The sequence below is a fragment of the Nyctereutes procyonoides genome, unplaced genomic scaffold (genome assembly GCF_905146905.1).
Source record: "Nyctereutes procyonoides isolate TBG_1078 unplaced genomic scaffold, NYPRO_anot_genome, whole genome shotgun sequence".
Taxonomy (NCBI): domain Eukaryota; kingdom Metazoa; phylum Chordata; class Mammalia; order Carnivora; family Canidae; genus Nyctereutes; species Nyctereutes procyonoides.
In genome coordinates, this window is record NW_026575135.1 from 7,062,045 (window position 1) to 7,192,165 (window position 130,121).

At 46.1% G+C, this 130,121-nt stretch overlaps 2 protein-coding genes across 3 annotated transcripts; one reads left to right on the forward strand and one right to left on the reverse strand.

The window, feature by feature from the left end:
• Positions 1–1,994: 1,994 nt before the first annotated feature.
• Positions 1,995–10,256, forward strand: SLC46A2 (solute carrier family 46 member 2). The gene is made up of 4 exons (XM_055302762.1): positions 1,995–3,240; positions 4,677–4,760; positions 5,167–5,323; positions 9,441–10,256. Exons 1-4 carry the CDS (start codon positions 2,112–2,114, stop codon positions 9,496–9,498), a joined length of 1,428 nt encoding a protein of 475 aa, XP_055158737.1. The 5' UTR covers positions 1,995–2,111; the 3' UTR covers positions 9,499–10,256.
• A 3,366-nt stretch (positions 10,257–13,622) lies between these two features.
• Positions 13,623–121,614, reverse strand: SNX30 (sorting nexin family member 30). 2 transcript variants are annotated; one of them, XM_055302247.1, is made up of 9 exons: positions 121,391–121,614; positions 75,332–75,523; positions 63,357–63,467; positions 52,093–52,251; positions 47,567–47,762; positions 45,877–46,076; positions 32,285–32,371; positions 21,649–21,801; positions 13,623–19,215 (listed from the first exon to the last, which is right to left on the reverse strand). In XM_055302247.1, exons 1-9 carry the CDS (start codon positions 121,544–121,546, stop codon positions 19,096–19,098), a joined length of 1,374 nt encoding a protein of 457 aa, XP_055158222.1. In that variant the 5' UTR covers positions 121,547–121,614; the 3' UTR covers positions 13,623–19,095. The 2 variants fall into 2 exon arrangements, with proteins under 2 accessions (XP_055158222.1, XP_055158223.1); XM_055302248.1 differs by having other exon boundaries at positions 13,623–19,614; positions 121,391–121,612.
• Positions 121,615–130,121: the final 8,507 nt, after the last annotated feature.

Genomic DNA, 130,121 nt, shown 5'->3' on the forward strand with positions numbered 1-130,121 from the left:
TATGTTGGGGTTGAGCTGACAAGGAAGAGAGGTGGTGTGTTTTGACTCTCCATCCCTGGGGGCGACCCCGAAAAAAAAAACAGCTTTCTTCTTGGTTCCTGCACCACCCATCAGCCTGGTCCTCTTTGCAGAAGTGTGTACTTAAATGAGGAAGCCAGGCAGCCAGTGTAGCTGAGGGCTCAGGCCAATCGGGGACAGTGAACCCATGAGACGGAAGAACAATCACAAAGAAACAGAAAGGGCCCTGGGGACTTTACTCAGAAGCAAATGACCTGGTGACTGTCTTCTTTCTGGTGGGATCTGCCCCCTGCCAGAGTTTTATCTTCTAGAGGGACACCTAGAGCTGCAGGGCCTCCCTGTCTCCCCCTCAGCCCTGGGGTTTGAGGCTGGACCTCACAGGCTGGGCCCCCCCTGGGGCTCATACTAGCTCCAGGCCCACCAAGGCAGGTGCTCAAAGCTGGACTCTTCTCCCAGAGGCCTTTGGCTTGGTGAAGGGGTTGAGCCTAGCTTCTCCTGAGGTTTTGTTTGGATTTTTTGTTTGTTAATTGTGGTAAGAACACCTAACATGAGACTTTTAACAAAAGTTTTAAGTATGCAACATATTATTATCATACAAGGTTGTGCAGAAGACCTCGGGAGCTTATTTGTTTGCTCAACTGAAACTTTATGCCATTGATCAGTGATTCCTCAGCCTCTGGCAACCACCATTCCACTCTTGGATTCTATGAACTTGACTATTTTAGATACTTCATATAAGTGAATCACGCAGTATTTGTCTATGACTTGCTTATTTCACTTAGCAAAATGTCCTCCAGGTTCGTCCATGTTGTCACCAGTTGTAGGATTTCCTTCTTTTTAAAGGCTGAATAGTATTCAACTGTATGTACATATATCATTGTTTCTCCATTCACTTATCAAAGGGCATTTGGGGTATTTCCACATCTTGGCTATTGTGACTAATACTGCAGTGAACATAGGAGCACTGACCTGTCGCCAAGATCCTGAGAACAAATAAGTGGGGACTGCATCAAACTATAAAGCTTCTTCATGGAGAAGGAAACAACAGAGTGAAAGAGCAACTTACAAAATAGGAGAAACTATTGCACACCTTGCATCTGATAAGGGGTTAAGCTCCCAAATATATAAGGAACTCCTACAACTTAATCCTAAGGACAAAAACCACAAACACGCACAAGCCCGATTGGAAAATGGGCTAAAGACGTGAAGAGCTATTTCTCCAAAGACCTACAGGTGGCCCACACGCCTGAAAAGATGCTCAACGTCACCTGTCATCACAGAAATGCAAGCCAGAACCACACTGTCACTGACACCTGTCCGGATGGCTGTCCTATGAGTCAAAAAGAAAGAGATAGCAAAGATAACAAGTGTGGGTGTGGGTGCGAGAAATCGGAGCCCCGGGTGCACTGATGGTGGGAATGCAACACGGGGCAGCGTCCGTGGAAAACAGTACAGGACGTTCCTCAAGAAATCCCAACTAGGGGTCCCATCCAGCGACCCCCCCTGCTGGATCGACGTCTAAGGAGCCCTCAGCACTGCTCTCCGAGCCTCTGCCTGTCAGCTCCCCGCAGCAGCGCCTGGCTCCCTGTTCCACGGCGGCGGCACCCACCCCGGGCCCCATCCTGGGCTCTGCGCCCTCGCCGCGCCACCGCCCCGCCCCCCGCGCGGACCTGCCCCCCACGGATAATGGAATTGGGCTCCCTGCGGGGGGACGGGGCGGGGGTGGCCGGGCCAGAACGAGCTGGGGGCCCGCGGGCCGTGGTCAGGCGGCCGCGCTAGCCGGAGCAGCGTGACGCGGCGACCGAGGGTGGCGACGCGGGGGCCCGGAGCGGGGCGGGGCGGGGGCGTGGCGGGGGCGTGGGGGCGAGGCGGAGTGAGGGCGGGGCGAGGGCGGGGCTTCGCGAGCGGGGCGTGGCGGGGGCGTGGCGAGGCCCTTTAAGGCCGGAGGAGGGGGCCGGGCCCGGGGGCCACCCGCGCGCTGCGCCGGCCGCCGCCACGCGCGCCCCGAGCCCCGGGTCGCCCCGTCCCCGCGCGCACCTGGGCGCACGGCGCACACTCGCGCTCCGGGACCGAGTCCCGGCCCGTCACCCCCCATGGGCCCCGAGGCCGCCGGCCCGGGGAGGGGCGCCGCGCCTCGCCTGCAGGTGAGGACCTGGATCGAGCCCGTGGTGGCCGCCACGCAGGTGGCCTCCTCCCTGTACGAGGCGGGGCTGCTCCTCGTGGTGAAGGCGTCCTTCGCGGCCGGCGCGGCCTCCAACCACAGCGCCGGCCCGCCGCGGGGCGCCCCGGAGGACCAGCAGCAGCGGGCCATCTCCAACTTCTACATCGTCTACAACCTGGTGGTGGGCCTGACGCCGCTGCTGTCGGCCTACGCGCTGGGCTGGCTCAGCGACCGGCGCCACCGCAAGGTCGCCATCTGCGTGGCCCTGCTGGGCTTCCTGCTGTCGCGCGTCGGGCTGCTGCTCAAGGTGCTGCTGGACTGGCCCGTGGAGGTGCTGTACGGGGCGGCGGCGCTGAACGGGCTGTGCGGCGGCTTCTCGGCCTTCTGGGCCGGCGTCATGGCCCTGGGCTCCCTGGGCTCGTCCGAGGGCCGCCGCTCCGTGCGCCTGATCCTCATCGACCTGATCCTGGGCCTGGCGGGCTTCTGCGGGAGCATGGCCTCGGGGCACCTCTTCAAGCAGGTGGCTGGGCACTCGGGCCAGGGCCTGGTGCTCACGGCCTGCAGCGTCAGCTGTGCCACTTTCGCGCTCCTCTACAGCCTCTTGGTCCTGAAGGTCCCCGAGGCGGCGGCCGGCTCCGGCCAGGCACTCTCCGCCGGCGACTCGGTGGCCGGCACGGTTGGCACCTATCGTACCCTGGATCCTGACCACTCAGACAAGCAGAGCGTGCAGGGGCTGCACCCCCCATCTCCCGGGAAAGCCAAGCCCCGGAGAACGATCATCGCCCTGCTCTTTCTGGGTGCCATCGTATATGACCTGGCAGTAGTGGGCACAGTGGACGTGATGCCCCTTTTCGTGCTAAGGGAGCCTCTCAGTTGGAACCAAGTGCAGGTGGGCTATGGCATGGCTGCAGGGTACACCATCTTCATCACCAGCTTCCTGGGCGTCCTGGTCTTCTCCCGCTGCCTCCAGGACACCACCATGATCATGATCGGTATGGTCTCTTTTGGGTCAGGAGCCCTCCTCTTGGCTTTTGTGAAAGAGACATACATGTTCTACATTGGTGAGTCTGGCATCCTTGGGGAGGCAGGACGAGGACACTGCTGGCACCTAGAATCATGGGGCTGACATCAGGCATGGTGTGCTCTAGGTGTCCCAGCTCAGCACCGGGGATTGTACCTACTGCCTGGGAAGTACAAGAGAGACGGGATTATGTGCGGCTGAGCTCATCTGGGTTGCACTATTGTGTTACCTGTGTTGCCCCTGAAATGTTTTCGGAGTGGTGCCCATGGCTCTAGGAGGTCAGGGGAGGGTTGGTCAGGGGTGCCTGCAGTCAGTAGGGAAGGTTTCAGGTTGGCCTTGGGAGAAGAGGTTGGATTTCTTCTCTCCAATTTTAAAGGGATAAAGCATTAAGGTAATCGAGCTGAAAAGGTCCCTTAATTAAAATCATTTCGGGCCAGGCATGCGCTATCTAAAAATGCATACGAACCCTCCTTAAATGCCTTCCACAACCAATGTAATACATTCTCCCAAGGACGTAGAATGGAGTTTCCATCTGAGGACACGGGTCGGACAACCACGAGCAGAGAGCTCTAGACCAAGGCTCCAACAGAACTCCTACAATGATAGAAAGGTTCTAAATCTGTGCGGTCCAACACAGTAGCCACTAGCCAGGTGTGGCTGTTGAGCGCTTGAAAAGTGGCCAGTACACCCAAAGGACAGAATTTCTTTATTTGATTTGATTTTAATTAATTTAAATAGTCACATGTGGCTAATGGCTAACATATCGTAAAAAAAAAATATATCACTGGACAGATGCCAGAGGCTGTCCCTTGGCTGAGGTCACACATCTCAGAAAACACCTGACAGAGTGGCAACTTAGGTTTGGCCAATTCCCAGTTAGGCCACGTGCAAAGGCCAAGGTACCCCTCTCCCCATCCTACCACCTCTGTCACTACTCTCTCTCTCTGTACACACACACACACACACACACACATACACGCACACGCTTAAACACACCCCACATTGGGATTATGAATAAGGCTTGAGGGAAGGGAGGGTGTGTGTGGCACACATTCCTGGATGCAGTTTGCCAAGGCTCCTGGCACTGCCTCCCGGAGGGGTTCGTGGATGGTGACAGAAGACACCTCTGTCCCAGCAACGAGAAGAGGCTTGAGTCACTTCAGTGACATCAGCTCCACTTCCCTAAATGCCGCTTACCTCTGCCAGGGAAGACACCCTTCAGTTTCCATCACCAAGCCAGCTGTGCCCCGCCACCGTGCAGATGGGTCTGTGGCATCTGTGGCACCATCAGAGCTCAGGGACTCAGGCTGCCCCAGGGAGGGCGTTAGGCTGCCCGCAGAGCAACCGCTTTCAGAGCAAGCCCATGAGGGTTGTGGGGAGAGGGAGGTTCCTGGCGAGGCTTTTGCTTTTTGTCTGCTTTACTCCTTGGCCAGGGCTGGGCACACTGAGGGGTGTCCTTTTGTGATTTCCTTCCAGCTCGAGCCGTCATGCTGTTCGCTCTCATCCCTATCACAACCATCCGGTCAGCAATGTCCAAACTCATAAAGGGCTCCTCTTATGGTAAGTAAAAGAAATCTCTCTGAAGTTCTCTGCCCGGCCCATTTTAGAGCTGCTTGGCTTGTGGCCTAGAGTTCACACTTGCAGAAGGCAGAGGAGAGAGTTCCAGAAGCAGCTTTAAATATACTGGGAATGCTCTGGTGTCCATCTAGGGCAGAGGGGGTGAAAACAGGAAGGTGGGAAAGACTCAGAAAGTCAGTCCCTGAAAAGCCACAGTCAGGGGAGGATGGTATGCTCCACAGGCCACAGGAAGACCCAGCTGGATAGAGGCAGGAGTCCCCAGTGGAGTGAGCCAAGACCGGGTGGCAGCGAGTGCTGGGAAGGACGCAGAGCCTCCTGAGAGCTCCCTGAAGACTCAGCTAGTGGAAGGGACAGCAGCACATCTTGGTAACCCCTATCCCTTCTACAGGAAAGGTGTTCGTCATCCTGCAGCTGTCCCTGACTCTGACGGGGGTGGTGACATCCACGGTGTACAACAAGATCTATCAGGTCACCATGGAAAAGTTCATTGGCACCTGTTTTGCTCTCTCCTCCTTCCTCTCCTTCCTGGCAATCATCCCGATTGGGTAAGACAGGAGCAGGGTCTGTGGTTGGGGCTGGGGCCCGGGCCATACGTCAGGGCCTGTTGGACCACCTCCAGCCTGTGAGCATAAAGAATTATTGACTTGCAGCTTTATGCAGTGCCTTCTGAGCAGGCTCTCCCACAAAGAAAAAGTCCTCCTGTTCCCCCCCACCAAGCTAATAATCTAGCAATACCGGAAACCCCCAAAGTCATAAATAATGAACAGAGGGCCACCACCAGCTGGCATACTTCCTGGCAGTTTTGCAATACAATTTGTTTCTAAGAGCGTCATACACTTCCTTATAATCGGAGGCTGGGATGAGAAGCCCTCTGGAGCCACTTCCACCTCTTTTGTTTCGGTCCTTTTAGATGAGAACCATCCTGCCTCGCTTCTGAGTACTCTTGCCAGGGCCTCCAAGGCCTTGACACCTGGCAGCCTCTGCTCGGTGCCCCCCACTCTCACACGCCGTGTGGACCGTGTGAGCCCCCGGAGGACTTGTTAAGAGGCTGTAGGGCACCCGAAGGAGGTGGGCCGCTCTGGACGTCTCACCCCAGTGCATGGTGTAACATGCACTTGGATTTGGTCATACGTGCCATGCACAGAGTCTTACTTAGGTCCTTCCGGGTCTTGGTGATCTTCACAGATGCAGGGACAGAATCTTGAATCAATCAAGTAAGGACTTGAGTGCTTATGTGAATGAGGCCCTGCAGCAGTTGATAATTATTTGTCTTGTAGCCATTTAGTGGTAAAGAGACACATGTGCAAATAAAGCCTCGTTCACTGTATGCTGCAGTCACCTAGAAAGATTTAAGAATCACCAAGGTCTGGATCCCACCCCAGAGAGTCTGGGTCAATTGACCTGGAGTGCATCCTGGGCACAGGACTTTAAAGAGTGCTCCAGATGATTCGAATATACAACCAAGACGGAGAACTCTGGGATACCGGGAGTGTTTCCATTACCTTTCCCTTCCGGGAAATCACTACGCGAACAAGATCCGGAAAAATTCTTACAGCTAGAAGAGGCCAAAGCTGTACCGTCAATCAAGTGAGAGCAACAGGGAAAACCAGTAGAGCTTTCCAACCGCAGAAAGAAAAGCTACATTCCAACAGCATGCTAGCCCAGGAAGGCACGTCAGGCCAGGGAATGGAAGGGGCAGTGGAGGGCAGGAGGCTGGGAGGAGAGGCCCCCTGGGCCAGAGCTGCCAACAGCCTGTTGGCGAGAAGGGACTGTGCCCCCAGCCCTTCCTGGTGCGGAAGGGAGGCCAACTTCACGTTACTGTGAGGACCTGCCCTCTCCTGCTTGCCCTTCTTACCTGCAACTGGGAGAAGCTGAAGGAATAACTGGCCCTGCCCATCCACAACCTAGCTGCCACTCTATTCTCCTCCTCCCTCCCCTTATCACATGCCAGCTACTACTTAAAATATAGTATATATATATATATATATATAAATGAATTTAATCTTTCCCAAAAGTCCTCTGACATAATTCCTATTATAATTTTGCAAATAAGGAAACGGAGACTCTACGGTATTATGTAACTTGCCAAAGTTTCCCCAGCCAGTAAGTGGCCGAGACGAGATGTGAATGCAGGCAGTGTCCGACCCACTCCCATGCTTCTTAGAAGGGCCACCGGGTGTCTGGGTGCCCCCGTCCCATCCCCAGAGAGCTCACTGCACAAGCTCCCAGCTCTCTCCTGAATGCTTACCGAGCTGACACGTGGCCTACCACCTTCTCTCCCCTCAACCTCACATCCCCTTCTACGAAGGCTGGTGTGCACCTGCTGCCTGCGTCCTCACCTTCCACTCACTCCCCTCCCCACCCCCGTCGGAGGTCCCCCCTCGACCGCCAGAGCTCTTCTCACTGAGGCCACTAACCGCTCTTCAGGGCTGAATCCAGTGGACTCCCTGCAGTCCTCATCCCACAGGATTTCTTGTCTCCCACGCCAGTGGTCACTCTTCGCCGTCACTGTGCTTTCTCAGCACCTCATCGCTTCTTCTCTACAAACCTCCAAATGGAAGATTTGTCTGGGGCCCTGCTCGGGGTTCTCACTTCGCATTCGCTAAGCAACCTAATATACTTTCAAAACTTCAAATTACCATCTAGGTCTCCAAAATTGGGTGCCCTCCTACGCCTTCCCCCTCTCCAGTCTGTGCCGCCTCACTAAATGGCACCACCACTCACTCAGGAGAGAAATCTGAGTCGCCAATGTTCTCCTTCTTCTCCATCTCCCCTTATCTCCAGTCCCTCAGGCCTCATTGATTCTATCTGCTAAACCGCCCTTGATTTCATACTTTAAAAAAAATTTTTTTAAAGATTTTTTTATTCATGAGAGACACCGAGAGAGAGGCAGAGACACAGGCAGAAGGAGAAGCAGGCTCGCCCCAGGGGCAGCCTGATGCGGAACTCGATCCCAGGACCCCAGGATCATGACCTGAGCCAAAGGCAAATGCTCAACCACTGAGCCATCCAGGCGTCCCACGTACCTTTCTTTTTATTGCTACTGCTACCACCCCGAGGCCAGAGCACTTGAATGACTGGATTAGCCTCTGAACCATTTCCCTCCTGTCCACCCTTGCTCCCCCCCATCCTCCTCCCTCCACCAGGTGCCCAGAGCAATCTCCCTCAAGTGCTTAAACAGATCATGTCGTCTCCTGCTCAAAGCTCTGTAGTGAGCTTTCACAGCTCTTAGGATACAACCCGAATGTCTTCCCATGGACCACACGGGCCTCGGTAGTCTGGGCTTCCCAACCTCCCTAGTGCTCATCTCTGCTGTAACCACCCTCCCCGACTCTGTCAACCCCAGGAGTCGCCCTCGTGCTCTTCCCCTTTCTGCACCCATGCCTCCTTCTTAACCAACTAGTTATGGTCTTTTTTTTTAAGATTTTATTTATTCATGAGAGACACAGAGAGAGAGGCAGAGACACAGGCAGAGGGAGAAGCAGGCTCCCTGTAGGGGAGCCTGATGCAGGACCTGATCCCAGGACCCTGGGATCATGGCCTGAGCCAAAGGCAGACGCTCAACCACTGAGCCACCCAGGTGCCCCCTAGTTATGGTCTTAAACATGATTTTCTCAAAAAGGATTTTCCTTCTCTCATGTGCTCCCAGAGCTTCCTACACTTTCCTTCACAACACGACAGTTGATAGTTAGGGATTATTTTTCCATGTGCCTGCCCACCAGACTGTAGGCTCCCCGAGGGCAGGAACCATGGCTTCTTGGCTCAGCACGTATCCTCTATGTCCAGCAGAGAGCCTGGCATGTAAGAAGTACTCAAAAAGTATTTAATGAACAACCTGTTAGAAAGGCGTGGCACCTACCCGCCAGCACTGCTGGCCCTCCACAGCCCAGAGCTGCCTGTTGGCTCACCCCGAAGGCCGGGCTGCCCATCACCACCTCGCCTGGCTTTCCTGCCAGCTTTGTAATACAATGAGTTTTCTTTCAAGTACAGTAAGTGCTTCTCCCTGTAGAGCCCTGGGGCTAATGGGAGATGGGAAGTCAGGGTTTTTGTAAATTCTCACAAAGCTTTCCCTTAGGTTTGGATTTAAGCTTGGACCCCATCCACTAGCTCCAAAAATTGGCCATCAGCCAGGAAGAGCTGCACACGAGCTTAGAAACTGAGGTTCCCAGAGCTCAAGCATGAGAAAACCAAGGACCCTGGAGGTAGAAGCACATGACAGAGGGCACACAGATCCAAGACTTCAGCTCGGAGCTCCTAATTTCTATGCATCCCCTTATCTACAAATATTTGAAACCAATGTGAGGAGGATGTATGGAAGAGATAAAGGAGAAGATGAAGCAGCTAATTCTGCTTGGGATTAGCCAGTCTTGATCTTGAAATGCACGTGGGAGGTCATCATCAGGCCAAAGTGAGATGGAGAGAGATTCCGGGGAAAAGGAAAATGTACACACAAAGGGCTTGAGATGTTATAGGACTGGCCTGGGCTGCAGTGGGAGAAGTTCCCTCGGGCCATCTCTCCACTCAGAACAGAGTGCTGGGCCTAACGGACAGAGCCTCTCAGTCTGCAGGTGGTCCAGAGGGGGCTGCTGGTGAGAAGGGAAAGGCACCCCCTTGCCCCATCCCAACTGCCGTCTCGTAATCCTGTATTGTAAATTCTTACAGTATCGTGGCCTACAAACAAGCCTCGTGGTTGCAATACGGAGACATCAGGGAGACGTGAAGGTTCTGGCCTACAGGAGCTGCGAACACCAGCAACGGTGGAGCCCCTTTGAAGGCAAAGGAAGGGACTGGGTGCTGGCGACCGGAGCCACCCACGGCCCCTTGAAGCCCCAGGTTCCAGCCAGAGTTGGCCTCGGAATGACCTGCTCTGGCTCAGGGCTCCCTGGTGGGTGGGGAACAGCACTTTCTTGGTGATAGAAGAATTTTCTCAGCTTTTGGATGTCCCTGCTAGACAGAGGTTGGGTTCTGAGGACAGTAAAGTATGGCCTTTCAGGGGTTATACGCTGGCTGCATGCACAGTCATGCCAGACACACAAAGGGCTTCAGACGGCAGCCCCCTTTCTTGCGGGAGTTGTCCCCAGGGCTCCAAGACACGACTAGTTAGCTGGGTGCTGCGCTGGGAGCCCCACAATGAAAACTCAAACCAAAGCACACATTTTCAACAGCCTAAGGGGAACCCAGCGGGGGTGTTTTATAAGAACTCCCAAGGTTTTAGAAGATTTTGGGGCTCGGGCTCTTGGATTCAGGGTACTTTTATTGCTCTTGTTACTGTTGCTTATAAGAAGCAAATATCAAAAGACTTTCTTCAGTGGAATAGAATATTGAGTATTTTCAGCCAATGATGCTTTCAAAGTGGGTGGTGTGAAAGGAGAGAGGAGATATGCCAAGAGCCATTTTATTTGGAGGTCCCTATTATAGCCTATTTTACTTACATCTAGAAAGCAGACTCACTTCCGAATAAAATGGACATTTATTGTATGTGTGTGAATCATTCTTCACCTGTCAGACTCCCTCTGTCACTACGGGCAGGGCATGGCGTTCTTATGTTGGGGTAAAACTTAAAGCTACACATTTTTTTAAAAAGATTTTATTCATTCATTCATGAGAGACACACACAGAGAGAGAGGGAGAGGCAGAGACACAGGCAGAGGGAGAAGCAGGCTCCATGCAGGGAGCCCGATGTGGGACTCGATCCCAGGTCTCCAGGATCAGGCCCTGGGCTGAAGACGGTGCTAAACCACTGAGCCACCAGGCTGCCCTACAGAATGCATTTAGAGCTCCAAGGATTCGGGCTCAGAGAGTCTGCATCTCCCATCCCTTGATGAACAAAACTTCCTGGCAGGTCTCCAAAGGTCCCAGGTGCTGAGATACGGCAAGAATGTGACTGCTCCTGCCCTGACAGGGTGCACTGTGTAGCAGGTGGAGCCGGCAACCATGTATCCTCTGATAAGGGACCATGCCATCCAGGCTTAGGGGAGAGGGAAGGCTTCTCAGGAGTGGCACAGGGTAAGACTGGAAGGAGCGACGAAGGCCAGAAGTTAAGGGACAGTCCAGGCAGAAGGAATAACAAGCTGGAAGGCCCAAAAGTGAAAATATCTCAAGATAGAGGAATTTAACATAAGGGGAGGGCAGGGGAGGGACAGGTATAAAAGGGACAGGATCAAGATACGAGACCGGAAAGGAGGAACAACATACAAATAGAGCCTTAAGAAAAGTTTCTCTTTAAAGTAATGGGGATAGCTGGTGGAAGATTTGGGGCAGGAGCACGGAATGCACTCGCATCCCTGAGAACCGACGGGGGGGGGGGGGGGGGGAGGAAGGCGCAGAGGGAGCAAGCGACACTTGCAGAAAGGAGACAAGAGGGATCCCTGGGTGGCGCAGCGGTTTGGCGCCTGCCTTTGGCCCAGGGCGCAATCCTGGAGACCCGGAATCGAGTCCCGCGTCGGGCTCCCGGTGCATGGAGCCTGCTTCTCCATCTGCCTGTGTCTCTGCCTCTCTCTCCTTCTCTCTCTGTGACTGTCATAAATAAAAAAAAAAAAAAAAAAAAGAAAGGAGACAAGAGCAGAGGCTCTTGCAGCAATCCAGATGACAGATGACAGAGGACTGACAGAGAAGGCCAGAGAAAAGCAGAGGGACCGACCTAGAGAAATCCCTGGCAGTTGGCGGTCAGTGAGAGTCGGGGACAAGTGAACGGCAGAGGGTGAGGCAGAGAGGGGCAAGAATGCTCAGATTTGGGGTGCAGGCAACTCGGAAGAAGGCACAGCCCCTCACAGAGACAGGCCACTTGGACGGAGGAGCGGGGATGGGAAGAAGAGTTCAAGGCCACGCTCACCGCCCTAGACTCCTTCCTCCTGACTCCTTGCCTGCTGCCCCCGCCCCCGATGGGCTCCCCAACCTGCAGGAATCTTCTCCTTGGCTGCTCCATTCCTGCTCCTTGCAACGTCCAGGAACATTCCCTTCTTGCCCACGCTCACCCTGTCATGAGCTCATAGGTTTTAACCTGAGCTGGGCTCTCATAGGCCCAGCACTGGCTCCTTTCCGACCCCATGCCTTCGGACCAGGGCAGCAGTCGTGACACTGGCCTCAGCTCCCCAATGCTTCTAACCATGTTCTAACCCCTTTGATGCTCTCAAAGTGTGGTTTCTGGACCGGCAGCAACAGCATCCCCAAGGAACCTGTTTGAGATGCAAAAATCTTCGGCTCTACCCAAGTCAAACTCTAGAGGTGGGGCCGAACAACTGGTGTTTTCACAAGCCCTCAAGCTTAGGAACCCATGTTATCTCTGGGCCTTTTCCTCCTTAAGAGCGATCTCCCCCACCCCCCTCCTCCTCTCCCCTCTCCTCTCCCTAATTCCTGAGGCCCAGACAGCCCTGTCCTTGGTACTCTCCCCAAGTAAGTTAGTTTACCCCCAGGGATCCCAGAACGCTCTTGCCAACAATCTGACCGACACCTCCACCAATTGGATTTTCTCAAACAAAACTCCAAACCAAATTCTTCTCCTACTCCACCACCTAAGCCTACTCCAACCTTTATATTTTTCTCCTGATTGTTTTCACACGTCAGTGAATGGCGTCACCTCCTAGCTCCCGGGCTGGAAGCTTCCATGTCATCTCTGACCCCCTTCCTCTCACCACAGAAATCCATTAAATCCACCTCCACTCCTATCACCTCTTGCCATGACTTTTATGACCTATCCCCATCTGTTCCTCAGGGCTTCAGTCTGACCACAGTCCTCCAGCATGCTATCTCTGTCACCTTCTTAAAGCAATTACGAGAAACATATCCCCCCTTCTAATCTGCGATTGACAAAGCGAATGGGAAGGATTGTTATGGGAGGACTTGATATTTCAGTTGGCTGTATTTACACAAGTAACAGAAGGGTCTTCGTGTAAGAGCTATCACATAGTAAGTGCCGGCAGACACTTCAGTGCCTTGTAGACTTTATTGCTAGTCCTCTCGGCAACCCTTCTGGGAAAGCATGCCTTCATTTCAAAGATCAAAATACTGAAGTTCAGAGAGATGGGACTTGCCTAAAGCCACAGAGCCAGCAAGTGGGAAAGCTGAGAGATCTGACCCAAATCTCTCTTTATCCCACCTTGCTGCCTCATCTTGTATAACTGTAGGCTTGTATTAGCGATGTCTACTGTCAGTAAGTTCAAGTCCATCTCTGGTGCACTGTGGTCATTAAATACAAGCTTAACTGGGCATCCTGGTCTCTATTCAAAACACACTCTAACATTAATAAGCCAGGACATTTCTTCTTGCCCTGCAGATTTTTAAAAAACATCATGGCAGGGGACCTGGGTCACTCAGTAGATTAAACGTGTGACTTTTAAAAAAAAATTTATTTATTTGTGAGAGAGACAGAGAGAGAGGCAGAGACATAGGACATAGCAGAGGGAGAAGCAGGCTCGCTGTGGGGAGCCCCAGGCAGGACTCAATCCCAGGACCTGGCATCATGACCTGAGCTGAATGCAGATGCTCAACCACTGAGCCACCCAGGTGCCCCTAAACATGTGACTCTTGATTTCGGCTCAGGTCACGGGATGGAGCCAGCCCTGCGGGCCTGCCCGCCAATCACGATGGTTACATACAGACACTAGGTGGTTTCTTCATCTTCCCAAATTGGTGCCAGCCAGTAAGATGCAGGAGAAAGTAAACTGAGGATAAATCTACAGAGAAGTGAAGAAGAATAAAAATAGTTCAATGATATTTTTTTCCTAGTGTACCCTGATTCCTGCAGGCACACTCATACCTCCTCCTAGAAAACACGAAAACACAGTACAAGGCACACACGTTTTCCTGTCATATAAAGTGGTACAAATGACAACAGGACTCGAGAGGTAAAGAAAGCATCTTTCATAGGTTTATTGGTCCATTACTTTAAGTTAATTGAGGAAAAGAAACCTTTTAAATTTACAAGCTAACAGTTTGTCAAGCAATACAAATTCTTTTGTTTACCTCAAAATGTAATACTAATTTCATAGTAAACAATGGACAGAATTCTTTAATACACAGATATACGAAAAAAAGTGGACAAAACCTCGTGCCAGCATCAAAAATGCAACAAAAACTTTTTTTTTTCTTTTTACAATCTCTGGGTTCTGTAACAAAAAGAAAAAGTGACATTCTTTTTTTTTAAAGTTTGGTAGCTTCATGAAACAGAGACTTTGACCTGGAAATAAATCCCTTTTTTTGTCTACACACATTCTTGAGCACATTTTAATTTTTTTTCACAGCTTTTAATTTGGCTTGTTGGCAGCATGGAGAGAAGAGAACACATCTACACGGAGGACTTTATCAATACCTCAGAGTTGAGGGGTGGGGGAAGATTCTTCTGTTAAAATTTTAGATGTAAAGAATGGTTCCTAAAAATAAGAAGTACAGTCCATGCTTTGGACATAACCTAAGCAAAAGTTCTGAATCTCTTTTTCAACAGTTAAAATACAAGTTAGAAAGTTTGCTGGCAGTTTATTTGATAGGAAGAAATCAGAGGTACATCATCTCTCAGTGCATTCCCAACGCACAGACACCAAGGCGTCAGGCACATGGATGTACAACGGACAGGGCGGCTACGGGACCGGACCACAATCTCAGGAGTGTCCAGGTGAATGGTGCTGGCTGTTAGGAGCTGCTGGTTTGTGGTTCCACGAAGGCCCAGCTGACACAGCTGTCATTTAATCACACCGATTCACGTTTTGTTTGCAACCTACTTGCCCCTCCCTGTTTCCACGCTGGGGAAAAAGCCATCTTCCCTTTTCTCCTTCCAGTACCGTTGGGACTGCAGGGCTGGTCTGAGACTATGAACAACCTGTCAAGCAGGCTCACTGGCTTTGATAGGAAAAGCCTGTCAGAACGGACTGATGGATGTGAGTCAACACAACAGGTTTCAGGTTTTGGCATTTCGACCTATGGAGAATTTCTATCTGAAACATGCTGCTCTGACGGCCTCCCCCCACCCGCCTGCGCGCCGGTGACCTTTTAAAAAGCTATTCTGCAGAATCAGGGTAAACCATGAATATTGTCATAACCTGGAGTTCTTTGTATCTCTATGATTTGTCGATGCTGATAACCACATATCCTCTACAATCAAGAGTGTGCCGAAAGGCACTAAAGTTAATCTTTTACACTTTAAAACAAACAAACAAATAAATGAACAAAAACGGCTTAGTGGTCCCTGTGTTTCCTTACGTTATCAAAAATATCATTTGGCAATAGCAACACTTAGCTTTCTCCTCCCAAAAGGCAGCCCTAGTTATGAACCTCACTTTCCTGTTTCCTTAAGAGGGCCGACGATGTTAGACCTCTAGTATTATTAGGCTGAACAACCAATTACATTTCTAAAAACTCTTTCTATCCAGAATCTAAAACACACTAGTTGAAGAATAAGGCATATGAATAGGTGTTGACAATGCTCAAAAAGCAGAGTTAGGCTTTCAATAGTCTTGTGGCATTTTTAAAAGTCTGGGTTTGTGGATCTTCAAGTGCTAAATACGCACGCAGAGTGTTTCTACATGACACGGATACCTTATTGGTTTTGTTAAAGTTCTTTTTTTTTCCAAAGCACTTATTTACAGGATACCTAGAGTAGTAAAAACTACCTGGAAAACGTATTTCTGCTGTCGCACAGGAAGGGCTAGACAGCCATGCCCGGAATGCATTTCAAACACGTGTGATTGAGGAACAGTCGAGCTCCCTGTGACAAAGGCCCCCTCCTCCGCCTTCTCTAATGCAGACAGCCCTGCGCATGCTCTCGTCTGGGCCACTGTGGGGGAGGCCAGCCATCCGCACCAAGAGAAAGCTAACCCCCACTTGGATGGACTCCTGAGAAAAATCAGGCTTCTGGTTTATTCGCTAAATCACAAAACCACGAGGAAGCAGAGAACAAGTCCGACACGCCCGGCTCGGCGTGCCAGTTGGGCCCAGGAGATGACAGCTTCCTGAAATTTACTGGTAAATGCCACCTGCCATCTGAACGGAGAAAACCTAAGGGGGCACTTCCAATCTGCCACATCTTGAGGGCTCCAGAGAGCGAGAAGACAAACCCAAATTCCCAAAAATGTCTCGTGAACGGGCATCGCCAAAGCAAGCGCTCCTGCAGCCCAACAGTTCGATGGCTCAGTTTCCACCATGGGCGTCCGGGCGGCGGGGTGCAGGCCTGCTGTGCCCTGCCCGACCCCGGCCGGCGCCTTCCACGCCGAAGCCTTCTAACGGGGGCAGCCAGAGGGGAAAGGGCTTCGGACCCTCCCCGAGACCCAAACACACCTGGGGCTGGTGGCGGATCGCACTCCTGCGCTCTCGGGACGGAGCAGAAAGAACAACTACTCTCGGTCCAACGGATGGCGTCAAACCAAAGCCCAGGATCTTGGGGCCACGGCTGGCAGGCCAAGGCGTGGGGACCCCGGGTGTGTCCCCGGCTCCCACCCCATCCCGGGAGAGGACAGAGCCCCTCGGAAGTGGGCCTCCCTGTTGGTTCAAAACGAAGGTGGCCCCACAAGGGCATTTAAACCCCCCGTGCGGATGGGGACCCACAGAACACGGAGTTCAGCGACACGCAGGACACGCTCCAGCTGTGGCTGAAATGCGGCCTGAAGACAAACTTACATTCACCACGGTCCCCGGAGTCGTGTTCATTATTGTTATTTCACCTAAAGGCAGGAGTCTGGGGAGTTCAGCAAGCAGCACAGTGAAACACGAGCCCATCACCTCCATAATTGCACTTATCTGAGGTCACCAGGAGACAGTATTAAGTCTTATTAAAGGACAAAGGCCAACCCCAAACCTGGCTGCATAACGTGTTCCCTCCTTGTTCAGGAAGGACAGTGGTCCTTCGCTTTGGGCAGAGTAGCCTAGAATCTTCTGGCGGTTCCAGTACATGAGAAGAAGAGCAGTGTCCCTATCGACTGCTCTCTTTAGCATCGGCATCTCTAAAGCTGGCTGGGTTTCTAAGGAATTCTTTCTTCTGCCTCCGCCTGGGTTTTTAACCTGGGGGAATGAAACTTTCACCCCCACCCCTACCCGAGGGACAGTTGACAGGAGATCACTTTCCGTTCCATGGCCATGAGCCCAGGACTCAAAACCCGTCGGTGTGCCTCAGGTCAAGCATGTCCTCAAGCCAACGCCCCCGGGCTATAAATCCCAGAGAGGAGGCAGCGATCCTGACTTTGTGGGGCCAAGGAGGGTGGGGCGAGGAAGCCCCTACGAGGCCGTCTTTGGCACAGAAGTCTCTTGAGTCACTTCTCACAGGGCGATCACCTCTGTGCCCACCAAGGTGAAGGGGCAAATGCCCAGGACTGGCGGCCCTCGGGGCTGAGGGAGCCGGCCTCACTGTCCGCCTGCCATCCCTTCTTTCTGAGCCGCCAGCCTGAAGAGTTAAAGGGGCAAGGGTCCCTTCTTGGGATACACCATCACTGGCTCTCCCAGCTCCGCTCTCCGTGCTCCAGAAACATCCCAAAATAGGCAAAGACAAACCCCAAGATGCCTGAACCCCCTCTGAGCTTGTCTTCTGCCTCCAATAACATAAAGAATGCCTGCACCCTCCCCCAACACACTCCCTTTCTGACCATTCCAAAGAGGAACCCCATGGCTTTTTGGAAGGGTTGCCTCTTTCCCAACTAACCTCTACACAGGAACACTCTTGGGCTTTGGCAACTAGTAGCGGATGAGGTTCTGGTCTTCCCATAACTCTCTCCATGGTTCTTTCCAAGCACTCATTACACTGGACAACATTTTTAAAGCACACATTCCACAAGGCAAGGCTTCGCACGTTCCTGCAGATGGGCACTTGCTGCGAGGCCAGTCTAGTGCCTTCCACGAAATATCAATAGAGGGCCATCGACCCATTACTAGATACACAACCCTGTTCTACCAGCAAATTGTCAGGCCGGACCCAGACATCCAGACCCGCACCAACGTGATGGTTTAGAGGTAGCATGAAACACTGACTCACCACTCAGGGTAGATGGGCCGTCCTTACCCTTCTGCTTCAGTGGATCATTTCTAAGTGTACCAAACTGAAAAATAGCATGGCAGGAATTTAGAATGGCATGAGTGGGTCTGACGGCATGGGCCAAGTACCAAATTATACAAAAAAAAAAAAATTCAAATTTCAATTGTGACTCATTCAAGCAAGATGAAACAGAACCCAGTGGCTCTGGGCTGTCCTCCTGTCGTGCCACTGACATCACAGCAGTGGCTGCCCAAGGTCAACTCTGCAGGTGGAAGTGGGATGGAGCGATTTCGACACGCTGCATGTTGCCCGGTATCTGCCGGTTGACGTGTGTATGCAGCAGCGTTTTGGCACAGCTGCTTTGCTACAAAAATATTCCCGCCTCTTTGAGGCTCAGATTTATAATTTTAGAGGGATGAGCCATAGATGAAAGCACACATTGTGACATAGGTAGCTTCATTTCAGGAGGAAACAAAACGAGTTGCAAGATAGATCCTCTTTGTCTGTTTCGTGTTGATTTGAAGAGCAAGCTTGGTCAGAGTTTGAAGACTTGGGATGCAGCCAGCAGTCCCCAGGAATCTGGCTGCAGACTGAGGAGATTTTAGCTTATCTAGAAGCAAAGAAGTTCTCTGTTACACCTGTCATCTTCGAGGCCCAGCCAGTTACTGACTTTTCTTTCTGACCGGGGAATACCGAGGGTTAAAGCACTTCATATAGAACATTCGCGTTGAGTTTACAAAATCTCGACTGTGTCACAACAGCATACCAGCCTCTCACCGAAAGTTTTGCCCAAACATTCGGTGGACATGGTAAGAGACATTAAATTAGGAGTTTGGGGTGAGGTAAAGGCAAGCTGCACAGAGCAAATGTGGAGATGGGGCTTGGTGCATGATGCCCACCGAACCCAGCCACTGGAGAGCTACTCTGACTCCGAGACAACACAGATTCTCCACGCCAGGCCTAATCTCTACTCTGACGGCATTTAACTAGCAAAAGACAAAACACTGAAGAACTTCACAGAGAAAAAAATGCACCTTTTTTTTTTTCCATTTTACGCAAAAACAGTTTCCAATCTACTGCATTCTAGTGTCAGAAACGAGTCTGAGGAGCGCTGCCCCCCTCGGCTTCCCGAGGTATCGCGTGAGGACAAGGACGCTGGTGCTCTCCTTCTAGCACAGATGCCTACAGATGCAGACAGTAATGGTCCTGAACGAACCAGAAGCCACAAAACAGGTGCCACTCATCACAAGCAGGCAGCAGGCCACACTCACGGCTATAGGCCACTGTACATTAAGGACTTTTCACGGAGGTGCTGACGCCTCCTCCTAGGCTGAGATGAGTCAATGCCCACAGAGGTCAATTCCAGAGTCACCATGTGTCCATGGAAAATAAGAGCTGCCTTCGATTCACGCCTTCCTCAAGCCCTTGAAAGGCAAGATCCGGGCTCTCTTCCGCCACAGGCAACTCTGCTGTCCCCCAAACAGGAAACTGTAATGAGATGTCAGAATGTCAGCTGAGTTGTCTCGTTCCTCAGCTGCAAATCTCTTTAGTGTTCCATTGAAGAGGTTCCTTCACACCACGGAGGTATGCTTCTTTCGCTGAGAGATGATTATAGCCATATAGACTCCACCAAGGAATAAATACTCATGGAAAACCACTGTTGGACACGGGGTGGGGGTGGAGGGGTGGGAGGGGAAAGAAATACACCAAGGAGAGATGCTTCTGCGGCTGTTTTCTTGGTGCCACCTCTCTGGCACTACAGGGAACATTCTGGTATGGGGTGCCATGCCCTGTGTCGGTAGAAGAGTCTCTGTCCCAAGAAGGAACTTACTTGGCCTCTTGTTTCTCTTGCAGTAGTGGAATAATCGACTCCCATGCCATGAGGCACTGAAATGACAACACACACACATACACACACACACACACAGGATCAACATCAGGTTTCAGGAGCAGGCTCTTAATTCTTCTCTGATCTACCCTCTCATTGTTAATCCCCGGGTTACTCTGTCTTATTTGCCATCTATGTAATGCACGTATGTCATGTCCAACGTCTACCCGTATTATCTGTTGCTCTTAGACATGGGGGAGGTAACAGGTGTTCTGCTTTGAATACATCATCCCCGTCTCCACGAGAAAGACAGCAGGGTCTCTAAATGCACTGTCCCTAGAGCTCATAGCTGGTGAGTGGAAATGTATTCACTGAAAGAAATTCTTTCCCATCAAAAAGCTGAAAAGATAGTAGGCCACGAGCCCTCAACGGCCCCACCTCCTCAGGCAGGCTGAAGACACTGTTCTCGGTGTGGGTATGATGTGCTAAGGATGCAAATCATATTGGCCAGCCACCTGACTCAGAGGGGATGGAAACCCCGTGGACCCCAGATTTGCTTGGATGGGCCACTCTTGGCCCTCCCTAAAGGGTGGGGAGGGAGGGAACTCTATTTATTGAGTGTCATTGGGCCAACTACCATCATGTATTTTACATTCACTATTGCTCATCCCTTATAATTCTATGAAGTAGAATTATTACACACACACACACACACACACACACACACACTTCCTAGATGGAGAAAAATGAGCCCCAGAGAGGTTAACTTGCCCAAGACACGCAGCTAGTAAGCAGCAGAGCTAGTAAACGGCCCAAACAGATATTCTTTATACAACGCTAATCCCCTTTCATTCTAGATCCTTTCAAAGGGCCAAGGACTTAGAGGGACACTCTCCTGTAGGAGCACCCGACTTGGTGAAATGATCTTCCCTTTGAGCATCTCCTGCAGAGAGGCCAGAAGAACCACACAAGGCCTTCCTTAGGAGCAGCTCGGGGTGAAGGGGGACTTTGTGCTGAATCATCTGGGAAGGAGTTCCAAGCAGGCAGGAGGCCTGCTGTTTCATTTAGCAACAACATATCCCCAGTCCCTGGCGCATGGCAAGGACATGGCAGGCATCTGTTAAATGTACGTGGCAGCAGAGGGATGGTGAGGGAATGAGGGAAGGCGGTACCACTTACTGGTATGTTCTAGGCACTGAGGTATGCATTATTTCACCGTGCCTTCACAATTGTCCCATTTTACAGGTGAGGAGACAGGCACAGAGTGGCACCCCGCCTAAGGCACAGCCAGCAGAGGAATGAAACCCTGACTTGACATGGATCCTTCTAGGCTGGGGTGAGGACATGTTTCCAGAATTGTGCTGGGAATGACCGAGTTAATGCTTGTCCCACCTGATTTCAGGGTTACAGGTGCTTGTGGAATTGTGATTGGGCCATTCTTCCTTGCTGATTCTAAGCTTTCAAGGAACATTAGTATTTCTTAGCAAAAATGATCTGGGTTTAGACATGCCTGGAGCAAACTTTGAGGAGACTTTGCTGTAGCTTGATGAGAGCCCTGCGTGTGTGTGTGTCTGTGTGTGTGTATGTATGAGAGTGAGAGTGTGAGAGAGAGAGAGAGAGAGAGAGAGAGAGAGAGAAGGGTGCAGAGTCCACATCAAGGGGATTCGTGAAAAAGACCATTCTTAATAGTTTTCCTTTGTAATCCTTTTTTGGAGGATTATTTACAAACAGTATCTTGATAAGGATTCAGGACACAGCTAAAGGGGTCTATGGCACCGTGAAAGTGAAGAACCCCTGCGTGCAGAACCACAAAGCAGCTCAGACTACCCCCAAAGCCTCCGCTCCCTGGACCAGGCCCGCACTCCAGGCCTTCTGACGCGGGAGCACGGCCTGTGGGTACCTGGATGGGCCCTGCTCCCCATCCCAGCGCCTCATCCCACGCGGGGCCACCAAGACCAGACACAGAGGAAGGGGGGAGGCGGGGCTGCCAGGGTCTCAGCTCCTGGGTGACTGGCTGGGCCTCCCAAAAGGCTCTGGCTGTTCCAAGTGCTCCCCTAACGAGAGGGCTGGGGTCTCGCCGGTGCACCCGTTACCTTCTCGTAATATTGGATGTTCTTGTCAGCCATTCCCATGAGCAGCTGCCGGAAGTCCTGCCTCTTATTGCTCTGCCACCTTTCCATGTCAGCTTTCAGATCCGCGTTGAAACACTCCATTCGATCCTGACATTTCTCAACGTCTGCGGGCACCTGGAGGGGGACGTATACATTGGTACTCTGCACGCGCAACTGGGGACTCCGTGCCCTGGGCTCCCCACCATGAACGCACCCCCTCCTTGGGGGGGCATGTATTTGACGGCAGAGCCTTGGGTTTTCAGGTCTAAGAAGGAATTCTGAAAAGCCCACTCCTGACCCCAATCTTCAAACCCAGCCAAGCACCACAGGGACTCTTGGGGGAAATACCCACTCTTTACAAACAGGAAGAAGAAACACTGCAATTCGGAGTCCTAGATCTTTGGCTGTTGCTTTTTTTTTTTTTTTTTAACATCTTAACGTAAAACTGTGTGCAGGTTTCACAAATATCCAGCAGCATTTGGCGCTGCCCCGCTACTCTCCGCAGTCCTATAAGTGAAACAGGGAGAGGCTTCCCCATAACCACAGGAACTATTCCATTACCTGTGACGTCTGACAACGCCTACCCTCATTCACCACACAATTAACTGCAATTACAAGACTATCGGCCCACTTCTTCCTCCAAGCCCCAAGAAAACTAAAGGCCTGTCTATGCTTCCCCTCGTCCCACCCCCAAAATAGCAGATAATCAAAAATGATGAGTTTCGGTTAGGGAATTCTGAGGAAATGGGAGGAAAATCATTTATGTGTGTCAAAAGAATCTGAAACATGAAGAAGAAATGTAGAGCAGGCTGGTTCAAGTTTTTCTCAAAGAAGTCTAGAAGGCCTTCTCGAAATGGAACAGTTGGAGAGCCTCGTGGCTACCCAGGTCCCCAGAGCACAAAGCTGGCTCCCCTCCTCACGCAAGAGCTCCACGGGGCCCTGCGGTGGCCCAGGCGGCCCACCTGCCAGATGCTCTGCGACGGCAAATGAGGTCCTGTGCGTTGAGTGTCGGGGCCTGTGATCCCCAAAACTCTCCGAGCCACGGTGGCCATCAGGGGTCAATCTCTACCCCGCAGGGCAGTTTTCTACCCAGGCCCGATGGGCAAGGAGAAGACCCAGAAAAACCAATAAAGGGAGGGTCGAGGCCGAGGGAGCCGGCCACATTCGGGGCAGGGCTTCCAGAAGTGCCGAGGGCCGCCCGGAGCCGGGGCGGCCGGGTTCACACAGGCCAGGCCTGGGAGCCGACGCGGGGCACGGGGGGCGGGAGGAGTCGGACAGAAGGCAGCGGGAGGCCTCCTGGGCAATTTAAAAGGAAGGAGCTTTTCTTCAAAGCGGGAGGGAAGCCTTTACAAAGTGCGAAGCCCCTAGAAGAAAGACAAAGGACTCGACTTTTTCTTCTGACGCCATGAGCGAAGTCACTTTTGTCTTTCTCCGCGGCCTCGCCCATCACGGTTGCCCAGCTCGGGGAAACTGAGGAACGGGCGCGCCGCCGCCCCTGCCGTCCCTCTGGAGCCTCCTCCACAACCGTGTGGGCCTCCCCCGCCGCCAGGCCCGGGCCCGCCCTTCCTCCTGCCCGGCCGCTCCCCTCCGCCCGGCCCGAGAAAGTTCCAGTAGCCGCGGCCGGTGGGGAAAGCGAAGCTGTGGGAAGAGAGGGAGACCGGGGCCTGCCCCAGAGGAGCTGCCCCAGGGCGGTTCCCGGCCGTCCTGAAGCCGCCAGCTCTGGGCCTGGTGGTGACCTGGGCCTCGTTCGGGAAGCACCTGGCGGCGTAGGCAGGTCTTGTCCAGACTGCCCCAGGCCGGCGGGGAAGGGAAGGAGCGTGCCCGGGCACTAGGGGAGGGCACCGCAGCCGGCACTTCCCTCTGAGCCGCGGAGGAGGTCAGGCCTCCTCGAAGAAGGACCGCTGAGGCCGGGGCGCCTGGGTGGCTCGGCGGGTTGGGCATCTGGCTCCAATTCAGCTCAGGTCGTGACCTCAGGATCAGGAGATGGGGCCTGGCTTCGGGCTCCACGCTCAGCGCAGAGTCTGCTTGAATTTCTCTCTCCCCTCTCCCTCTGCCCCTCCCCACGCCAGTGTGCGCACTCTGTCTCTCAAATAAATAAATAAATAAATAAATAAATAAATAAATAAATAAATAAATAAATAAATATTTTTTATTATTTATTTGAGAGAGAGAGCGAGCATGAGTAAGAGAGAGCACAACCCAGGGCAGAGGCAGAGGGAGAGGGAGAAGCAGACTCCCCGTGGAGCAGGGAGCCTGGTGTAGGGCTCCATCCCAGGATGCTGGGATCGTGACCTGAGCTGAAGGCAGACTGAGCCACCCAAGCAGCCTGATAAATAAATCTTCGAGAAGAAAAGAGAAAAATGACTGAGGCAACAGTAGGAAGAAGGTAGTGACAGGAAATGCGAGTGAGTGGGTAGACTGTATCTGGACCCGCCTCAGGAATCGCTCACAGGCCACGGCACCCACAAATGGCACAGAGAGAGAACTCCAGCTGGCAAGACGGTGGAGGGCAGTAAGGAGATGAGAAGCCTGGGTTCCCGAGTCCAGGTTTTCTCAGTTTCACTTCACATGTGCCCCCTTTTTAGAAAACAGCAAAGCCTGTGCTTCCTCTAACTATGCAGAAAGTTCTAGAACCAGACTTCCGGAGTTGGAATAGCATGTCTACCACTTCCTACATGGGTGACGTGGGGCCTCTCCAGACCTCAGCTTCTGTTTCTAGATAATACCAAACCACCCTGTAAGGTTCCTAGGAGGTTAAACAAGATAATGTGCATAAAATACTTGGTGCCTGGCATAGATTAAATGCTCCACCAACACTTTGTAGCTCTGATTGGTGTCCGTGTTGTAAAATTGTTCATAGGAAGATAATTGCCCTGTGCATAGCCCCCCCCCCGACCGAGAATGGATGTCATATGAAAAGGTTTTTCTGTTTTCCAAAAATAAATATTATTAAATACGTTCTTTCAAACCCTACACCACCCTTCACCTGTACCACCTCACCTCGAGGTTTTGCCAGAGATCAGGGATGAGTCAACACCAAAATACGTTGGCGTGAGATCATCCTGGGTGCCCTGGAACCAGGGTGGTGGCTCTACCATCACAAGGGAGAGGACAAATGAGGCCAACCTGGCAGAGACAGAACGACACGTGTGGCAACCAACTGCACGTGAGAAATAAGATACCGGAAGTCAGGAGGGAGCGAGTAGCTCGTAGCCTGGGTGACAAGGATGGCAGCAGAGCAGATAGGGCTTGGGGTAAAGGGCAGGTACACGGACCACGGAGAGGAGGCAGTGTACCTCCTCCACAGGAGGGGCTGAGACAACTCAACAACAGCAACAACAACAACCTGATTTTAATATGAGCTAAGGACTTAAATAGACATTTATGCAAAGAAGATCTACCAGTGACCAACGGGCATAGGAAAGGGTGCTCCACGGCCCCAGTCAGTAGGGAAATGCAAACTAAAACCTCAGTGAGGACCATCTCACATCCATTAAGATGGCTACTAACAACAACGACAAAATAACAATTGTTGGCCAGGATGGAGAAAACTGGAACCCCTGCACATGTGTAAAACAGTATGGCGCTACCTCAAGAAATAAAGAAAGAAAAGGAAAAAAAAAAAAAAGAATTGCCCTACAACCCAGCAACTCCATTCTGGGGGTATGCCCACAGGACTGGAAGCGGAGTCTCACAGAGGTATCTGTGCACTCACACTCACCGCAGCATTATTCCCAACAGACAAAGGTAGAGACACCGAGTGCCCGTCCACAGATGGATAAACAAAAAGGGGTACGTGTGCATGGAGTGGAGCGCTAGTCAGCCTTAAAGAGAAAGGAAATTCTGATGCTTGCTAAAACATGGATGAACCCTGAGGACATCATGCTAAGTGGAATAAGTCAGTTACCAAAAAACAAAGAGTATACGATTCTACTTACAAGAGGTGCTGAGCAGTCAATGTCACAGAGACAGAGACAACAGTGGTGGCCAGGGGAAGGGGAAACGGATGATTTAATGGGGAGAGTTCCAGTTCCCCCAAAATGACAAGAGTTTTGGAGATCCATTACACAACACTGGATTTACTTAACACTGCTGAATTGTACACTTAAAAATGGTTCAGACGGTATTTTTGGTGGTGTGTGTTTTGCCAGGATTCAAAAGTTTTTAATATATGCGGAAATCAAAGAGGAGGTTGGGGGCAGTGGTTGAAGGATAGAATTCATGGGGAAGCCTAAGAACGTGCAGGGTTAGTACAGGGGATCAGCCAGGATTACTAACAAAGATGAGCAGAGAAGCAGAAAGTGAGTCACGGTGGGCAGAGCCATAGAGGCACGAGGATGGAGGGGTGAGGAGGAGGAGGAGAGGGAGGAAGGGCTGAAGAGAAGAGACTATGAGGAAGTGGGAATTGGGATGAACTGTCCAGGAGACCAGCTGAAGGTGCCCAACTTGACGGAGACGAAGGCAGCTGGCGTTCTCCTCACTTTGTCTCTCTCTAGCTGGTGTTTTCGTGACAATCGGTTCACAGACCAGGAACATCTCGCATCGCTTATCTCCATGTTTTCATTTTTTGACTGAGGTGCCGTTAGAGTTGTGCTATCCTGTGTCTGAAGGATGTTGAGACAGAACTATTCAATGCTACTGGTTGGCTCTCGCTTATCACAAGACACCAACAAGAAGAGAAATTACCAGGTAAGACCTCAAAAGACAACGCTTCTAAATAGAGACAAGGCTCCATTTTTCACAATGGTTCCCTGCTCTCGCAGGAGAATTTCCAGTACAGAATAAGTGTAGGTGGAGCAATGGGAGAAGGGAAATGTGGGATGAGCTTAAGCATTTTTTGTGTGTTGGGGGGGTCGGGAGGGGGGGAAGCAAATTCACTCAACGCTCATTTAAACAATGAGCTCTCCCAGGTACCAGGTATTTCCAGGCCCTATAATATAAATCTCTAATAAGTTTCCTCCTCGGAATGAGGCTGCAGATGTCAGGTTATCTACTCCCTTGATGACAGTAGGTTAGTAAAGTCCCTAAAGATTATATAAGGCAGACACAATCCCAAGACTTAGGGGAGAGAGGCTTCATGGCTGCTTCGGGACACGTCCCAGGACCAATGATGGAACCAACTCAAGACGGCGGCAGTTTCTCGGCCACACGCTGCTGAGTGAAAGGTGGGGCGGAGCTTCCTCACTGGTGCTGTGTGAAATTAGCAGTATTGATCCCCCAGCCCCCTGGGAAGCCAGAGTCCCAGGCTGGTCACCTCATTTCAAGCAACCTGGACTGTTTGTCCCAGTGCACTATACAAATATTTTCATTTTCTACGTGAGTCAGAGATGAAAAAAGTTGAGAAAACACTGAGATGGGGTAAAGATCAATAAGAGGCTACTACTGAACTGGGCAAAGAGGAAGTCACCGGTGCCCTGAAAGAATGCTTTAAACACACACACGCGCACGCACACACACACACACATTTCAGAGAGCGGCCAGTAAGGCAGAAGAAGTGAGTGCCCAAGATGGGGTGGAGAGCAGGTGCACTGGCAACAGGAGCCCTGAGCTCACCTGCATGAGGACTGGAAGGAACTCCCAGGCCCAGAGGTGAAGACCCAAGAGAAGGTCTACAATCCCTCTCCCAGCCCCGCTACTGTGCACCTACACGTGCAACCTCTACCTCAGGGGACCAAGGCTTGCTGGGAGCCCCCAAGTGGGGGTAGAGGCCTCCAGCTCTGGAGCCACACACATCTGAGGGCCAATTCTAGGCCCGCCCCTCATTAGCTTCGGTGCGTATATGATGTAATTCCCCGAGCCCTGGTTCCTCATCTGTACAATGGGAACAACCGTATTATAGGACGTGTTGTAGGAATCACATGGGAAGGTGACCGAGTCCTGCCTTTCTTTTTGTTTTTTATTTTTTATTTACTCTTGAGAAACACAGAGAGAGGCAGAGGGAGAAGCAGGCTCCCTGTGAGGAGCCTGATGCAGGACTCCATCGCGGGACCCGGGATCACGCCCTGAACTGAAGGCAGGCGCCCAACCACTGAGCCACCCAGGTGTCCCCCATCCTCCCCTTCCTTGGCTGACAGTGCCTCCAGCTTTCTAAGCCAGGCTGGGATCACAGCCTCTGTGGAGAGGATGGGGAGACACCAGGCATGTCTCTCCTTGCTCATCCGAAGCGTCTGAAGACGACAGATGCTCCTGCAAAACTCTCAGGTCTGTACAAGCTCCACGGGAACAAGTCTCCTTGCCCCCATCTTGCTGTAGAACTAGAGCTCTTGCTCCCCGCCTCGGTGCATAGCCCAGGACGCTCGCCATGCTAGGGGTTCTGAAAGCTCTGAAAGGCTCGTGGTCTTTAAGAGGTTTGGCCAAGTAATCCCGAGCTCCACTTCCCTTCTCTACTTCTGCTCACCCTGAGGAGCAACAGCTCAGAACACCCTCTTCTCTGCTCCTGCTCACCTCCCCATAACGTTAACCTTCTCATCTCCAAGACCTACCTGTTTCCAGCAGCTTCTTCACCTGCCCCCGGACCCACTACGAGGCCACTTGTGGGGCAGGGCTTACAATAGCATCCTTCTCTGTATCCACCAACCCCTATCTTTTTTTTTTTAATCTTTTGAAGATAACTGTAAGATTTTTATAAAGCATTCTCTCTTGCGTCCCTCCTTTGTTCTTTTTTGGAATCACATGAATAGATCAGCATTGAAAAGAGTCCATCGCAGAATGGAGTAGAACGCGCACGTCCCTCCATGGTTTATGCCTATTGTTCACGCTAGTATGTGAGCCTCCTGTTCAGTTTCTAAAGCAATTCTCCTTGGCTTCTCTTTGTGTCTAGTAACAGCTTTGATACTCCCTTCTGGCTTCTAGAGAGGATTACAGTTGAAGATGTACGCAAGTCTGCCGTCCTAACAAGTACATCAGAAGGCAGCCCACCAAGTGCCCATAATTTCTCTGGCCTCAAAGTTCAAATGAGGAAGCCAAGTCTACACAATCCAAAGGTCCACTTGCCATAGAAGAAACCACCTCGGGGTCTGCTGAGTTTTCTCAACCCTAAAAACAAAGCAAAACTCTCAATTCTGTGATACTAACATTTGCCCTCAGCTCTAGACCTCATCCCTGCACACCGCCAAGCCTCTCCTTCCTCCTCACACAGCTGCTCCAGTGTGAAATTCGCAGTGAGGGCCATGGAGACCCACAAGGCCATTTCTTTCTTCTGGGTTTTGGAGAAGTGGTCAGCTGCTGGTACCACTTCATGGCTTCACAAAAATCAACTTTCCCTCTCTCTTTAGAGAAACTTCAAGATTTCAACCTCAAAACAAGGCTAAGTCCCCAGGCTTGCTGAGTCTCTCAGATGTTAACAAACCCAGGCCCCTGTGAAAATTGCCTGTCTTTGGGCAAGAATCCTCTCCTCCTTGGCATCCCCATGACCAACCTGTGAACAATCTTGCTCCCACTCTAGTCACAGATAGCACAGTCCACAGGGTCCTGGGGGTAAGAATCTGCCCTGACCCACTTCTTGACATCAAGGCTTCCTCTCACCACCAGCAGCTCTGGGAAACCACACAAAACAAGACACAGCAAAATGTTCAGCTACTCAGACATCTGAGAAGGACGTCTCTCTACCTGTGAAAGGGCTGTTAGGGAGGACAGGCATTTGGGAGGGCTGGGAATGCAGGGGAGACTTTAGGACACAAGGTAGCCATGCCCAAAACTGTGCAGCCCAAAAAAATTAATTAATTAAGCAAAATTTTTTTAAAAAGCCACAAGGGCAACAAACCAGGAAAACAAAGTTTGCAGTCGACATTCCTCCTGGAGGCGAGTGAAGCTAGTCTTTTTCTTTTTCTTTTTCTTTTTTTTTTTATGGGAAGCTAGTCTGTTCCTGCACACACTGTGGTGACCTTCGTAACAATCACATGTATGAAGTCCACAAGGGCTATTGAGCAAACCAACCCAAGGTGGAGGACACAGCGGGGATTTGAACCCAGAGCCATCGGAGTCTAAATCCTGTGCTCTTTGGACCAAAGCCTATCCGAATGGGGAGGCCACCAATGGAGCCCTCTGCTGTCCACCAAAGGAGCTGCTGCCTCAGATTCAAAACCGGTGGCACAATTTCTGCTGTGGGATCACACTCACTGGTACGCCACCATCACGACAGGCCCTGTTTTGTGAACTACCACAATTTGTTAATTGCCACAATTGTTAAGTAAGGGACAATATTAATGTTGGCATGGCTCGCATCCCACCAGAAAGAGGGAAGACGAGGCTGCCTACCCACGTGCGCTCAGAGAAGGCAGCACGTTCAGAGCCACTGGTTAGTCTCACTGGCTGGAAAGAAACCCGTCCCCCGCCCCCTCCTCCCCCCGCGAACTCCTGCGGGTCAAGAGAATGAGCCGTATGGCAGATGCTCCCAGAAGGGACAGCAGCAGCAAGAGGAAAGTCCTCGGCTCCATCTGCCACAAGGCAGCGCAGGCCAGGGCACAGCCAGCGTTCAATGTGGCGCACTATTCACGACCTTCGGCTCCTGTCTGTACAAAGGAACGGTTCCCTACAGAGCTGAACATGTATCAGCCTCCGAGAAAGCAGCCTCCGAGAAAGTTCGTATTCAGTGCTGAGCGGAGACGAATGCTGACAGAAAGTCTTTTAGATACGGGATCTTCGAGCTTCCAAACTAGGGCAGCAGCAGAACTTGCTGCCAGTCTCTCCCTCCTTAGCCAGGAAAAGTGACTTCTAGGTTTATACTGGAAAGCTAAGTTGTTAGAGTGACATTTTGAGGGGTGCCTGGCTGGCTCAGTCAGTTAAGCTGACTCTTGATCTCAGCCCTGGTCTTGATCTTAGGGTTGGGAGTTCAAGCCCAGCGTGGAGCCTACCTGAAAAAAAAAAAGAAAAGAAAAGAAAAGAAAAAGAAAGAAAAAAGAAATTTTGAAGCACAGGAACACAATACTTCATGTCACTCCTTTAAATGGCACCATGCTCCAGAATATGGCTAGGAACTAGTCAAGGGAACAGGTAGCTGGAAGCAGAGGGCTCTGTGCACAGAGCTGCATTCCCATCACGGTCCCCCTGGTGACACACAGGACAGAAGCAGGCCTGTGGCCAGAGGAATGGAAGAGAGGTGCCTAGCATCCTGGCCATGTCCCAGCTGCACACACGGGGCCGATGACAAGAATCCCCATCCTTATCTCCTGGCTTTCCATCAGATATATGCAACCTTCAGTCTGTATAGATCCCTATGGGTGACACAGGGAGCAAGGCCAAAACGTGTATTGTGCACCTGCTACGTCCCGCACACTGGGACACCAGGCAGCCGCAGAGCTAGGCAATTCATCGTGCTGCTTTGTGGCTCATTCCTCACCCGTGAAACAGGGAAAGAACAATGCCTTCCCCCTGGGCCTCAGATGACTGCTGTGGTGATCATGTGAGGCAAATCATAAAAAGAAAGAAAAAAAAAAGTTCCATATGGAGTCAAGGCGTGCCATTTCTGAGGTGTGGGTTTCCAATTTCCAAAGCTGGTTCCTTTCCAGCAGCATCTCGCCTCGGCTACAGCAGCAGCAAGAACCAAGGCAGAGGGAGACGAACGGTTCTGATGTCAAATGACTTCCCCGAACCTTGGGCCTCTGAGATTTATCTTTTGAATAACATTCCCTACCCCTACCCCTTGTTTTGAAAACAGACCACCCAACTACAGACAAAAAGGAGCACAGGCGCACAGTGGTGACTGGCAAGGTTCTAAAGTCAGAGGCAGTAACATTTGCTAGCTTTCAGATCCTAGGCCTCGATTTGCTCATCCCTCAAATGGGAACAATAATGGTACCCAAACCACACGACTGTTGCAGGGACTCCACAAGACATTGTAAAGAGCTTAGCACACTGTTAGCATTCGCACATTAGCTGTTATTAATCTTGGTTTTTTTTTTTTTTTAATCTCGTTTCAGCCTGGGGAGAAAAAGGCAACAAATGGCAGTGGGCAATACAACAGAAGCATGTTTACACTATGATCCTCTGTCTAGACCCAGAGCTCGTAAATAAGCTCAATCAGTGCTTCTCAAACTTTGTGGCAATGTTGGGTGTTTTCCTCAGGGCGACAAAGTTGCAGACCTACTATGTGTAACTAGTCCGTGGTGTGCTCCGTGGGAGCTAGCTGGACAGCAGGCCTGTTGACTGCTCAGCAAATATCAGATTGCTATAAAACTGCTGATTCTCTGCTTCTACACCTTTCTCTGCTTCTACACCTTTCTTGTCATGAACTGACAACAGCTTGTGGATGAGTTAGCAAGCCATACTTTTGAGAACGCTGACCTAGACTGTTCTTCCCGCTTTCCCACTCAATTCCATTTTACAGAGAGAGAAAAACCGCCCTTGAGTAGCAAAGCTGAGAGTCTTAAAAAAAAAAGAAAAAAAAAGAAAAAAAAAACGCTCAGGAAACAGCAGAAAACTCAACCCCATGAGCATGATAGGAATTTCCAGAAATAAGATATGGAAGGCAGCAAATAGAGGAAAATAACAGCATGAAGAGTCCAGCTGGGGCTGACCACCTCAGCTGTAAGGATCTAGGGACAAGACTTCAGTTAGCACAACAGGGCAGCCCCGGCTGCCGCCCTGAGGAGCCCATCCCTCCCGGGGTGGCTTCTCTGACCTTGGGGCGGTCTTCCTTTCTCAGAGCCACAGCTTCCAGTTTGGCTTCGTACTCTGCTTGCACTTGGTCCCTCTTCTTCAGAACGCTCTGTGGGAGGAGAGAGGAGAAGCATGTAACACGGGAGTTCACAAAGGAGCCTCCAAGCCCCAGACAGTTGCTTCTTTACCCCATTCCTCCCCAAGTCATGGCACACCCAGGCCCAGCCACATGCTCCCAGGACAGGCTGGCTGCGGTGTGGCACGTGACATGGACTCTGCAGGAAGCAGGGGTGGAAGAGGGCTGGAACCACTCTCAGAGCTGATCCTGAAGGTGACAGGAGCTCTGGGCAAGGACAAGTAGGGGCAACAGTGCCCATCCTCAGCCACACTGACGAGACGACTCAGCTGTGCTGAAATGTGGAGCATGGCAGGTGACAATGCAGGACGTTCTCTGAACCGTTCCTGGAAAAGTCTAAGTCAGGAGAGTGCTTGACTGAATCCAGTTGATTCCTGGTGGACGGACTTGCTCACGGATCCATTAGCTGCTCATGTGTCCCCCAGTCTGGACCAGGCATACAAAGAGCAAAGAGACAACAGACCCTACCTGAGGGGTTCCAGGTAGGGAAGAGGTGCAGACATAGTACAAAGCCGCATCTATATACAAGTCCAGAATCCCTACAACCACACAGTGAGGCCACCAGGGTGAGTGGGAAATGAGCTGGAACAGAGCCAGCCTACAGAGGGCCGAAGCTAGCCAGGTGGCCAGGACCCAACATTTGAGGAGACAATCTCTGTTGGACCCCTGTAAGTACAAGCTCAGCACCTGAACATGAGTGCCTCCCTTGCCCTGCCTGGTTCTGGCTCTGCCACAAGGACCCTACTAGGTAGGATGGAAAAGAATGCGAGCCACAGTCTAGGTAGGAAAGCATTTGTCTCATCCAAGAGCTTCTCCCTCTCTCTCTTTTTCTTTTTTTTTTCTTTTTTTCTTTTTTGGTATAAGGGGCCTGGAAGGCAAATCAAGAGCAATAGGAATTTTCTTTTCTTTCCCACTAACTCAGAAGTCACAAAGTGCTGTGAAAGTTTCTAGTCTCATGCTTTTCCCATAAGCACCTTCCAGCAGAGTACAGAGTCGGGCAGGAAGGAGCCTTCCTTGGCTACACAGTGGGCACCGTGGGTCCCTGATAATGTGCTAAAATGTGAGGAGTGCTTGAAGAGTTGAGTGCGCTTTGGGGGAAACCTTCTAACGGAATGCATCAACACGGGGAACCTCTTCCCCTGAAGTATTTCCTTTGAGAGGTGTTTTACCCTGTGGAGAACATGAGGAAAAGACTTGCAATAGCCTATCTTTTGTTGGCCACTCTTCTCTTTCCTGAATGCTCTGAAGTTCCCTCTCTGGGCTCATCAAGCTGTGAGAAGGGATGTTTGCTGTTCCACAGAACTCTCTGCCCCAGGGGTAACTTCCCATAATCTGCACTTCGATGCAGCGGCCATGAGCTCCACGTGCTCTTTGAACTCTTGAAATTGGCTGGTGCGACTGAGGAGCTGGATTCAGGACTGTGGTTCACTAATTTCAATTTAAACTTTAATACCTAACCTATGGCTAGTGGCTGCCCCATCGGACAGCACATAGATAGATAAAGTGAAAACAAAAAAGTTAGGGGTCCTTTGTGGATTTCAGAGAACCCAGAAAATATTCCACATCTCCTAGCCTGGTACTAGTAGATCATGAAATCATCATCTCTACCCAAACACACATTTGTGGAGACACAAATGTGGTTTCTCTAGGACACAACGGAGCAACGGGGAGGGGCTGACTGGAATCCTCACCACTGCCGTGGACTCCCACCATGGGACACTTCATATCTTACTGGAAAAAGCACAGACTAGGAGTGGGCTGGGCTGTTGCAGTGATACATGCTCAGTCAGTGTGGCAAGAACCCCCAACCAAAGCTAGGAATGCTGTCAAAGCAATGCCTCGGAACCCAGTCAGTACAGTGCGGGCCTTCTGTCCCTCGTTCTGCTTGAGAACTCTCTGTGTTCTGCATCCCTAGGAGGGGAGGGATGGCAGGAGCTTCACACACGGCTAGCACAGAGAAAATGCATCCCCTCTAAAGCCAGTGAGGGGGCCCCCAAGATCCAACCATACTCCCTCCCCCAGTTAGCCAGGGCCCTCTCTGGCCCAGGGGAGGGGAGGTCAGCCTCTGACTCCTCAGCCCCTCCATCACCCCAAGTGACCAGAATGCCGCCTCCTCGTGCACACAGCTGGAGGATTTGCACTAACATCCCCCACGTCACTGGACAGCAGAAAAGACTCACAATGAGCCTGCACAAGCGAAAGGATATTATCTCCATTTTATAGACAAGAACACCAAGGTAGAGCGAAGGGATCTGGCTGCGGCCACGCTGCTAACAGCACAGTGGTGACTCAGGGCATTGCTCGTCGCATTCCAGGACAGCGTGTAATTTCCCAGTGTGACCGTGAGCCCAACCACGCTACGGGTTGGGAAATGTGTTTGAATGAGCTAAGCTGAGACTACCGTCCTTGTTAAAAGCATCTTTGTGCACAGCTGGTGGTTACCTGAGAGGACCAGCCTTGGACCCCCAAACACCACAGGCTATGTTGACAGAGCTGGTCAAACCAGCCCATGGTTGACAGGGCCTGAGCTTGAGACCACAAAGGGGTCCAGACAGCAGCCATGGAGAGGCCCCTCCGTCACTAAGAGACAAGCAAAAGCTAGTCATCACCTGAGCTGCTCACAGAACTCTGTCAGGGTCTTTGATGCTGGTGGATAACATGAATCAAAAGGTGACGTGCATGGGGATACCTTCCTCGCTGCCTTACATCCCTCTGCCCCTTCCCCCATCCCGCCCTCCTCACCCGGTTTCGGCCCTGCCTTTATGTGTCTTCATTCATGATTCAGGTGCTGGGGATACGGCTTGCCTCCATGGAGCTTACATTCTAGAAAGGAGGTAGATCGCACAGTAAAAGATATTAATAGATAGTGGATACAGTAGTGCTGAGTGGAGGAAAAAAAAGAAAATAGGACAGGAGGATACAAAGTGCCAAGGGTCCGGGGAATGGTGGAGTTGTACACAGAGTAGCCAGGAAGGGCCTCAGTGAGAAGTTGCCTTTTAATTAGACATGAGATATATTTTTCTCATATGCTGTGGTTGCTTTTTTTTTTTTTTTTTAACGTAGGACATTTCATCATGATTTTGAGATGACCCTAGTAATCTGGTCCTTCACCACCCTGCTTTTCAAATGTAGAGAGGGAAAATGACTCCTTTTCTTTAACAAATAACAAGTTCCTCTTGGCAAGGAACAAGAGATGGGGAGGGATTTTTTTTTTAAATACTTAAGGAACAGATCGAGCAAAGTATGGATTTTATTTGGATCACGATCTCGAAAAACATCTACAGAAACAGCATCTGAGACAACTGAGGAAAGATGCTAACTGGAAATTTGAGAAAATCTTAAGAGCAAAACTTCAGGTGTGGTAATGAATGTGATTCTTCTTTTTTTAAAAAGAACACTTGCATTTTAGAGATAAGTACTAAACATTTTTGTACAAAGCAATCTGATGCCTGGGATTTGCTTTGAAATAATCTGGGGTGGGGGCAGAAGGGGGTGGCAGGTGGTAGCAGAGTTAGAACACCGTGGATCATGAATGTGTGACTGTTTAGCTGGCTGTCGGCTAATGGGTAGGGCTAATGGGTACGTGGAGGTTTGTTATCCTTCCCCCCCTTCTACTTTTGGGACGCCTCAATTTTTCCATAATAAAAGAGTTAAAACAATGGAAACATACTACCAGTCATCCAAACTGTTAATAACAAGCTAATAATAACCCCTGAACTACAATGACAACAGTGTTTGGAAGTTAAAGCACAGATTCAGTCTGTGGTTTGTTTGGCTTCCAATTTCTGTACTGGATTCTTTTCCAAGAAAATACCACAACTGTCAGCATCAACTGGAAGGTTCAACATTTCCTCTCCACACCCAGAGCTCATGCTCATGTCTTCCGCCAGTGAGACGGTGGGCTCACAAACTTAGAGGATGAGGAAGAGGTAGCACCAAAAGAGCCTCTAGTGCAAAAGGCCAGCAAGCTACCAAAAAGCCACCTCGAGTCCCAAAGGTTTTTAAGCAATTCAAACTTCATTGTAAGAGTGACATTAGGATGCAGGGTTGGGGAAGCAGATAAAAGCAGCAGGAACAGCTCAGCCACGCGCGGAGAACTACAGAACAGAATGGTTCATATTCTGGGATGCCAGGGGCTGAGGAGACCCAAGGGGGGATTCATGCAGAATAATGAGTGTTCAGTAATAAAAAAAATATGCTCAAATGGGAATAAAAGATCAAATACCCAACACAGCACTGCGGTTTGTGTTGGGGTGTCCCTCTAGGACAGTATTTTCCTGCAGATGGGAACATGAGTCTAACCCTGGTCCTGGTGACAGAACTTCTGATTGGATGCACTTAGGTTGCCCCCTTTGACATGCTCTTTTCACATATTCATTCTATCGCAAATGGACCACCTATGAGTTAAATTTTCTAGGGCAAGGTGGGTAATATTAAAATCACACATTTCCCTCTAGTTTTGAAAGATACTTGTTACAGAAAATTTGGAAAATAAAAACATACAAGAGGGGGAAATATCATCTCTTAGGCACAGCCAGTAACACCTCATGTCTTTACTTCTAGTTTTTTCCCTCGAATGACTTCTTTGATGTCTCCCATTTCTGTGTTTTCTCTTCCTGGCAGTCTGTTAATTTTATTGGATACTGAGGCCTGATCCTCTAATTTTCCTATTTTTTTCCCCTCTCAAATTCTCTTTTTGTTTCCCTTTACATGTGATTTTACTTTTTCTCCTAACTCTTCTATTTTTTTCCCATTTCTATCATGATTTTAATACTCATTTCTTTGTTCACTAGATACTAAAAAAAAAAGTCTTGTTTTATGCTTATGACACATCTCTTTTTGAAGATTTTAATGAGTTTTTTTCCTGGAAATTTTCTTTTCCTTCAATGATGTTTCAGGGAATATACATTTTTTTCTTTCTTTTTATTTCATATACATATTAGAATCTTCTCTTAAATATTCAGGGACCTTCTCTGCCCACTCATCCAAGGGGGAGACACTATAAAACTGAAAGCTCTCTGCACATAGAGGGCTTATTGACAATTCTCTACAGGGACTCTGCTGGGTCATTTCATTGTGGATCCCTCCCCATTACCAGTATCTTCAAATCTCTTCTTGCCCTGTTTGGATTTTTATAGAAAAGGCTCTTCTAATCCCTGCAGGGAAGATAGAACGCTAAGAGCCAAGCACAGGAAGAAGACTAAGAGTCAACATTTTGTAATCTTTTACTTTACATCTTGATTTTAGGATTTTAAGCCCCAATCTCAACTGTGCTTGGGATCCCTGGATACAGGGATTGTTCTGATTGTTCATTTTTATATATTTTTCCATCTTTTTAAAACATTTGAGATCATGTACATTTCTACATCCTGTTCCTTCATTTTTTTTTCAAGAAATCACGCCTTTGATACATAATTATTTTTGTTTAGGAAAAAGGAACTCCCCCCCCCCCCCCCTCCGTCCCATCTTCCAAAATGTCTGTTTTTGGTTTCAAAGGCAGTGAAAGTGGCCAACCTGAAGCCTAGTTGCTTGACTCATTAGCTCCACCTTGTGGCTCGTACTGGAAAAGGTGGGCAAGCTGGAAAAAACCACAATGAAAAAACTCACATTTGGAAAAAGCTATCTATTCCAGAACATTGTTCAAAGTATCTCCAATTCAGATATATTTTTTAAAGATTTTATTTATTTATTCATGATACACACACAGAGAGAGAGAGAGAGAGAGGCAGAGACACAGGTAGAGGGAGAAGCAGGCTCCACACAGGGAGCCCGACTTGGGACTTGATCCCAGGACTCCAGGATCACACCCTGGGCCGAAGGTGGCGCTAAACCACTGAGCCACCCAGGGATCACCAGTATGTCCAATTCAAAGACAAACTATGTCTTTAAAACCAAACGTCTGCATCCACATCTCATATCTCTAACCACAATCGCCAATGACCTCCATATTATTAAATATAATGGTTACTGTGGATCATGCTCCTTCTAAAAACATTTCTCTTGGCTTCCTCTACTTTTTTTCTCCTACTACATTACCAATCCTTCTGAGTCTCCTTTTCTACTTGTTCCTCCTCCTAATTAGGTACTAGGCCACTAAATACTGTCATGCCTCAGAGTCAGGCCCAGACTAGTTAGTTACCTGGATCTCATCTCACTAGATGGTCTACTGCCCTCCCATGGAGTTAAATGCCTATATGCAAACAACTCCCAAATTTCTATTTCCACTCTGAACTAAACTCATAATCAATTGCCATGACATCTCTAATGACTATTAGGCATTTTTGAACTCAATTTGATTCCCAACTGCCCAATCTTGTTCTACCCTGAACCTCCCCATCCTAATGAACCGTAACCACAGTCCAAAAGCCCAGGAATCCCCTCCCTTTTCTGACTTAACATTAATACAGCAGCAAGTCTGGTTGGCCTTTCATCCAAAACCTGCCCAAATCCAGCACTGTAGTCCAAGCTCTACCACCATAGTTACTGGCCGCATGGCTCCCTGTGACAATTTTCCTAAATATCTCCCTGACTCCACTCTCATTTCCTTCAACCCACTTTCCACATTGTTGTAGCACCAGGTGTCTTCTTAAAGTGAAAACTGTATCCGGTCAATCCCCCACATTAACCTGAATACCTTCCCTTTTGTTCCTAAGACTAAAATCCAGACTCTTACCAACCATGGCCTTTAAGATGCTACTACTATGCATGTCCTGGTCTCTATCTCTTTGAGTTCACCTCTTTCTACTTGCTCCCTTGCTCGTTGGATTCCTCTCACATCTGCCTTTCTAATCTGCAAAGAAACAAAAAAAAAAGCGCATTTCTGCTTTAGAATCTTTGCACCAGCTATTCGTTTTGCCTATAACGGCCAATCCTCTGATCCTTGCACAGACAACTCCTACATGTTATTCGAGTCTCCAGCCAAAGCCACCTCTTCTGTGTGGCTTTTCCTCACCAACCTCTTCCGGCTCTCAATCCACCCTAGTCATTCAGCAAGATAAGCATGCTCCTTGACTTGTAGATAAACCCATCTCTTAAAAATAACAAGATACAGGTCATGCAGTAGTTACCTATCTGTTAATGTTTCTAATTGACCACAATGTCACATTCAATTAAACAGTTGCTAACCACCTTCTATGAATAAGGCAGTATGGGAAATAAGATGGTTCTACTCCAACCTTCTTAAAGCTTCTCCTACTTGTGTCCTGGTCATAAGGATACCAATACTCAAAAGGCACTGCCTAAAATTTGTAAGGACTCTAGGATGTTCTCTCCCAGCCCATCACTATCTTAATAAATATGTTTTCCCCACACATAGTCTATAGGATGTAAAATCCCATTTAAGGGCTTACCTGCACATGTCTTCGGAGTATTTAACTTGAGTCCCGGGCCTGAGGGTCACTTTGGTACCCCTCCCTCTCACACACTGTTCATTATCTCTCCTTGGCATCCTTGAAATACATGACCTCAGCCATATTTTTAGGACAAGCTGTCCTCGTTGTTCACTGAACATTGTCCATGTGTTCCACGTGCCTGATCACAATCCTACTTTTTCTGTCCTTTCTTTCTACCTTCAAAGGGAACAGAATGTATCCAGCCACAAGTGCATTTCAACAGACACAATTTGAGTGAGACTCAGCCTCAAAAAACAGGAAATGATCTGGTTTGCTTCTTGGCCAAGAGTAAAGACACAGATACAAGGTGACTTCTCATTAGAACTGTGGCCATGGAATAAAGAAAAGATTTGCCAACGGGACTCTATCTCCTCATCTAGCAAATGAGAAAGATAGACAAGATGATCTAGATCTAGGAGATGAAGTCACTCGAGAGACCTTTTCAAACTCAGAGAGGAACCCCAACCTTAGCCCCTAATGGGAGAGGGCTTCAATGATCTCCAGCATTTTCTCCATGCAGGACTCAGCTTAGACCCACAACTACTTCAAACTCCTATGTCACAGGCCTCTCATTCCAAACGATGAGGATGTATACTCACTTTGGTCCACTTGGGGCCATCATAAGACCTCCCCACCAAAAAAAAAAAAACTGGAAGGACTGGCTCAGGCCTGAAGAGCATACTGAACATGACACAACCAGGCCTTCGGCAAGCTCTCAACTCTATGTTAAGTTTTTGTGCTGAATAGCAAAGTCTATCTCACTTATCCCACAAATCAGAAAGTTATTTTTGAAATGGGACTGTATGACTCTCTCAGAGGAGTAAATTTCAGCTAAGAATTCTTAGAAAGCAGCAATATCTACAAGGCAAAGGCAGGGGAGCCACTTAAGACATCTATCCCCCTCTCCCGGTGTCTTTAGACCTGGCCACACAGACCTTGGCAAACATTAGGAATTTGAAATAGTTGAACGTCAGTCTAGTCTTGCATGGAGAAAATGCTGGAGATCATGGACCCACGTAGTCGTGGCTCTGTCATCAATTCACTCTGTCTTACCCAGACTGCTCTGCAGAGACATTTTCCTGTTGGAAAGCATGGGAGTGAGTAGACGGTATTTCCTTCTAACCAGGCTTAGCTCGGCTCACCAATGAGGCAGAGCTAGGGTTTCAGAGACCACCAGTCAACACTTCCTCCTTCCTATGCCCTTCCCAGAAAACACCTCATACACTCCCATTCTCCCAGCCTAATTAACCTGATTAATGTTTATTGAGGCTTAGTGAATGAGAAACTCTATATGCCTCACACAGGGGGTGAAGAAAGTGAGCAAACAAGTGTTTCTTTGATGCAGAACTTCAATTACTCACATAAGCTTATGTCTGTCTAATAATATTTTAATAAAGATGCCAGATAAACCTGAGCTAAATGACAATTTAAAAACCTGCTCCGAGTACACAAATATATTAAGTACTAATATATCTGCCACATGCAAGAACAAAGTAATTTGTATTGTAATATCCCAGGACTGTGTATGCATCAGATTTTCTGTCTGGCAAGGTGAAGGGAGCATTTTGGATGAAAGTTGTGTCTATTTAAGAGACAAATTCAAAGACTACCCAGGGATTGTAGAAATTTACTTTTATTCACAAAAACAGAGGCTATTAACTTTATAAGTAAAGCAAAATATTCTGGCTCATTTTAAGCAAGTCAGGGTGCCTTTTGGTTTTTTGTTTGTTTTGGTGGAAACAGGCTTTTATTTTTTTTATAATAAATTTATTTTTTATTGGTGTTCAATTTGCCAACATACAGAATAACACCCAGTGCTCATCCCGTCAAGTGTCCCCCACAGTGCCTGTCACCCATTCACCCCCACCCCCCGACCTCCTCCCCTTCCACCACCCCTAGTTCGTTTCCCAGAGTTAGGAGTCATTATGTTCTGTAACCCTTTCTGATATTTCCCACACATTTCTTCTCCCTTCCCTTATATTCCCTTTCACTATTATTCATATTCCCCAAATGAATGACAACATACACTGTTTATCTTTCTCCGATTGACTCATTTCACTCAGCGTAATACCCTCCAGTTCCATCCACGTTGAAGCAAATGGTGGGTATTTGTCATTTCTAATGGCTGAGTGATATTCCATTGTATACATAAACCACATCTTCTTTATCCATTCATCTTTCGATGGACACCGAGGCTCCTTCCACAGTTGGGCTATTGTGGACATTGCTGCTAGAAACATTAGGGTGCAGGTGTCCCAGCATTTCATTGCATCTGCATCTTTGGGGTAAATCTCCAACAGTGCAATTGCTGGGTCATAGGGCAGGTCTATTTTTAACTCTTTGAGGAACCTCCACACAGTTTTCCAGAGTGGCTGCACCAGTTCACATTCCCACCAACAGTGTAAGAGGCTTCCCTTTTCTCCGCATCCTCTCCAACATTTGTGGTTTCCTGCCTTGTTAATTTTCCCCATTCTCACTGGTGTGAGGTGGTATCTCATTGTGGTTTTGATCTGTATTTCCCTGATGGCAAGTGAGGCAGAGCATTTTCTCATGTGCATGTTGGCCATGTCTATGTCTTCCTCTGTGAGATTTCTCTTCACGTCTTTTGCCCATTTCATGATTGGATTGTTTGTTTCTTTGGTGTTGAGTTTAAGAAGTTCTTTATAGATCTTGGAAACTAGCCCTTTATCTGATACGTCATTTGCAAATATCTTCTCCCATTCTGTAGGTTGTCTTTGAGTTTTGTTGACTGTATCCTTTGCTGTGCAAAAGCTTCTTATCTTGATGAAGTCCCAATAGTTCATTTTTGCTTTTGTTTCTCTTGCCTTTGTGGATGTATCTTGCAAGAAGTTACTGTGGCCAAGTTCAAAAAGGGTGTTGCCTGTGTTCTTCTCTAGGATTTTGATGGAATCTTGTCTCACATTTAGATCTTTCATCCATTTTGAGTTTATCTTTGTGTATGGTGCAAGAGAGTGGTCTAGTTTCATTCTTCTGCATGTGGATGTCCAATTTTCCCAGCACCATTTATTGAAGAGACTGTCTTTCTTCCAGTGGATCGTCTTTCCTCCTTTATCGAATATTAGTTGATCATAAAGTTCAGGGTCTACTTCTGGGTTCTCTATTCTGTTCCATTGATCTATGTGTCTGTTTTTGTGCCAGTACCACACTGTCTTGATGACCACAGCTTTGTAGTACAACCTGAAATCTGGCATTGTGATGCCCCCGGATATGGTTTTCTTTTTTAAAATTCCCCTGGCTATTTGGGGTCCTTTCTGATTCCACACAAATCTTAAAATAATTTGTTCTAACCCTCTGAACAAAGTCCATGGTATTTTGATAGGGATTGCATTAAACGTGTAAATTTCCCTGGGTAACATTGACATTTTCACAATATTAATTCTGCCAATCCATGAGTATGGATTTTAGGGTATAGATCCTTTACCTCTTTGGTTAGGTTTATTCCTAGGTATCTTATGCTTTTGGGGGCAATTGTAAATGAGACTGACTCCTTAATTTCTCTTTCTTCAGTCTCATTGTTAGTGTATAGAAATGCCACTGATTTCTGGGCATTGATTTTGTATCCTGCCATGCTACCAAATTGCTGTGTGAGTTCTAGAAATCTTGGGGTGTTTGTTTGTTTTTGAGATATAACTGACATACATTATATTAGTTTCAGGTATACAACACGATGATTTGATATTTGTATATATTGTGACATGATCACCATGATAAGATTAGTTAACATCCATCACCACACATGGCTATAAATTTTCTTTGATAAGAACTTTAAACTTATGTATAAAGAAGATGTGGTCTATGTGTACAATGGAATATTCCTCAGCCATTAGATACGACGAATACCCACCATTTGCTTCAACATGGATAGAACTGGAGGGTATTATGCTAGGTAAGTCAATCGGACAAGGACAAACATTATATGGTCTCATTCATTTGGGGAATATAAAAAATAGTGGAAGGGAATAAAAGGGAAAGGAAAGAAAATGAATGGGAAATATCAGTGAGGGAGACAGAACATGATAGACTCCTAACTCTGGGAAACAAACAACAGGTAGTGGAAGGGGAGGTGGACGGGGGGACAGAGTGACTGGGTGACAGGCACTGAGGGGGGGCGCTTGGCAGGATGAGCACTGGGTGTTATGCTGTATGTCGGCAAATCGAACTCCAATAAAAAAAATACAAAAAATTTTTGAAAAACATATAAAGATTTTTAAAAAAGAACTTAAGCTCTACTTTATTATCAACTTTCAAATATACGATACAGTATTACCTATAGTCACCATGCTGTGCGTGATATCCCATGACTTATTACTTATAACTGGACATTTGTACCTTTTGACGATCCTCACCCATTCCACCCACCCCCAACGCCAAAATGTCTTTCTACATTTGTTTCAGCCACAGAATTAAATATGCCATGTGTATGTCTCATTAAAAAACAAAACAAAAAAAAAACAATGTAATAGAGGAAAATGAGTGAGAGATTTATGGAATCAGGAACCATGGTTTTCAGCCTCAGTTCCAGTAATTACCAACAAAACTGCCTCAGGCTATTGATCTCACATCTGAGTTTTATCCTTATCTTCACCATCACTACCATCATTTTCACCTTACAGATAAGGAAATTCATACCATCTCCCTGCCCACTGTGAGATCCAGACCCAATCCTGTCTTTGAAAGTGTTTTATTATCAGCTTCATAGAGTACACATCAGACACTGATTCATTCTATCTAGCAGGAACATTTTCCATTGTCCACAAATTAATACATATCAAGAGCCTTAAAAGGTTCATACCCGGTAAAACAAAATGGAACACAGGTAATGGGTATACGGAAGTTTGTCATACTATTCTCTTTGCTTCTATTGTATGCTTGAAGTTTTCCATAAGGGTTTCTTTTTAAGTTTTTATAACTAGTTGATTCATTACTTTTTACTTCCCTTAAGGTGTAGAATGTTTTCAAATTGCTATGATTTTTCTGGTTTTCCATGTGTACAATCCAAAGTTATCTGATGAGTTTCTCTCAAGAGGTTCCTGTCAATTCTTACCAAGATCCTTCTTAAAAGGGTGCCCTGGATCTGCCCCCAAAAACAGATCAATAAACCAGAGGTCTCCTTTGGGAAGCAGGAAGAGGAGCTACCTTGGGAAGCCTGACTTTTCTCTAGCTGGTGGTATCACATCATAGGAGCCTCTATAGCTGTGCTCTCAAACTAGTCTAAGTGTAGGCTACGTAAGTTTCTAGTGTGGGCATTAAAGCATCTGACCCCATCCTTATTCTGCATTTAAAATTTGAGGTTGGAAATCATTGGTCCTCACAGCTCTTGTCTTTTCTCGTCCGTTGCTGCTAAACCAAAGCCATTCTGATTCTTATCCCATTTGCACATCACCTCCCTCCCCCTCTTTCTTTAAAAGCTTTCAAAAATCCTTTAAGTTTGTTCTAAAATTTTACAGTGATATGCTGTGGGTTGGATCTCTCTTCTTCATTCCTTTGGCAATCAGCATGTCCTTTTAATCTGAAAACTCACATCATCAGCTTTGGAAGATTGTCTTGTATTATTTTTGTAAGTTCCTGCCATCAGTCTTTGTTCTCTCGGTTAGGAACTCTTATCAGACAGATGCTGAACCTTTGAGAGTAATCTTCGCTGTCTCCTATCATTCTTTCACATTCTCAGTATTTTTGCTTTTTTGTTCTACTTTCCAACTACTTGGTTTCCTTCTTTTACTTCCCAAGATTTCCTCAACTCCATCTTTCAATTTTACTCTTCAATTTTCATCTCAGCAAATCGGATTTTAACTCCCAGGAGTTCTAATTAACCAATTGTTCTTCTCCCACAGCATGTTGTTCTTGTTGAGTAGATGTCATATCCGTGAAATCTCAGAGAACATTAAGAGTTTCTTCTACACTGTTTTCCTTCATTCAATTCACACACCTGATTTGCCATGTGTTTTATTTACATGCCTATGCGTCAGTCCGTCTATGTGATCCTGCCCACCCAGGAAGAAATAGTTACTTTCTGAAAGTGATTGAAACAAGGAACGTACTCAAGTGTACTGAAGTGAGCCAGCTCACCTTCATAGAGTCGGAGTATAAAATATATTCCCTGAGCACAGGTAGGAAGTCTTCCGTCATGTCATCTGTTAGCTCCTCCAAGGCTGTTGAGCAGTTGCCAATGCAAGCGGACACGCCCTCCAGGGGCTCCGAGAGCTCCCCCTCCAACGCACTCCACGTGGAGTACACAGGCCCGTACTCTCTCAGCTCCACGAGGTACTCTAAAGGGAGAAGACACACTAATTAAGACTTGGTGGATAATTAAGACCACCACCAGTATTACAGACTCAGTAACAACTGCAGCCAAGAGCTCTCTGCAGTAAGATGTGTTTCGTTGGCCATTCAGCCACCAAGGCTGCTCTCTTAAACACAACATTGTGTATGATTTTTAAAAAATCTCTAAAAACCCATTTTATATAGTCTGGTGACATCATAATGTCACCAGACTTCACCCCATAATGGGGATGCCATGCTTCTGGATGATGGGGACCGCCATGCCTCTGGGGGAAGTGGGCGGAGCTACATCCACCAAATATCTTCAGAAATAACCACTCGCCTACTCATACTGCGAAGCAGTATTTTAGATCAGAAAGGATGAATACCCACCATTTGCTTCGACGTGGATGGAACTGGAGGGTATTATGCTGAGTGAAATAAGTCAATCGGAGAAGGACAATCATCATATGGTTTCTCTCACACAGGGAATGTAAGAAATAGTGGAAAGGACTATAAGGGAAAGGAGGGGAACTGAGTGGTAAAAGTTAGAGAGGGAGACAAACCATGAGAGACTCCAACTCTGGGGAATAAACAAAGGGTTGCGGAAGGGGAGGTGGGTGGAGGGATGGAGTAGCTGGGTGATGGGCACTGAGGTGGGGCACTTGATGGGATGAGCACTGCGTGTTATACTATATGTTGGAAAATCGAACTTATGTAAAAACAAATGGGAAAAAAAGCAGTATTTTAGCAGCAGCGGGGGGTAGAGTTTCACATAGGTTTAGGGGGATCTTTTTAAGGGAAAGAAAAATTCAGTTGCAATGGAAAAATAACAGGATTTTAGGAAATATTTTGATATGGATATGGTCTTACATGGGCAGAATCACTCCCATTCAGAGGTCACCCCCAGCACCTTGGTGTCATCAGAATTTATTCCACATGTTCCTTAGATGTGGATGGTACTGAAAGCTATCTCTAGCACCTGCGGGCCCCATATAATACCATCAGTGGGTAGAGGAGAATGAAAGCACAGGGAACAAGGGCAAGTGTTGATTTATTTCTCTTTGAAAGAAAATCTAGCCCATCATTTGTTACCAGGATTCTTGCTATTACAATAAAATGTTGCCATTTTACCAAAATTTGTTTCTTAAAATTATCGTTCCTATGAATGAAGGGAAGTTGAATCAATGTCTTCACTTTTAAAACTAACGTTGAGAGAGAGAGAGAGAGAAGTGGCAATGCATCGGAGCTGAGAAGTGGCTGTTTGCCTGGGGGAGGCAAAACAGAAGGGCCGAGGAGCAGGGCAAAAGAAGGAGCACAAAATTATACTCTGGTCACAATGACCTCCTCCCCTCCTTGTATTTATTTATTAGTGTTTTAAGTGTGGTTTCATTCTGTCACGCCCGTATTTCTGCAGTTTGGTTCTGCTGAGCACACATGAATGTCATTTCTGCACACTGCTCCCTGGGCAAGATCAAGATCTTGACAAAGGGCTCACCTATTTCTTCTTTGATGATCCGCTGGGCTATTCGATCAATGGTTCCCAGCTTGAGTGCAAACGTATCTAAGTAGTCGCCTATGGCTGCAAACTCAAGGGGTCGACTCCTCAGCTTGTAGCCTCCGGTGACATGCTTGACAGACTCGCCCACTCTGGTCAGCAGCGCCATCCCTTGCTTCTTGTAGGCATTCAGGTCCTAAAGGGTGACACATGAACAAGCAAACTCAAAGGAACACTCGCTCCCACAGCCAGGACTTGGTAAGCCAACTCCTTCGGGTGGTTTCCTCTTGCAAGTAGAAGACTCCAAAAACAAGGTGCTGAGTTAGAGGACTGACCACCTACACAACAGTCCCCTCCCCTCGCCATCAGAAACACCAAACACACCCACCTGTGTGTTTATGTCCCAGACCCCTTTCACCAGAGCTGGACTCCTACCTTTCTAATCAAGTTCACTCACCTGAGCACCCTTTCCTTCAAACCCAACACTATTTCTAACATGATTTCTTGATGTCTCTGAGAAAAAAAAAAAAAAGTCCCTTTCTCTCATACAAAATACCCTAAGTTATCTTTAGGAGCAAAATTCTAGAGTTGAAATTCATTCCATTCATTTATTTATATCCCAACCAAAGCCATATAAAGAAAGGAGGGAGAAGAGGGTGGGAAGCAGGAAACAGTGACAGAAAAAGCAGTGCAAGAAAACCCAAGCCAACGATAGATGTGGTAAACAACAAAACACTTCATCCTGAATTTCTTGGTCTGGGCATACATGGGAAATATTTTGAGCTACAGGATCCATTGTACCTAAATTTAAAATGCATTATTAGTCTGCCAGTCAAAAAAACTTCTTGTCATTAAACTCTAAGAGAAATCTACAGCATCTTCAGGTTGTCTTATGTCACCTACTTGAATGGTGCCTTCAAAAGTGGTTCTACAGAAGATCGGGTGTGTCTGCTCCTTCTATCCACCCTCAATACAAACAGAATACTAACTCCTGGTCCTAGTAGTGCATGTCTACAGAGACATAAGGGTACACGGCACAAGGCCACTGCCTCCTGGTCACCTTGTCTGATTTAGGGATGGAGCAGAGAACAGGACCCATACCTAACATGGAGGTCGACAGCCCCCTCCCATTTGACAACCACAATCACTGGCTCCGTTCTCCACAGCGTCTGAAGTGTAGACTGTTCCTGATTTCACTTCCTTCTTGTTTCTGCATCCAAGGCCTTCACTTTGGCTCTCTTTTTAAAAAAAGATTTATTTATTCATGAGGGAGAGAGAGAGAGAGAGTAACAGAGAGAGAGAGAGAGAAAGAGAGAGAGAGAGGCAGAGACACAGGCAGAGAGAGAAGCAGACTCCACGTGGGGAGCCACGATGCAGGGCTCAATCCCAGGACCCCAGGATTACGACCTGAGCTGAAGGCAGATGCTCAACCCCTGAGCCACCCACACGTCCCTTCACTTTGGCTCTTGGTTCCACTCTTTCCTGGCTACACCTCGCTTCCAAGCAAGGCCCCAGCCCCATTAACCATTCCCTCTCCTGTCTGTATCTTCAACTTCTAATCCTTCCGTGTGTAATGCTCACCCATCTCCAAAAGAGGAGCAATTTCCTCCAGCTCTGCTCCTCTGTTTCTCTACTTCCTTTCAAAATCAGACTACCTGAGAGAATGTTCTGAAGATTCCATCTTCCCTTCTAGCCTCATATACCCTAGATAAAAAACATCCCAGCAGACACCTGGCTTTCACAGGATGGTAACCGGAACCTTGCCATTCTTGGCATTGCTTCCACAGACATTTTTTGGAGTAGGGCTAGATCCAAACGGGCTCTTTGGATTGCAGGGAATCTATTTCAAGTAGAGGCTCAGAAGACAACTCCCAGTTAACCAGTCAATGTACCGAATGAGGTTATTTAGTAGTGTCTATCTGACTGCTGCACTGCGTTGCGCCAAAGCTAAAAAATATTGATCTGAACACAGGTGATACTGAGCGTCCCCCCACCTCTCCCAGCATTACTGGCTTCTTAAAGACACTTCTGGTTGGTGATAAGATCAGACTATCACAAGAAAGAGGAATGCTTCTGTCTTCACTGTGATAGAACACATAAAGGGCTCACAAAACCAAATTACTCAAGGTGTGTTAAAAGAGGGGGAACGAGGTGGGGGGAGATAGGGAGTTCTTGTGGTATCACACAGCACACGAGATGAAAAAGTTCGGGAGATTAGTTGTGAATATACTTGATGCTACTGAAATGTATGTTTTAAAATGGTTAAGATGGTAAATTTTCTGTGTATTTTGCCATAATCTAAAGAAAAAGAGAAAGACAGGGTCATTTAGCACATTTAGCTCTGCAAGGAAAAGTGAAGTAGGGCTAGAATTTATTCTGTTTTAGAGTCAACACCCCAGCACTCACTCATGTGAAGTTGGATTGTGGTTAAGACACTGAAGGACTTTTTTTTAAAAAAATCATTTATCTGGCCCACATATAAATATCCGCTCCCACGCACACACTTTTCCTTTTTAATGTCTCCATAGATTCCTTTTGTTTCCCTTGCCTTCATAGATGTATCTTGCAAGAAGTTGCTGTGGCCAATCTCCAAAGATTCTTTATGACCAAGGGCTCACATGTTCTCTCCCTGTGTCTCTCTGCTCAGTGAGGAGGACCCAGATGGAGCCACACCAGGACAACAACCAGAAAAGTGTGTGAGGCAGTGAGTTGCACAGCTGGAGAATCGGACAGATTTCACTCTGCTTAAGAACTGTATCTGAGGATCTGTTCCCCAGCAAATACTTATTTTGAAACAGAATAGGAGTCTGATGTGTGGGGGGACGGGCCACCGGGGAAAAAAAGAAGATGAATGGGAATGTCCTCAAAGGGGCTAAAAAACATGCCAATGGTGGTTAAAAAAAAATACTAAAGGACTTTGCCATGAGATTTCCATTGTGTAGAGAATGGCACCTTTCTAAAATCTTTAACGTCAATTGATGTTATCTGAAATATTTTTCAATTATGCCATTTTGAAAAAGAAAACTGGGAAATCCCTGAGCCTTACCACCCTTGCCAACATAGAACCAACCACCTGTGGCCTGAGTATGGAAATGTGATTCACAAAGGTAAACAGACATGGCTACAAGGAACTGGCATGAGAGTCTGAGATCCCATTTCTGCATTTAGGAGAGAGTGCCTCAGACTTCCTGCCAGTTCTGCCAAAAGGGAAGTGCACGCAGAAGCCAGTGAATGACCAGCTTGGGTGTGAGCACACAGAATCTGGCAAGTGTGGGGGGCCCAAATATTTCCCTAGCAAATGCTTGGAAAATGCCCACCCAATAGGAATCTGGCTGCGGGCAAGTAACGCTGAACTAGTCACGGTCAGGCAGTCTGATACAGAGGGGGACGTGTGGCCTCCAGAGCCAGAGAGACCCAAGCTCAAATCTTAGTGATGCCACTTGAATACATACCAACTCCTTGAACTTCAGTTTCCTCATCTGTAAAATTAGGTTATGAGTAATCCCTCACAGGGCTCTTGCGAAGAGCATCCTTACCAAACACTCACCAGATGTTCCTCTGCTCTGGGCCCATTGTAGGTCAAAATGGCCTCACCTAGTAATAATATGCTATGTCTTCACATTCTACTCCCAGTTCCAGGAAGTAAAAGAACTTGGTGAATGTAGACATAGGTACATTAGTTGCAAGGTACATAGCTGCAAGGGGTGTTTCTCCTGAATTCTAACATGGAAATCATGCTGATGCAAATGGACACCAAAAAAAATAGAGCAATTTGATGACATCCACTATATCAGGCCATTCATGAAGGTAGTTCGTGAGAGATCAAAGCAGCTTTTTTTTTAAAAAAAGATTTTATTTATTTCTTCATGAGAGACACACAGAGAGAGAGAGAGAGGCAGAGACACAGGCAGAGGGAGAAGCAGGCTCCATACAGGGAGCCCAATGTGGAACTCGATACCGGGTTTCCAGGATCACACCCTGGGCTGAAGGCAGTGCTAAACTGCTGAGCCACCCGGGCTGCCCCAAAGCAGCTTTTAAGAAAGAGCCCAAAGGGGACGCCTGGGTGGCTCAGTGGTTGAGTGTCTGCTTTCCGCTCAGGGTGTGATCCCGGGGTCCTGGGATCGAGTCCCACATTGGGCTCCCCATGGGGAGCTTGCTTCTCCCTCTTCCTATGTCTCTGCCTCTCTTTCTCTCATGAATAAATAGATATTTTTTTAAAAAATGAAAGAAAGAGGGACAGCCTGGGTAGCTCAGCAGTTTAGTGCCACTTTCAGCCCAGGGTGTGATCCTGGAGTCCCAGGATCAAGTCCCACATTGGGCTCCCTGCATAGAGCCTGCTTCTCCTTCTGCCTGTGTCTCTGCCTCTCTCTTTCTCTGTGTGTCTCTCGTGAATAAATAAAAAATAAAAAATCTTTAAAAAAAGAAAAGAAGAGAAAAAAAGAAAAGAAAGAAAAGAAAAGAGAAAAGAGTGAGCCAGCCCAAAGAATGCTAATTTGGGGGAGGGAGAAGAAAAATTCTGTTCTTACCTTAGCAGTAAGGAAAACATTAAAGTGTTCATTGAAAGAGAGCACAGGATGATCTGTAATTCTTTTTAGGAATTTATCCAAAGCTTTTCTTCTGGTCTCCACAAACTCTTCTGAAAACCGATCTACAACACCTTTCACCACAAACTTCTCAGGAAGCGGCTATGAAGACAGGAAGAAAAAATATTCAGAGTAATTGATAAGATAGTGGAAAGAAAAAACCACAGGTTAGCAAATAATTCCTATGACTCATGTGCCCAAGAACATACTCCTTGCTCGGTTGGGTCTTTACGTAGTCATCAGTATATGCCTTTCTGAAACCTATAGATGGATTTACTCCATTTAAATCTGTCTATATGTTTCTTAGTTTTATAATGCAAGAAATAAAATGCTAGAGACTAGCCCCTGGATACAGAAAATAATCAGTCAATATTTAGCTAGTAAATCCAACATTGATCCCTTTGGCAGCACATATACTAAAACTGGAACAACAGCATGACCCCTGCATAAAATGATGGTCAATCCAATAGTATATCCAACAGTATAGCTATCTGTACATTGCTTAATGCATAGGTGGTATATCGAGGAAGTCAGGACCAGAAAGACAGTCTAAGGATAGAAGGCAGACAACATCGACCAACAAAAATTTATTTATTCACATTCTACCCCTGGTTCCAGGAGTAAAAGGACCTGGTGAATGTAGACAAAAATACATTAGGCAAATCCATGTATCTAAAAAAAAACCTTTTCCAAGTCAACCTTTTGTGTAGGTTTACACTCAAAAGTTCTTTAAAAATGTAATTTCCTTTGCTCCTCTTACTCAAACAAATTTCTCTGTAATATTTGCTTCAAACCAATATTGTGGGCAATTTAAAACTACCTGGCTGCTAAGGGATCTTTGAGCTTTGATCTATTTCTGTAGTAGCTTGATTAAATGCTTGATTAAAAGGCCTTCCTTGTAACTACCACCACACACAGAGAGAGTATCTGCTATAGAGCATAATTTGAAATGTTTGAGTTATGAAATATTAAAAGAACATTTACATTAAAAATTGGGCAAATGACTGGTAGATATTTTTCTAAAGAAGATCTACAAGTGGCCAACAAGCATGTGAAAGGAAAAACAAACCAAAACCACATGAGATACCACTTCGTGCCCAAGAGGATGGTCATAATAAGGGAGGAAGGAAAAAAAAAAAGGAAAACAAAGAAAAGAACAAGTAGTGGTGATGATGTGAAAAAAACCAGAATAAACATTTAAGTCCACAACTTCCTTCGGCCCCATACTCGGGTAATAATGAGGTTTATTTCCTTTAAATTTTAAACCCTCAAGAGCATGCATGCACACACAAAAACAGACACAAGGACTTCGCCAACCCAAGAAGTGGAATTCTAAGGTGTCTCGAGTGGGGAAATCAAGAAGCAATCCCAACTTTGAGCCCTTTCAAAGACTTGGAAAGTGGCAATATCAACAGCCCTGGAATGAAGCACTTGGAAGAGCTTTGGAAAGTCGGTATATTTTCCATCTCCAGAATAGAGACCATGGCTCCATGGCTCCATGCCTCCAGGGTTTATCTTCCACTTCTGCCAAGCTGTCTACTTTGGTCAAGTTCTAAAATCTCCTGGTGCCACAGTTCCTTCATGTGTAAAAAAAAATAGGTAACAATAGTGCCAGCCCCATAGGGTTGTTACGAGGATTAAATTAGCTACTAGGCTGAATGTACTTCACACAATTCCTGCCACAGAGTAAGAACCAACAAAAGTCTGGGGGGTTCTTTGTTGTAGAAGGGGCAGCAGCTTCAGGGAAAGCCACGTTTGGTTAAATGTTGAAATAGTGGTAGTGTGCAGAGAAGAGGCGAAGAGCTAATGGGTTTTTGTTTTGTTTTCACCAGATCAGGAATTCTAGAGGGCATGGTGGAAAGGCTTGGAAATGCAGAAAGAGAGGGGAGCAGAGTCAGGAATAAAATTACAGAGGCACACGGAGATAAAACGTCCAACTTAGACGCCCAATGGAGCTTATGTCTAGGTGGAATATTGGAAATGCAGGACTGGGTCAGATGCATAGGGCCATCCAGGCCAATGTTCCAGCCCAGTCAAAAGAACCAGGGAATCTATCTTAATAGGGTATGGCTGTTCTTTGGGATAACTTCTTTATTCCGATCAGTTCTTCTCCCGTTCCCTTAGGCAGCCATTCTTCTATAACCCTACACTCAAACCCCCACCTTTCATGCCAAGCAGATTAGCATCTCTCTGAAGTAGGAACCAGGTGTTAGGGCATCACATTAGTATTTCCTAACCATTCTGCTCCCTCCACAGAAATCCATCTCCCTTCCCCTTCTCAGGCTCCTGTGGACAACATACCTCCCCAACATACCAGAAAGCTGACTATCCAGGTGTCTTTGACCCCTGAGTTCACTATCATGCATGTTTTGCCATCAGTTATACCTTCTCTTCTCTGAAACTTCAATATTTCCTCCTCACCTGGTTCTCTGTTCCTGAGTCTGCAAAAATATGGTTGGTTCTCTTTCTACCCTAAAATAATAAACCCAACTGTCCCTTGATCTTACATCTTCTCCACTCTCCTCTGGGGCTCATTCAATCTTTTTGAAAGAATCATTGATCTTAACTTCCATTCCTTCCACTGACTTCTCAACCCCCAACCTTCCTCCACCCCAAAATAAAGTTGTCTTCAGTTCTGCATTTCTCCACCTTATCCATGCCCAGTACAGACCACTCTTTTAAGGATGATCGATGACTTCCTAATGACCAGATCCAGTGGATATTTTCTTGTTCTTATTTCACGAGTCCTGGTGAGCATGCTCTGGTTTGCTTATGCTGAATAGGACTTGGGAGGAAAGCCTAATGAGCAAATAAGTGACTAGGTATGCCTCATTTAACATAACAGATAATTTCCTGCAATAGTTATGCATTCTTCAGGTTTAGTACATTGAACTTTATGTTTAATGAATCAGGGAAGCTTGCTATTTAAAGGAACCCTGGAGTGAATCTTTCTGCAAACAGAATTTCCTTCTAAGCATTATTATTCCCAAATGTACATGGCTTCGGAAATTTGTTTCTTCCTATTCCAAGCCTTAAAGGGGACACACCTACTGCCAGCATCACCTTTATAATTGCCTTCTGGTTTCTTTATGCAGAGGAATCTGGGTTGCTGATAAACTCAAGTGCCTCTTTGGACTGTAACTGAGCTATTGCAAGTGAAGAGATCAACACAGCTCCAAGCACATGGTGGATGTCACATACGTGCCATTTTTATTACCTTGTAAACACTGGGAACAGAAGGCAACAGGGGAGTGGACCAAAGGCTAGAATTTCCATACATCATTTAGGTCAAAATGTTTTTTAAAAACCCTCTGGAATAAATACCATTTCACAACCACTAGAACAGCTATAAAAGAAAAGAAAAAAAAGGAAGCAAGTATTTGGAGAAATTGGAACCCTTATACACAGCTGCTGAGAATGTAAAATGGTGCGGCCTCTGTGGAAAACAGCTTGGCGGCTCCTCAAAAAATTAAATGTAAAATTAGAATGTGGTCCAGGATTTCATTCCTTGGGATGCAGCCCAAATAATTGAAAGCAAGTGTTCAAACAAAAACTTGTACAATCAATGCTCAAGTAGCATTATTTATAATAGTTGGGTTGGGGAAAAGGGGAATGAGAAGTGACTGCTTAATGGGTATGCGATTCTTCTGTGGAGAATGAAAATATTCTGGAATTACATAGTTGTGGTGATTGTAAAACACTGTGAATCCACTAAAAGCCACTGAGCTGTACACTTCTTAAAATGGTGAATTTTATGTTATACAAATTTTACCTCAATTAAAAAAAAAAGCTGTGGTGATGGAAGCAAATGACAGAGAGGAGAGGAGACGCTGTGTTGCTGGCTTTGAAGATGGCAAAGGGGACATGAGCCAAAGGATACAGGCAGCCTCTAGAAGCTGTAAAAGTCAAGGAACCAACTCCTCCCTGCAGCTTCTATAAGGAATGCAGCCCTGCCACCTTGATATTAATCCACTGACACCAATTCTGGACTTTTGACCTCCAGAACTATAAGGTAAAAGTGTGTTGTTTAAATCACTTTCTAAAAAACAAACAAAAAACATTCACCTGGAACGGGGGTGAGAGAATGATAAGGATAGAGATGAAATAAGACAGGCCACTGGGGATAAGTGTTGAAACTGGGAGGTGAGTACATGAGGGTTCATTGCACTGAATCACTCTACTTTAGTATATTTGACATTTTCCATGATGAAAACGTTTTTTAAAAACCATACATGCAAAAACAAAAAACAAAAAAAAAAACCATACATGCATGTATATGTCAGAACCTACAAAAAAAATCCTATTTGCAAAGCATTACAATAACCCATGAAATATGTTAAGGTTTAACCTTATAAAACATTTACTTTTGTATAGCACTTGATACTTTGGTAAAGCACTTTCATATGTATTCCATTTCACAATTGTTTCTAAGAAAATAACTTATAATCTGTGGAACAAAAGCATATTTCCTGTAGGTTGTCATAGAAAGCTATTATTCCGGAGTGCAAAATCTGCACAAAGATTCCAATTGCTCAATCTTGGAATGATCCAACTTCCTCTTGTCCGTATTTAAATTGCTTCAACAAATATTAACCACAAATTACAATTAAACAAATATCCAGCAACACACCCACTACATGACAGAAAACTATTTTTCCTCTCCTTATCAAACAAACAGAAAATGTTGCTCCTACAGAAAAATAACTAAAGAGCATTAAGATTAAAAACCCTCTCTCCGGGGGATCCCTGGGTGGCTCAGCGGTTTGGCGCCTGCCTTTGGCCCAGGGGGCAATCCTGGAGTCCCCGGATCGAGTCCTGCGTCGGGCTCCCCGCATGGAGCCTGCTTCTCCCTCCTCCTGTGTCTCTACCTCTGTGTGTGTGTGTGTGTGTGTGTGTGTGTATCATAAATAAATAAATAAATCTAAAAAACAAAACAAAACAAAACCCTCTCTCCATAAAACCACCATCAAGCCCGGTTTAATTCAAAGTACTTTGAAAGTTCAACCAATGTTCAACCACTTATTAACTTACCTATGAGGTAAGCTTTTTTTAACAGTACAAAAAAAAAAAAAAAGAGGAACCAACTAGAAAGTGAAGTTAGATTTTTTTTTCAAGGATAATTTACTATCCGTAGTACTATGGTTTTTTTTTTTTAATTTTTATTTATTTACGATAGTCACACAGAGAGAGAGAGAGAGGCAGAGACATAGGCAGAGGGAGAAGCAGGCTCCATGCACCGGGAGCCCGACGTGGGACCCGATCCCGGGTCTCCAGGATCGCGCCCTGGGCCAAAGGCAGGCGCCAAACCGCTGCGCCACCCAGGGATCCCCTGAAGTTAGATTTTTTTACTGATTATTTTATATTAGTAAAAACAGCTGTTGCATTACGACTTTCTTATTAATTCCTATGAGTTTACCACTATCCAAAACAAACTGGGTATATAACAATACAAATGCATCCTTCCAACAAAGCTTCCTTCACAAAAATTGAAGCAAACTGTAATTTTTCAAGTGTAATCAAATACTACAAGAGTTTAATAAATGTATTTACTTTATCTCCAAAATCTGTGCCCATCAAATCATGAAACATATATATTTTGTAAGTAGGCATGCCCCAGTAAAAGAAGTCATGTTAAAACTGACCTCTGTGCAAAAAAAAAAAAAAAAAAAAAAAAAAAAAAACAAGAACCATGTCATAATGAAGACTTTCTTGTGGCTCCAACTATTAGATGATAAAGTGAGTTGTCACTATGAGATGACAAACACATTCAGCACACTTCTCACTGTAAGATGGCATTTTAAGAATATATGAGTAGTTCTGCTTTTCAAATTACAGAGTAATAGAGCAATATAAAAAGAAAAACATATATGCTGAGCATCAGGGAATATCAAAGTACTATTAACAGGCCAGAATCTGTTAAAGACACAAAGCAGAAAAGACTGAACTGAGAGTAAAGCCAAGCCATATTGACCATCTTGTGATTCTATCCAGGCAAAGGAAAGGTTGGCCTAGGAAGTAAAGGGCTGGGTTTCCCGAATACAGCCCCAGAAGCTGCCAAGTTCAGAGCCACAGGGACTGGAAACAGGCCCCAGGACAGCCAATGGGGAGAGGAAAATGAGAGAACCTTGGTCCCTTCCCGGAACCACAGGCTGGCTGGCAGTTCACCTACAACTTCACAGGGTTGCAAAGCAGCCCAGGTCAACGGAGCACTTAATCTCCACGTTCCTAAAACAAGCAGCAGAATCTGAAAGCTCAGGAATGCTCACACATTTTTAACCACACCTGACTTAAGTTGGCAACGAACAAACAAAACAAAACAAAATAGGAACTCATTCTTCCAAATTTCCCAACAAATTCAGAAGACTCTAAAGTTCATTTTGAAAAATGAAACATGTGCCAACAGCTAGAGAAGCTGTGAAAACAGAGCATATTGACAGGTGGAGACAGAGATGGGGACCTGTGTGACCAGATGTTAAAATGTTCTGTAAAGTTACAGGAATTCAAACAGTGAAGGAGGGCACCAGACCAGAAAGAGTGATGAGCCAAAGGTTCGGAAGCAGTCCACAAATACTCAAGTCTAATGCATGATTTTTTTCAGTCTGATGCACAAATGATGATTAAGATGATTGATGACTTTTAAGTGATTCTGGAACATCAACAGTTTTTTGTTTTTTTTTTAATTTATGATAGGCACACAGTGAGAGAGAGAGAGAGAGGCAGAAACACAGGCAGAGGGAGAAGCAGGCTCCATGCACCGGGAGCCTGACGTGGGATTCAATCCCGGGTCTCCAGGATCGCGCCCTGGGCCAAAGGCAGGCGCCAAACCACTGCGCCACCCAGGGATCCCCATCAATAGTTTACCACATGAAAAAAGTATGGTCCTCCCATCTCACATCAAAACAAATGCTAGATTTAAATATGAAAGATAGAGACACCTGGGTGGCTCAGTGGTTGAACATCTGCCTTCGGCTCAGGTGGTGATCCCACGGTCCTGGGATGGAGTCCCACATCGGTCTCCCCACAGAGAGCCTGCTTATCCCTCTGCCTGTGTTTCTGCCTCTCTGTGTCTCTCATAAATAAATAAATAAAATCTTAAATAAATTAATAAATATAAAAGATAGAAGTCAACTTCTTTTACAGATACGGAGTTTTACAAACAAAACAAAAACAAAAACAGGAGAAAATGAAGAGGTAAGTCCTAAAAGAAATGCCAATGTCCAGTAAGGTCAGGGGAAGGTATTCAGCCTCACGGGTTAAGGAAAGGAAAATTCACTGTACAAATATGAACTCAAAATGGATGAAAGACCAGAATGTACGGGCTAAAACCGTACAAGAATTTTAGAAGAGGGGCACCTAACTAGCTCAGTAAGTGAAGCAAGCAACTCTTGATCTTGAGGTTGTGAGTTTAAGCCTCACATCGGGTGCAGAAATTATTTGAAAATAAAATCTTTAAAAAAATTTTTTTTCAGAAGAAAACACAGGTGTAAATCTTCATGACAGGTGATGATTTCTTAGATAAGACATCTAGCAGTGAAAGAAAAAACAATTTATGGACTTCATCAAAACTGAAAACCTTTGTACTTCCAAGAGCTGCCACCAAGAGAGACAACTCATTAACCAGGAGCGCATTTTTTGCAAGTTGTATCTCTAACAAGGGATTTGCCTTTAGATTATATAAGGAACTAATAACAAAAAGGCAGCCCAGGGGAAAGGATGTGAAGAGATATTTCTCCAAGGAAGATGACAGATGGCCAACAAGCACATAAAAAAAAAAAAAAGTTCAGTATCATTAGCTGTCAGGGAAATGCAAATCGCAACCACAATGAGATACCCACTCCACACCCACAAGGATGGTTATAATCAAAGAGGCGGATAATAACAGTGTTGATGAGGACGTGGAGAGACTGGAATCCTCACGCACTGCTAATGAGAATGTAAAATGACGCAGCCACTTTGGAAAACAGCCTGGCACTTTCTCACAAGGTTAAATATACAGAGTGTGTGTGTATTCATACACATAAATCATATATATATGATTATAAATATATATAAATGATTATATATCATAAATATATATATATATGATTTGTCAGTGATGCTCCTAGGTATACACCCAAGAAAAATGAGAACATAGGACCACACAAAAATTTGCACATGGATGTTTACAGTCACATTGCTCATAACAGCCAATAGGTGAAAACAACTCAAACGTCCATTAAATGTGAGCGGATACACCTAAAGGTGGTACACCCATACGATGTAATATTACTTGACAAGAAAAAGAAATGAAAGTGCTGACACATGCTACAACACGGATTAACCCTGAAAACATTATGCCAAGCGAAAAAAATCCAGACACAAAAGACCAAGTAGGCAAATTTTATAAAGACAGAAAGGTTAGTGGTTGCCAGGGGCTGGAAAAGATAGAAGGTTTGGAAGTGACAAGTAGGGAGTGGGAGCTTTCTTTTGGGGATGAGAAAAGATTCTAAGATTGATTGTGCTGATGGCTGCACAACTCTACTAAATAAAATATTTGTATACTAAATATACATACTGAATCATATATACTAATATACTAAATATTGATACTAAATTACTAAAAAGCCCTTGACTTGTATATCTTAAATAGGTAAGTGGTATGGTGAACGAATTATCACTTTAATAAAGCTGTTTTTTAAATAAAGAAATGAAAATGTAAACAATAATTATGTTGCACGTCTACTAGGTCTCCATCTGACAATAAACTTCCCAGGCAGGGGTCCCTTGTCCATCCTATAACCCCTGACCTCCCTGAAAATTCACCAGTCCTAATAAAAAGACTAACACAAAGTCAATGCTTAATAACAGAGAGACACTGCCCAGCCAAGTTGCCATAGAATAACTTCTGAAAGGGAAAAAAGAGTGTTTCCAGTAGGACTTTCATGCTTGAGTTAGAGATGCTCTCCTATATTGTCTCTCTCCACCTCAGACATGTAGCAAGAATTTATCGAATAAAGTTATGTCTCCACTTGCCTGTAGAGCACCTTTCTACTCACTGCTTCTACCCTGACCAGAGGAAACCATACTTAGAGATGCTCTGGGTCATTCCCCAATGTTCTGAAGACATCCAGCCTCGTTCGGGTCTCGCCTGTGTCCATGCATGAGTACAACCAGCAGGTGTCGCTGTCTAACCAAACTTCAAATATGCTAGCTGCCAGCAAGTGGAGCATAGCTCCCCCTTTATGCACAGTGTGGGCTAAAAGCATAAAGAACTTCCTTCGGAGCAGTACAACACGGAACAGGAGAGAAAAAAGAGTAATTGTATAGTGGAAAAACCCGACCAGCACTATGTCAAATCAGGTGATCAAGGTTAACATCAACAGTGATAAATATTGTTGATAGGAATGTCTTTCATATGATGTGATGAGAATGGCACCTTTCCTCCCAAAACATATTACCCCAGTTTAATCATGAAGAAAAAGTCAGAACTTAAAAAAAAAAAAAAATCTCAACTGAGGGACATTCTATAAAATGCCTGAACGAGTATTCCTCAGGACAGCCAACAGTCATCGAAAACCAGGAATCGCAATCAAGAAGAGCCTAAGGAGACATGGGTGGTGGCGTCCAGGATGGGACTCTGGAACAGAAAAAGGACCTTAGGCAAAACTGAGGAAATCTGAGTAAGGGACTTTCAGTCAATAATAATGAATCATTAAGTGTGACAAGTGGGCCACACCCATGTAAAATGTTAGGCAAAACCAAGTGTGGGGTAGATGAGAATTCACTGCACTATCTTCACAGTAACTCTAGAAATCTAAAACTGTTCTCAAGTAAAAAGTCTATTTAAAAAAAATAATAATTCATTAGCTGCCAATTTCACCAAACTGGGATTCTAAACAGTTCCAACTGTTTAAAGATGAATTTCTTCCCCCAGGAAAGAATGTAGTCCCAGGCAAGTCCCATCATTTCTGCCACAGCATATTCAGCTTCTTCTAACGAAGAAAAGCACTGGAGGATGTATTCTTAACATGAAGACTGGCAGTGCTAAGAAGTTATTCAACCAAGGTTTTTACTGAAAGATAAAGCCCTTCGAAAATGTTTTATGATCCAAACTGCACCAATGCCCCCACAGCTCAAAGAAACATCTGGGGTCTTAAATGTTTATTATTTCCACCGGGGGGGGGGGAAAGTAGTCAGAAAGGCACTCAATATATACATTGGTTTAAGGAGTCTCTTAAATTTTATTTTTAGGGCAGCCCCGGTGGCGCAGTTGTTTGGTGCTGCCTGCAGCCCGGGGTGTGATCCTGGAGATCCAGGATTGAGTCCCATGTCTGACTCCCTGTGTGGAGCCTGCTTCTGCCTCTGCCTGTGTCTCTGCCTCTCTCTCTCTCTCTCTCTCTCTCTCTCTCTCTCTCTCTCTCTGTCTCAATAAATAAGTAAAATCTTTAAAAAAATAAAATAAATAAAATAAATAAATAAATTTTATTTTTAAAACACACAGGAGCAATAGAGAAATATTATGCTGCTTCAATAAATGGAGGTAGGTGGCTTTTCGTTTTTTAAATGAAAAACGGGTTGAGGGACACCTGGGTGGCTCAGTGGTTGAGCGTCTGCCTTGGGCTCAGGGCATTAACTGGGGGTCCTGGGATCAAGTCCCACATTGGGCTCCCTGGGGGGAGCCTGCTTCAACCCCTGCCTGTGTCTCTGCCTCTGTCTCTGTGTCTCTCATGAATAAATAAATAAAAATCTTTAAAAAGAAGAAAAAGAAAAACTGGGGTTGAGTGGCTCATGTGCTAGATTCCTGCTCCCCAAATTACTCATGTCTAAAGAAAGCCCAGCCAGCTATAATCCAAGGTGTCGTTCTTCACCTGCTGGCAGCCACCCAAACCGCAAGAACAGTGTCTAGAAGGGTGAAACAGACAGTCTTTAAAGAGGCAGCAAATAAGAATTAGGACTCTCCATATCTCATAAAAACGGTTATAATGAAAGTGAAAATCTACCCCACACCACTCAAGAAACCAGCAGGATAACAGCAAACCAGAAACCCAAACCCCAAGGGTGAAATACATTGGACAGTACCCATGAGAATGTTTTACATCTGATGGGAAAATGTGGCATAAAACGATCGCAGAATTCGCCCCCAACGTAAGGGGTTAGAGCTGAGCAAACACCCCCAGGAAACACAATGCAGGATGGAGAGAAACAAGCTGTAAGGACTTAGTACCTACGGGAATGAGATGAGTGGGCTGGGACTCTTCCAGCTTGTTCCTCAGCCAGTCAAAATCCTGGTACCTCCGACGGACCGAATACTCCGGCAAGTCAAACTCCACCCGTGTACTCTGCAAAGAAGAACAGAACAAAATACACGTGAGGGAACAGTAGCACATCTTGGCAGAAAGGAGGGGGAAAGCTCTCTTTGAGTAACCAAGCTGAGCACGAACACACTTTCCATGGAAGGACCAGCCAAAAGGTGAGGAGTCCAGGCCCCCGGGACCCAGCTCAAAAGTCAAGGATCTAAAATGGAAATGTTGAGGTTTTGTTTGGTTTTTTCTCTAGCCTTAGGAAATGGAACTCAACTGTCCCCCAGAATGTGTTTAGAAACATTTGATTCATTTCCTCCAGGCTTAACTTGGAGGATTTCTTTTAGCAGAATAATTCCACGGAGGATATTGCTACTGATCCTTTAAAAGAAATTAAGTCTCCACCTCCTGCTACATATGCTGACAGGTTTTACCTAAGGCAGGTGAGAGACAAATGAAAAGACCTAATAGAGCATTTGCTCATTTAGGAGCTGGACTGGATGAAACAGAAAAAGTTTTGCCTCATCTTCCATTTTCCTCCAGAAGCATAACCTTGGAACCAGACTGTATTTTAGGCGATCAAAAAAAAAAAAAATCTAGAAGGAAATAACAAAATGTCATTGTACTGGAGAAAAACCTAAATCTCATCCCTTTTCTTTTCTCCCCCCCCATTTTTCAGGCATTTAATGTTTTACATCAACCATCGCTTTTCTTGAAGTCTTCTGAAATGTGATTGCACCACTTTGATATGAAAACCAGTACTAAACAAAAAATTAATTCATGGCAAAGCAAGATTTTTACACATTAATTTGCCCAAACTAAAACTGTGTCTCAGCTAACCCATTTTTTCCCCTATAAGGGCACAGACTATATGAAAATTATAGCTCTTGGAAATGAAAAATCAAAATTTTAAAAATGGTCCAAGTTACATTTTATGAATTTACTCTTTCAGGCCAGAAGTCTGTTTTAATCCAAGACACCAAGAAAATCTTAAAAACATATGAACAAGAATCATCCAACAAAGAAAAAGCTGTGAACAGCTTTGGCATTGAGAATTACGATTTCATCCTCCCCAGAACCTGTGCTCACACACAGTCTAAGCAGAATTTTGAAGTCAAAGGACTTGATCTTGGACTGAACCTCAATTAACTCTTTCTGCATCTCTTTTCCTTTTCAAAGTCCCATGCACAGCCTTTCCCGGTAATGGAGAGTATCAGTGGGAAGAGGTGAGGAGATTCACTCAACCTAAGTATTTGTGGTTTATTAGAAGATTCCTAATAAAGAAGATCCTATTAGAATTAGCATTATAGAATAGGGGGTGGGGGGAAGAATGCCTAAATTCAAAGAACAAATCACTGCTGATGAATTTTCATGCATGAGGGTGATGGAAATTCAAAGGGCAGGGAGTCTGACACTCCTCCAGAGGCTGGGTGAGGAGAAGCCTGGACTGCAGGAGCAGTCCTAGCATCTGCTTTGTTTCTGCTGTAAACAATTTTAGTTTTGGCGGAATTGACTTTTTTTTCCCCCCTTCTACATATTCAGGCTAGACATACTTATTTTAAAACTTCAGGAAAGGGGGACCTGGGGGGCTCAGTCAGTTAAGCGTCTGACTCTTGGTTTCAGCTCAGGTCATGATCTCAAGGTCATGCTCTCAGGGTCATGGGATCAAGCCCTGCATGGGGCTCCATGTGTAGTGCAGAGTCGGCTTGGGATTCTCCCTCTCCCCCTCCCTATTCCCCTCCCTCCCACCAGTGCATGCATGTGTGTGAGCTCTCTTTCTCTCTCTCTCTCAAATAAATATAAATAAATAAAATAAATAAATAAATAAAATCTTTTTTTAAAACACAGCTTCAGGGGGTATGCCCGGGTGGCTCAGCGGTTCAGGGTGTGATCCCGGGTCTGGGGATGGAGTCCCACATTGGGCTCCCTGCATGGAGTCTGCTTCTCCCTATGCCTATGTCTCTGCCTCTCTCAATCTCTCTCTCTCTCTCTCTCTCTGTGTGTGTGTGTGTGTGTGTGTGTGTGTGTCTGTCTCATGGATAAATAAATAAAATCTTTAAAAAAATAAATTGAAAGCTTCAGGAAAAATAATGGATTTAAAAAAATAAAGATCAGTTCATAATCCCTCTAAATAGAGAAAAACACTATTATGGTTTATATCTTTCTGTATTTTTTCTAGGCATATCCATTCATTCACTCATATTTTCTAAATCTCTAACAGCTCTTAAGTATCCTTCTGTCACTTCAAATCTACATGATCATTTTTAACACATATATAGCACTCCACTGGACAGATATACCACAACAAAATCAAATCCTCACTTAAGTTTTTGCCAATCTTTCAATCAATAAACAATGCTGTAGTAAACATCATCGGACATCTGTTTGTTAAGGCTCAAATTCCTTAAGATAGAATTACTGGATAGGAGAGAGTGTTTGTATATGTATTTTATAAAATGCCCAATCTTTTTTTTTAAATTTCCAATATTAATTTATTTGAGAGAGAGCAGAGCGAGCAAGAAGAGAAGTAGGGAGGAGGGGCAAAGGGAGAGGGAGAAGCAGGCTCGCCACTGAGCAGGGTGTCCAATGGGGGCTCGATTCCAGGACTCTGGGATCATGACCTGAGCCAAAGGCAGGTGCTTAATTGACTGAACCATTTAAGCGACCTGCAAAATGCCCAATCTTTAAAATTTATTAGTGGTTTTCTTTTTTTCTGAGAGAGAAAGTACATGTACATGAGTGTGGATTGGGAGGAGGATTGTAGGGGAGGGGACAAGGAAGAGAGAGAGAGAATCCCAAGAAGGCTCCATGCCCTGCACAGAACTCAACAGGTTGGGGCTCTAACCCATGACTCTGAGATCATGACCCTCGCTAAAATCAAAAGTTGGATGCTTGGGCAGCCCGCGTGGCTCAGCGGTTTAGCGCCGCCTTCAGCCCAGGGCCTGACCCTGGGGTCCCGGGATCGGGTCCCACGTCAGGCTCCCTGCATGGAGCCTGCTTCTCCCTCTGCCTCTGTCTCTGCCTTTCTCTCTCTCTCATGAACAAATAAATAAAATCTTTTTTAAAAAAAAGCAAAAAAGGGTTGGATGCTTAACCGACTGAGCCACCCAGGTGTATTTTTAATTAAATTAAAATTTAACTTAATTTGCTTCAAGAAATATAACAACTTATAGTCTTACCACATTTTCTCATCACCAGTGGTTATCTTTGATGGACTTATAACTGAAAAATAATATGTCATCTTTGTTTTGTTTCTTTAATGACTACTGGAGTTGAACATCCATTGAAATATTTGTTGGCTATAGATTTTTCTTTTGTGAGGGATCTCTTTTATAAATTCTCATTTCAATGTCTTTAAGTCTTTTTCATTTGTGGAAGTTCTTCATAGCCATTTATCTATCATAATTTCCAAAGGATTTTTCTAATACAGAATTTCTTTTTTTAAAAATATTTATTTATTTATTATTATTTATTTATTTATTTATTTATTTATATTTATTTATTTATTTATGATACACACAGAGAGAGAGAGAGGCAGAGACACAGGCAGAGGGAGAAGCAGGCTCCATGCCAGGAGCCTGACGTAGGACTTGATCCCGGGACTCCAGAATTGCGCCCTGGGCCAAAGGCAGGCACCAAACCGCTGAGCCACCCAGGGATCCCCCCTAATACAGAATTTCTAAATTCAGTCATTTTTTCCCTTTATGGTTGCTATTTTTTAAAAAAAATATCTTATTTATTTATTCATGAGGCTCAGAGAGAGGTAGAGACATAAGCAGATGGAGAAATGGGCTCCCTGTGGGGAGCCCAATGCGGGACTTGATCCCAGGACCCTGGGATCACAACTTGAGCCAAAGGCAGACGCTCAACTGCTGAGCCACCCAGGCATCCCTCATTGCAAACTTTTAAAAAATTCACCTGTATTCTCTCTTTTATTTATCATTTGTTTGTTTCTATCTTTAATTACTGCTATTCTACTTCTAGGGATCAGCCATTAGAAAATACTTTTTAAACTAGCAAAGTTATTTGTATAATGATGTTCACTGCAATACTATTTAAAATAGCAAAGGAATCAAAGCAATCTAAATGCTTAACAATAAGTACAGTTAAATTATGGCATATTTATTCTATGGTTATCAGTAACCATGTTATAAGACATCTTTAATAACAAATACGCTTCAATATGCTTTTATGAGAAAACAGCAAGATTCAAAATTAATTGTACATACGTTATGATTTCATTAGTGTTAAAAATGTGGATATAAAAGGTTAGAAAAAATCTAGAACTCATAATGACAGCTGTCCTCTTTGTACTCATCCTTATTTTCAGATTCTCTACCGTTCTCATATAATTCTTTGATAGTCACACCAAAATAATTGTTTATTTTTAAAACCTTCTTTATGAACATATGGATTAAATAAAAATTTGTTTGATGCTTTGGAAAGCAATAAGGCTAAAAAAAAAAATCATCCTGAAGCAGAAGGATGCTCACACTCTCTGACTGAATATTTGTTTTACTTACTTTTACCACAATTTGTTCTAGAAAAGACACGGAGATACATACCAAATATGATTAAATGACATTAATTAGAAGTAGGAGAAAGATCAAGAAAGAACAAGGACAGAGAGAAAAAGTAGAGCCAGGAATGAGGCTAGTAAAATACACTCACTATGGAATTCTGCTCACTTGCGAACTGGGCCAGAGACAGTACTATGAATTTCTGAAGAGAAACCCAGTCAGCTGTAAGACTCACAGTACTCATAAAAATATGCAGGCCTATAAAACCCCAACTATGAGTCTGTAGTAAATTTTTCCTCTGTGAAATTCAAGGTCTAACTTAGTAAGGAAAATAAAGTAAAAAGAGTTTGGTTCTATTTTTCTAGTAACAACAAAAAGAGAAAAGTGCACACCTACAGTTCCATAATTAGAGACAACCACTACACTGTTTTGTTCTGGGTCCTTCCACACCATGATCCATAATCTAGAATGTCCCACGAGGTCACACAGTCATGGGTACACACCTAAAGTCAGATTCACAAACAGGTAACTGAGCACAAGAGTTGTAACGAAGAATATTCATTTTTGCCATCACTCCATATGAGTATCTCTAGACACATCACAGAATTTAAATTTTTTATTTTATTTTATTGATCGATTGAAAATTCAATACTTTAGAAGACCTCGCACAAAGCCACAGGGCAATCAATCACCTGGCAGGGCACCTGTGCGTTGAGCCTCACCTTAACCACAGAAGAACTCTTATTCCCCAGGAGCTGATGTGCCTAACTACTGTGGCTTGAAGCCCTTCCAAAGCCTTAGATGATTTCCATTCAATCTAAAATTTACAACCAGTTCACTCTAGAGAGATTTGGTCTTCATCAGAAATGCCATTTGTTCAGGCCACAACTGAAACCTGTGAAGTCTGCGTGACCGTCCCCTTTCCCCCAAAGGGACCTCTTCCCTTGTCAAATATTAGCCAGCTAATCTCATTCTGCTTCAAAACACTGCTACCCTAACAGAACACTTGAGAATGATGACCAGACAGGCTTCTGGTCTCCTCATGCTCCACGGAGCTTCATTTCTCAGAGCTTTACACCAAGCCTTCTAGAACACCCCTTCCCTAATAAACAAATTTCCTTGGTTCTTCCACCTATTTAGATTTGGAAAGCTAGCTCTCCCTGGAGACCACAGCCTCCCTGCTGTCCCAGCAGGTGGAAAGTCGCTTGTTTTCTCACATGTCACAAACTCTGCCCTCATCCCCCAAGATCAATAGTTGCTATTGATAACCCCCTCATTCCACACTGCTCCTCATCTCCACTGCTCCACGGCCCCGTGAAAACCCTCTTGAGGCTCATGCCATCAAGATATCTACATCTCTGTCCCCCTCACACCTGTCATCTACTGACACTCTATCAATTCCCCTGATTCCCAGAGGATTCTAGTGCCAAAGGGGCTTCCTCTCCAAAGCCCCTACACAACCGGGGGTGCCCTGGAGATCCAGGTGTTTTGCACACACAACACCCACCTTTGAGCCAATGACATCTCCTCCTTCCACTCCCCAGCTTCCCCGCAGACTTTGTCATCTGGCATAAATTCAGACCCCCTCTCTCTAACCAGCACCTCCTGGATTTCAGACTCTTCGTTTCCCAAGATCCCTGGTGTTTCAGCCTCTTGGGACCTACAGTCCCTTGGCATTCTTTCCAATTCTATCTTGACTTCCTTATTCAGCATCAACTCCATAACCTGTCACTTCTCTTATTTGCCACCATCCTAAACGTCCCTTCCCCTACTGTCCATTCACACAACTCTGGCCAAAATGCAACCACGCCCTTCCTGCTCTGCGACACCCGGGGTGTGAGCACGCTTCTGGAGGCAAGACCACAGCAGGCCGACATGCGAACGGACACGATAAAATCTACCACCGGACCCTCGACGCTGCCAGGTGGCCCTTTCACACTTCCGAGGTCAACTCTCTCCCTCGTTCTCCACGTCGGTTTATGCAAAGCCCACAGAAGTTTTGAAAACTTCCCAGCCTTCCCTCCCGCTCGCTCTTAGCAGAAGATCATCACTATTCCTAACGAAAACTGCAGCTAGAAGCACAGAACCCTCAACTTCCTGCCACAAAACAAAACAAAGCAAAACAGAAACTTCCCTTCTTCCTCTAGAAACAAGGGAAAGAGTAGACCTCCCCCATCGGATCCCCCATTGGAGGCCACTTGCTCCCTCCACTTCGGCTCAGGCTTCTGTCCATCCCCCGCTCGGTGGCTTCCACCCTCCCCTCCCAGCTCACTTTAATGCTCCCTTCTCTCACCACGCTGGCCCCTGGCACTCACAAAAGTCCCGTCCATCCTTAGACACAAGAAGTGGCCCCCGTCCACCCAAACCCACACTCCCTCAAGCCCCTATTCTCACTTCACTGCCAAACCACCAACACTCTCTCTTCTCGCTCACTCAAACCCAGGGCACGCGTGCTGGCCGCTTCTGGCCCACCTCCCCCCCAGGGGCAGTGCGGCCCCCAGAGTCATCAGCAACCCTCTTGTCACCAAATCTAACTTGGCTTTGTAATCCTTGTGTCCTTGACCTCTGAGTGCTATTTAGATGCCTCTGTCGACCATGGAGGCTTCTAAAACAAGGAGCTAGTTGGGTGCAAGACTTAGGATTACTAAGGAGATGGGTGAGAGACAGAGGAGGATGGCTCCTAGAGGAGGGCCGCGCACAGTGCTGGGAGGGGGGGCAGAGCTGTCCCTCTCTTGAAAATCGTGCCTGTGGAAGCACAGCACAGACCGATCTAGATTCCAGCCCGAGCTCCACCACGTATCAGTTGCAGGTCTTCGAGTAACTTTCTTAATATGTCTGTGTCTCAGTTTCCTCATCCACAAAGGAAAAATACCACCAGTACCTGCCTCATTGAGTGTGAGGATTAGCTGACAATATATTTAGGGCACGTAGCACAAAATAAACAATGGCTCCTCCAGATAGCGGAACACACAGTCTTAGAAATGATCGAACAGTCAGGCTTTGCCCTAAGTGGGGTGTCTGTTTGAGGTTCTCTCTTTCCCCTTGCCTCTCCCCACCCTCCCCCCAACTCCCTCTCAAATAAATCGATGGATGGATGGATGGAAGGAAGGAAGGAAGGAAGGAAGGAAGGAAGGAAGGAAGGAAGGAAGCGATAGCATAAGGTGTGCTAACTGGCATTTACTAGCACAGAAAGATACCCAACACATGAAATGAATGGGCAGCATGCAAAATACTCATTTTTGTCAATGGCTAGAGACAAACAGTTCAGAAATTTATAAATGATTATTTCTGGCTGGTGAGCTTATAGGTGTTCTTTCATTGTTTCAGCTTCCTTGAGTTTTCTAGTTTCTCTACGATAAGCACACTTCTATAAAATAAAAGGTTTCTATGACCAAAAAGTACAGCACACAGTAAGTGCTCAGTAATTGGCTATTATGATGATGATACTTTCTAGGAGCTTGCAGAGAAAAGACCCAGGATCCGCCTGACCTCAGAAGGCCGGGCTGGCTCCCCAGAAAAGAAAGGCACCCATGACTTAGATTTGGGTGCTTAGATTAGACAGTTCTTTGCCTAGGCTGGCTCTCAGCCCTAGGCTCGTTTTAGCTCAGGCAAAAGCAGCTCTGTACTTTGTCCGGCTTTGGTTATTAGGAATCTGAATCAGGGCTGGAGAGTCAAAGCTCAAAGTAATGAAGTAAGTAATTGTACAACCTCGTCCTGTGATCATTAACTCTGCTAGCGAACCACAGAAGAGTGGGGGTCCCGGGGCAAGATCAGTGTGTGAGGCCCTGTGCTCCTGCTTGTCCTCTTCCCCTCAGCCCTGCACACCACAGGGTGTGGGGCTACATGGGGGTGTGTAGACACGCTTTAATGCGATGTTTGGCAAGAAGGTTCCACGTGCACCACCAAGATATTAAACCTGGTGTCACCACCTGCACAGGGAAGAGCAAAGGACTCTGCTTTGAGATAGGATGGAGAGTAAGAAATGAGACATAATCCCGCAATGGGGTTCACCAATCCTGCGGCATTACAGCCAGGTGAAAATGTGGAATGGGGGGGCACCTGGGTGGCTGAGTGGTCTAGCATCCGCCTTCGGCTCAGGGTGTAATCCTGGGGTCCCTGGATCAAGTCCCACATCGGGCTCCCTGCATGGAGCCTGCTTCTCCCTCTGCCTGTGTCTCTGCCTCTCTCTCTCTCTCTCTCTCTCTCTGTCTCTCATGAATAAATAAATTCAAGAAAGAAAGAAGAGAAAAGAGAAAATATGGAAAGGGAATGTGGAAAAATTCTGACTTCTAGGATATCAACCCCAGGGAGAAGACAGAGAGATAAGAACACCAAGGAAAAAGAGGAAGGAAGGAAAGAGAAGGGGCACGGGAGAGCGAGGTGGCTTATGACTTGGGTAACGGAGGTCCTGTAGGTTTAAAACTGTGGGAGGTCTTTAGAGAGAGAGACAAAACATGAGAGACTCCTAACTCTGGGAAACGAACAAGAGGTAGTGGAAGGGGATGCAGGCGGGGGCACGGGGTGACTGGGTGAGGGGCACTGAGGGGGGCACTTGAAGGGATGAGCACTGGGTGTTACACTCTATGTTGGCAAATCGAACTTCAATAAAAAAATATTTAAAATAAATAAATAAATAAATAAATAAATAAATAAATAAATAAATAAATAAATAAAGCTGCAGGAGGTCGACAGTACGGCAGAGGAACCAAGCAGGGTGGCCGAATGTGAAGGTAGGCAAGCACTGCTGTGCCAGCAAGGCAGTCACCTTGTCCTTCTGCTGTTTAGAGCATAAATTCGAGAAAAACAGGTTTTGCATTTTGCTGACTACAGGGTAAAAAATAAGTTGACCCTGGGGGTGGGAGGGGGCAGAGGTGGAAATAATTCATGGGAATACGTTTATCAACCTAGAACCTCTGAGGATTGGGGAAGATTGTGTGCATGCATGTAGGTGTGCACATATTCACAGACAAGTTCTCAGACGTGAACCAGGTACAGAAACGACAGGGCAAGAAAACCAGAGAAATATCTGAGAAGGACTTAAATGTCCATAGAGAAAAGATACTGTATAATCATTGCATAAAAATTTAGGCAGAGATTGAAAAACTAAACTCTCTGTATGAATATACAAACACGGAAAGGTCTTCAAAAATACTACCTGGGGGACTCAGTGGTTGAGTGTCTACCTTCAGCTCAGTTCATGATCCCGGGGTCCTGGGATCGAGTCCTGCATCAGGCTCCTTGCGAGGAGGCTGCTTCTCCCTCTGCCTATGTCTCTGCCTTTCTCTCTGTGTCTGTCTCTCATGAATAAATAAAATCGTTTAAAAAAAAATACCATAGAGGAGAAGGTTAGAAAACTATTACAGTGAAATCTGAATTATATATATTTTAACTCTATATGTGCATGTGTAAACACACACACACAAAAGAATGGGGGATGCCTGGTGGCTCAGTGGTTGAGCACCTACCTTCAGCCCACGGCGTGATCCTAGAGTCCCAGGATCGAGTCCCACATTAGGCTCCCTGCAGGGAGCCTGCTTCTCCCTCTGCCTATGTCTCTGCATCTTTCTCTGTGTCTCTTTTGAATAAATAAATAAAATCTTAAAAAAAAAAAAATAAAAATAAAATAAAATAAAATAAAAAATAAAAAAAAGAGTGGAAAGGATATATATCAAATTTTAGCAATGGTTGCTTTTGGCAAGTAAGTATGTAGGGCTAAGGAAGATTTGTATTTGGTCTTTATCATCATTTCCTTATTCACAATAAAGTATTTATAATACTTGCATAATTTTTAAAATATAGCATTGTCATCCAACAAAAGATGAAGAAACAAAATTTGAGTGTATTTTATTCTCTGCCCATCTCCCTCAAAGAATTTAGACAAGCATAGAACCCACTAAACTTTGACAGTAAAAAATTAATTTATCTTCTACAATGGAAAAGAGAAAAGGCACAGTAGACGAGAGAGATATTCATAAATGCTTCTCTTAATACCATCCACAAAGGTGCCCTCAATCTATTAAAACTTCTAAAAATATGTAAATCCTTCTTTATCATGTGGCCTGTGATGGACGGGGGAATGCCAACAAACAGGATGGTTTCCTGAATAAAACACTTTCTCTATTCAAAAATATAAAGTGATGACTCCTAGGATAGGTTGAAAGTATAATTCAGTCATGGCTTGCTATAGTGGGAGGCAAATGACTCCATTTTGGGCCTCTTTTTTAACATGTCTTTTTATAATAAATTCAGAATCAAGTAACACAAGTTAGAAGTATACATATGTGTATGTGTGTGTGTGTGTATATACACACACACACACACACAACCAATATATATATATAAAGTGATCATGTGTATTTTCTCCTAAGAGTGTAAATATTGTTACTCTTCTTCTGAATCAGTGATTCTCAACCAGGAATAATGTTGTCCCCCAGGAAATATTTGGCAATTTCTGGAGACATTTTTGGTTGTCTCCATTGATGGTTGGGGAAAGGTACTACTGGCATCTAATGGGTAGAGACCAAAGGTGCTGGGAAACATCCTACAATGCATAGGACCACTCCCCCCATAAAAGAATTATTCAGTCCAAAAAGTCAATCCTGGCATAGATGAGAAACCCTGCTTAAAACTGTAGTGCTATTTAAAATATTGAAAAAATAATTTTCAAAAGTAAAAAATAACACATTATTCTTTTATAAGTAGAATTAGGTTAAAGAATATGGGTTTGAAAATTAAAATGTGAGGTTAACAGTCCTAAACATTCAAATTAGATTTGTGATTACCAACTTTGTAACCATGAGTGAGTTACTTAAAGTTTCTGTTTCAGTTTTCTTATCACTAACATTTTAACTAGAAGATCTACCTTTGAGGGTCACTATGAACATGAATGAAACCAGTCAACCCCAGCACCCTGCCCACTACCCTCGTGGCACATAGCAAGCAGAAAGGCAATAAATCTTCATTCCCAGCCTCCTCTTACTCCCCTCCGCTATGATCTGTTCCAATTATGCCAAATTATAACCATGGTCTTACCAGAGCTCATCCAGAGCTTCAGGATGATACAATGATTCATAAATTTCAAGAGTAAGGTGATATTAACATGCCAAACAGTATCATGACCCAAAATAAGTGAAAATAGAGGGATTAAAGGTTTCATTTCAAAGACTATAGCTATAATTTCTCCTTCATTTTAAAGTCAAATAAATTCACAGAGAATCCTTTTGCTGTGAATACATTTACTCTCTCCAAAAGCCACACACGCCTTTCGGATGAAGGTAAGGAGTCCTACAAAGGGTTGGGAGAAAGCAAGGCGGGAATCATGATGGCAGGTCTCTAATTCATCAAGACCCTTCTACAGGGACAGAAAACAATGAAGGGACCTACTTTGGTGGTGATCCTATAGGTAATGTAGGTCTCCATCGTACACACATGCTTCTTGGGATCATCAACTGTGACGAAGAGATCTCTGGTCTCCCCGTCAATGTCATCATCAAGCTGGAGTCTGTTGAGAAGGGAAGATGAAGAAGCTGGACTCGAAGTACCCGCTGGAGTGCCACCGTTGGGCAAAATGAGATCCTGAAAGAAGAAAAGAGTCACCTTACAAACTGGATGAAAACATATTATCTGGAAACATCCGCAGAAATTGCTCATGTAGCCAAACGAAGAAACACTGCTGAATACAAAGGTACCATTCAAAGGAACCGAGCCTCTCCCTACTAAGTGCTGCTTAAGTGAACAGGTGTCCTGAGACCAAAAGACACAAACTATGGCAAGTGCTCTACACCAAATTCGTGCCGACTCCTCTTGCAGCAAGCATGGGAGAAATGCCCAGAAGCAAACAGTTCAGGGACAGAGAACCTAACAGCCCCCACCCCCATCAGACTTGGACAAAGAATGCCAAGAGCATTCTCTCTCTCTCTCTCTCTCTCTCTCTCTCTCTCTCTCTCTCTCTCTCCCCTCCCTCTCTCTCTCTCCCTCTCTCGGCCTTTCTAAGACCACCACCTGGGCCCAGGTAAACGTTAACAGACTGAACCCTCTTAAATACTTGGTATATTTAGAAACCCAATCAACCATCACAAAGAGACAAGTAAACATTACTTGTGCCTCCTGATAGAAGTTCACACCAGCCGCCTAGAAAATATGTTTGCCAAAAAAACTGGATCTGAATCCTGAACAAATCTCTAGACACGACACCAATTTATAGGAAATACAGAGGCGTGAGGGAGATGCTCAACCATGCTCTAAGGAAGCAATTGACAGAACCCACACTGTGTGAAATTAAAGAGAACCAAAGACCCAGTTTCATCAATAAATAATCTGCGAGGAAAAAAAAAAGATGGAAGGAGAGTCCAAAGATGCAAAGCTAACTGATAAAACTATCAACTGCAGCAGATCCTTGATTAGCATTCTTGATGATAGCCTGTTAGAGACAGATTTTGTGATATTCAGAGAAATGTGAATATTGATCAGTTATTTGACGATATTAAGGCATTATTAGGCAAGTATTATGATTTTACAAAGTCTTCATCTCTTAGGAATATACGCTAAGACATTCATGGATGAAATGATAGGATGTGTGGTATCTGCTTCAAAATAATTAAGGAGGGGATCCCTGGGTGGCGCAGCGGTTTGGCGCCTGCCTTTGGCTCAGGGCGCGATCCTGGAGACCCGGGATCGAATCCCATATCGGGCTCCCGGTGCATGGAGCCTGCTTCTCCCTCTGCCTGTGTCTCTGCCTCTCTCTCTCTCTGTGACTATCATAAATAAATAAATTTTAAAAAATCAAAATAATTAAGAATGGGTAGACGGGGATATAGACGAGACAAGATATGCCCCAAAGTTGATAACTGTTGAAGCCGGTACTTGCAGGTTCATTATACAGTTCCCTTTTTGGTGTGTGTATCTGTAAATCTGTCCATAATATACCAATTATAAAAGTGAGGGAGGGGTGCAAATGCCAGAAAAGGAAGAGAAGGGAAACTTTTAAAATGATGGACCCCTTCCTCTTTAGGCCTTAAGAGGAAGTCAGTTGATTATGTTCCTACAATATCCTGCAATATCCAGTGCAGTCTTAACTTTTTTGTTTTTTTTTAGGTGTAGTAACAGGCAAAGCCCTTGCCTTGCAGGAGATGTGAAGGCATCTGAATATCACCCTGGATTCATCAGGAGGCAAACACAGGGGTACGGCCAGAAAGCGACAGGGCACCGCGGGAAAGGCCCTGGAAACATTCTCGACCCGTGGGTCATCGGATCACAGGCCGGGAGCGCAGAGCTGCTTTCCCTGAATCTTCTCTTCTTGTGTATGGGCTGGATTTGACTTTGCCCCCAGAGAAGAGAACGCGGAGGAAGCGAGGGGTCAACCTAGCAGTCGCATCCGTGAGCTGGGAAGTCGCATCCCGGGACATCTGGGAAGAGGGCTGCGACCAGGCAGAGGCGAGTATGACCTGCAGTCAAGGGCCGTGTCACCTCGGGATGATGGAAAATAAACAGGGCACCTTCCTTCGTCTTTTCTACTGACTGCAGATAATTTAATCCCATAGCATGTTCATGCAATGTCAAAAATATTTTTGTAATTACTGAACAAATGCCGTTTTTGCAGAAGATACTCGTGGGCACAGATCCCCCCCCCACTTCTCCTCAGCCCAGGGCTCAGCTGGGAGGCAAACCCCACGGCAGCTCCTCGTGTGGACACGCCGGCAGCCGGCCCACCCGCCTGCTCTGTCAGCACGCAGACACCACAGGCGGTGCAGTGTCCTAGCCCGGTGGCTGCGCAGCTGGAAGGACATCTCTGGAGCTCTGTGACAACCATCGTGTCTTCCTCATTTCGGTGACTGTTTAAACCCTGACCTCAGGCAAGGTACCGCGCATTGCAGGGACCCACCCTCACTGACATTTCAGCAACACTGGCACACTGGGCCTCAGAGGGGCTCAACCGATGGCTAAACACTGCACAAGAGAAAGAATGAACTCAGAATCTTTAGGCAGATAAGCCAACACGGGCTCTGACAGCAGCTTTCCACCATCTGGCCTAGAAGGATCTTACCAGCCCTGTTTCTCATGGCATCAGTTTCAGAACCCACCATGCTGGTTCGTAACCCCTCCCCTTTGCTTGCAAAGCCACCTTTCCAAGCATCTTACTGGAATTTGCTCCAATGCCCCCTCTTCTGTGAATCCTTCCTTGATTGGCCCCTTGACAGAATTAGTCCATCTTTTCTCCATACTTTGAAAATACTTCCACGGAAGCAGTTTTCACAGTTTTAATCATTTATTTATATATGTAACATCTACAAACACTGCAAGTCCCTAACAACTATGACTGTGCCTTGTTCACCTGTGTGTGGCTATGTGTGTATCCGTGTGTGTGTGTGTGCGTGCACGCGTGTGTTTGCAGGTCTCCCAATAACTCCAAGCCAACTCACCTGACCTTTGCTCTGGGGATCTCTGCCAACAACCCTCCAAAAACAGCCCACACAGAGGTCTGCGATGTCCTGGCCAGACAGGAGGAAGTTAACTTGTTCTCAAGTCAGTTCATGGCAGCAGGGGAGGGGAGGGGAGAGTCAGTCAATCAGATCTTATCTCCCCAAAGATTCTTTCCTCCTGGACTTTGTGACCAGGGAAACACTCGCACCCTTACTATCAGATGTTTCAAAGGGTGTTCTGTAAGCACTAATAGCCAATGATCTGCAAATGTCTACAATTTCCTAAATCTGGGCCCCCGCCAGCTCGGCTTTCCACGGCACGTGGGTACACAACGCTTCCACATTCTTACTTCATCGCAGCTCAGGGTAGCCTTGTGAGGTCAGCAGGACAGATGCTGTCTCTAATGAGCAGGAGGCAGACTCTAAAAGGTCAGGTGTCAGGTGCAAATGAAGCTAACCATTGCAATGCTAAGAGCTCAATCCAGGTTTCAAATTCGGAGTTCAAGGTTCTTATCGAGTGCCTTTTGTGTGACTTTTCCCAAACCAACAATGCCCTGTATCTCCATTATCTGGCCAAAAATCAAAGGATGCCACTCTTGCTCAAAACTCTCAAAGACCTCCAATAGCGTTCACAATGAAATCCCATAACCCATAAGGGCCAGGGTGACTTCATCATTCTCCCTGACCTCATCCTTGACATTTGCCCGCTAGCTCCTCCTGCTCCAGATGCACAGGTCTTGGCTCACTTAGACCTTAGGGCTTCCGTACTTGCTGCCCACTCCACCTGGGTCACTCCTCGCCCCTCACACGCCCATGTGGCTGGCTCCTCTCTTCAAATGGGTTTCTGCTCAAATGACTCCTACTCAGAAAGGCCTCCTCAGCCCACAAAATCTAAAAATATCCCTGCACCTCTCTATCACTTTCCAGCCCCTTCCCTGGCTTTATTTTAGTCACAGACTATCACTCTCTGAAAATGTATTATGTTTGACTGATTGTCTGGCAAGAGCAGAGACTGTGTCTTATTCACTCCTCTATCCTCTGGCACATAGTAGGTATTCAATAAGTATATGATAAATGAATGAGTCTTAGAAAATGATCCAACTCAACCCCTTGCCAATAGAAGTTACTCAATAAATGTCTGTTGAATGACAAGGAAACTGAGCCTAGCAATGACTGGGCAGTTCTAAAGCCCAGTTTCACTATTTACAAGCAGTGTGACTTCAGCAAGTTTCTTAATCTCTCCACACCTTAGTTTCCTTATTTATAAAATGGGTATAATGGGATTGAATTAGTATATGGAAGCAATTGAAACAGTGCCTGGAGTAGAGTGGGTGCTACACCACTATTAACAGACTCAAAAAAAAAAAAAAAGGTGAAATCAACTCATCTGCAACTATTCTTGCATCCCCCTAGAGACTATGATGGGGCTGGGTTCACAGCAGATACTTAATATATGCTGCTGAAGATAAAAACTGTATTAAGAGTCATAGTCTGGTGCTTCAAATACACTTGCCTTAATCATTTTACTGTGGCTACAGTGCCCCTTGGGAAAATTACAACTACACAGTTAATAAATAAATGAAAACTCCTCATTGTTTCAAAATATCAATTCTCACTTATGCAGGCTTCGGTTATAAGTGAATTTCTTCTCTATCCCCACCTCCACGCCTTTCTACTTAGGAATAGAAACACATACATAAGCTGCTTCAGAAACCCCTCTGGTTCAAAGAATTTCAGTTATAAGACCTACCATTGTAGTCAACCAGCCACGAGATAGATTATTAAATTAACATAAGTCACTGGTGAAACTCTGTATTACATTATACATAAGGTTTATGAAAAGAAAGTGATATACATTAGGAGGCAATATGGATTTAATTTTTTAAGTCATGCTTAGGGAAAAAAAAAGACAAATCAAGAAACAGACTCTCAACTATAGAGAACAAACTGATGCTCACCAGAGGGGAGGGGCGTGGGGGGATGGGTGAAATAGATGATGATTAAGGAAGGCACTTATGATGAGCACTGGGTGACTAAAATAAAAACTTAAAGAAAAAAAAAAGGTCATGCTTAAATGCCCTAACTTCCCTTTTCGATACTATTAGAGGAATATAGGGGCAGCCCGGGTGGCTCAGCGGTTTAGCATCGCCTTCGGCCCAGGTCGTGGTCCTGGAGACCCGGGATCGGGTCCCACGTCAGGCACCCTGCATAGAGCCTGCTTCTCCCCCTGCCTGTGTCTCTACCTCTCTCTCTCTGTGTGTGTGTCTCTCTCATGAATAAATGAAATTTTTAAAAAAAGAAATAAGAGGAATATGGGCAACATGATGATCTAGTTTCAAAAGAGCTTGACATAAGGCATCCTTATACTGAAGGGGAGGAGGCACATATGTACCTGACTTGTGTCCATTTACCTCCCTCCTGCCAAGCACACAGGAGATGCATGAAGAATGACTATGCCTTACACAAACTGAACCGAACACTCTTGATTGCTGACTTTGTTGTAAGGTTGAATTCAAGCCTACTTTAGAGAACACATTCAAAGGGAAAATCCCAAAAATGTTCTGTTCAAAGATGCTTCATAACAGAGCAAAGAACGCAGAGTGAATCCTGGAAAAATCCCAAGGGCTAAATAACCAGGAAATGATCATGTTTACAGTAATAGGAATGTTACACACTCATTTAAACATTACAAATCTAGACTCCTAGATAAACTCCCTGAGCTGGGCACACGCACCTTTGCTTTCTCCTTCTTTCCATTCTCAAATACTAACTTAACAACCTAGAGAATGGAAAAGAAAGAGCAATGGGGAAAAAAAGAAAAAGCCAAGCAGTGACCGGAATCAGACTAGATTGGAAATCAGGCAAGAATGCCATCCAAATGCCAACACCCAACACTTCCAAAAGTTTTCTACTGGATATAATTGGGACACAAGTGAGGATAGAACTAGGAGGTACCTTTAACCCATGTCCCTGAGGTCACTTGAGGTTATCAAGGTTACCAAAGAAGTAGGAAAGGCCCTGAACCCCTCATGTATACTCTAAAATAAGAGTGAAATCTTCTGGGAAGATCAGGGAGTGAAGGGCAAAGAAGGACCATTAGAGTGGCTGGGTGCTGTGGGCAAAGGGAGGTCATGCACAGACATATAGGCCATGTGAGGACCACCAGTAGAGGGGGGGTCTGCCCACATGGCCTCCTCTCGCCATGAGGGGTAGAGATGCAAAAGCAAGACATAGGTCAAAGGAACCTGAAGGCAACTGGTCAGCTACCCTGGGAAGGTCCACTGAGCACAAGGCAGGCAAGACAGCAAACTGAAGGAGCTAGGCTCTACTGCGATGGGGAGAAAACCCAAAACAAGAAGGAAGCCAGGCTATGCTGAGAGAAAGCCAACTACCAGAGAGAAATGAGGCCAAGTTTTCCTGAGCAACTAACCAGGACCCTGGATTTCTTCCTTCTGACTCTTTTTCCCACTGACAGATCACTCAACTCATCTATCAACTGATTATTCAATTAAGATCCAAGAAGACAATTCTAGCATCATGGAGAAACAGAGGGGATCCAATAATTCACTTGTTCTGATCGGAGGCAAATGGCAGGCCTGCATTATGTCATCAGACACAAGAACACCTAAAATATACCTAGCCTATGTTAGCCTCTTCATTCAGATTCAAGAAGACCAAAACACGAAGAAAGTAGCACAGTCCTCAAGAGCAGATAAATATATTTGAGAAAGATTTATTCCATGAAATAGAACACTTTAGGCCACATCTACTTTGTGCTCCGTTTTAAAAAGAAAATGTCCAAACTGCAAGAGGGAATACAAAAGTTAAAGTATAAACCGAAAATGGAAAAGAGTAAAAATTACAAGCCAAACCAGAATATATTTCTTCTAAAAGATGTATCAGATAAAGCAAAACTTAGGAAACCTGATCAATACAGAAGGGGAGGGAGGGAGGAGAGTAGGTAATAACTATTTAAATCTTACTTCTATACATGATTATGAATTATAAGGATATGCTATGAATATGCCATTAAACTTGTAAGTCTGTATGAGATGAATGCCTTTCTAGGAAAATACACAGCCAAAATGAAATTTAGTTGGGGTGGAAAATCTAAATAAATAACCACAGAACTGTTGTCAGAGAACTTTTACTGAAAGGTAAGCTAAGCCCCATGGTTGTACAGCTGAGTTCCACTGAATCTCAAGGATGAAGTTCTGTTTTATTCAAATACTCTAAGACATATACTTTTAAAAATGGAGAAACCTTTTAAGCCAAATATAGGTATTAACTATATCTGATATCAAAATATTAGGACAGAAAAGGAAATTAGATATAAGCATAAACACTGTCAATAAATTAACATCAAGTGGTACATTAAGCAAATTTTTAAAAAGAAGAATATACCAGGATCAAGTCAAATATGTTCAAGGAAATCAAGAATAATTTAATGTTAGAAAATGTATTAACAATTCATTACGTTAACTGACTATATAATTATTGTTGGATATAATGTCATGTACAATACCAAAATGCGTTTTGGTATTCATTGGTAATGAATTATTATCAGCCATTCCATTAAAATCTCTAAGTAAAATTAAGAAATAAAAGTGAAGTTCCTAAGGGGCGCCTGGGTGGCTCAACTGGTTGAGCATCCGACTCTTGGTTTTGACTCAGGTCATGATCTCAGGGTCATGAGATTGAGCCCTGTGTCAGGCTCCACTCCCAGCACAGCATCTGCCTGAGATTCTCTCCCTCTTCCCCTGCCTCTCCCCCTCCTTTTTTTCAAATAAATTAATTTTTTTAAATCTTAAAAAAAGAGTAAAGTTCCTAGGAAGTAAAACTTCTTTGCAGTTGCATTTCTATACACTGATAATGCAGTAGCAGAAAGAAAAACTAAGGAAACAATCCCATTTACAATTGCACCAAAAATAATAAAATAACCTAAGAATAAACTTAATCAAGGAGGCAAAAAAAGATTTGTACTCTGAAAACTGTAAAACATTGATGAAAGAAATTGAAGATGACACAAATGGAAAAATATTCCATGCTCAGGGATCGGGAGAACAAATATTGTCAAAATGCCCATACTATCCAAAGCAACCTACAGATTTAATACAATTCCTATCAAAATACCAGCAGTATTTTCGGACAACTAGAATGAATAATCCTGAAATTTGCATGGAACCACGAAGACCCCAAATAGTCAAATCATTCTCGAAGAAGAACAAAACTGGAGGTATAATAATCCCAAATTTCAAGATGTATAACAAAGCCATAGTCATCAAAACAGTATGTAATAAAATATATACACATCATAATATAAAATATTATAATATTTTATATTATAAAATATATACACAATAATAAATAATATACACATCAATGTAATAAAATATACACATCAATGGATCAGAATAAATAACCCAGAAATAAACCCACAATTATGGGATCCCTGGGTGGCGCAGTGGTTTGGCGCCTGCCTTTGGCCCGGGGCGTGATCCTGGAGACCCGGGATCGCATCCCACGTCGGACTCACGTCGGAGCCTGCTTCTCCCTCCGCCTGTGTCTCTGCCTCTCTCTCTCTCTCTCTCTCTCTCTCTCTCTCTGTGACTATCATAAAAATAAATAAATAAATAAATAAATAAATAAATAAACCCACAATTATATAGTCAATTTATCTACAACAAAGGAGGTAAGAATATGCAATGGGGAAAAAGTCTCTTCAACAAATGGTGTTGGAAAAACTGGACAGCTACATGCAAAAAGAACAAAACTGGACCACTTTCTTACACCATACATGAAAATAAACTCAAAGTGGTTTAATTTGAGACCCCAAACCATAAATTTCCTAGAAGAAAACAGGCAGTATTCTCTTTGACATCAGTCATAGAACCATTTTTCTAGATATGTCTCCTTTGTCAAGGGAACCAAAAGTGAAATTAAACTATTGGGACTACACCAAAATAAAAAACTTTTGCACAGCAAAAGACACCATCAAGAAAAGAAAAAGACAACCCACCAAATGGGAGAAGATATTTGGAAATGATATATCGGATAAGGTTTTAATATCCAAAATATACAACAAACCTATACAAATCAACGCCAAAAATAATAATGACAGCAATAATCCAATTTAAAAATAGGCAGAAGACATGAACAGACATAGCTCCAGAGAAGATATCCAGATGGCCAACAGACACCTGAAAAGATGTTCAACATCACTCATCATCAGGGAAATGAAATATTTTAGAGTTTATATCAGAAAACATCAACCATGAACCTTGAAAACATTATGTGTAAGAAGCCAGACATCAAGGGCCACATGTATCACTCCAATCATAGGAAATGTCCAGAACAGGCAAATTTATAGAGACAGAAAACTGATCTTTGGTTGCCAGGGGCTTGAGGGGAGGGAGAACAGGGAGTGAATGCTTATGGAATGTGGGGCTTCTTTTGGGGAGTGACAAAAACATTCTGGAATTGGACAGTAATGATATGTGCACAGTGCTGTGAACATACTAAAAACCACTCAACTGTCTCCTTTCAAATGGTAATTTTAGGGTTTGTGAATTAGATCTCAATAATTTTTTTTTCAAAAAAGCAGCAAACAATGTGAAACATTAAAGGCCTGTCTACCAAACTCAGAAACAAGATCCTGATACCTAATATCACCCCCTTATCCAAATTGTTCCGGAAGATTCTAGCTAATGCAATGATGTACTTACAGTAGAGCTCCATGCACTGGGGAGTCAAGAAGAATACTGGAAGCCATGCAGTGACCCACCACATCACTCCCCGGCAAGAGGTCCATCCCCACCCCCCCCCAAGATTATCTCAAATTGTAATAATACGCATCATAGGGAGAAAACATATATAAAACATTTTAAAATGGTCAATCTGAATTGATGTAAAGTACTTAACTAAATAATGTTCAGTGACAAAGGACACAAACTACACGGGGGACGGCATTGTCATCTGCAGTTATTAACTTCCTTCAAGAGGATTATACATTCTCATCACTGCCAAGTGACTCCCCACCAAAGGGCACATCCCCCTCACATCCCCTGCCTTTTGGCTTGGCCATGTGACTTGCTCTGGCCAGTGGCACATGAGCGAATGTGACACACACACTAGATGGAGCAGACAGTGTTAGAACCACTGCAGGTTTTCACCAGCTCTCTTGTTCTCTCGCTCCTCTGCCTGGAAACTGGCACGTCCCAACGGGGGCTGCTCCTTCAGAATGGAGTACTTGTGGACACGAGCCATAGCGACTGACTCATAGCTGCTGACACACACCGTGACCTAGAAATTAATGTTTGCTTCAAACCTTTGAATTTTTGGAGTTATTACCACAGCAACGCTGGCTAATACATATAATTATTAAAATACCTATATAATTTTTTAAATTTAGATAGGAAACAGTGATATAAACAATACGAAACTTTAAGCTAGAGAAATTTATCTTTTTTTTTTCTTGTAGAGTTATTCAAATGCATCTTAACTATATTTCCTAGGTTCAGGACTCTACCTGCTTATTAGTAGGAAGCTCAATCCTCCTTCTTTCCTACTTCTGCTCTGGAAACCCTATCACAAATATTCTCCAAAGCCTCCAAGGTTGCTTGCACGAGTATCTCCACGTCCCCAAGACTCACCAGCCTGTGGTTTCTAGGTTAGTATCTTCCCTGAACATCTTACCTTCTCGTACTTTGGATTCTGGACCATTTCTTATGAGGTAGACTCTTCTTTGACATGAGTTAAGAACCCACTTGTTTCAAAGTTTTACTTGCAGTCTAATAAAGTTGTTTAGAAACTGAAACTATTTCCCTATTTTCTCTTGGAAAACCGGTCCTTCGAGTAAAATCCACCTACTGGCTTGATGCAAAAGAAGACCTCACAAGAGCACAAACCAAGTCAAAATGAAGGGGCCTAAGTCTACATTCTTTGGCTAAGATTCCAATGTCTGTTACTGGCTTTTCCTAAGAATCTCCGGACTAGCAGCCCCTTCACCAGACATTCTTGTGATTCTTGGGAGCAAAGATTTTTCCTCCCGTTCTCAGATGAATTTAAACATGATCTCTTTTCCTTCCTTCTAAAGGAGGCTATTCTCTGTTTCAGCCACATACTGAGCACCTAATGCACATTAGCCCAGATGCTACTGGGAGCTACCAAACAGAAAAAGAGATATCAAACGAAAGTGCTACCAATTGCTTTAAAACAGTATTCAAGGAAGGCAACCTCACTGGGCATATAGGCATAAAAACCTCTACAATGCAATGCAATATGGGTTGTGATGGAGCTCCACGCAAAGTGAAGAAAGGGAGTAAAGGATGCTGGGACAACTTGGGAACAACGACTGAATCTGCCAATGGGAAAAACAAGGCTGTGGGAGAGCTTGGCATGGACGTTCCAGGCTGAGAAATTATAAGGAGAGGTACTTACAGAAGCTCATCCCTAACTAATGATCATTAAGACTCATGGCACAGAGACTCTGCCCCAAGACTGGTCAGGTGTGTGCAGGCCATCTGGAGGACTCAGAAGCCCAGGCAGACAGCTTTCCAAAAACACAGATTAAACCTCCCTCAAAGAGTGCATATTCAAAGAAAATGTGACTCTACCTTAAAAAAAAAAAAAAAAACTGCTTTCTTTCCCCCCCACCTGTCAATGGAAAGCTAAGTGATGGCATGCCTCCACTGACATTTTTACACGAAAATCACACAAGGGTCTGGGGCATTAAAGCCCCTCAGAGACCACCCAAGTTGTCTATGTCAGAAAGAAGGCTTAGAAGTGACATGCATAAGTCGAGCAGAAATGTGAGGAATTCAGGTCTTTGGTCTCTATTCTAAAGCTGCGCTACATTACTTCGATGATGCTCCTCCACGGAGGTGAGTGATGTAGAAGACAAGCAGAAAACAGACCGATTGAGAAAATCTTACATTATGATTGGTAATCAACAGAGGATAAGTGAAGTTTCATAAAGATCAGAAAGTTAACCTAGTGTGGACACTCCATCTAAGGTCCTCCTCTCTATGCTCTTCCTACCCTAACCCACTCCATCCACTCTGATCTGTAACAAAGGAAGCAAAGAAGGGAGATGCAGGCTTAAGAGTCCAAGTGCCTGGGCTTGAAGTCTGGCTTTGCCCCTCGCCGGGCCTCGGGTAGGGCACCCAATCTCTCTGAGCCCCCATTTTTCCATCTAGGACACAGAGGGTATACGGATTAAATAAAACACATAATGTGCCTAGTAGAATCCCTTAATAAATGTTAGTTCTTTCCCACCCTTCACCTAATACCTTGTAACTGTACCATTCATTCATCTTACAAAGCCTGGTTCTGGGGCACCCGGCTGGCTCAGTCAGTGGAGCATTGTGACTCTTGATTCTCAAGGTTCTGGGTTCAAGTCCCACACTGTATGTAGAGATTACTTAAAAATAAAATCTTAAAAAAATAGGTTCTAAATTTCATGTTTTTGTGCTATCATCTGACACAGTACTAAGTATATGGAATGTACCTCCATATTCAATAAAAACAAGTTTAAAGAAGGGGCATTTCTGGTTTTCAGAACAAGGACCTGGATGAAACAGTATACTATACAAAGTGGAATATGTACTAAGTGACTTGTTGATTAATCATCATCTCAGACCAAATATTTTCAAAGGCAACAATCATTCAAATGAGAACAGAATAAGGCAGGACTCAACTACCAATAGCAAGTGCCAAGGGGCTACTGTGGAGTCCAGGCCTAAGGCCTACATCACTTGGCTATGCTTAAAAAACCTTGCGCCTTGGGGCACCTGGCTGGCTCAGTTGATGGAACATGCAACTCTTGATCTTGGGATTGTGGGTTCAAGCTCCACATCGGGTGTAGAGATTACTTAAAAAATACAATCCTTAGGGGTACCTCATCAGTTAAGCATCCAACTCTTGATTTTGGCTCAGGTCATAACCTCATGGGTTGTGAGATCAAGCCCCATACTGGGCTCCACCCTGAGCATGGAGCCTGCTTAAGAGTCTCTTGTTTCCCTCTCCCTTCCTCCGCCTCACTCCCTCTCTAAAAAATAAACAATTAAAATAAAAACTTTAAAAAAAACGCCTTACACATTTAGTAAGACTATAAGTGTCCTTGCCTTAAAAATTAAAGTTCACCATTCCTCTATAGCAGGGACTCTTTTGCAGAAATCCAGAAGCCCCTCATGCCAAAAATTATGTGCAAATTTTGTGTGTGCATGTGAGGATTTGAATCTTCCTTCAGAGAGAAACTACCATTTTTAGAGTCCCAAAAATACCCATGGGGAAATAAGTGAAACACTGTAGGTTCTAAACTCTCTAAATTAAAAAGAGGAAACAGAAGTACATTTCCACTTTTATGAGCTCCCTGAGTTCAAACTGCCCTCTTACAGGGTCCTGTGACATATACAACCTACCTGTGAAGGGAAGAATGTTCTTAAACTCCGAACCCAAAACTAAAACCAACCGGAGATGAGAATTTGTTGAATTAGGAAGAAATATGTGACTATATTCAAATAGGTCACACTTGGTGAAAAAAAGTTTTTTCATTTTTTTTTCTCCTTGTACAGGATGTATGCATGTATGTACAGTGTTCTCCCAATACCACTCTTGTTGGCATTAAGCACTGTTGTGTTGATTCAAGAATCTGCATCTTACCACAAAGGAGCTAAAAAATGTTTTTCCTCCTCCCTGCCCCCCAAAAAGAAAATTTTCTGTGGAACTCTTCAAAGCCTGAGACAAAGCTTCCCCCACAGCGTCCTTGTGAGAAGCCTGAAGTGTGCCCGGCTCTCACCCCAAAGTGCAAATGCATTTCCAGGCTTGAGATCCGCCTGGCTACCTGGTTGCTCCAGATCTAATTCCCACATTCCTACAGACGTGACTCAGACTGCATGTGGAGGATTTCTTTTTATTCTCAAGGCTAACTGATTCACTGGCAAAGACAAAGGCAGCTGACGACCAAGAGTCTGACCATAGTCCAAACAGTAAAAGCAGCAGCAGGAATAGGACATTCTAAAGCAAAACAGCCCAAACGAGTTTTTGCAAGTAGCCAGACAAGGAAAGTAGAAAAAAAGACAAGAAGGAGGGACACACAGGAAAGGGGCTCTAACCCTGGTCAGTCTGGCCCTCGGGACATTCTGAGCGCAGAGGCAGAAATAGGCCCTGCGAACACAGGCAAGTGGAAGGATTTCAGACCAGACCCAGGCAGCAGAGGGACAGAAACAGAGGAAGGGAAAAAAGTCAAGGAATGAAAAAAAAAAATCTTACAACCTTATCTGCCTATAAACTAGGAGGTGGCTCCCCCGTGGCAGCGTGGCAGTGGCTATGGGATACCCACCTGTGGGAAGGATCCGAGGCTTGTCATGAAGCCTACATACCAGATCGAGAAACAGCAAGGATTTCTCAAGGTGTCTTTATTTACCCTTCACAGATGCTAGAGAAGAACATCAACTGTCCAAAGTGAAGATTATGTTGTTGTTGTTGTTGTTGTTGTTGTTGTTGCTGCTGTTGGTAAGACTGCTGGCCGGGGAAGCTGATGGGGTAAGGGAGAGCTATCTTCGAAGTAGGTAGAGCTGCTGTTTGACAAAACCTAGCTAAAGACTATATTCCTCTCACATACATCATTAATGTTTTAAGCATCTTCAAGTGGTAAAAAACAAAAACAAAAAAGTGATTGTCTCTATGAGACAGACGGTGGAGGGAATGGGACAAAATAATTATTACTTTCTATTTATTCTATCGACCAAAAGAGAGATGTTTTCCAACACAGGGCCGAGTGAAGTAGCCTAATTACCAGGGTGCTCGACTCCTCCAAACCGCGAATTAGAGGCGCGGGAAGAAAAGCCACTCATTCATGCATCTGGCCCGACACACTCGGGGCCTCGCGGGCGCCAGGGGCTCTTCTGGGGGGGGGGCGGCAAGGGATTCACACGCGGGGTCGGGGTGCGCAGGGACCAGGACAGTCGGCCCCAGGGGACGAGGTGGTGGGCGCAGGGGCCAGGGGAGAGGGGGCCAGGGGCGAGGGGCACAGGTGCAAGGGGACAGCAGCGAGGGGCACAGGGCAAGGGGGGCCAGGGGAGAGGGGGCCAGGGGTGAGGGGGACAGCAGGCAAGAGGGACAGGGGCGAGGGGGACAGGGGCGAGGGGGACAGGGGTGAGGGGGACAGCGGCGAGGGGCACAGGGGCGAGGGGCACAGCGGCTGCAGCGCCTGGAGAGCGTGGGCGACGCGGCCGCTCAGGAGGACCTGGGAGGGGACAGTTGCCACCTCCGACCCCCGCTCTCCCAAGGGCTCTGCGGCCACAGAAAACCGCTCTACTTCAGCCACGCGCGGCCAAGTGGGACGACGCCCCGTGCAGGTGGGAGCGTGTGTGCTCGGGCAGCTGCGGGGGGAGCCCCTTGGTGGGGGAGCAGCTGCCCTGGCGTGGAGCGCTGCACCGGCGACACTGCCCGGTGCGCAGCACAGACACACAGCTGGGGCCACCGCCGGAGGGGCGGGGACGATGGGAGCCGTGGGGGGGCGGGGCGGACGGCAGGAAATGGGGCCTTCGAGGCAGGGGGGTCCGGACTCTGAGGGCTCTTAAGTAACAGGCTTAAGCACTTGTGTGCGCTGTAGGCTGAGGCCCAGCTCTTCAGCAGGAAAGGGGGCCACGGAGTGTTTTAAAAAAAAAAAAAAAGACCTCAGAAAAAGCACACAGGGCAGACAAGAAGGGAAAGAATTAACAGGTCAGGAGTTCGGGGCTACAGTCATTGTCCAGACACACTCCCTTCTGAATCGCACCTGAAGCAGGCAGCAGATGCCAAGGAAAGGGAAGGGAAGGACAGGGGAGGAGTGTCACCAACACCAAGGTCGGATGGCCTGAGACACTCTGAGGGATGTGTTTCCCAGGCAGAAGAAACAATGTGGCCACACCGGGTCATGTTTCAAACACAGCGAAATTACAGAAGATCAGAAATTGCTGCAGTTCTAGCAAAATCAAGTAAACCCAAGTTCAACAGCCCCATGCGCTGCCCTTAAGTCCACGGAGCCCATCCTTAGGACAAGAAGGCAGGTCCCATCAAAACGACTGTGTTCAGCAAAGACTTCGACCAAGGTCACCAGGTACCTGACGTTCTTACCCATGTGGGAGCTGCTTCCCTGGGTGGATTCCCATCCAGGTCACCTTCAGTCACTTGCTTCGGTGATACCAGACCCAAGGCCGTTTGCCTCTGTCACAAGCCAGCACCTCTCACTGCAGGGACTCCCCTGGGGAACCTTATACCACAGTCCACTTAAGGAGACCAGAAGGACAAACAGCCCACAAGCTGTCGTCACTGCCTGGCTCAGATACCTGGCCAGAGGGTGCTTCTTGGGTCACCTGAACCCACTCTAGGCAAAGAGCAAAAGATGGCCAGTTGAGCCCCCTGCAAGCCTGGGCTAGGAGGTGACTCAGAAACATAACACAACCCCCAAAAAGAAACCCAGTTCTTAGGGCTAAGAAAGATTCCAGGACTTGGAGACAAAATCCATACTCTTCTCAGCCATCCTCACATACACCTGTAAGTCAAGGGGAGGGAAGGTAAAGAAATGAAATGTCTTAAGCTCATACTCTCACCAGGCACTCTGCAAGCTTTAGACATTATATCTTATTTAGCCCCTAAAATAACTCAGGGGTGAGGGGGAAGGAGAGGGAGGTGAGCTTTACTAACCCTGTTTTCCTACTAAGAGAACAGGCCCAGGGAGGTTAGAGGGTGGGCCCAAGGTCACTCAGCCAGGAACAAGCAGAGGTACAGCCCCCCCAGGAGTCCAGAGCAGAGGCTAACAGCCCTCCACTACCTGCCCCCTCGTCACAGATTTCATTCAACAGGCACCTCCGGGACCAGAGACCCCCACTACCACCACACACATCTCTGCATCTGTACCAGCACCAGGGCGGTAAGCTATCCTTCAGAAGTGTTTCTTAAAAATATAATTCCTGATCCACCAGTGTCAGAGAAATAAATGAAGCCACTTCTCTCAAAGGATTTTAAGAGCCAGCCAGCTCCAGAGAGATCCAACATAAAGGACCAAAGCCCATTAACAAACAGCTCCATTTGGCTGTCAGCAATCCCCACGGGCTCCAGAAAAATAAAACAGGACCCTACCATAGTGTCTGCACTTAGAACTAGACCTGGGCGATTAGATACCATTGTGCACGGACACGTCTGGCTTGAACACTGAGTGCTAATGCAGAGAGAAAGGGCTTCTCATCCCCAGAGAACTCCCGGGGAACATATATCCTGCCCAAAGGCTTGATGATTCACCCTGTCATTCCTGACCGAACAGATCTGACTTAACACACGGCAACTACAGAACACAGGTTGTTCAATTAATGCTGGTGGAGAAGTTAGTTAACCATGTAGAAAACAATTAAGTTATGTCCTTTGCTCATACCACCTGCAAAAATAAATATCAAGAATAAACATCAAACAAGCAGTAATACAGGACAATTTATATCAGCCTCAGAAAATATTTTTTTTTATAAAGGACAAGAGAGTAAATATTTCCAGCTTTGCAAGCCATAGTTTCTGTTGCTGTCTCTCGAGTCTGCTATCGCAGTGCAAAAGCAGCCATAGGCAGGAGCTACATTCTGGTAAAATTTTATTTTGATGCGGAAATTTGAATTTCAGGAGTTTTCAGGCCTCATGAAATACATAAATCTTCTCTTTCCCCCCAGCCATTTAAAAATGTAAAAACAGGGGTGCCTGGGTGGCTTAGTTGGTTAAGCATCTTCTTTTGGCTCAGGTCATGATACCAGGGATCAAGCCCCACACCAGGCTTCCTGCTCAGCAGGTGTCTGCTTCTTGCTCTCCTTCTGCCCCTCCCCCCCCAAATAAATAAGTAAAATCTTTATTTAAAATGTAAAAACAGGGATCCCTGGGTGGCGCAGCGGTTTGGCACCTGCCTTTGGCCCAGGGCGCAATCCTGGAGACCTAGGATCGAATCCCACATCGGGCTCCCGGTGCATGGAGCCTGCTTCTCCCTCTGCCTGTGTCTCTGCCTCTCTCTCTGTGTGACTATCATAAATAAAAAAAATTAAAAAATTAAAAATTAAAAAAAAATAAAATGTAAAAACAACTTTTAAGACCACTGGTGTCAGGGGTGAGAGTTGGGGGGGAGGGGGAGGGTGCGCATGGCTATAAAAGGAGAGCAGGGCAGAGCCTCCTAGTAATGAACCAGTCTGTATCCTGACTGTGGCCGTGCTGAAACTCCGGGACACCTGCACCCCGATGTTTCTAGCAGCAATGTCCACAATAGCCAAACTGTGGAAGGAGCCTCGGTGTCCATCGAAAGATGAATGGATAAAGAAGATGTGGTCTATGTATACAATGGAATATTACTCAGCCATTAGAAATGACAAATATTCACCATTTGCTTCAACGTGGATGGAACTGGAGGGTATTATGCTGAGTGAAATAAGTCAATCAGAGAAGGACAAACATTATATGTTCTCATTCATTTGGGGAATATAAATAATAGTGAAAGGGAATAGAAGGGAAGGGAGAAGAAGTAGGTGGGAAATATCAGAAAGGGAGACAGAACATAAAGACTCCTAACTCTGGGAAGCGAACTGGGGGTGGTGGAAGGGGAGGAGGGCGGGGGGTGGGGGTGAATGGGTGACGGGCACTGAGGGGGGCACTCGATGGGATGAGCACTGGGTGTTATGCTATATGTTGGCAAATTGAACGTCAGTAAAAAAAAAAAATATCTACATATGTGACAGAAGTGCACAGAACTAAATGCCCACAGGCACCCATACACGAACGAGTGCATGTAAAAGTGATGAAATCTGAATGAGTTCTGTGGGTTACATCAATTTCAATTTCCTGGTATTGCTAAGATATTATACCATTGGAGGAAACTGGGTAAAGGGCACCTGGGACCTCCTACGCATTTTTAGTAATTTTCCATGAGTCTATACTTCAAAATAAAAAGTAAAAAAAAAAATCTTAGTTCATGGACTGTACAAAAACAGGTGGCTGGTCAGATTTTACCTCTTGGCCTTAGTTTGAGGATTCTTTTTTTTTTTTAATTTTCTTTTTTTTTTTTTATTTATGATAGTCACAGAGAGAGAGAGAGAGGCAGAGACACAGGCAGAGGGAGAAGCAGGCTCCATGCACCGGGAGCCCAATGTGGGACTCAATCCCGGGTCTCCAGGATCGCGCCCTGGGCCAAAGGCAGGCGCCAAACCGCTGCGCCACCCAGGGATCCCGAGGATTCTTGATTTACATGAAGAGTACATATAATCCTGTACTTGGGAAGAGCTTTCTAAACCCAAAACCAAAGCAGAGTCCATAAAGGAAAAGACTAAAAGATTTCATTTTTTTCTATATGCCAAAAACACACAATTAGTAAAAATGAAAACATAACAGCAAACTGGAAAAAGATTTTGAACATAAATGACCATAAGTTGTTTGCTTTAGTATATTAAGGGTTTTAAGAATCAACTTTTTAAAACAGCCTGATACAAAAATGGACAAAGGATATAAATATACCCAGTAACAGTAATTGTTCCATATCAACAGCAAACAAAATGGAAATGAAAACAAGGTATTCTTCCCATCAGATTGGCAAAGATTAAAAAATGTTTACCTCTGGAAAAAAAACAAGTAATCTGATTAAAAAATGGACAGAAGACCTAAACTGACATTTTTCCAAAGAAGACATACAGATGGCCCACAGACACATGGAAAGATGCTCAACGTCACTCATCATCAGGAAAATTAAAATCAAAGCCACAGTGAGATATCATCTTACGGATGTCAGAATGGCTAGAAACAAAAAGACAGTAACAAGTGCTGACAGGGATTAGCAAAAAAGGAACCCTTAGGTATTGTGGGAGGGAATGTGAATTGGTGCAGCCTCTGTACAAAACACTGTGGAGGTTCCTTGAACAATTGAAAATAGAAATACCATATGATCCAGTAATTTCATGCCTGGTATTTACCCAAAGAATACGAAAACACTAATTCAAAAAGATACATGCACCCCTATGTTTATTGCAACATCATTTACAATAGCCGAGATATAAAAGCAACCCAAATGCCCATCCATAGATGAATTGATAAAGAAGATGTGGTACACACACACACACACACACATACACACAGAGGAATATTACTCAGCCATAGAAAAGGATGAGATCTTGCTGTTTGTGACAACGTGGGTGGACCTAGAGATTATTATGCTAAGTGTGACAAGTCAGGCAAAGACAAATACCATCTGATTTCACTTACATGTGGCATCTGAAAAGCAAAACTAAACAAAAAGCAGAAACAGATCCAGAAATACAGAGAACAAATTGATAGTTACCAGAGGGGAGGGGTGGGAGACAGGCAAAATGAGTGAAGGGGATTGGGATGCACAGGCTTCCAGTTAAGGGATGAGTAAGTCAGGGGGAGGAAGCGTACAGTGTAGGAAATATCGTCAATGGTACTGTAATGGTGTTGTGTCACTACGCTTGTGGTGAGCAGAGCATAATGTATAAACTTTCAGTAAAACACATATGTGTGTGTGTACAATAGCATATATATTTACATATATATCCTCTAAAGCCTCACTGTTTCTCCTGTACTACACTAAAAATTACTTAGGCCAACTACAAAATAAAATGTCTTTTCAAAGCTCTGTTCAGAGTCAAAAGAGCAAGGAAGGACTTTGTAAATAAGAAGAGAGAATATGGGCTGGATGAGAATCCTCTGTTTAGAGGATTTTGTGACCAGCTGAACTACCTCAGCTGAAGAGAAAATGTTGACAACAGAACCTATGTCTCCTCCTTTAATCTTCAGCCATCCCTAAGTGTCACTGATGCCCGTGCCAGGAATAAAAATGCAGGAGACACCACCCACGTCCATTTGTCTTCAGTGACCCAAGTGCTTTTCCTCCGGCAGTTGTGAGCCTGGGCAGATGGTAATCTTTATAGCCAGTGAATTTCAGCTCACTATGAAATTCAAGCCCCAGGACTGCAGTCCTCAAAATCACCCAAGGAAGCAAAGGACACAAACAGCAGTCAGCCAAATGCCATGCTGAAAAGTGTAAAAAATAGTTTTAATTCTATGCACATCTCAGACAGAGACGTGGTGTAGACACGCCCTGGGATGCCTTCCTCCTTCTTGTTCATCTAGCCAATGCCCGCGTGTGCCTCGAGACTCAGATCCAAAAATACCCCTGGTAAGATTTCTTCTTTCTCAACCAACCTCTCCATCCCCAGCCCAGCAGCACACGCCCAGGATGGGTTAGCTTCCCCCACAATGCTGTCATCGGGGCCCGTATGTGGCCCTTTCATGACACTTATCGTTTGCATTATCACTGCCTACTTACCTATCTGCTTCTGCCCCTGCACCGTAAGGGGTAAGGAACTATGGTATCGGCTATCTTTGTACCTCAGCACTGGGCCTGGGGCAATCATATCCCACAGGCTTATCTGCAACGTAACTTGGCTGCTTCCTCATCAAGAGCTGGAGTCTATCAATCCACCCTGTTGAATCAAGGTGGTTCTCTGTTGCTTCTCTGACCAAAAGAACAGTGCAGAAGTGATGCGACATTTCCTGTCTCAGAATATCTGTTCTTGGGAACGTGTCCTCCAGGAACCCATCAACCGTGCTTTGAGCAGCCCAAGCCACAGAGAGGTGCCACTCTCGCCAACTGCCGGCCGCAAATGTGTTATCTTAGGGGCCCAGCCTGGTTGAACCCTCAGATGACGACATGAGAGACTTCAAGCAAGAACCACATAGCTGAGGACAGGCAACTCACAGAACAGCAAGAGCTAGGAATGAATTTGTGTTTTGACCTACTTCATTTTGGGGTGGTTTGTTAAGCAGCAGTGCATAACCAGAATGATACCTGCCTGGTACACAGGAGGTACAAAAACAAAAACAAAACCACAATTAAATCCACTCTGATGCAATACATGGCACCCAGCAAACAATCTAGTAGCTGCTGCTATTATTAAAATTTTGTGGATGGAGAACAAACAAGGAGAGAAACTCGTTAAAGAGGTTATTAGATCCCTGTCAGGGAAAAGTAATGAGGAGCACTAAGTCCACAATGGTGGAGAGCCAAGCCCCGTATGTGATGCCCTTGTCACTCAAATCACGTGAAAATGACAAAAGAAACATAAACATGAGAATAAACCCATTTAACAAGCCATAAAACAGGGATGGATGCCATCGGTCAAACAAATTTTGAGAAATTTCTGGAAGAGGTACAGCAGACAGGATCAAGTGTACATAAAAAAAATCAAATTTAGCCAGAGTTGAGAAACTAAAACCAAAGTGGGCCACACTGGGCAACGGTGGATGTGGTAGGAGATGGGACAAGCTACCTTGAGCCTGGGGAGGAAAACCCAATCCAGAAATGACAGTACTGAGAGCAGAAGCAGGCCCTGAGACGGTTATGATGATTAAACTGCAACTTGAATAAAGAAATGAGGAAGCGTATTTTGGGATCAGCTGTGAAATTCTCCATCTGTAGGGCAACTCTGTTCCCACTTCCTCAATTAAGAACAGTCCATCCAGCCTATTGTCCTATATAAGCCACACACCCTGACAGGAAGCCCACAAGAGTAATTCCAAGCATCTCTTCTCCATTCTGTCCCGACTCCACTCCATCTCTTTGTCCCAGTGGGGACAAACAATGGACAAACTCCGTGCACTGCCTGGGCACGCATATGTACATATTTATTCATACACCCACAGACACACCTGTATGGTCACACACAAACACACACACACCCTGGTGGTGGCACCAAGTACGAGTCTCCTTGTTTGAGCAACAGCATGTGCCTCTCCCAGATGGTAGAAGGAACAGGGCCCCACCTGTGCAGACTAGAAACTCAGCACACAGCACACTCGAGTCCACAGGAGGCCAGTTCCCGCCCTCAGTCAGCATCATCATCGTAGACACCACGTTCTCAGGGCAGGTCCAGAAACCAGTACTAGCACAAACAGAAGCGAGATTAAATGTACGTTAAATGGACAAGTAGAAATATTGGAATGGAATGAAATAAAAAAATAAATCCATCATTCAGAAGATTCAATCAGAGAATTCTCCCATCAGAGTGAAAATATAATGTGATAGAATGAGCCCAGAAAAAGTGAAGCCTCAAAGAGTCCTTTCCCCTAAAAGGGGGAATGAAGAAAGAAAAGCATACAAAGCAATAAAATTGCAAGGCCTTGGAGGGGCAACAGCTAAGGAAAATACACCTCTAAACTCCAGCAGGCTGTTGAAATTTCTGAATTGAAGAAGAAAAATCTAGAAACATGTGGAAGATTAGGTAGAGAAAAAAAGAATCACCAGCACAGACCTCTTGTCTGAGAGTATAAAGTGCTAAACTCACTGAAACACGGAACAGAAGGGGAGAAAGAAATTTATGTCCCAAAATGGAACAACCTCCAAGATCTATGGATAAGTGTAAAGCAAGGTACAAAGCACTGGTACGGTACGCTACCATGTGAGTTTTCAAAAACGATGAGGTAGGGGATCCCTGGGTGGCTCAGCGGTTTAGCACCTGGATGGCCCAGGGCGCGATCCTGGAGTCCCTGGATCGAGTCCCACGTTAGGCTCCCGGCATGGAGCCTGCTCTTCTCCCTCCTCCTGTGTCTCTGCCTCTCTATATCTATCATAGATAGATAGATAGATAGATAGATAGATAGATAGATAGATAGATAGATAGATAGATCGATCTTAAAAAAAAACGATGAGGTGTATGCATTTTCATATTTACGCATAATACGGACCTCCAGAAAGTTCACCAGAAACTGGTAACATCAGTTGCCTCTAGGGAGGGAAACCTGCTGTCAGAGGGAGGAAAATGATGCACAAAAGACTTTATCATCAGGGAACCCTGGGTGGTGCAGTGGTTTAGTGCTTGCCTTTGGCTCAGGGCGCAATCCTGGAGACTCGGGATCGAATCCCACGTCGGGCTCCCGGTGCACGGAGCCTGCTTCTCCCTCTGCCTATGTCTCTGCCTCTCTCTCTCTCTCTGTGTGTGTGACTATCATAAATAAATAAAAATTTAAAAAAAGGACTTTATTATCAGATATATTTTGTATCTTCTGAATTTTCTGCCATTTGAATACACTGCCTACACACACAGAGAAAAATCTCAACCCCAATCTCTCTCTCTTGCTCTCCCTCTCACACACACACACATAAATTTAAAGTAAAAAAAAAAAAAAACAAGCCACAGAATGGAAGAAAATGTAGTCCATGTTATCTAACAAGGACTTGTATCCAGAAATATATCAAGAGCTCAGTGAGAATATATATGCTGTGTGTATGTGTGTATATACATTTGCTTTAAAAATGGAAATCCTGCCATGTGCAACAACATGAATAAACATGGAGGACATTATTCTAAGTGAATTAAGCCTAACACAGAAGGACAAATACTACATGATCCCACTTATATGAGAAATCTAAAATAGTCCATCTCATAGAAGCAAAGAGTGAAATGGAGACTGCCAGGGGATGGGAGAAGGGATTATCAGGAGGTATGAGCTAAAGGGTAAAAATCTACAATTATGCAGGGTAAATACATTCTAGAGATCTGGGGGGGCTGGGTAGCTCAGTCAGTTATGCCTCCAACTCTTGATTTTGACTCAGGTCATGATCTCAGAGTCTTGAGATTGAGCCCCACCAACAGGCTCTGCACTCAGCACAGTCTGCTTGTCCCTCTCCCTCTGCTTCTCTCCCCTACCCACTCCCGGCCCACATACTCTCTCTCCCTCATAAATAAAATCTAAAAAAAAAAAAAAAAGATAAAATACAGCATAGTTGCCTACAGTTAACAATACTATATAGTATACTTAAAAATTTGCTAAGAGGGTAGATCTTATGTTAAGTGTTCTTATCATTAATAATAATAGTAACAGTAATAAAAAGGGGGGGAGGAAACTTGGAGGTAATGGATAGGCCTATGGCACAGATTGTGATGATGGTTTCACAGGTGTATATTTAACTCTAAACTCAACAGATTGTATATATTCAATATGTCCAGGTTTTTGTATGCGAATCATACCTCTACAAAGTGATTTTTAAGACTATGTCAATAATTCTCTGTGCATGTGTATAATCTCCATAAGAAAGAAAACAGCCCTGTAAAAATAGGCATAAAATTTGGAGATACTTCGCAAAAGATATGTAAGTGGCCAATTAAGCATGGGAAAAGAGGCTCGACATTATTAGTAATTGTGTAGAAACAGATTAGAACCACAGTGAGACACTCTACACATTGACTGGAAATGATCTGAGTAAAAAGCTGACAATACTAACTCCTGACAAAGATGTGGAGCTCCTGAACACCATAACTCCGCTATTTGGTATCTATCCAACAGAAATGAAAACATGCCACCAACCAGACTTGTACATGAATGTTCACAGCCACTTTATTTGTTTCTTGTGTCCACTCCATCTAAGTTATATAATTTATCGGCCCAGAATCATTCACAGCATTCCTTTGTAATCCTTCTTTATTTGTCAGTTCAGTAGTAATATCTACTCTTTCATTTCTGATTTTAGTAATTTGAATCTTCTCTTTTTCTTGGTTGACCCAGCTGAAGGTCTATCAGTTTTTCATTTTTTTCCCAAAGAACCAATATTTTGGTTCCCTTAGTTTTCCCTATTGTTTTTCCATCCTCTAGTCACTCCACCGATTTCTACTCTAATCTTTGTTATTCCCTTCCTCTGCTTACTTCAGGTTTAGTTTGCTCTCCTTTTTCCAGTGTAACAGCTTAATTTGTTAAGGGCTCCAAACTAGAAACAACCTACATGTCTGCTGATGAAGGAAGAAACAAATTGTGGCATTTTCATTCAGTGGAATACTAACCAGTAACGAAAAAAAAAAAAAAAAGCTACAGATATAACAATACCATGAAGATCACTATGTTGAGTGAAAGAAGCCAGACACAAAAGAGCATGTATTTTTCGCTTCCAATTATACAAAATTCTAGAAAATTAAAACTAATATATTGACAGAAAGCATATCAGTGGTCACCTAGGTCCAAGAGTGGAGGAAGGGATGACCTGTAAGGGGGCAGAACAAAACCTGTGTAGATGATGTTCTGTATCTTGACTGGGACAGTGGCTTCACAGGGGCATACAACTGCCAAATCCAGTGAATCACACACTTAAATGACAGTTATCTTATATAAATTACACCCCAGAAGTTAATCTACCTTTTTTAAAAGATTTTATTCACTTATTTGAGGGAGAGAGAGAACACACACACACACACACACACACACACACACACACACACACACACGAGCAGAGTGGGGAGGGGAGGGGCAGAGGGAGAGGCTGACTCCCCACTGAGCAGGGAGCCCTACAGATCCCAGGACCCTGAGATCATGACCTGAGCCGAAGGCAGCCATTTAACCCACTGAGTCACTGAGGCACCCCAAAAAATGCCTTAACCTTTTTTTTTTGGCCTTAACCTTTTTAAATGTTTTTATAGTAAAAAGAAGGCAATGGAACAACTTCTATATAGGTATAAAGGGGAAAAACTCAGGCAAATTGCCAATCAGAAAAGAATAATGTATACCACTTAGGTGTTTTTATATGTAATTTACACCATCCAGGGTTTTCTTTTTAACTGAAGTTACTCACAGACATAATGCAGAACACTGAAAACTAAATCAGAATAAAGCTTTGTTCAAGAAAGAAGACGTGTTTAATGGAAAGCTGATGTTACTGTGAGGTTCAGTGCCATTAAGAAAAGAATTTATAAGATAGAAGAGGCGTTAATTTGTAAAAAATGATCATAATCAAGAACTCAAATTCAGGATAATTTCAATAAAACCTAGAAGGGGAGATAAAAGCAAGCCCAAAGTGTTTCCTTGTTCTGGAGAAAATTACAGTTACTAATGAAATCTTGCCTATGGTACAAAAATATAATTATAAACATTAGTCAAATAGAAACAGGAAAGAGAACTTGGGAGGAAAATAAAATTGAACAAAGCACTCTTGATCAATCTAACCAAGTCAAGAAATGGAGAAGGAGGAGAAAAAGGATATAATAAACAGAAAATAATAAATCTAAAATTCTATATAAAACATTAGCAAACTAAATCCCAAACCAAGTAGAATTTATCCTAAATATAAACATAAATATGGTTCAGCATTAAGAATCAACTAATTATATTAATGAATGCAGAAAAATCAAATGATCGTTTCCATAAATGCTAAGAAAGCATATTATTAAGTTCAAATTCCATTCCTGATTTAAGTAGTAAGCTATTACTTTAAATTTTTTTCTTAATTTGATAAACCAACAGCAAACACTATATCTAATAAGAAAATAGTCAATACATTCCCCTCAACAAGTAACAACATAAGCATGCCCTCACTATTTAAGAATATCCGTTGGTCCCGCCCAATGCAATAAAATGAAAAAAAAAAAAACTTTTTTGAAAGGAAGCACTGAATTGAAAAATATATTAATCCCTTGTTTTTTCTAAGGAGACAATGAACTGAAAAATAATTTGAGGGATGCCTGGGTGGCTCAGCGGTTGAGCGACTGCCTTTGGCTCAGGGCATGATCCTGGAGTTTCGGGATCAAGTCCCACATCCGGCTCCCCACAGGGAGCCTGCTTCTCCCTTTGCCTAAGTCTCTGCCTCTCTCCTTCTGTCTCTCATGAATGAATAAATAAAATCTTTAAAAAAAATGAAATGTGTTAGGAATTCAGTAAGGTGGCTAGATGCAAGATAAAATTACAAAAATTAATAGCTTTCCTATGTGATATAAATAAGCTATAAGATAACGGCAATAATTTTTATTTTAGACCTTAATCTTTTAATCTTGGGGTAGGGGAAGAGAAACAGGAACCTGAAAAGCCCCGAAATGCATTAGGCTGTCGGAGGAGGATTTGGCTCCAGGCACCAAGAATGGTGCCAAGCACTAGATAAATATTTGATGAATAAGTGAATGGAATATGAACTTCCTGATTAAGTCTGGTTCCTCTCATCTATTTCCTTTGGGAGGGAATTCTGTTTTCTTACCAGCTGAAATAAACCTTTCTTCTCAAGGTATATAGCACACATATCAAAAAGATTCCTCTTGTGTTTCATGTTGAATGAGCTAAGAGTAATTCACTTAGGTCAAACAAAATGAAAATCAAATAAAAAGATGAAACAAAAATGTCTGCCATAGTCAGTTCATGGTAATAATCAGATCAATGGTAATGTAAATATAACATAATTGTGAAATTTGAATGTTTATTGTGGGTTATTTGTTAAAGGTATATGATTTGACCTTGAAGTCATACTTACAGGAAATAATCCTAGAAAGGACTCAAGATTTTCTTTAGCACAATAATATACTCTTCTGAAGAACTGGGTCGATTTTCTCTTCCATTTTTTCTGTCGTTTTATAAAAATCCTTCATCATACAACCTTGCTGTTTTAGAAACCAGCATTTTTCTTCTCTTCCATCTTTTACTTTCTGAATTTTTATACCACGAGATGCACCTATCCTTACTGTATCTAACAATTATAGGCAAAGAATATTCTTTGCAATCATCTAAAACATGTTGCCCATCTCATTTATAAAAATCAGCTATGAGAATAGCTTTTGAAGCCTACTATGCATAATCTCATTAAGTTATCAGAACAACCTTACAAAGTTGGTACTATTACTACTCCCATTTATTGATAGGGTTAACAGAGGTTCAAGGCAGATAAATAATTTTCCAGCAGTAAGCGACTATTAGGATTCCCTTGATGGACTCCAAAGGCTCCATTCTTTCTACTCAGCTGCTTTGAACCTACATTACTCTAACCACTCCAATGGAAATACGTAAAAATTTACGTAGTGTACCTCCTTGCTTTGGAAGCAGAGGTAGCAAATGAATTTTATTCACTTAGCTGCTTGTAACACTGTTTCTCACGATTAACAGATCCTCTTTACCCATTTACTACAAAATCATAAACTGACATATAGATGTTTCCTTGATTCATGTATATAAATCAACAGCAAGACTTTTCTGTCAACCTCATCGTAAAAAAAGTTGTAAAATGTAAACATTACTTCTATAATTTATAATCTTGGAACACCCTAATACGTCTTTAATAAATGTGACCCTTTCCACTCACACTCAGCATTGGACATGGCAAAGTCCTAGAGAATAAAAATTATTTAAGAAAAACAAAACAACAATAACAGCATAGAACAGTGTCTACTTTTGTCCTTCAGAATCAGCTGAAAGTAGAGATGTGACCATTTTGCTCAAACCGTGGCACCTGAGACAAGCTTAGAAATCTGCAGATATCCATGTTAGCCTCGAATTTGGGTCTTGTTCTATCTAAATACATAGTCAGTCTATCACACTAAACAAGATACTTTCTAGGTTGCTCAAAGATACCTAAAGTAATATGCCAAGCCTCCCAAAGACAATCTGTTACACCAAAAGAATCAAGTCAACTCAACTGCATCATCTTCCCAAGAGGGGTCAGTGTCATCACTAACAGAACCACCTCCCAGTACCATTTCTTCCATTTCCATTTGTTTCAGAGTTGGCCATCCCCCTCTCTAAGAAGCTACAAGGAAGCCTGGGTAACCATTCACCAGGATAAAGGCTGTGATCATGGAAACTGGGAAGGAAAAGAGCAAATGTCGCTGGACTAAAAGCATCCCCTCCTCTTTTACCATGATACGCACTGTCCAGGGCGGCCCATTTGCCAGGAAGGACAAAGGCAGAAGCATAAAATGGGAGTCCCAGAAAGTCTGGACAATCAGTGAAACAACAGTTGACTTGGACCAGGAAAGAGAAGACTTCCTTAACCCAGGAAAAAATAAAAAGATAGTTCCAAAAAATTTGACACCAGGAGAAAAGGTTAAAAGATCACTCTGAGCCAATATTCACCTGTATTTGATCACAACAGATTAAAAACTACCAGAAGAGGGGATCCCTGGGTGGCTCAGCAGTTTGGCGCCTGCCTTTGGCCCGGGCATGATCCTGGAGTCCCAGGATCAAGTCCCACATCAGGCTCCTTGCATGGAACCTGCTTCTCTCTCTGCCTGTGTCTCTGCCTCTCTCTCTCTCTCTCTCTCTCTTATGAATAAATAAATAAAATCTTTAATAAAAAAAAAAAAACTACCAGAAGAGCATTATCTCTCTTATCCTCTCAGTTAACAGCCTGGCCTTGTCCCTTTTAGGTTGTGAGCAGTTATGACTCAGTTTTCAAGCAGAGGACAACATACCCATCTACTCAACAGAACTATGAGTGAGAGCCTCAATTTTTATGTTTGTTTGAAATACAATCAGGGGTAGTCAGGAGCTGGTTAGGCAAATGTTTCCTTTTTAATCAGTATCAACTATTATTAACCAAATTAGGAAGAGAGTTGGAGGGTTCTTTCTCATTTGGTCAAATAACCTCCAGGGGTGGAAGATTACAATCTGAAAGGGTCAGAAAGTGACCCTCCTGAGGGGTAAAGGTGCATCCTTCCAAGGCTAGTGTACACATTTACACCTATACTCTTAAAAACACAAAATGATAGGCTACACAGTTGGTATATACCTTTTTTTACTTTTTCCTTAAAACAGTCTGCCATGTTGCATATCAGGGTATATAAGGCTGCCTATCCCTTGAACACACATTTTGTAAATTACCATAGTTTACAACGAGCTCCCTATTGATAAATATTTGGGCTCTTTCTCATCTATTGCTATTAGAAACAATATTACAACAAATACTCATAAATACTCATATATACTCCTCATTTAGCACATGTCCATTTATTGAGTCAACAAATATCTGAGTACCCACCCCATCCTAAGCTATGTTCATGCCTGAAATTATAGCAGTAAGCAAACCAGACGGAGCCTCTGCTCTCGAGGAGCTTACAGCACAGTCTAGGAGACAGACGTGTGACAGCAAAATGCCCCTGGGTCAGTCAGAGAATTCTTCTAAGGCAAGTGATTTCAACCTTGGCTGCACGTTATAACTAGCTACAGAAACCTTTTTTTTTAAGCACTAGTCTCCGGGCCATCCTAGAATCATTAGATCCAAATTTCCTGAGGTGGGCCCCTGGCATCAGTATCATTTGACGAGTCCCCCGATGACGTGAATGCTTAGCTGAGCCTGATAAACTTTTTTTGAAGACTGCGTTCCTCGATTTTTAATGTGCATGCAAATAATTTAGGAATAATGTCAAAATGCAGATTCTGATTCAGTAGGCCCAGAACTCTGCCTGAGGGTCTGCATTTGCAACGAGCTCCCAGGTGATGTCAATGCCACTGGTTCAGGGAACACACTGAGCAGCAAGGTTCCAAGCCCTAGTGGGAGGCAGCTGGAAACACAAACACAGAAAAGGTGGGCAAGTGAAAATTCACATGGCATGCCAGGCAGCTCTGGAGTAAAATCATTTGGCAGGGATATCCCTAACTCCCTAGGAGAGGATCAGAGAGGCAAATAGGGACCTGAACACAGAAGGCAGAGGCTTGCACGGCCACGGAGAAAGCTTTGGGAGGCCGCGGCAGGTCTCCCACGACGGGAATGACACACACAGGGCAGTGTTCTTAGGGAGGTGAGCATCGGCTGACCGTGGCAGAAAAGAGCAGACTGAGTGAAAGCAGGCACACAGGACAGGTAACCATACATCTTAATTAGGATGTTGACTAGGACCACGGAAATGAAGAGATTGAAACAGTCATGCTGCTTGCAGGAGGAATGAGATACTTGAGAGGAGAGGCCAAGAGAGGTATGATTTTAAACACCCTCACCAGAGAGCGACCTTAAGGATGCTGAAGACAAGGATCAGAGAAATGCCTGGGAAGATGCATTTGAAGCGAGACCCCACAGGTCGCAGGTCGGGGAATCCTAAACCTTGATGCAGCTGTGTGAAGTCCGTCCAGAGGTGGGATGTAGGAACCGGCCAAGGGCGGGGGCGTGGCTGGCCGGACCCACAGTTAGGGCCCGAAGGAAGCAGAAGCCGACTGGAGAGGCAGGGGCAGCCCAGGGCATGACCAACAGAGGACAGAGTCCATTCATTCAGCACATATTTATTAAGCCCCTGCTATGCACCAGGCACTGGGCTGGGAAAACAGAGCAGTGGACAGAATGAGACGGGGGGTTGGGGGGGTGTTGAGGGGAGACCAGTGAACATCATGAGTCACAGAAAACGGGCACTGAATGCTGCAGTCTGGAACTCGGGTCCTAAGCTCAGGTCTGCCAGGAGCTAAGGGGGTGACCTGTTCTGACAAGTTACTGCTTCTCTCGCAGAGCCACAGCTTCAAGAGGGGGTGGGGCGGGGTGGGGGGGGTGTCTGGGGATGGATGCCCTCTGAGGCCTCTGCTGGGCTGTGCAGGGGGTGAGCGGTGGGTGCAGACCCGGACCAGACTCTGCCGCCCAGGCAAGGGGAGCAGATGGCCAGGCAGATGGAAGCCCTGCACAAAGCCACTCATCCGGGAGCCTGGCGGTGATGGGGAGAGAAGCTGCCCTAACAAGGCAGGTGCTGAGTGAAATAAGTCAATCAGAGAAGGACAAACATTATATGGTCTCATTCATTTGGGGAATATAAAAAATAGTGAAAGGGAATAAAGGGGAAGGGAGAAAAAAATGAGTGGGAAATATCAGAAAGGGAGACAGAACATGAGAGACTCCTAACTCTGGGAAACGAACTAGGGGTGGTGGAAGGGGAGGAGGGCGGGGGGTGGGGGTGACTGGGTGATGGGCACTGAGGGGGACACTTGACGGGATGAGCACTGGGTGTTATTCTGTATGTTGGTAAATTGAACACCAATAAAAAATACATTTATTATTTAAAAATAAATAATAAATAAATAAATAAACAAACAAACACACCCAAGGAATCCAACAGTCCTGACCTAGAACAGCAAGATGGCTACAAGGTGACTGTAACAGGACCTGGCAACCAGTACCTGTAAAGGATATACTGGGGGGCCAGCTCCATGGGTGTGCGCTCACACGGGATTCTGTGCTCACAAGGGTTCCCTACTGGGTTTAATGCTCTGTCATCATCTTGAGATTCTTGATAAAATTTTAACAAGGGGACAAGCCATTTTAATTTCGCACTGGGTCCTGCAAATTACATAGCCAATCTTGGATACACTGCTAAAGAACATTCACTGGATTAACATATGCGTAATAAAACCTAAGGGCTGGAAGACAGTCAAGAATTTCCCATTATTGTCAGACCAGAAAACAATTATTCAAATTCTCACTGAAATCCCAACACTGAGCATTAATTTAAAGGACAAAACTTGTAATAGGTAACCCAATGCCTCCTCCAAACATGCTTTACACTCAAGAATTTCTTTAACTCAAAGAAATCACTCTGACTACCCTCATGGCATTCTCCTTTCATCATCTTTAGTTGCAATACTTCACTTGAACCTCCTCTGTCTCCTTTCCCAGCCTTGACTCCCTAAAAGTAAGGTCATCTTGTTCATCTAAGGTATCTGCAAGGTATGGCACACAATAGGCCAAAGCTTTGTATAAATCTTTGAGAAAAATGAACAAAAAGTCCAAGTGCCCTTCACAATTGCTGATGCAAGTCATGAAATAAACAAGATTTGCCTGACTGGACAGCACAGAGAAAGGCTGCTATATTGCATTTTTGCAGCATAAATGCTGATGCCAGCACGATGACAACAAGCCCAGTTCCTTTAGAGCACACCTCTGCCCTAATTAAATAGCCCTGAAGAAGGTCTGGGCTTCCATTTTTGCAACAGAACAGCTCTTCTACAAGCACGTCTATTCTAATTATGGACCTGTCCCAGGCTACTGTCATTTCCAGAATTTAGATATCTTGACTCCCAGGAACATGCCTTATGCAGCACATAGTACAGAGAAGTCACTCAAACATTTGTAGAATACATTCATCTTAGCACTTCAACTACTATGATTTATTGATTTTAGTAAGAAATTAGCTTTAAGAGTGTGTGTGTATACATATATACATATATAAATATGTACACATATACACACATATACATATATACACACACATAAATATATCCTCAATGGGGAAAGGACGTTTTTTCAACAAATGGTATGCTGGGAAAAACTAGAAATCCACATGTAAAAGAATGAAGTGGGACGCTTGTCTTAGACCATGTGCAAAAATCAAAATGGATTCAAGACCCAAACCTAAGACCCCAAACTATAAAACTCCTGAAGAAACACAGGAGAAAATGTTCATGACATTGGACTTAGCTATGATTTCTTGGATAGGACACTAAAAACACAGGCAACAACAGACAAATGGGACTAGAGCAAACTTTTAAAAATTGTGCAAAAGACACAAAGGCAACCTATGGAATGGGAGAGAATATCTATAAATCATATATCTGATCAGGGTTAATATCTAGAATATAAAAAGAACTCCTACAACTCAACAACAAAAAAATCAAATAATCTGATATAAAAATGAGCAACGCACTTGAACACATATTTCTCTAAAGAAGATATACAAATGGCCAGAAAGTGTATGAAAAGGCACTCAACAGCACTAATCATCAGAGAAATACAAATCAAACTTCACATCCATTAGGATGGCCACTTTTGTCAAAAGAATAGAAAATATCAGGGCACCTGGGTAGCTCAGTTGGTTAAGTGTCTGACTCTTGATTTCGGCTCAGGTCATGATCACAGAGCTGTGAGATTGAGCCCTGCCTTGGACTCCGAGCTGGGCATAGAGCCTGCTTAAGATTCTCTCTCTCCTTCTGCCCCACCACCCCTCCTCCCTCTCTAAAAAAAAATAAAAATAAAACGCTTTTAAAAAATAAAAAGCTTTTAAAAAAAGAACAGAAAATATCAAGTGTTAGTGAGACTGTGAAGAAACTGAAACCCTTGTGTACTTTTGGTAGGACTGTAAAATGGTACATTCACTCAGCAGGGAGTCTGCTTCCCCCTCCTCCCCACTTATGCTCTCTGTCACTATCTCTGCCTTCTCTCAAATGGATAAATAAAATCTTAAAAAAATAAATTAAATAAAAAGAAGAAAATCCTGTCATATGCTGTAACATGGATGAACCTTGAGGATATTATTCTAAGGAAATGAACCAGTCACAAAATGATAAACACTGCATGATTCTATTTATATAAGGTATCTAAAGGAAAAGCATCATATTTACAAAGACAAAATAGAAAAGTGGTTACCAGGAGCTGGGAGGGAGGGGAATGGGAGTGTCTGCTAATGGGTAGGATGAGGTATCCTTGGGGTAATGAACATTCTGAAATTGGACACTGGAGAGAGTTGTGCAACCTGTGAATATACTAAAACCCACCACACTATACACTTTTAAAAAGTGGATTTTATGCTATGTGATTTATATCTCAATTTTTATTTTAAGAAGTATCTATACCTGGGGCACCAGACTGGGCACAGTGAGCTAAGTGACAAACTCTCGGTTTCAGCTCAGGTCGTGATCTCAGGGTCGTGAGATCAGGCCCTGCGTCCGCTCCACGCTCAGCGGGGAGTCTGCTTGAGATTCTCTCTCTCTCTCTCTGCCCCTCCTTCTGCTTGTGTGCATGTGCTCTCTCTCTCTAAAATAAATTAATTTTTTAAAGTAACAATAAAATAAAAAATAAAAAGCATCTATGTCTTAGAAAATCTATAGTTTAATTTTTGACCTGTTTCTCCCAAAATTTATTTTATTCTTGCCATAATGACTCAGCCAGTCACTAAAACTTGTGACTCAAGAATCTCCCCTGGAAGTTTTACTGTCTGCCTGGCACACACATCTCACAGCTGCTCTGGAACCCACAGCTGGAATGGGGCTGACTTACTCTTTCAGCTCCGGCCCCAGCCATGGTTGCACCTCTGGTCTCAGGCAAGGTATAAGACCCGACCTGTGTCTCACTGAGATTTTCCCCGTGTAAGAGATTCACTCCCTCTCAGGAGGCATGGCTAGAAAATATGAGGGATGGAAGCTATCAGTCGCCCCGTTTCCCTCCCTCACGGATAAAGCTGGTCTGGGAGCAGGAGACTGGCCCTCGAGAACATTCAGACCCTGATTCCTGCTCACTCCTGTGCTTCGAGTGAGCCTGCCAATAGGTTTGCCTTTTGCTTAGGTTAGAGGCTGGTGTGCAAACAAAACTGAGCAATAAGCTCCCTGGAATCAGTGAGTTAAAACTCCACTGAGACTGCTCCCCCCACCAGGCTTCTGCTCCAACAATCCTCTCCCTGGACCCCCCGCCAGGCTTCTGCTCCAACAATCCTCTCCCTGGACCCCCCACCTCTTGACTCGCCCCAACCCACCCCAGCCACGGTGACCTACCAAGCAGGGCCCTGCGCCTTCCCCGCTTAGAGTACTGGCCTCCCGATCACCGGGGGTAAGGCCCTCACTGTCTGCCGTTAGAGACGCAGTCTGCCCCCTGCCCACTCTCCAGGGGCCAACCCAGCGGCTGTCTCTCGGGCCAGTCAGGCGACCGCACGCTGCTGCACTTGGGCACCTGCGGGCTTTCTGCGCTGGTCACTGCTCCTTGCTCCGGCCGCTGCTCAGACACCTACGTCTCCACTCGCCACCTCCAACGTCATCTCCTCTGGGAGAGCCACCGTTTTCTGCAGCACCCTCACTCCCTCTTTCCAGCCTGTACCTTACTCTCACCATGACCACAGCGGGGACTGTCGGTGGGGTGCACAGGTGGTTCAGTTACGTGTCTGCCTTTAACTCAGATCATGATCTCAGGGTCCTGGGATCGAGCCCCAGGCCGGGCTCCCTGCTCAGCGGGGCCGCCGCTTCTCCCTCTGCCTCGCCCCTTCTCTGCCCCTTCCCCTCCCCTGCTTGTGCTCTCCTAAATAGATACATAGATAAATAGATGGATGATAGATAGATAGAGATAGATAGATAGATAGATAGATAGATAGATAGATAGATAAAATCTTAAAAAAAAACAAGCCTGTCGGTGCCCACATCCCCCCACCCTGACCAGCTCAGCTGCCGTCGTCCGCACTCCTGGGCCTGTCTGCTTCCCCTACCCTGCCCACCCCCGGGGCAGACCGCCACGTGCCTGGGGGTTAAGCGCCCACACACGCCCCCCAGGGAGCAGCGGCCAGTGCCTGGGAACCAGCCTCCCCTGGGCGTGGGGGGCCGAGGTGCGAGCTCTGGGCAGGTTGGGGGGGTGGGGGACACCCGGGGAACCTACCACTTCTGGCGCCTGCCCCGCTCAGTCGGCCACCTGTCCACCAAACAGCTGGCGGTTCCGCTCCCCCGGGGTCCGCTTCCCAAGGCCATGCAGACACCTGGCATTTGCACGTATCTGCTCGGGCCAGACACTATCCCAAACACGCACCCTCGTAAAATAACCCAACATTCGGACGGGGGACACCGAGGCCCACGAGGTTGAGCAACTCGCCCGAGGCCGCAGAGCCGGTATCTTCGGCGCCTTCCAATCCTATAGCCAGCTCCTGTGCCCTGGACCGAGAGCCCTGGAGGGGGGTCCTGTTCGTCCTCTCTCGCGGCCCCATCGTCCAGCAGAGCCCGGCGGAGGCACGAGCTCAAAACCTAAAGGTTTCTGCTTGGGTTAGTGCCCGCCCTCTGCTACCCCGACACGGGCTGGTCTCACCCGCGAGCCTGCACCCCGGGAGGCTGACCACCCCCTCCTACCCGGCCACGGGGCAGCCGAGTGAGGACGGCCAGCCGGCGACCCCTGGCACATCTCCCCAGCGAACCCGACGCCCCCACGCCACTTCGGGCCCCTTGGCCAAGTGGTTCCTGCGTCTTGCTACAAAACCTCTGACTTCGCCCCGAACCTTTAGCAAGAGCTCCCGTCTCTCCTGCCCTCAGTGTCTCCCCTCCACCCGCGTTTACCCCAAGCCACCACCCTTCGTACCCTCAACGTGCCACAGCCCCCCCTTCCGAAAGACTCATTGTCCACCTCAACTTTCACATCTTCCATGGCCATTTTTTTAAAGATGTTATTTATTTATTCTTGAGAGAGAGACAGAGACAGAGACACAGGCAGGGGGAGAAGCGGGCCCCGACGGGGACTCGATCCCAGGACCCCGGGGTTGCGCCCTGAGCCGAAGGCAGATGCTCAACCGCTGAGCCACGCTCGTGCCCCCTCCACAGCCATTTTTATTTGGATTTTTAGGGGTTACGCATCTATATGATACGAAGGAGCTTCCTGGAAGCAGCATCTGCGCTTAGCCCTGAACTCCGAGTAGGCTTCCAAGGGTGGGGTTCAGACAACCTCTGTCCTGACTCCTGCCTCAAACTGCACCCCGATCACCTTTACACTTCCTGCTCGCACTTGCCTCCCAGTCTGCACCCCCTCTCTGGGAGGGCGCCTGTCATGCCCACTATACCAACACGAGTGGTCTTTACATTTTCTAATCTGTCTTCTTGCAGGAACAGCTCCCACCAAAACCCCGTTAACGCCTCCCTACTCCCTCTTTCACTGCCAGCCACTCCCCGTCCCAAGCACCCACCACACAGTCCTCGGCTCAAAAACCCTCTAGGGTTGCCTCCTACCCACAGGATAAAAGCTCACCTCCGCAGCACAGCATGCAATGCAGTCCTGGGTCTGCTGACCTGTGTCCCCACCTCCTCGCTCACCAGCCCCCACCTCTGGACCCTCAAAACCCATCCCGACACATCCCTCGACTCCATCCAGTTGCAGCGGCCCCAGGTCTTTCCCATCTCAGGAGCTTTGCTCAGGCGACTCCCTCAGCCCGTGATGCTCTCCCCACCCCATACCCAAAGGGCTCCCCAAACTTCAAGGGCCCAGAGAAAACACCACCTCTGCCACCGTAGCTGACCTTCAGACATACACCCCGACAATGGGGCTGGCCAATAGGAACTAAGCACCCCTTCCCAATACTCCCAAAGGAAAATTCAATTTTTATTTCACATTTTAAGGTCAATGTATCTAACAATTTTTTTTTCGTGTCAAGTGACAAACTCAACTGAAGACAGTGTCAATAAAAGGGAACTCGCGACATCCTGTAAGCAAACAGCAGCGCTAGCTTCAGGCATAGCTGGCCCAGGTGGATCCAGGATCCAAGTGACCTCCGGGCCCGTCCCCCGCTTCCCTCCCAGCCCTACGCTCCTCTCCGGCCTCAGTAGCCACTCTCCACATGGCAGCAAACAAGGGTTCATAATCATAACCCTGGCATCCACCTGAACAAATCTCAAGAAAGACTGCCTGGCTCTCCCAAAGGCACGTGTTCACCACGGAAGATATTCTGGCCAATGGAAGATACTGATCAAAGACCCAAAAGGTCTTTCAGGGTGTTCCTCCCCCAGCCCAGAGCCTTCCGCCTTGGTTCACACAGCATCCCTCCCAGCAGCTGCTTCCTCTCTAGGCCTCCCTCCTCAGTGGCCCCTACTCTTGTTGAGCACCCCCCAGCCCCCACCACGGTTCTAGTTCCTACGGAAGCTCCTGGATTTTAACATCACCTCCTCCCACTGACCCTCTGGCCCTGGGGGTGATAGCACTTTCCTGCTGTTGCCACTCTACTCATCTCACCACCTTCTGCTGGACCTCTCATGTCTCCCATCACCTACGTAATTAACCCCCTGTGTTAGAGCCTCTCAGTCTGAGATACCTAGAGCGGTTTTTCACCCTGACTGGGTCACAGCTGATGCAGACACTGATGAACACCAGGCAGGAATGCAAAAGAAAATACGGAGAGTACGCCACCTAGCAAGAACCACCCTCACCACCTCACGTTTATTGAAGGCCCACTATGTAGCAGACACGACTCTAAGGATGAACTCCCCAGATCCTCCCATCAGCCCTGGGACATAGGTGTTTCTGTTAGCCCCTCCTTAATAATGAGGAAACTGAGGCTCAGAAAGGTTAAATAATTTGCTCTTACTAAGACTGTGGGTAGGCAGAGCCGGGGTTCAAACATCCAGCCAGGCTCTGGAGTGCCAAGTAGAGTGTTTCCAGTAGGAGGGTACTCAACAGCATCAAGTGCTACGTGGAAGGCGAGAGTCAGGATAGACAAGGACGGTGAAGGGGCTCCTGGATTTTGCAAGAAGGAAGTCATGAGTAAAGTCAGAAACCTGACAGCAGGGATGCCTGGGTGGCTCAGTGGGTTAAGTGTCTGCTTTCGGCTCAGGCCTCGATACCAGGGTCCTGGGATCAAGTCCCACATCGGGCTCCCTGCTCAGTGGGGAGTCTGCTCCTCCCTCTCCCTTGGCCCCTCCCAGACTGTACTCTCTTCTCTCTCACCCACTCTAATAAATAAAATCTTAAAAAAAAAAAGTAGACAGCAGTAGGGTAAGGAGTTAGCAAATAAGACAATAGGGGCAGGCCATTCCTTCAAAAAGTTTGGCTGTAAAGAGTCACTGAATAGGTCATGAGATGGGGAAGAAGCAGGCATCACAGCAGGGTTTTGACTCCTGGTCTGTTTTCAAGGTGAGGGTGACTGGGCATGTTTAAGTACTGATGGAATGAGCCAGCCGAGAGGGAGCGTGAAGACACAGGCACGAATGAGGATGATGAACAGAGCAAGGTCTCTGAGAGGCCAGACAGGCAGGCCACATAGTCCAGGAGCGGCTCAGAAGCCCCTCTCTGGTACCTGGGGGCAACCAAGAAATGATGGCTACGGATTCAGGTCATTTTGTAGTCTGGAAAAAGAAGTTGCTTTATGGTGGTTTCCGTCTTCCCATCAGCAAAACAGGAGGGAGGAGCAGAGGGACAGAAGGCGTGAGAACAGAGAGAAGCTTCAGATGGGCCAGGGCACACCCTGGGAGCCTCTGTGTAAAGAAAGGAGCGCCCAGCACCACTGAGGCTCCAGCTGTGGTTGGTACCCATGAACCTACACTGGCAGCAATTCTCTGGGTGCATTTGCATCCTAGGCGTAGGCAAAGGACCTGAGCCAATGGAATGATCCAAGCGGGGTGTAAAAGGAGAGCAAGGGAATAGAGGAAAGAAAGTGGCGGGAGGAACTGATGAGACTAGCGGTGCAACCTGAAGGAGGGGGGTGAGTAAAAGCGATCAGGGAACAGGTGCAGTCAGTCCTGACTGACTGGGAAGAGGGGAAGGCGAGAGACGATGCTATCCCACGGAATTATGTCAAAGCTGGAACCTTTCTGAGTACGGGTGTGGCCAGGGAGAGGGTGGCTGAATTGAAAAAGAGGTCAAGGTGTGTGGAGATAAAGTCAAGAAGCTGATAGTTTTGAAGGTTTTAACAGAGTCCCTGAAGGGGAGGGCATAATTTGAGAAGACAGTGATTTAGGGCCTCGAGATTTTAATGAATGAGAAGCAGGGGACTTAGAAATGACAGGGAACAGAAAGTCATGGAAGTCCAGTGATGGATGTTTGTGCTCGCTCCACATTCCTTCGTTCCTCCTTCTATTAGCAGCATCCTGATCCGGCTGCGGGAACCCTCTGTCCTCCCCGGGCACACAGGGGGCTTCTGAAATACTAGTAATATTCTCTTAACCTGGGGAGTAGGAACATGAGCGTTTATTGTTCTTTCAATTGTGTAGTTATATTTTAGTCTTTAAACGTTTTATATGCTTTATACATACATTTCACAGTTCAAACAAACAGACCTGCGAAAACTTCCTTTCTCCACTCTCCGAAGATAAGGACCTGGTGCAGGTCCGGGCAGTCAGAGTTAACAAAGCTTGATTTCGATGCCTGACCCAATTCAGGCCCACGAGACACCAGCCCAGGGCTTTGGCTGGAGCTATTAGGAAAGAGGTGCTCTCTTTCTGCTGAAGTTGTGAGGCTTATTTGTAGAACATATCCCTTCGCTAGCTTGAGAATAAAACTAACACAGAAGAAAGCAGAGCCTAGAGACAGAGAGTGACAGATTTCCAATATCATTTGAATACCTAGTTCCAGCCCCTCCTGAAGCCGAATTACCTGGGGCTTTTCTTTTTAAGATTTTATTTATTTATTTGACAGAGATTGAGAGAGAGAAAACACAAGCAAGGGGAGCTGCAGACAGAGGGGGAGGGAGAATGGGCTCCCCCCGGGAGCTGGGAGCCCAACGCAGGGCTCGAGCCCCAGGCCCTGAGGATCGTGACCTGAGCTGAAGGCAGATGCCCAACCAACTGGGCCTCTCAGGTGCCCTTACCTGGGGCTTTTCAAAGTATAAACCACTAGATTTTGTTTTTCTTTGCCAGTTTGCATTTGGTTTATGTCCTTTTAACTAGAAATTCCATAATTCGGTGGAATAGCCAAATAAAGGATTCTCAATTCAACAGCCCCTGTGATCCTTTTCAACACATAAGTCAAATCGTGCTCTCCTGCTGGAGACCCTGCAGTGGCACTCAGAGTAAAGGCCACCGTTCTCAGGTGGCCTATGATGCCCTACAGAATCTGGATCCTTCCCTCTCAGCTATTAGTCAACAACTCTCTATTGTTCACTCTGCCCCAGGCACAGTGGCCTCGAGGCTATTCCATACTACACCAGCCAGATGCTTCAAGCCTCTGCTTTAGCTGTTCCTTCCACCTGGACACGCCTCCAGACATCTGCTCACTGACTCCCCCACTCACCTCCTCCAAATCTCAAATTCTCAGAAGGCCTATCCAAATCCTCCTCCCACAGCCGGTGATCCTGAACCTCCCCCCACCAACCTACTCTTTCTCCCTTCCATAGCATTTATTATATAATATAGTATGTGCTCACTAAAACGTACCCAATGAGGGCAGGAGTCTTCCACTGGTTGACTCATCTCAAGTTCCTGGAACGGTGCCTATCCTGTAGTAGGCCCTCAAATACGTGAAGGAACAAATAAAATGACATGGGCTTCCAGGGAGAAGAGCTTAGTTCGTAAAATAGGCAGTGGAGAGAAAGGACACTGAGCCCCATCTCTTGATCCTGATATAAGTGGAGTGTAGGAAGAAAAGACACCTCATTTCGAAGACTTTTGGAGGAGCTGTAACCTAAGAGGGCAGGAAGGAGGGGGAAGAGTTCAGTGAAGAGGCTGAGGATGTGGGAAGGGGTGTTAACCAGTTGGGGCTTGAGTGGGCTTGGTGTGTAAGTTTGGGGAGACATATAAAAGCTGGAGGCTGAGTCAGGGGAGAAGCAGCTCAAGAGTGGTTTGCAGATGAAAGTAAGAACAAGAGGGATCCCTGGGTGGCGCAGCGGTTTGGTGCCTGCCTTTTGCCCAGGGCACGATCCTGGAGACCCGGGATCGAGTCCCACGTCGGGCTCCCGGTGCATGGAGCCTGCTTCTCCCTCTGCCTGTGTCTCTGACTCTCTCTCTCTCTGTGACTAAATAAATTAAAAAAATAAAAATAAAAAAAATAAAGTAAGAACGAGGCAGGCCAAGTGGTTTATTTACACTAGGTGGAGATGAAGGAGGTAGTAATGGAAGGCCTGTGAGTTCATCTGGCATGAAAAGAATTAGTCCGAGCAATCCTTGGAAGATAGGAAGGATTCTTAGAAGTTGGTGGATGAAAAAGCCCTCGTATTTGGTTGTCATTTGCTTCTTGAGCAAGCATCCCAGACGCCGCTCAGAAGCATCCGCCGGACCAAGACACAAGGCTTACCTGTTCTTGGCGACATCCTGGGTCCACAGAAAGTAACCCCCCTCTGCATAATATAATAACCCTGTGCCATGAGCAGCCTGTCAAACCCTCGTTCTCCAAGCCCAGAACTGATTCTGAACCAACATCCAGGATCACAACTCCATTGTCCAAAAAAGGCGAGAAAACAGGTTGCTTTTCAAAGACGGATCAGAGCACTCAGCTTTCCTACCTGTCCTCCCGTGACCCCCAGGCTGCCTGGGCAAGAGAAAGAGGGTAAAGAGAAGGCTTCCTTCCACCGATCCTGACTCACCTCTGTTGCACGCTAGCTTCTCTCTACAGAAATTTCTTCACAGTTGCTAGAACACACGTGCATGCCAAGATTCAAGGAAAATGTTACTTCCAGTCAAGGAGAAGAATTGCGTTACTTAACCTCTAAGGAAAAGTGGCTTACTATAAATCAGGCCCTGGGGAGTGATGTCATTTTGATGCTTCTTACAGCTGTAAGGAGACTTATTAAATATTCAATAATTAATAAGAACAGCTTCAAAATTGTCCTTCTCACAGAACTGCCCCTGTAAAAGAAGCCAGCGGGAAGGAGACTTGGGCCTGACTTCCCGCCCACCAACAAGACCTTAGTGGTACAGGACGTCTGTCCTCCCAGTATTTAGTAAAATGCCCATATTTCTGAGGCAGGTATCCTCCAGGAGAGGATCATTAAGCAATTGTTTAAACCCGTGGGAGCACCTGGCTGGCTCAGTCAGAAGAACATGTGACTCTGGATTGCAGGGCCATGAGTTTAAGCCCCACACTGGGTGGGTAACGATTACTAAAAATTAAAACAGTAATAATAATAATTACAAACATTTAAAAAATAAATAAAATAGCCACCAGTGGCCGCAGCATTCAAGACGGTTCCAATAATCCCTACCTCCCGGTATTTATTCCCTCTTCCCACTTTGTACAAGCACTGGTTTGTGTGACAAACAGAATATGGCAGGATTATGTCACTTCCAAGACCAGATTTTACAGGAGTGTAGCTTGAGTCCTGGGATCTCTTAGAACACTTATTCTGGGGGGAAACCAGCTGCCAGGTCAAGGAGCCCTATGAGGAGGATCTAAGGCCTGCCAACAGCCCAGTGAGTGAGCTTGGGAGCTGATCCTCCCACAACTGAGCCTTCAGATGACCCAGCCCTGGTCAACACCTTGACTGCTACCTCCAAAGAGACCTGAGGTCAGAACCACCTGGCTAAGCTGCTCCTAGCTGACACTACTGACCCAAACACACTATTTTCAGGTGCTAAATTTCGGAGTAATCTGTTACACAGAAATCGATAATTCACTACCCTGAGAAGGAAAATCAGAAGGTTTAACTTGGGTCTCTATCCTACATACGTGTAGTGCAGGAACAACGTCTCCGCTTGTAAGAAAGCCACAAATTATTCATTCAGTCACTCGACAACTGCTTATTGAATGTCAAATATGCACCTGGTATTTCCAAGCAACATCACCCTTCGTATATAGTTTATCATCCATAAAATAAAGAGAAAAAAAATCACCAACAGCCCTCTCCGTCCTCCCCCCACACACACACACCTACTTCAAACTGCTCAATCCATTGGTTTCATCAGCTTTTTAAATCTTTCTGTTCCTAATGCTCTACTCCTCACTCCCGGCTTTCACAAACTCTTTCAGGAAGGTACATCAAGTTCCCCTCCGTGGCTATTTTGAGTGCTCCATGCACTGATACTCATTTTTCTCCTACCACACGCCCTCCCATCTACGGGGGAAAGAATCAGGTCCTCTGATTCCATGTAGCATTGGGCCAAGGAAGAATTCACTAGGAGGAGGGAATCCGGATCACAGGTGTTAAGAACAGTTCTAATGTCTGCAATGAGTGGGCAGGTGGCCACGGCAGCTGGGGTGGGGGGGCAGGGGGGTGCCGCCCCCCGACCCTTCCCTGGACTCGTGTTGTCTCTCCAAGCGGCACCAGGATCAGGCTCCTCTAAGGAAATCAGGAGCCTCCTTCTGCACAAAGGAGGTCAAAGGGCGGCTTTCTTTCCATCAACCACAAACCGGGCCTCTGGCAAAGCTGACCAGTGGGGAAGGCCCCAGACCGAAGCCACAGCGAGACCGTCCCCTCGGCCGGGGTCCGAGTCAGATGACTCCTCGGGGCGCACAGCAAACCTCAGCGAGGCTCACCCCCACATGCCGAGCGTGGCGCCAGTGCGCCGGGCTGGAAGGCCACGGCTGCCAGTCCTGCCCGGCACCCAAACCTGAACTCTTGCCGCCCCGCAGTCCCAGGAAAGCGGGGGAAGCCACAAGTGCGCGGGCAGCCGGCCTCCGGGCACGCACCTGGCGGGACTCGGGACCGCGTCCGGCACACGCGCCCCCCGGCGCCGCCGTCACCGGCGCTCGCCACCCGCCCGCCGGCCCGGCCCGGCCCGGCCCGCAGCGAGCGCGCCCTCCGCGAAGGCTCGGGGCCGCGGGCACGGCCGCCCCGGGCAGGGGCGCAGCGGGGGCGCGGCCCGGGGTCCGGAGGGAGCCCCGCCCGCCCGCGCCCGCGCCCGCCCCCGCCCCGCTCCCCGGCGCGCGCCCCACCTTGTCGCCGAAGCTGCGAGCCGTCAGCAGGTCCGGGCTGGGCGTGCTGTCGCCGCCCACGGCCTCCTCGCTGCTGGAGCCGGCCAGCGGGTGCGGCATGTCGAGCAGGGAGTGCGGCCCGGTGGACGGCAGGCCCCTGGGGGGCCCGCCCGACATGGCGCGCGCCGCCGCCGCTTCCTCCCGTGCCCGCCGCGCCCCGGCTCCCGGCTCCCGGCTCCCGGCGCCCCGCTCGGCCGCGCAAGGTCCGAGGCCCTGCGCCCGCCGGACCGGGAGCCGCCGCCGCCGCCACCGCCGCCGCCGCCGCCGCCGCCGCCGGCTCGTCTCTGCCCGCGCGGGCCCGGCTGGGCTGGGCTGGGCTGGGCTGGGCTGGGCTGCTCCGCTCCGCTCCGCTCCGCACCGCGCGCCCCCGCTGCGCGCCCGAGGCCCCGCTCCGCGCCCGAGCCCGAGCCCGAGCCCGCCGCAGCCGCTCGCTCGCACCTCGGCCGGGGGCGCCCAGCCCGCTCCGCCTGCGGCCCCGCCCCCGCCGCGCCTCGGCTGCCAGAGGAGGGAGGGGGGGAGGGAGGGGAGGGAGGGGGGAAGGGGAGGGGGAAGGGTAGGAGAGAGGAGGAGGTGGAGGAGGGAGAGGGAGGAGGAAGGAGAAGGAGGAGGGAAGAGGGGGAGAAGGGAGGGGGAGGAGGGAGGAGGAGGAGGAGAGAAGAGGGGGGAAGAGGGAGGAGGGAGGGGGAGGAGGGAGGCAGGGGAGGGGGCCGAGGAGGCGCGCCCGGAGCCCCGCCCCCGCCCGCAGGGAGCGCGCCCCGAGCCCGGCCGCTGCCCTGCCGTCCGCGTGGCCACCCTGGCCTCCGAGAGGCCGCCGGGGGGAGGCTGCGCGCCGTCCGCGGACGAAGGTTTAACGGAAATCAGCGGTGGAGAAAGTCGTTGGAGCCTCCCGACCCACTGCGCCCGCGGCAGCCGCCGGGGGGGGGGGGGCGGGAGTCGGGGTCTTCTGGCCTGGAAGACGCCCCGAAATGGAAGGAATTACGCCGCGTAATCTCAGAACCGCACCAAAGGCCCCGAGGCGCGGAGGAGCCGGAGCACCCGCGTGGGGCACGGAGACGGGAACGCGGGAGGCGGTGGGAGCCGCCCCAGGCCCGTAGCCCACCCGGGCCAGGCCGCACCTCGGAGGACGGAGCGTGGGAAAGGCGGGGCTGCCTCCAATGAGGCACGGTTCAAACTTACACCTTGACCCAACCGGCTTTTTCATGCGCTCCTGCCTCCTTTCCAGGCCTTTGGCTGAGCTGCTGTTAGCAAAGTAGAGTCACGGAGGTCGGAGGTCGAAGCTCACCTCTTACCCCACCTTACCTGTCTCTGCAGCTTCTTTTCTCAGGACCAGGTCAGTAGAAGGCACCAGTCTGCACAGGAACAGGTGGCTTCTAGGGACGCCTGGGTGGCTCAGTCCCTTAAGCATCTGCCTTGCTCAGGTCCTGACCCCAGGGTCCTGGGCTCCAGCCCCATGTGGGGCTCCCTGCCCAGGGGGAGCCTGCTTCTACCTCCCCCTCTACTGCTCCCCCCGCCCCTGTTTGTGCGCTCACATTCTCTCAAATAATAAAATCTTAAAAAAAAAAAAAAAAAACAGAACAGATGGCTTCTAGCAAAGTAATGGGTAAAGTGGCTCATGGGGAAGGAAGAAAGTACTTTTTCCTGACGATTTCAACCTTTGTAGGTTTCCAGTTTCACCTGACAAACTTTGCAGTTGGAATTCACTGTGTTCTCCACACCTTTGAGAAACAAGTAATGCTTCAGCAGGAGAACCCGGCACAAAGGATCACTCAGAGACTTCAAAGACCTTCCTGTATCTTTCCTGGTGTCATTCGCTGGGCCTCAGCCCTCAAGTTATCAACTTTTCTCTCCTGGACACGGGTCTGCCTTGGTTGGTGAAGACAGGATTCAGAGGGCACTGTGAACAATTTTATTTTTTTTAAGATTTTATTTATTCAGAGAGATGCAGAGAGAGAGAGAGAGAGAGAGAAGCAGAGACACAGGCAGAGGAAGAAGCAGGCTCCATTTAGAGAGCCTGACGTGGGACTCGATCCTGGGTCTCCAGGGTCACTCCCTGGGCTGCAGGCGGCACTAAACCGCTGCACCACCGGGGCTGCCCTGTGAACAATTTTAAATGCTGCACCTGTCTACCTCACAAGAAGGCCAATGCCCGGTGGTCCTAGAGGTGGGGTCAAATGAATAATTTTACATTCAAGGGCTGCTTACGACTGCTACAGACTCTATTAACTGTTCATATTAGTATCAAAATAAATAGCATGGATAGGGCTAGAAATGAGTGTTTGGTAGATGGATAACATAGATGTTTCTTACCAAATAGCATTAATATATTTTAACAACCAGGCCATCTTAACGTAATAGAGATCTTATTTTATGAAGACTGGACTCAGCTTTCTCCTCAGGTCACCAGGGAAGAGTGAAAAGATCGCCACATTTGGATTCCTGCCTAGTCACTACAAGTGAGTGACCATGAGCAAGTTACCTAACCTAGAAAGAAGGAGGGAGCAGGTAATAATACTCATCCTGGTGGTAGTTGTAGAATAGCATATTTGGGATGTACCATTCCCAGCAGAATGCTGGTGTGGAAGAGACATTCCCTTCCTCCCATCAGGTTTTCTTTACTACTGTTACAAACACTGATCATAGAGTTTTCATGACAACATGCTGCATTCCAAACTCCTCTATTTGCTTAGTTGGGTCAGAGTACCATTTTTCTGTGCTCCTTCCAAAAACAACCCCCCCACCACCACCAAAGAAAAACCAGAGTTCCTAAAAGGCCATATGAAAGAGTTTATTCACTTATTTTTCCAGTTTCCTGGTTGGTCAGTGGCATCTGGCCACAAAGATCCGGTGAGTAGTCATCAAAACTAAAGAAAGTGAGCTTCTATGAAAAACATTCTGGTATAAAGTTTCCACCATTCAAATTTAGCCCAGGACTGCCTATTCATTCTCACCACTTCCTGTTGTATTTCGGTGTTCCTTGTGGTGGGAAATTGTCCCTGAAATAACATGAAGTGTCCTATGTGACTATGCTTCTACTGAAAGTTTTCAGAGCAACACGGTGGGAAGGAAGAAATGTGAAGTTTTTATATCTGAACACAAGGTTGTAGTGTTTGTTGGAATGTATGGAGGGAAGCTTGGATCTCTAGGGCTGAGTTGTGAAGAAGAATGCACTGGGTGTTATGTGCCTGGGGACATGGGGTGGCGGGTGGGGGGAGACGCCACCAAGACCCAAGAACACAGGATGGGGCCTTCCACCATCCATACGGAATGTTAGGCACTGAGGCTGGCACCTTTCAGGAGACAGGGCCTTGGACCCTGGAATTTGCTAAGTTTGCCAAACTGGAATCCTGCAAACCTCACTAGCAAGTCTATCAGGGCTTTTCCACGAGCACCCAGACTTCAGACCTCAGAAACAAAGCAGAGTCACAACAAAGCATCCTCTCTTTCTCTTCCCTGGTACAGCATGTGCTTAGGCCTTATTCATGTTTGTGTTAGCTGCTTATCCTCTCCTGGTTTTTAATACAATCGTAGCTTTATTTTATATGGCATCCCAAGCCCTGCCTCAAAATAACACCACCACTTCTGAAGTGGACGGCTGATGAGGACAAAGAAGGTTTTCAAAGAGCATTCAGGGTGACATGTAGAAAGCCACAGAAGGCTATCTCACACAAGCACCACTGAGAAGACACTATCCCCAACACAGGCAAAACTGTGTGGACAATTTGATTCAGCCAACGAGGTCCCAGGAAAAAGCAAAACCCAGCAGGTCCACTTGAGGCCAGGATCTGAAGAGTTTTGCAAACATGAAATTGGACCTTGCCCCAGGACCAGCAGAGAGGCTTGTGGGTAAATGATAGGATGATTTTATATTTCCATGTCGAAGCTCATGGCCCCCAGAAGCACAGAGACCGTCTGGCAGTGAATAATGCAACACAGACCATGGAGTTTCGCCCCAGATCCCCCCGTGAATTTGATAAATTGCAAGTTTTTAGACCCCACCCAAGAGATTCTGATTCTGGGGCGGGCCTGGAACTGACATCTTTCAACCCCCCCCCCTCAGGTGATGCTGATACTGATCTATAAACTATACTCTGAGAAACACTTTCTGAGCTCCACTCACTTCTCTAACCGTAAGATGACATTCCAAACCACTTTTTGTAAATAGCGTTTTTAAGTGCTTACTTTGGAGAAATTTCCTGTTTGCTGAAAAGTTTCCTAAAAGACAAATTTCTCTTACAAAATTTCCTATGACAGGGACCTTCTGCCCTAAACTGTTTATGGTTATTTTTATGGAGCATCTACCAGGTGCTTAAAATTTGGGAGAAGAGCACAGATGAACTAAACTGTCTGTTGACAGATTCATTTCATAGCTCTGCTCGTGAAATGCCTCACAACAGAGTGGGTATTTCTCAGAGCCCAAAAGAGTTCTTTGGGTGGCCCTGCAAGCTCCTAGTAACTGGGCTTCGTCTGGTCATAGAAATGTCATTCACCACCTTCACAAGGAATACCTACCACTGCGCTTGCTTCCCAAGCAGGCTCTGGGGGGCAGGAGTGTGCATGTATGCTTTTGTGGAGGCAACCCATTAGAGAGGGTGAGCTGGAGAAGATACAGAGCTGACAAGTCCTGGAATAGCCCTGGCATTGAAAGGAAGGAAAACCTGTTTCCTGGCTGTGTGCTGCATGATAATTTTGGGTTTCATCACTAAGAATGATCCTTAAAAGGCATCTAGGAGGTAAACACCCAGACATCCTATGACCCAGTGGTTCCACTCCCAGAACACAGCAGAAATGCGTGTGTGTATATTCATCAAAAGATGGATTGGAGAATCTCCACGGCAGCACTATTTGTCATAGCCAAAGCTAACAACAATTTACATAACTGTCAACAGCGGTATAGCCACCCAAGGGAATGTTCTACAGCAATGACAGCGAAGGAACAACATGGGGAGTGGATCTCACACACACAGGTTTTAAAAAAGTAATCCCTGTGCCTAAGGGGGCAGCTCAAACTCATGATCCTGAGATCAGGAGTCACATGCTCTACTGATTGAGCCAGCCAGTCACCCCTCACAAGCACAATGGTGAATGAAAGAAGCCAGATACAAAGGAGTGTCTACTGGGGGCGCGTGGGTGGCTCCGTCAGTTCAGTGTCCAACCGTTGATCTCAGCTCAAGTCTTGATCTCAGGCTCATGAGTTCAAGCCCTGCGTTGGGCCCCACATGGGGCCTGGAGCCTCCTAGAAAGAAGGAAAGGGAGGGAGGGAGGGAGGATCTACTTTATGACTCCCAACTGTCTGAAGTTCAGAAACAGGCACAACTGCAGTGCTAGAAGTCTGAATGGTGCTATCTTGTGGGGGTTTCTGGAGTACTGATAACATTGTTTCTTGATCCGAGGGCTCGTGCACACAATGCACTCATGATTTGTGAGCCTTTATGTTAGGCTTCGTTAAAAGTTTACATTAAAAAAAATTTTTTAAAAGGCAATGGGTCTACGTCCCTTGCTTCATAAATGAGTAAATTGAAGCCCAGAGATATTAAGCAACCTGTTCCAAGGCAATCAGCGAGTCCTACTGCAAAGTGCTTCTTTCCATTTGGAGGCACAGCGCTTCACACGTGGGCTGAGGCAACTAGTAGAGCCAGAGGTAAAGGAGCGGGGACAGAAAGAGGGAAAAGGAGAGCGGTGGCAGCACCTATTCTTTGCTACCGGTCACTGGCCCCCTTCCCTGCTGGCTGCCCCGGTTCCCTTCCTCCCTCCCCGCGAAAGCAGGCTCAAGGCCTGCCTGCAGCTGCTACAGCCACCTTGTGGCCGGGAGTGGAGACGTCCCTGTGTCGCGGACACCGCTCAGTCCCGCACCTGACTCCAGGCTTCTTCAGTAGAAAGGAAACATCCCCAATTTTTCCCACTCAGGAAAAATTAGAGGGGGAGACCAACCATGAGAGACCCCTAACTCTGGGAAACAAACAAAAGGGTTGTGAAAGGGGAAGTGGGGGGTGGGGTAGCTGGGTGACAGGCACCAAGGAAGGCACTTGATGGGATGAGCACTGGGTGTTATATGTTGGCAAATCGAACTTCAATAAAAACAAATGTAAAAAGAAAGAAAGAAAGAAAAAGAAAAAGAAAAAGAAAAAAAGGAAATACCCCTATGGTCTCAGGCAGTTGAGTTGGGATCCCCATGACATGCAGCTGAACTCATCCTTGAGGGATTCAGAAGAACAGCAATGCAGGCAGGTAGGGGAGGGTCTCAGAAGAGAGCCCCCCTTTGGGGGCAGCCACATCCGCAGCATTCTCAAAAAGGGGCAATACCGTCCCTGAAAGGGGTGAAAATTGGTCCTTGCGGTCACGGTAGGGGAAAAAACAATCTTAGGTATCAGTTTATGGCTCTCCAAAACTAACCAACAAAATTTTATTCTTTAATGTTTAATTTTTCTTGTTTGGGGAAATGTTTTTAAAAAGATTTTTATTTATTTCTTAGAGAAAGCAAGAGAGCGCACATGAATGGGGGGGAAGGGCAGAGGGAGAGGGGGAAGCAGACTCTCCGCTGAGCAGGGATGGACTCTGGGCTCGGCCTCAGGATCAGGACCTGAGCCAAAGGCAGGTGCTTCACAGAGCCACTCAAGTGCCCCTTATGTGGGCAAATCTAAACCTACTTCCCTTTTGCCCTTAAAGGCAGTGATAAGGAAAAAAGATTGAGAACCACTGCTCTCAAGAGGAATAGTTTCTGGCTTCCTAGGGCAGGGCTCTGAGCCTTCCCAAAGCCTCAGGAGGTAAGGTAACCAAGGTAAGGGTCTGAGTAGGTCACTAAAGCAAGGGGGGCGGTGGTTAAAACCAAGTGTTAATGGCGAAGAAAAGAATGAGGGTTCAAGAACCAGAAATAACAGGTTGAGAAAATAAGCCTTCTGGTGGTCTTGAGCAGCATCTTGGAGCAGGAGGGAGTAAGGGATATCAATGTCACCCATTGAACTTGCTGGGAGGGGAGGCAGGGAGAGGCCAGGGCAGCCAGAATCAGCTATTCTGGAAGGCTTCTCTGAGCTGGCTGGGGAATTTAGGCAAAGGAAATGACTTGTCAAAATTCAGTTCTGGCCCACCCACAAAATTTGTTCAAAGTAAGCATTAGGTTGCAGAGGCACCAAGTCTTTGGGAAAGCAGGATGCTTTCTTGGCCTACATATATTCCCTCAGGAAGGATGTGGTTAGCAAAAATATGTCCCCTCCCTTTTAATTAAAAAAAATTAGAATAATTATAGATTTACAGAACAGTCGCAAAGATAGTATGAGAGTTTTCACATACTCTTCACTCAGTTCTTCTATGGTTAACACCTTACGTCATTATGGTACCTTTGTCATAAGGAGCCAACACTGGCACATTACTATTAACTAAGTAAATGGCATACTTCATTGGATTCTATCAGTTTTTCCCTAGTGTTCTTTTTCTGTTACAGGAGCTTAACCAGGATACCTCATTACATTTTGTAGCCATGTCTCCCAGCCTCCTCTGGTCTGTGACAGTTTCTCAGGCTTCCCTTGCTGGTTTTGAAAAATATTGATAGGGCACTTTCTAGAATGCTCCTCAATTTGGGTTTGTCTGCTGTGTTTCTCATGGTGAGACCAAGGAGGAAGGACCACAAAAGTAAAAGTGCTATTCTCATCATATCGTATCAAAGGTACATACTATCAAGAGGCGCCTGCGTGGCCCAGTTGGTGAAGCATCTGCCTTCCATTCAGGTCATGATCCCGGAGTCTCAGGACTGAGCCCCACATCGGGCTCCCCAACCAGCAGTGGGGAGCCTGCTTCTCTCTTGGGCTCTCCCCTCTCTTGTACTCTCTCTCTCTCACTCTCTCTCAAATAAATAAATAAAATCTTAGGAAAAAAAAGGTACATGCAAAAAAAAAAAAGTACATACTATCAACATGATTTGTCATCATGATGTTAACTGTGATCACCTACCTGGTCCACATAGTATTTGTCAGGTTTCTTCATTGTAGTTCCTCCTTCTCCCCACCCCCATCCCTTCCCTTACTGTAGTCTCTAGAAACATGGTGTTAAGAGCAGTTTGGCTCCTTTTTTGACCTTCGCTGTTAGGACCCCATTTTCAACTCTTTATTTGTACAATAAAGTTTTGTGGTCAAGGCAAGTCTCAAAGCATCACATGAGCACACACGCTCTACCCTAAGCAACCACACATGGGATAATGGGGACTCTGACTTTTGAGTGTCCATCGTCCTCGCTCTTGCTCTTTGCTCCTGGTCCTTAAGGGTTTGTCATCCCCTCAAGGCTGTTGAAAGAGAAGAGAAACTTCTCTCTCATTACGTACACTAATCCCTTCCCAAATCTAGTCAACAAGTGGGATTGTACTTGATAAGTGATGAGGAAAAGACTGATAATACATTCCAAGTGAAGTAAAGACATAAACATAAAAATAAAATATTAGCTGAATGTTTAAAGAACCTTGGAGAGAGTAGAGACCTCAAGCCAGGAGAAACTGGAAAGTTTAAAAAAAGAGAGAGAGAGAGAGAGAGAAATATTTGACTATGGGAAAATTAAGAAAATTTGACATTAAAAATGTCATATGTCAAAAGATAAAATGTGATGGAGAGTGATAGATAAAGAGTACAGGATTTTTTGGGGGGAGTGTTTTAAAATTGATTCTGGAGATGGATGCACAACCCTGTGGCCATAGAAAGAACCACTGAATTGT

Coding starts and splice junctions, on each gene's coding strand:
- SLC46A2 (XM_055302762.1), top strand. CDS start 2,112: ATGGGCCCCGAGGCCGCCGGCCCGGGGAGGGGCGCCGCGCCTCGCCTG. Junction 3,241..4,676: donor GACATACATGTTCTACATTG/GTGAGTCTGGCA, acceptor ATTTCCTTCCAG/CTCGAGCCGTCATGCTGTTC. Junction 5,324..9,440: donor CTGGCAATCATCCCGATTGG/GTAAGACAGGAG, acceptor AAATTCTTACAG/TATCGTGGCCTACAAACAAG.
- SNX30 (XM_055302247.1), bottom strand. CDS start 121,546: ATGTCGGGCGGGCCCCCCAGGGGCCTGCCGTCCACCGGGCCGCACTCC. Junction 21,802..32,284: donor GAAAGGAAGACCGCCCCAAG/GTCAGAGAAGCC, acceptor GTCCCCCTCCAG/GTGCCCGCAGACGTTGAGAA. Junction 19,216..21,648: donor ACATCCAATATTACGAGAAG/GTAACGGGTGCA, acceptor ATCTCATTACAG/TTTCCTGTTTGGGGGACAGC.